Genomic DNA, 144,179 nt, shown 5'->3' with positions numbered 1-144,179 from the left:
ACGGAGAGACACTAGGGGTATGCTCACACAGAGGAAAGGCCAGGTGAAGACACAGCCGGAAGGCTGCCACCTGCAAGCCCAGGAGAGAGGCCCCAGGAGAAACTATCCCCGCTGATGCCTTGATCTTGGACTTCCAGCCTCCAGAACTGGAGAAAATAAGCTTACATTGTGTATGCACCCACACTGTGGTATTTTGTTACGGAAGCCCTAGCAAATGGATACAAAGAATCATTGTATTATGCGACTTTGGGCAAATGAATAAGAAAATATGGTTCAGGTGATTATAAGTAGGGTAAGGGGGTAAGAAATGGCAGTGGGGTGGGGCTATTTTAGACAGGACGATGGGGCAAGATTTCTCTGAGAGGGTGACATCTGAGCAGATGCCTAAATGTTACAACTCAGCAAGCCACAGGAGGTTTTGGAGGAGAAATCCCAGTAAACAAAGGCTTGAGGTGTTCAGGTGACAGCATTAGACTAGGGGTAATTCTTTTCCCTTCTTCCTGGATATATGCCTATAATCCTCACCTCACCTGTGCAAACAACTGAATTCTAACTCCTTCTTCAAGGCATATCTCAAATGCTACTTACTTTATTCTAGACTGACCACTGCAGCCAAGATTAAACTCTCCAGCTTTGGAATTTCAATGACTTTTTAAAAATACAGCCATATCATATAGATATTGCAGGTCTGGTTCTAGAACACCACAATATGGTAAATATCACAATACAGTGAGTCACAGTTTTTAAAAATTTCCCAGTGCATATAGAAGTTATGTTTATATTATACTGTAGTCTATTAAATGCACAATAGCATTATGTCTAAAAAGATATACAAACCAGCCAGGCATGGTGGCTCACGCGTGTAATCCCAGCACTTTGGGAGGCTGAGGCGGGCGGATCACAAGGCCAAGAGATCGAGACAAGCCTGGCCAACATGGTGAAACGCCATCTCTACTAAAGACACAAAAATTAGCTGGGCATGGTGGTGCGTGCCTGTAGTCCCAGCTACTCAGGAGGCTGAGGCAGGAGAATTGCTTAAACCCAGGAGATGGAGGTTGCAGTGAGCCGAGATTGCACCACTGCACTCCAGCCTGCGACAGAGCAAGACTCCATGTCAAAAAAAAAAAAAAAAAAAAAAAAAAGATGTACATACCTTGATTAAAAATCCTTTATTGCTAGAAATTGCTAACAATTATCTGAGCCTTCAGAGGGTCATGATCCTTTTGCTGGTGAAGAGTCTTGCCTCCATGCCGATGGCCACTGACTGATCAGGGTGGTGGTTGCTGAAGACTGGGGCAGCTATGGCAATTTCTTAAAAGAAGACAACAATGAAATTTGTCACATCAATGGACTCTTCCTTTTAGGAAAGATTTCTTTGTAGTATGCAGTGCTACTAGTTTTACCCACAGTAGAACTTCTTTCGAAACTGGAGTCAATCCTCTCAAACCCTGCTGCTGCTTTATCGACTGAGTCTGTGTAATAATCTAAATCATCTATTGTCATTTCAATAATGTTCACCTTCTTCCTGAATCTTCACAAGGAGTAGATTCCATCTCAGAAAAGTTACTTTCTGGCCGGGTGCGGTGGCTCACGCCTATAATCTCAGCACTTTGGGAGGCCAAGGCGGGCAGATCACAAGGTCAGGAGTTCGAGACCAGCCTGGCCAATATGGTGAAACCCCATCTCTACTAAAAATACAAAAATTAGCCGGGTGTGGTGGCAAACGCCTGTAGTCCCAGCTACTTGGGAGAATGAGGCAGGAGAATCGCTTGAACCCGGGAGGCAGGGGTTGCAGTGAGCCGAGATCGGGCCACTGCACCCCAGCCTGGGAGACAGAGTGAGACTCTGTCTCAAAAAAAAAAAAAAAAAAAAAGAAGTCACTTTCTTTGCTAGTCCATAAGAAACAACTCCTCATCCTTCAAATTTTATGAGATTGCAGCAGTTTTGCCCCATCTTCATGCTCTGTTTCTAATTCTAGTGCTCTTGCTGTTCCCACCATATCTGCAGTTCTTTCCTCCAGTGGAGTCTTGGACCCCTCAAAATCATCCACGAGGGTTGAAATCGATTTTCTCTAAACTCTTGTTAATATTTATATTTTGACTTCTTCCCATGAATCAGGAATGTTCTTAATGACATCTAAAGTAATGAATGCTTTCAGAGATTTTCAGTTTACTTTGCCCAAAACCATTACAGGACTCACTATCTGTGGCAGCTATAGTGTTACAAAATATATTTCTTAAATAATAAGACTTCAAAGTTGAAATTACTCCTTGATCTATGGTCTGCAGAATGGATGTCATGTTATGAGGCATGAAAACTACCCTCACCTCCCTGTCCATCTCCATCAGAATTCTTGGGTGACCAGGTGCCTTGTCAATGAGCAGTAATATTTTGAAAGAAAAAAATTTTTTTTTTCCGAGCAGTAGGTCTAAACAGTTGGCTTAAAATATTCATGCTGTAAGCAGATATGCTGTCAGTTAGGCTTTGTTGTTCCATTTCTAGAGCATAGCAGAGTTATTTTAGTATAATTCTTAAGGACCCCAGGATTTTCAGAATGGTAAATGAGCATTTACTTTAACTTCAAGTGACCAGCTGCATCAGTCCCTAACAAAAAAGTCAGCCTGTCCTTTGAAGCTTTGAAGCCAGGCACTGACTTCTCTCTAGCTTTGAAAGTCCTAGATGGCATCTTCTTCCAATAGAAGGCTGTTTCATCTGTATCGAAAATCTGCTGCTTAGTGTAGCCACATCCATCAGTGATCTTAGCTGGGTCTTCTGAATAACTTGCTGCAGCTTTGACATCAGCACTTGCTGCATCACCTTGCACTTTTATGTTATGGAGACAGATTGTTTTCCTTAAACCTCATGAACCAACCTCTGCTAGCTTCCAACTTTCCTTCTGCAGCTTCCTCACCTCTCTCAGCCTTCATAGAATTGAAGATACTTAGGGCCTTGATCTAGATTAGGCTTTGTCTAAAGAGAATGTCGTGGCTGGTTTGATCTTCTATCCAGACCACTCAGAAGAAGACCACATCTTCTATCCAGACCACCACATCAGCAATAAGGCTCTTGCACTTTCTCATCATTTGTGTGTTCACTGGAGTCGCACTTTTAATTTCCTTCAAGAATTTTTCCTTTGCATTCACAACTTGGCTATTTGGCACAAGAGATCTAGTTTTTGGTTTAACTCAGCTTTTGACTGACCTTGGCTCTCGCCATGCCTTTTTTACGAAGCTCAATCATCTCTAGCTTTTGATTTAAAGTGAGAGACGTGTGACTCTTCCTTTCTCTTGAACATTTAGAGGCCGTTGCGGGGTTATTAATTGTCCTAATTTCAACATTGTCATGTCTCAGGGAATAAGGAGGCCCAAGGAGAGGGAGGGAGACAGGGAAATGGCTGGTCAGTGGAGCAGTTAAACACATACAGCATTTATTAGGCTCACCATCCTATATAAGTATGGTTCATGGTGTCCCCAAAATAATCACAATAATAAGTAATATCAAAGATCACTGATCACAGATGACCATAACATGACCATAAAATAAGAACATGATGTTCTTATTTTAACAGATAAAATAAGAACGGGAAAATTAAAAATACTGCAAGTATTACTAAAATGTGACACAGAGAAGACATGAAGAGAGCAAATGCTATTGGAAAAATGGTGGTGCCAAGAGACTTGATGCAGGGTTTCTACAAACCTTCAATTTGTTTAAAAAAAAAAAAAAAAAAAAAAAACACTAGCTGAGAAGTGTAATAAAGCAAAGCATAATAAAATGAGGTATCCTTGTACCTCTTCTTATGCTCTTTTTGTTTGCAAGTAAATGCAGCACAGTAATTGTATTGTTGGCCACCTATAGTACCAGGTGTGTTGCTAAATATTTCTGGGTTCAAAGAAAATTAAAATGGTTCTGTGGTAAATAGTTTCTAAAAATCTTCAACAGCAGGTGAGAGAGAACACTGGAGGCAGACTCACTGTTTTGAGTTTTGGGGAGAGAGTCTCTATAATAAAGGAAATATTATGAGCAGAACAATTTTTAACTCTACATATTCCTTCCTGCCTGAGGTCTCTTATGGGAGGACTTGATACCTAATGCTCTGTAAACCATTGTGCAGCTAAGGAGGAAAACCCAAAAGAATGGCAGACGCCATGCCAAAACTTTGATATTACAGAGCCTCTGAACAAAACTTGGACCCCAAGCATCTACATGTTGCTATCCTTAAAGGAATGTATACACTCTTGAAGAAAGGGCATAAGGTACAGATAATCAACTACAATGAATGCAAAGTAAGAGTCTTAAGAGAGACACAAAGTGATTTGGAAGTGCAGTGATGGAAAAGAATATCTGGTTGCAGTGGGGCTATCAGCGAGGTCTTTATGAAGGCGGCAGCATATAGGTGAGTTTGAAGGGCTGCACAAGGTTTCATCAAGCTGAAATGGGGTGTGTGCATAAGAGAATTGGAAACACTGGGAGTGCATTTCAGGTGGGTAGGGCTGGAGAGACAGGTGAAAGGCATGCTGCGGAAAGTATTGCATGTGTGATAAGGAGATCACATTCCAGTTATTTCCCTACATACTTCATTTCACAGTATTCCACAGTTTCCGCAAGGCTTAGGACAATGTCTTTGAGACCGAGATGACAAACACAGCCTGTACATTGTTGGGTGGCAGCGCCCTGTGGTGTTTCTACATGTTTCATGATAGCTTTTATCTTGAATAGTCCTTTCTGGTGTATTGGTATAGTGAACAGCCTTGGAAAATAAAGATATTGCTTCCTATTGTGTCAGAGAGCAGATTTCTTCCTGACCAGGATTATAAAGATAACATCTCCCTCTGGAGCAAAGGTTGGGCAGGTTTGTTAGCAGTCCTCTCACAAAAATCAAGGTTTTTCAAGCTCAAAGTCCTTCAGCTATGACATAGATCTACTGTGTATATGACATCCACCTGACCCTGCCATCATCAACCCTATGACACTAGGAGGGACAAGAACCAGTGTGAACATAAAGCTCATAGTTCCTGCAGTGCTGTGAGTAATAAAGTCCTTTGTCTCTGACCCAGGAGTATTGTGTCTTCTGCCAGCATCTATGAAACTATGGCAGGCTAACTTGTTAGCTTGCAAGTAGCATAAAATCTCAGACCCTTCATAGTTCTTGACATGCACATTTGGTTATATGTATAATAATATTAATAAATAATAATCAATAATTAATTGGGATTGTTAACAGATAATTAATAATACTTTATAATCAGTGGTTGGATCATTAATAATTAAAGATCTTTTTTTTTTTTTGAGATGGAGTCTCACTCTGTTGCCAGGCTGGAGTGCAGTGGCCCAATCTTGGCTCACTGCAACCTCCACCTCCCAGGTTCAAGCAATTCTCCTGCCTCAGCTTCCCGAGTAGCTGGGACTACAGGTGCACGCTACCATGCCCAGCTATTTTTAGTAGAGACAGGTTTTCACCATGCTGGTCTCAATCTCTTGACCTCGTGAAGATCATATTTTTAATAGGAATTAGTAGTTCATTATTTTTATAACTGACATATGCTAGGCACTTACAGGGTGCTGGGCACTGCTGACCACTTTACTCACACCATTTCATTTAGTTTTCACAAGAATACAGTGAAGTAGTAACTGTTAATACTCTCACTGTCCTGGTGAAGAAGTTGGGATTTAGAGTGTCTGCCTGCTTTTCTACATATTAGCCTAGAATATTTATACTCACATATCTGTATTTGAAAATTCATTTAGACAATGTGAATATTAAGGAGGAAAAAAACAAGAACAAACAGCAGGTTCAGTTTTTAAAAATTCCTTTGTCCTAATTCACTGTGATCTTAAATTTGGGCAGTACAGCTATCCATACTCCCTTGTCTGTTAAAGGGGAAGGGAACTTGGTCTCTTTGGCCCCCATAATCACAATTAATAAAAATTAAATTTATTTTTTTGAACTCTCACTTTTTGAAAAGTAACATCCAGCACAATGTTGGATACGTGATTTTGTTCTTTATTGTGAGGATTTTGCTTTTTTAAAAACAGTTGTGTTCTCATCATCTTGACAGGTGATATGGTCTGGCTGTGTTCCACCCAAATTTCATCTTGAATTGTATCTGTCATAATTCCTACATGTTTTGGGAGGGACCCTGTGGGAGATAATTAAACCATGGGGATGGCTTCCCCCATACTGTTCTTGTGGTAGTGAATAAGTCTCATGAGATCTGATGGTTTTATAAGGGGAAACCCCTTTCACCTGGTTCTCATTCTCTCTTTGCCAGCTGCGTATAAAATGTGCCTTTCACCTTCTGCCATGATTGTGAGGCGTCCCTAGTCACATGGAACTGTGAGTCCATTAAATGTCTTTTCCTTTATAAATTACCCAGTCTTGGGTATGTCTTTATCAGCCGTGTGAAAACAGACTAATAAGGCTGGTATGACAAACTCCACAGGCATCTGTGTAAGCAATCTTACCTTTTTAAGAGGAATATCAGCCCCTAAATAATTGATTTTAAATCTCCTGCACATAAATACTCTTATTTATGAGAATGAAGTTATACCCAAATGCCGTATCCCAACTTAATAAAATAATCTTTTTGAGGATACTGTACTATCTTATGTGTTGCATGTTATGTCTGTTGCTTCTGGTCAATGAAAAAGAATGTGTATTTATGAAGGTTTTTCATTGAATTTCATTGTTGTGTTGATGAGTAAATTATGATCCTCAGGGCGATGGCAGATCTATGGTAGTTGTGAGGGAAATAGCCTATGTGATGTGGTAAATTTCAGTTTTCTGGTTTGTTCATCCTCCTTACACAGGCCGGCTTGTGTGTACATCTCTATTAATATTGATATGATCATCTCAGAAGTGTTGGCTGTCTCAAAAGGATTAGTCACCTGATTGACATTTACCCCACCCCACCCCAGCCACTAATCTGAAGCTGCCCGAAAAATAAGCCTAAAGAATATGAATTACAACTAAGCTTTCGTTCACACTTTATTTAATTGTTATTTTTATTTTTATTTGAGATGGGGTCTCACTCCGTCGCCCAAGCTGGAGTGTAGTGGCATGATCTCGGCTCACTGCAAGCTCTACCTCCCGGGTTCACGCCATTCTCCTGCCTCAGCCTCCCAAATAGCTGGGACTACAGGCGCCTGCCACCACACCCAACTAATTTTTTGTATTTTTAGTAGAGACAGGGTTTCACTGTGTTGGTGAGGATGGTCTTGATCACCTGACCTTGTGATCCACCCATCTTGGCCTCCCAAAGTGCTGGGATTACAGGTGTGAGCCACTGCTCCCGGTCTGGTTCACACTTTCTAAACAGAGAATCTGCCTATCAGACAGAATAACCTAGAAACTTAAAACCACAGAAACCCTGGTACCACTCCAATCTCTACCTTAGAATCTCTGGGGCTGGAATCTGGTTTTGGTTTTCCAAAGGTTGTCCAACCCCCAGATGATTCCAATTTGGGAAGCACTTAGACTGAAGACTTTGTAAAATAGAGGGCCAGTCCTTGTGGGGTGCCTCCAAAGTCTGCAGCATTAAAGTTGGTTTAATGCTGTCCAGCTGGGGTTTCCTTGATACTGAAAGGCGGTACTGAGGATGTACCCAGAAACCCAAAGGGCACAGGAACGGGTCCATCATGGGTGTCATAAACCAAAAAGTATCTGAGACAGGTCTCAATCAATGTGGAAGTTTATTTTGCCAAGGTTAAGGACATGTCTATGACACAGTCTCAGGAGGTCCTGAGAAAGTGTTCCCAAGGTAGTTGGGCTACAACTTGGTTTTATACAGTTTAGGGAGACATAAGACATCAATCAATACATAGAAGATGAACACTGGCTTGGTCCAGAAAGGTAGGATAACTCAAAGTGGGAGAAGCGGGGCATGGGGAGAGGGCAGGGGAGGGGCTTCCATGTCATAGGTGGATTCAAAGATCTCCTGATTGGCAATTGGTTCAAAGATTTTATCTATAGACCTGGAGTCAATAAAAGGGAGTGTCTGGGTTAAGATAAAAAGATGTGGACACCAAGGTTTTATTATGCACATGAAAGTAGAGGCTTCCAAGAGAATAGATTGTAAAATGTTTCTTATCAGACTTAAAAAGGTGCCACACTCTTAGTTAATTGTCACCTGAATCAGAAAAAGCACCTGGAAAGGGAAGGGGATTCTCTACAGAATGTGGATTTTTTCCCCACAAGAGAAAGCTCTGCAGAGCCATTTCAAACTATGTCAAATAAATATATTTTGGGGGCCGGGTGCGGTTGCTCACACCTGTAATTCCAGCACTTTGGGAGGGTGAGGCAGGTCAATCACTTAAAGTCAGGAGTTCAAGACCAGCCTGGTCAACATGGTGAAACCCCCATCTCTACTAAAAATACAAAAATTAGCCGGGTGTGGTGGCGGGCACTTGTAATCCCAGCTCCTTGGGAGGCTGGGACAGGAGAATCTCTTGACCCCGGGAGGCGGAGGCCGCAGTGAGCCAAGATCGCACTATTGCACTCCAGCCTGGGCGATGGAGTGAGACTCTGTCTCAAAAACAAATAAATAGGCCTGGCGCGGTGGCTCACGCCTGTAATCCCAGCACTTTGGGAGGCCGAGGCGGGCGGATCACGAGGTCAGGAGATGAGACCATCCCGGCTAACACGGTGAAACCCCGTCTCTACTAAAAATGCAAAAAATTAGCGGGGCATGGCTGCGGGCGCCTGTAGTTCCAGCTACTCGGGAGGCTGAGGCAGGAGAATGGCGTGAACCCGGGAGGCGGAGCTTGCAGTGAGCCGAGATCGCGCCACTGCACTCAAGCCTGGGCGACTATGCGAGACACTGTCTCAAAAAGTAAATAAATAAATAAATAAATAAATAAATAAATAATCATAATGTTATGGTAGGTGGTTAGTCAGACATGAGCAAGGCAGAAGGGGCCCCCGCTCCCACCAGGAACGTCAGGCCACCATCAGGTGATGGTAAAGCAGTTGTTAAACTGTCTCTCTAAAATAATATTTGGTCACAGCCAGTGCCAGAGAAAGGCAATATCCCAATAAATAGAAAACATCTGAAGCTGGTGATCTGCAGCTTCCAGATAAGATTGCAGGAGCTGGGCAAGTGGGCTCAAGCATGTGCACTAAGGGCGCAAGGGTGGAGTTCAACTGGTATATGACTTTCCAACCCCTGCTCCTTGAAAGTACCTGTCTCTGGTCTTGGCCCAATGTTGTGCTTCCTAGCCTGTGGGATGGCCACCTTGCAGGCTGTAACCCCTTATAAGAAATACAGAAATACAGTCTCTGGCCAGTTGCGGGGGGCTCACGTCTGTTATCCCAGCACTTTGGGAGGCCAACGCAGATGAATCATTTGAGGTCAGGAGTTCGAGACCAGCTTGGCCAACATGGTGAAACCCCCTGTCTGTACCCAAAAAATACAAAAATTAGCCAGGTGTGGTGGTGCACACCTGTAGTCCCAGCTACTTGGGAGGCGAAGGCGTGAGAATTGCTTGAACTCAGGAGGCGGAGGTTGCAGTGAGCCGAGATTGCGCCACTGCACTCTAGCCTGGGCAACAGAATGAGATTCCGTCTCAAGAAAAAAAAAAAAAGATATATATATATATATATAGAGAGAGAGAGAGAGAGAGATAAATACAGTCTCCTCTTCTTTCTAAATTTATAGATGTCGTTTTTTAAGTTAACATGGCAGACTCCTTTTAGGACCTCTCCCTCCCTCACATCTGTTCCTTTCCACCTTGGGTGATTTAAGGGAGCAGCTGGAGCAGCAGAAGGCCAGGCAGATATCACAAATGCCATCACTGGTTATGGACACAGTGGGCTCACAAAACCCCCATCGTTTCCAAGATGGGGCTGATCTCCTCACTCCTTTTCCCATATACAGTCTCAGTTTACACTTAAAGATCCCCTTTCCCCTTCAACTGCTGAATATATTCTGACCAACTGCACTTGTGTAACGCTGGCTTGGGGGAAGAAGAGGGGACATTCACATGTTGGGACCCCGCCGCTTTCCTTGCCTGGGATTGAAGACCTAGAGCCTCTCCTCTTTCTTTCTCTTCCCCAGCAGAGATCAAAGATGGCAGCCCTAGATGCTGGGCGCAGTGACTCACGTCTGTAATCCCAGCACTTTGGGACGCCGAGGTGGGCAGATCACTTGAGGTCAGGAGTTCGAGACCAGACTAGCCAACATGGCAGAAACCCCATCTCTACTAAAAATACAAAAAATTAGCCGGGTGTGGTAGCGTGCGCCTGTAATCCCAGCTACTCAGGAGGTTGAGGCAGGAGAATCGCTTGAGTCTGGGAGGTGGAGGTTGCAGTGAGCTGAGATCACGTCACTGCACTCCAGCCTGGGCAACAGAGTGAGACTCCATCTCAAAAAAAAACAACTGGCAACCCTAGCTGAAGTGGAAGTCTGTGCTTCTCTCTGAGGAAATTCTAACCACTTGAGGAATTACGTGGTTCGCGGACTCTCCCTGTTACATTGAAAGTCTGTAAGTTACAGAAGTTGCCCATTTACCTCTGACCTTTCAAGTTGCATGAGTGGATTCCCACCAAAAAAAACCACTTCAGATTGTAGTTTTCAAACTTAGTACAATCACGATAATTCCCATTATTTTCACCAGTTGAGGTTTGGAGTAAAGATCTTCAAAAAGAAAAGAGACCTTTAGAATATATTTCCTCCTGTGCAAGTGGATGCTGTGAGTTTCGTCTTTGAACTTAGAGGGCTCCAACTGACTGGAGGAGGCGGCCATAGGAGGGACTCTGGGATTGTGCCCAGTTTGCCAAAACAAGCCTGAAATCCACCCCCAAAACAAAGTTGAACTTCTATGGTCACTGACAGTTGTCCTTTTTTTTTTTTTTTTTTTTTTTTTTTTTTTTTTTTTTTGAAGCAAAGAAAGAAAGAAAGAAAAAAAACCTTCATGCATAACTAGGATATTCGGCAACAGGACATAGTAATACTTACTCCAAAACTCACTCTGTTTTTCTTCTCTTTTTGTCATTGCTGAAATGTTTTATAAGACTTTGCTTCAGAGCAAACCAGTTAGAGCCAACCGTGGCCAGTGTGGTAAATTCAGTTCCTCTCTGGTTTCCTGTAGGCCCTTCAGGGAGATCCCTGTCGCCTCTGCTCCCTCCCATCGGAGACACTCTTATCCTATTATAAACCCAGCCTGAAGTCCTTCATCTTTGCCCTGTGTTTTCTAGTGGTGGGGGGGGGGCGGTAATTAGGACTCTTTCCTGCCCCACCTGCCATCTCTTTTGTTTGCCCAAGCTGTTCTCCTGGAAAACAGCAGATGGTCGGGGCAAGAACAATAGCTTCGTGCTGCAGAGGTGGCAATGAGGAGTGGAACGAACTATAAATCCAGAATGGGCGTGGAAAGACTTACTTACCAGAAGGTAGAAGTTCACACTGCCACCTTAGAGTAGAAACCGCATGAAGCCTAGGTTCTACACCCTCTTCTTTCACAATCCGCTCAGGAGTGCCCATGTTGGGGGCAAGGTTGCTGTCACCCACTCTCAGTCTCCCCGGTAGCTGGGACTGACATCTCTTGCATCCTAAAATTTCTGTGAAATGTGAGCTGGTGAGAAATACATGGATTAAGGAAGGAATGATCTAATTTAAATGTAGGAAGGTTGAAAAGAAGCAGGGTGGCCGGGCCTGGTGGCTCACGCCTGTAATCCTAGCAGTTTGGGAGGCTGAAGTGGGCAGCTCACCTGAGGTCGGGAGTTCGAGACCAGCCTGACCAACATGGAGAAACCCTGTCACTATTAAAAATACAAAATTAGGCGGGTGTGGCGGCGCATGCCTGTAATCCCAGCTACTAGGGAGGCTGAGACAGGAGAATTTCTTGAACCCAGGCACCAGAGGTTGCGGTGAGCCGAGATCGCACCATTACACTCCAGCCTGGGCAACAAGAGCAAAACTCCGTCTCAAAAAAGAAAAGAAGCAGAGCCAGGGTACTGATTTTGTGAGCTAAGAGAGGAGATGGGCACAGGGGTGTGGTCATGGGGAATGGGAGGGTGTTAATTGTGCAACCTCACCTCCCTAAAGGGTCAAGAGTCTGGACTTCTTTGAGCCTTGCTTTATGTTATGTGGCACCAATTTAAATATTGAGATTGTTTGCCTGTAACTGTTTTTTGAGATTATTGAATGGAAACGTGCGTGATTTGAGTCCATCCAATGCTGTAAAAGGATCCAGGCATTGATACTACAGACTGCAGACTTTAGTGGCAGCATCTCGAGGAGATAAAGTATCCCTGACGCCTCATGACCTCACACCTATAGGATGGAAACCAGGGCCACACCCTCACTACTCTAACGTTTAGCCTTAACTTTAAACCAATTCATTTAGATTTAGCAGCAATATCTGAGTTATCAAGAGTCAGGAAAGGCTTCAAAATGTAAAACATAGGATTCGTTTACAGTAAAAACAGCTAACAATTACACAGTTGAGTGATGATCATGTGCCGGTCATAAGTTTACATAAGTTAACTCTCAACAATCCTATAAGTATGTACTGCTATTATCCCCATTTTGTGGAGTTAGAAACCGAGGCAATAAGAAGGTAGAAGGGGCGCCGGGCGCGGTGGCTCAAACCTGTAATCCCAGCACTTTGGGAGGCTGAAGCGGGCAGATCACGAGGTCAGGAGATCAAGACCATTCTGGCTAACATGGTGAAACCCCGTCTCTACTAAAAATACAAAAAATTAGCCAGGCCTGGGGACGGGCGCCTGTAGTCCCAGCTACTCGGGAGGCTGAGGCAGGAGAATGGCGTGAACCCGGGAGGCAGAGCTTGCAGTGAGCCGAGATTGCCCCACTGCACTCCAGCCTGGGCGACAGAGCGAGACTCCGTCTCAAAAAAAAAAAAAAAAGAAGGTAGAAGGGCAACGAAGCTCCCTCTGGCTTCCTTTATAGGAGCACAATCCCATTCATGAGGGCTCCCCGCTCCATGACCTAGTGACCTCCCAAAGGGCCAATCCCTTAAAACCATCACTTTGAGGGTTAGGTTTCAACATGGACTGGGGGCAGACACAAATATTCAGACTACAGCAAGGTGTCTGGCACATGGCATGGTCGGGGGTCGGGGGCAGTTTCCAAAGACGAAGGCCTGCTGATTGGAGTGCTTATGTGAGCCTCTCCAAGTAACCCAGCCTACTCCCAGCATGCTCGCTGCAGGTTCATCCGGCTTCTTACAATATGGCTCAGCAACCCAAGTGCCAGTATTCCAGAAAACAAGGTGAAACTGTATCACCTTTTATGACAGCCTCAGAAGTCACATGGCATCACTTCCTCAATACTGTGTGTATTGTCAACATAGTCACCAGCCCACCCAGATGCAAGAAGTGGGATTAGACTACACTTCTTGATGGGGGGTGGAGGGGAGGTGACCAGGTGGCATTGTAGAATGGCATTGGGATGGGAGATAGTGTTGCACCATTGGAAATGTGTCATGGGTCCAAGAAAATAAATGGGAAATACAGGATCTACTTGCCTGCTAAGAAAACCAATGGCCTTAATACCAAAAACAAACAAAATCATTCATTAAAATATTTGGGGAAAAGGCCAACTTTCCTATATTCTGACCTCTGTAAGGTTTTTTGTGAAAGCTCATAGAATAGGTAGAACAAGAGTTACAGAAATACAGCTAATGAGGCCCTAAAATATGTATTTTAAGCAATCACAGACAGAGAAACTGAGAAATCTCAGGCCACCGTATTGATAGGAGAGAGCTCTGTAGATGGTGTGGAACATGGTTGTGTGAGAATGAATAGGAAATCAGAAAATGCCTCCGGTCAGAATGACAAAAGATGACAGTCTGAAGAGGCCCAGGATCAAGGTGTATTCCTGGCCCTGGATTTCACTGATTCTCTGGTAAGGAGTTATTATTACTTAATACAAGAATAACACTATTAAATATGTAATTATGCTGATGTCATAGTATGCTTAAGTTATATTTTTTAGGACTACATGGATTTCTGTAGTTTCTGCTTGCCCATGATACCTCCCTCTTTCTTCTAGTAACAAACTGGGCTGTCCACTTGGGAATTGTTGATTGGTGAGCTGTCAAATGCAGGGCCCACCACTCTCCTCCTCTAAGTTCATGATCCAGGCTAGCTTCATACAATGGTATATGCAATAATTAGTTCAGAATTATATGCCTGTGTGTGTGTGTGTGTGTGTGTGATGTTTAATGGGGGACCAGAATCCTTTCTTGGGGATTACCATGGTTGCTTGGAGAGAGAATCTTCTTTTTTTGAGAGTGTGTGTGCTAAGGGTCAGAGGAACCTGGATGTGTTGAGAGACAGAGACTGCAAGAGTAATGACAAGACATTGTCTGAACTTTGGGAAACAATTATGTCTGGAGCCAGAGCTACCCCTTGGACTTTCCAGCTAATCGAATCAATGCATTGTCTTTTTGACCTAGGCTAGTTCCAACTGGGATTCTCTCACTAGTATCCATATGGTCCTAATTTCCACATTACTATATAAGCAACACTCCACAGTGTGAATTCTGCCATTCTCATTCAAATCATTTGCCCTCATTGGTTTCTCCTCCTGGTGTAGTGAGACATGGTGCCCTACACCAGTGAGTTCCTATGTCCTAATGCCCGCATGATTCTGGAGTTCAGCCTGAGTAGAAAGGCAAGTGGCAGTCCTCTCTGAGGGTTCAAGCAACTCGAGAGTATGTTCTTGGCCTTCAGGGCTGAGCTGATAGTGTTACAAACATCCCTTGTATTACTAGCAGGACTCTAGAGGACTGGGATGATAAAGGGTTATGGGAAATGGTGGTAAGGAAAAAAGACTTGAGAATATCAAGTTCCTTAAAAATGGAAACTGTTTTTCTCTGGTGTAGATTTATGCACTCACATTCATAGTCATTATTTTAAAGATGTTTAAATTTTTGTGTAATGAGGTATCAGCCCTGCTCTGAACATGATATACAGGGTATGAGGCTGACACCTGCCTCGGCTGCCTCCCAGGCTGCCTCCCCGTCAGCTGGCAGTTCCAGGGCCACCGTCGCGATAAAGACCTCTCCATGCATTTCTATGAAGCTCCAAATAAGTGGCTTTTAATAAAAGCTCTTTATTTCTTGCCTTTTCTTTCCTCTGTATCATTAAGTTTCACTGTATGTGCAAAGCCTGGTGCTCAAGGGAGGCATATTTTGGTTCTTATGCTTATCTGCTGACACATTTTAACGGAGGAATAAGATAATTGATTTATTCTTAAGGTCATGGAGGCCACTCCTAATTATCTGTTATGTTTTTTTCAAAATGCATACTTTTTGAAATTTATATTTATGTCGTGTATTTATATATACATAAATTTATACATATAAAATAATAGTACACATGATTTTTTAAAACCACATTTTTTAAAATTATACTTTAAGTTCTAGGGTACATGTTCACAATGTGCAGGTTTGTTACATATGTATACATGTGCCCTGTTGGTGTGCAGCACCCATTAACTCGTCAGCACCCATCAACTCGTCATTTATATCAGTTATAACTCCCAATGCCATCCCTCCCCCCTCCCCCCTCCCCACAATAGGCCCCGGTGTGTGATGTTCCCCTTCCCGTGTCCAAGTGATCTCATTGTTCAATTCCCATCTATGAGTGAGAACATGCAAAAACCACATCATTTTTAAAAAACTTATAACAAGAAAACCCCTGAGCTTCCTGCTCTAAAATTTCACCTGTTTTACCTAGCTGTTATGGTATTTCTTTTCATATTTCTACATAATATGCCCTTTCTATTTCTTATCATCTAAAAATAATTATTTATTTATTTGTTTGTTTTGAGATGGTGTCTCACTGTGTTGCCCAGGCTGGAGTGCAATGGCATGATCTCAGTTCACTGCAACCTTTGCCTCCCAGATTCAAGCGATTCTCCTGCCTCAGGCTCCCGAGTAGCTGGGATTACAGGCACGCACCACCACACTGGCTATTTTTTGTATTTTTAGTAGAGACGGGGTTTCACCATGTTGGTCAGGCTGGTCTTGAACTCCTTACCTCAGTGATCGCCTGTTCTTGCCTCCCAAAGTGCTGGGATTACAGGCATGAGGCACTACGCCCAGCCCTATTCTTTATCATTTTAAACAGTATCTTTTGACTTCCTGTTACAATAGATAAAAATTTGTCTCTGTTACTCTTCCTTTGCCACGTTTGTCTCCTTTCATCTGACCAATGTAGTATGTCACAAGTTTTTTAACCTTATTATGTCTAGTCGATATTGTCCATTGGTGAGCCAAGAAGCGTAATGTAATGTTTTCCTTTTTGTACAACTGTTTGTTCTTCCTGGAGTTTACTGTCTCATTTTGTTCCCACGCTGGGTTTTCTATGTACCCTTATTTAACTTTTTTCCCAAGTGTGTCATCAGCTCTACCAGGTACCCAGGATATTATTTTCTAAATGCTCAAATGCATTAATAAATAATCAACTTCATTTTTCTCCCTGAAGCCCTCCCTTCCAGACCCTTCTGGTTTCCTGTACCAATTGTGCCACTGTCTTCTGTGCACTCTCCTTGTCCATCCTCCGTGCATTATCAAGGTTCTCTGTCTCTCTCTCTGCATTACCTGGGTCTGTGTGGTGTCACACTAAACACAATAGGATGGCTGTGACCATTTTGGCCAAACATTCTCCCTAACTAGCAACCCCAGTGAAAAGTGACTTCTCTCTTCTTTTTTTTTTTTTTAGACCGAGACTTGCTCTGTCACCAAGGCTGGAGTGCAGTGTCACGATCTTGGCTCGCTGCAACCTCTGCCTTCCGGATTCAACCATGTCCCGCTATGTATTAGTCCGTTTTCACACTGCTGATAAAGACATACCCAAGACTGGGAAGAAAAAAAGGTTTAATTGAACTTACAGTTCCACATGGCTGGGGAGGCCTCAGAATCATGGAGGGAGGTGAAAGTCACTTCTTACATGGTGGCGGCATGAGGAAAATGAGGAAGATGCAAAAGCAGAAACCCCCGATAAAACCATCAGATCTCATGAGACTTATTCATTACGATAAGAACAGTAAGGGGGAAACTGCCCCCATGATTCAATTATCTCCCACTGGGCCTCTCCCACAACACAAAGGAATTTTGGGAGTACAGTTCAAGATGAGATTTGGGTGGGGACACAGAGCCAAACCATATCATTTCCACCTTGGCCCCTTCAAATCTCGTGTCGTCACATTTCAAAACCAATCGTGCCTTCCCAGCAGTTCCCCAAAGTCTTATTTCAGCATTAACTCAAAAGTCTACAGTCCAAAGTCTCATCTGAGACAAGGCCAGTCCCTTTCACCTATGAGCCTGTAAAATCAAAAGCAAGTTAGTTACTTCCTAGAGTAACTAACTTCCTACAATGGGGGGTACAGGTATTGGGTAAATACAGCCATTCCAAATGGGAGAAATTGGCCAAAACAAAGAGGTTACAGTGCTTACGCAAGTCCGAAATCCAGCAGGGCTGGCAATTTTAAAGCTCCAATATGATCTCCTTTGACTCCATGTCTCACATCCAGGTCACGCTGATGCAAAAGATTGGTTCCCATAGTCTTGGGCAGCTCTGCCCCTGTGGCTTCCCAGGGTATAGCTCCCCTCCTGGCTGTTTTCATGGGCTGGCATTGAATGTCTGTTGCATTTCCAGGTGCACTGTGCAAGGTGTTGGTGGATCTACCATTCTGGAGTCTGGAGGACGGTGGCCCTCTTCTCACATCTCCATTAGGTGGTGCCCCAGTAGGGACTCTGTGTGGGGGCTCTGACCCCACATTTCCCTTCTGCACTGCCCTAGCTGAGGTTCTCCATGAAGGCTCTGCCCCTGCAGCAAACTTTTGCCTGGGCATCCAGGCTTTTGCATACATCTTCTGAAATCTAGGTGGAGCTTTCCAAACCTCAATTCTCGACTTCTGTGCACCTGCAGGCTCAACACCACGTAGAGGCTGCCAAGGTTGGGGGCTTGCACCCTCTGGAATCATGGGCCGAGCTGTACCTTGGTCCCTTTTAACAATGGCTGGAGTGACTGGGACATAGGGCACCAAGTCTCTAGGCTGCACATAGCATGGGGACCCTGGGCCCAGCCCACAAAACCATTTTTACCTCCTAGGCTTCTGGGTCTGTGATGGGAGGGGCTGCCGTGAAGACCTATGAGATGCTCTGGAGACATTTTCCCCATTGTCTTAGGGATTAACCTTCAGCTTCTTGTTACTTATGAAAATTCTGCAGCCAGCTTGAATTTCTCCTCAAAAAATGAGTTTTTCTTTTCTACTGCATCATCAGGCTGCAAATTTTCCGAGCTTTTATGGTCTGTTTCCCTTCTAAAATGGAATGCTTTTAACAGCACCCAAGTCGCCTCTTGAACGCTTTTCTGCTTAGAAACTTCTTCCACCAGATACCCTAAATCATCTCTCTTAAGTTCAAAGTTCCACAAATCTCTAGGGCAGGGGCAAAATGCCACCAGTCTCTTTGCTAAAACATAACAAGAGTCACCTTTGCTCCAGTTCCCAACAAGTTCCTCATCTCCATCTGAGATCACCTCAGCCTTGACCTTATTGTTCATATCACTGTCAGCATTTTTGTTAAAGCCATTCAACAAATCTCTAGGAGGTTCCAAACTTTCGCACATTTTCCTGTCTTCTGAGGCCTCCAAACTGTTCCAACCTCTGTCTGTTACCCTGTTCCAAAGTCACTTCCACATTTTCAGGTATCTTTTCAGCAACGCCCCACTCTACTGGTACCAGTTCACTGTCTTAGTCCATTTTCATGCTGCTGATGAAGACTTACCTGAGACTGGGAAGAAAAAGAGGTTCAATTGGACTTACAGTTCCACATGGCTGGGGAGGCCTCAGAATCATGGTGGGAGCTGAAGGGCACCTCTTACATGGTGGTGGCAAGAGAAAAATCAGGAAGATGCAAAAGTGAAAACCCCCGATAAAACCATCAGATCTCGTGAGACTTATTCACTACCACAAGAACAATATGGGGAAACTGTCCCCATGATTCAAATTATCTCCCACTATTCCCTCCCACAACTCGTGGGAATTATGGGAGTACAATTCAAGATGAGATTTGGGTGGGGACACAGAGGCAAACCATATCACACTAATTTTTGTATTTTTAGTAGAGACAAGATTTCACCATGTTGGCCAGGCTGGTCTTGAACTCCTGACTTCAAGTGATCCACCCACCTTGGGCTCCCAAGGTGTTGGGATTACAAGCGTCAACCACCATGCCCGGCCGTAACTTCTGTCTTCCAACATCCATATTCCAACCCCAGGGAAGGATCGATCCAGTTGGCTCTGTGTGGATCAGTGGCTCCTTCTTGAGCAGAAGAAATAGGGGTACTCTGGTGAACCCATGACTGGCATCCCCTGTAAGAAGACATGGAACTAGGAAGAGGTGGGAAGTCCCTGAAAGAAAGGGGCTGAACTGACTCCCCTGGCATGGCCATTTCAGGGCTGAACCAAGAAAAGACAGATAGACGGGCATTCTCTTGGGAACCAGAGGGCCAGGGTTCTACTCTTGGTTGTACCCACTGAGTCGTTGCATGTCCTTAGGAAAATTAATTGGCCTCTTTGCCTCAGTGTTAATTTCTTTCAAAGGAGGGATCTATATTCAAGTTTTTAATAGAATTAAAGATTCTAAGGTCCTACCCTCTGTCCAGTGAGAGACTATAATATGAAGGCTGCTCTGATTTAGACATAGGCATAGGTCACAAGAAAATGATGGCAGTTGTTTTATTGGAAGCTTGTCCAACTCACACTAGGGATAGGTCACAAAACAATGATGGAAAATAAAAGTGAATCCAGAAAGTAAATGGTCCAATACAATAGTTAATATTGATTAAATTTTTACTATGGATGGGCCAGGCATTGTTCAAGGCTTCACTTGAATTAACACATTTTTAATTTTCAAGAACCCATTCTTGTTTTCTTTTCTTTCTTTCTCTTTTTCTCTTTCTTTCTTTTTATTTTATTTTATTTTATTTGACAGAGTCTGGCTCTGTTGCCCAGACTGGAATGCAGTGGCGACATCTTAGCTCACTGCAACCCCCACCTCCCAAGTTCAAGCCTCAGTCTTCCGAGTGGCTGGGACTACAGGCGCATGCCACCATGCCCTGGTAATTTTTGTATTTTTAGTGTCATCCCCTGGGATCCTCAAAAATAAATGAGCCTAACTGGTGCAGAGGGTCACATCTCTAATCTCAGTGACTCCGGAGGTTGAGGCAGGAGGATCTCTTGAGACCGGAAGTTCAAGACCAGTCTGGGTAACACAGTGAGACTCGGTCACTACAAAAAATAAACAAACAAATAGACAACTCAGAGAAAAAACAGCAGTCTGGTTTTCTTTCTTTCCCACTCTTGGCTTTATTTTTAAAAATGGGTGGGGTGGGAGTGGCTAAGCCAGAAAGACTGCTGCGTGTTCTGCTTTGACAAAAACATAAAAAATTTGTTTTGTTGATTAATTGGAGCTGCAAGCCCGGTAAAGTAACCAAAAGGTTTTAGAGATTGTACCTCTCCATATATTTTTACTTAATTGTCAGATTATTTGGCAAAATTGTCTTTTCATTTGTACATTTCATTTGGCAAGGGTCCTGCTGTTCCTGAAATCTTACCAAGCTTACCAAGCATGAAAGAGGAAGTGTCATCCTTCAGAAGGTGAATTTGTTGACAAGGATGTCTGTGTACCGAGTCCACTTGTAGAGGAAGCCAAGGAATGTATGTGCAGACTCAAGAGCACGGTGAGGAGGAGGAAAGTGGGCAGTGGAATCTTGAAGAGACCTCATTCCCATACTCAGCAAGCACTCTTTAAATGGCAACCAAGCATTGTGCAGGACACCCAGGGGAGGCTGGGATCTTTGTCCTTGCCCTCTAGGAGCTCACAGTCAAACATGGAGTATTTTTTGTTTTTAATTTCATTTTAATTTTTTTTGAGACAGAGTCTCAGCCTGTCACCCAGGCTGGAGTGCAGTGGTACACTCTCGGCTCACTGCAACATCCACCTCCCAGGTTAAAGCGATTCTCCCACCTCAGCCTCCCAAGTAGCTGGTTTACAGGCGCCTGCAACCATGCCCAGCTAATTTTTGTATTTTTAGTAGAGATGGGTTTTCACTGTGTTGGCCAGGCTGGTCTGAAACTCCTGACCTCAAGTGATTGGCCCGCCTCGGCCTCCCAAAGTGCTGGGATTACGGGCATGAGCCACTGTGCCCGGCCAAGAATTTGAACAAGTTACGTCTCAGAGTACTAGGTGCAGGGTACTAGGTGCAGTGAGAATAGCGGGCAGAGCTGGGATGGTGGAGGAGCCATCTTGTGAACTCCAGCTTGTCTTGGGTGGTCCAGAATTGCCTCCCCAAGGAGAGTAGGTTGAGGAAGGACCAATGGGAGCCAGCCAGGCAAGACGGGAGAAAAGCACAGCCCAGGCAGTGCAAATATAAGGTCAAAGGACAGAGGTGGTGAGTGAGCACAGCTCTATGCAAACTGCAGGCAGGACAGGTGTCAAGAATAGAATGTGAGGAGCGAAGCCTCTAATTTGCTAAAATTATTTTTGAAAAATTAAGGAAATGCTAAGTTCTGGTCTAGACCTACTCAAATCATGAAGTTCTTTTCCACACACACCACCCCCACATCTTTCAGTTCCCTTTATGGCTCTAAGCTGACCTCCTCAATCCCTCTGGCAGCTCCTAAGCCCTCTTGGCACTCCTCCAGTCACCATCTGCTCTTAGAAAGTGCCAAGGTTGGGTGGCACTGAGGTATGAATGACTGAGAGGATAGTGTAATTTGGTTGACTGAGTATGGCACACATTCAAAACACGTTTTACCGTTATTTTATTATTAATAAAATTCAAAACACATTTTATTTATTATTTATTTGTTTGTTTGTTTGAGACAGAGTCTCCCTCTGTCGCTCAGGCTGGAGTACTAGATCATATGGTTATGCTACATGTAACTTTTCGAGGAGCCACTACACTGTTTTTCACAGTGGAAAACATTCTCAATGTATGAGTGAGGTTTCCAATTTGGCCACATCCTCTCTAACACTTGTCATTTTCTTTTTTGTTGTTTTTTTGTTTTTATAATAGCCATTCTAATGGGTGTGAAGTGGTATCTCATCATGGTTTCAACTTGCATTTCTCTAATGATTAGAGGTGTGTTGAACATCTTTTTATGTGCTCATTATCCATTTACATAATTTCTTTAGAAAAATGTCTATTAATTTTTTAAAATTTATTTTTAGAGACAAGGTCTCACTCTATTGCCCAGACCAGAGTGCAGTGGCATGATCATAGCTCACTGCAGCCTCAAACTCCTGGGCTCAAGTAATCCTCCTGCCTCAGCCTTCTGAGTAGCTAGTACTACAGGTGCCTGCCACCATGCCCAGTTAAGGCTTTTTAGTTTCCACAGAGACAGGGTCTTGCTATGTTGACCAGGCTCCTGGCTAGTTTTTAAATTTTTGTTTAGGGATAGGGTCTGGCTGTATTGCCCAAGCTGGTCTCAAACTATTGGCTTCAAGTGATCCTCCTATCTGAGCTTTCCAGGTACCTAGGATTACAGATGCATGCCACCATGTCTGGCTAATTTTTTTTTTTTTTTTTTAGTGATAGGGTCTGACTGTATCACCCTAGCTGGCCTCAAACTCCTGGACTCAGGTGATCCTCCTGCGTCAGACTCCTGAGTAGCTGGAATTACAGGTTTGAGCCACCTTGCCCAGCCATGCAGGTTATTTGACCATCCATTGTCCTTAAAACATTATGCCACCATTGTTGATGTCCATAAAAGTTAGAATTTGAGAAATCCTTATCTTTCCACTTCCTTCCTGCATTGTATCTGAGCATATGTTGCTTCTTATTCACACGAAGCCCCTGAATAACTACAAAAACTTTAATACCAAAATCAGTCAGCGTCAACTTTTCTAATAGAGGACAGTATGTAGAGGTAATAGGTGCCAATGGCAGCACTTAACTGAGCACTTACAAAGGGCCAGCCTCTACATGCAGTCACTGAATCAACTCTACAAGCCCCATTTTAGGTAAGTACTATTATTATTCCTAATATATAAGTAAGGAAATGGGGCAAAAAGGGTTTAAAGTATCTTGCTCCAGGTCATCCAGCTAATAAATTACATTCTAGGATTTGAACCCAGCTTTTAGGGCCATTTGGAAACCATCCCCTAAAAAAATCACCTCCCAGGAACTCAGTGATTTTTTTGTTTTTCTTTTTGTGAGACAGGGTCTCACTCTGTTGCCCAGGCTGTAGTGCACTGGCACAATCTTGGCTCACTGCAACCTCTGCCTTCCAGGTTCAAGCAATTGTTGTGCTTCAGCCTCCAGAGTAGCTGGGATTCACCATGCTGGCCAGGCTGGTCTCAAACTCCTGACTTCAGGTGATTCGCCCACCTTGGTCTCCCAAAGTGCTGGGATTACAGGCGTGAGCCACCGTGCCCAGCTAGAACCCAGCGATTTTTGAAAGCCAACATATGATCTTTTTCTTGGATGAGCAGAGGCTAGAAGTGTGGGCCACCCTGCCACATGCCAGTCCAGGGCATGGGTGAGATGCCACACTTCCAGCATCCCAGTGTGAAGGTGAACAAATGCTGCAAGTGGTGTGAGGCCAAGATCCAAGCTGACATTTCACAGGCAACACTAAGAAATCAAGTGGGACAAGGCTGGAATGGTGAGGGGCAAGGTGTGAAGCCTAAACAGGGAGGAACAGGAGAACCCTCAAGAAGGGTCTGGCACAGCAGGCACACAAGTAGCACAAAGAGCCCTGAAGCTCCCAGCAGGCCCTGGCAGGGGCTTCTGTCTATCCCCACACTGGGACCTTCAGGCTGCCACTAAACTGTACTTTTAAAAGTGGTTAAAATGGGCCGGGTGTGGTGGCACATGCCTGTAGTCCCAGCACTTTGGGAGGCTGAGGTGGGCAGATCACTTGAGGTCAGGAACTCGAGACCAACCTGGCCAACATGGTGAAACCCTGCCTCTACCAAAAATACAAAAATTAGCCGGGCATGGTGGCAGACGCCTATAATCCCGGCTGCTTGGGAGGCTGAGACAGGAGAACCGCTTGAACCTGGGTGGAGGTTGCAATGAGCCAAGATAGCACCACTGTACTCTAGCCTGGGTGACAGAGTGAGACTCTGTCTCAAAAAAAGAAAAAGAAAATACATTTTGCAACATGAACTTTGAAAGGCTCTGAATGTTCACATTCCATTTTCAGAGTTCAAATGGTCAAGAAAACCTCATAAAAACAACAACAAAACTCCAATTAAATATTTGCTGGGAACTACTGGCCAGTTTTTCTTTCTTTCTTCTGATTTGAGTCATATCACAACCCTCATGCGACTAGCTGGAGTAACCACTGTCCCTGGCCTAACTCACTCGGAGCTTTCCAGAGTCATAATCAGGTGGCTTTTGGGCACAACGCTAGGCACTGTCTGTTTTTGGTAGTTCTAAGGTGGATGTTTTGGCGAGCGTGATGATTTGCGTCCACATTTCAGCTGAGACCGTTGCTGCAGAGGTCTTTGTTCAGCATGATTTCCAGCTGGCCTCACACCACACTCTCAATTTAGCCATTCATAAATATTTAAGCTCTGAGCCAGGTTCTAGGGATTCTAGATCAGAGTTCCTGCTCTCAAAGAGCTCATGATCTAGGTATTTTTAAAAAATCAATTAACTTCATAATTGTGCAGACATGTAATAAATCACTCATGGTTAGACCAGAAAGCCAATTAGAACTCTCCACGTATATACATCTTTATATTTATGTGATGCTTATGTGCCAAGCATTATTGTGAGAGTTTTGCACATATTTAGTAACGTAACTCCCATAAGAATCCCACGGGGTAGATACTCTTAAGCGCTCCATTTTACAGATAAGGAAACAGGCACAAAAAGGTTAACTAACTTATGTAAGACCATGTGGCTTGTATGAAGGGACACCAGGCAGTCTGGCTCCAAGGTTTGGTCATTAAGTACCACACTAAGAGGCCTCTCATTCAGCTTTTGGAGTAACAACGAACATTACAGGCAACCAAAATCCTAAATGTGAATTAACTGACAGGATTTTAGGCCAAGTACAAACAGCTGTGTTCATAAATATTATCTTGTGGGAGGAGGGAGGGGAACTGGCTAATTTGTTTTGTGGTTAAAGGACTAAATAAATTTTGTTTTATTATACCACAAGAAATTAGCCCTGGTATTTTTAGTTTCTAGACTAGACAATTTGTACTTGTCACTGCTCATACGCTTGTTTAGGTAACTTAGGCGCAACAATTTTAAGTCATTTATTTTGTATGAGTAACGTGGCTCTATACACGCAATTGGTGGTTTATGGTTGTAGAAAACTACCCCTCAATGTTAAAAATCTGATTTGGATAAAAGGGATTATTTTCTAAACATGCAGCAGAGTTTGGGAACATTTTTATTATCTTCTGTGAATCATGCATTGGAGAATGGTTGGGCGGTTGAGGGTTCAGACTTAGGTTCAAACTATGCACTAGTACTTCCTGAACCTCAGTTTCCTGGTCTGTAAATTGGAGATAATAACAGTGCCTACCTCATGGGCAAGTGAGGATTAAATGAAGCAATGCATGTAAAACCCATATATTAAAGCATGTGGCCGGATGCCAGCTGTCAGTAAATGCTTGGCATTAAGTTAACTGTTGTTGCCGGGATAAAGAATCTCACTGGAGTGGCCAAAGACCTGTGTTCTGAGACTAGGGAAAGGGAGGAAAGCGATCCAATTACTTGTCGACATTGCCCTCAGGCTACCGAAGCCACACAAAATTCCAGGCTGTTTCTCACATCTTTCTTTAGTTACGGAACTTCTTTCAAAAGATGGCAAAACATTTCCCATGCAGTCGGTTGTCTCTGCAACTGTGTATCTTGGAGAAAGAGGAAGTGTTCACCCGGATTTTCATTTTCTTCCTTTTTCTTCTGGAAAAAAAAAGGGGCCATCTGACCGGGGGAGTCGGGGGAGAACTTGGTGAGCGCCTTTTCATTGTTGGGCTGTTTATTCTACTGTTAACTACTCCCGTATTTTTTCCTTTGGATAAATCATTCTATAAGAGGACAGTTTTGTCAATAATGCACATATTCGCGCCTCCAAAGTAAACTGTGAGTTCTAAGTAAGCGTAACCCTGTTCTGCTGACCCAGGGAGAAGAAAGATTAGAAAATCTCCCCAGTCCGGTAAACAGGCCCTAGGCCAACAGCTCCATCTGGACTCCAGGCTCGCCCACCCCGGCCGTGACTGAGCAGGATAGCGCAGCAACCTTCTCGCGGGGGAAACCGCACCGACTCCTCGCCCTCATCAGCCGGCCCTCCGGGATTGTGCTTCCCACTCAACAGGCCTTCGATGTAAAATGCCATGGAGGCCGCCGGAACCGCCCAAGTGGAATTCCCAGCCTCGGGAACGCGCCTGGACCCCAGGACTAGCTTCCCTCCCCACTGCCTAGCCCCAGACGCCTCCGCACATCTCTGGCCGGCGACCCCGACGGCGTGCGGAGGACCCGCTCCTCTAGGCTCAGCTCCTCCCCTCCCCGGCCTCTGATTGGCTGTTCGACGCGTCAGTCGGTGCCAGTCCCCGCCCTGCGACTCCACCGCCCTCCCCAGCCCGTCGCGGTGAAGCAAGCCTGGGCGCCGGCAGGCGGCCGTCGCGTCTGACTGACCACTGCAGACCCCGGGCAGAGGCCCAACGCCTGTCCGCGTGCGGCCAGCATGGCGGCGCCAAGGAGCCCCACGCGGGCAAGGGAGCGGGAGCGGTCTCACGCCCCCGCCGCAGGTGAGCTTGGGGCCGGGCCGGGCGGGGCTGGGCGGGGGGCGCGGGCAGGGACCGTCAGGGCGGGCGGGGTTGCGGGCAGCCTGGGACGCGCCCTCCTCTGTGGCCGCCGGTGCCGCTCAGCGGGGGCTAAGAGTCCTGGAGCCGGAGCTCGCCCCTGAGCCGGGCGGGAGTGGGGCGGGGCTGCACCACCACTCGGGGGTCGAGCCGGTGTCGGGGACTGGGTTGCATTTGAATAAGGGAGGTCAAGCAGCTTAGGTCGCTTGTCCGGGCGGGAAACGCAGGTTCCTGGAGGAAAGCCGGTCTTTGGGGTCGGGGTTCCCTCAGAGCTGCGAGGGAAGCCTAGGCAGCGGCGGAGGTCGCGCCCTGCGCCTGGGAGCGGGCCCGGGGTGCGTGGACCAGCGGGGCCCCGTATCCTCTCGGGGAGCTCGACTCGCTGACGGAGGGAGTTAGTTTCGCGCCCTGCTGGCAGAGGATGTGGCGCACACCTTCGCGGCACTCGAGACTTGCTAACAACACAGAATACTCTGGCTGAAAAAAACCTCACCCAGACGGGACCGGGCGCGGTGGCACACGCCTGTAATCCCAGCACTTTGGGAGGCCGAGGCGGGCGGATCACGAGGTCAGGAGTTCGAGACCAGCCTGGCTAGCATAGTGAAACCCTGTCTCTACTAAAAATACAAAAAATTAGCCGGGCGTGGTGGCGGGCGCCTGTAGTCCCAGCTACTCGGGAGGCTGCGGAGGCCGAGGCCGGAGAATTGCTTGAACCCGGCGGGCGGAGGTTGCAGTGAGCCGAGATTGCACCACTGCACTCCCAGCTTGGGCAGCAGAGTGAGACTCCGTCTAAAAAAAAAAAATCACCCAACAAGGGCAGCAGCACAGCCTGGGAGTTCAGGCACTGGGTCTTGAAGTCTCCTCCTGCTTCCTCGGTAGCAGGGTCCTCTCCCCCTCTGAAGTCCACATAGGATGTCTTCCTAACCAGCCCCGAGAAAGAAGCATAGCTGCTTCTTGGTTTTGAAGGAACACATGCCCATGTCTATATTTGTCTGGAGCCCACTAGTGAATTTTGGGAGGATGCCGGTTCCCAAACACAGAGTTTGGGCTGCAGGAACTGCAGTGATTATGGCAAATTGGCAGTTGCGGGGATTGCTTATGAATTGCTGTTCTTGGTCCCAGCATGAGCTTTTAATTCACACAGCAAACTGTTGGGTGCAGTGGAAACAGCACCTTTCTGGGAGTCAGAGGACATCATTCTGATGTGTCCTCATCCATAAAATGAACGCCTCCGGTTAGCTGATCCAGGCAGCCTTTCCTAGTGGAGAACTCTGTCCTACCTCCCACTCTCAAAAGTTTGGAGAGTGAACTCATTTTTAAAAACCTTTCTGCACCTTGGGTTATTATAAAATTAGCCACATATTTCCTATGGGTGTATTCGTTTGAACTTTTTATTATGTTATTTTCTTTTCTCCTCCCTGCCTTAGTTTGGCAGAGAAACAAAAATTGGAAATGGAGGCAGGAACACAGCTGGAAAGGCTGGTTTGGGAGGCAGAAAGGTGCCTACTCCGGGCTTAACATCATCACCCGGAATTTTTCCTTTCTCTGCACCAAGCTCAATGCATGCCAGCGCTGCGAGCCCGGGTAGACATTCTTTCCTGTGCTCCAGTTGTGGGATCTGCAGTTGGTGTGCAGCAGAGGAAGAATGTGATTCAAGGATCAGATTATGGAAAACTTTTTTCTCCAAAACATAACTTCTGACGACTTACAAGCATAGTTTCCCTTCTTTGCCAGTGGTATTTGGCAAAACAAAAATACAACCAGTTTTAAAATCAGTTGTCAAAGCTAGTATAGGGACAACTTTTTTAGCTTTCGAACAGCAAGTAACACTTGACAATAAAACCAGACAACAGAAGAAAACCCACAGAAGAGGTTTTTTTGTTTGTTTGATTTTTACTATTTCTTCTTTAAAGTGTTAGGGTATGTTAGGATATTGAGAATCATGGACTAAGCATCTCTGCATAATATTATCCAGAAGACTGTGTGAATCAGAATGTTAGATGCATGGAAGAAGCATTGGAAGTTCACTCAGTGCAGTGCCCGGAGAAGATGCTGTCATCTATTAGGAAGGTGGGGCGAGATGGTCATAGAGTGGAATAAGCTCACGGTCGCCAGCACACCTTAGGCAGACCACTGTGTTTGCAGGGAGAATGTGTGCAGCCCACACTCTTCCTTGCTCTTCTGACATGTGGCCAGACTCGGACCATTAACTGCCTTGACTGGCTCAGCTCTGCTGTGGTTCTCTCCACCACTGTCCATCTGTTCAGTGGTAACATTCACATTTCAGCCATGATTTCAGGAACCACAGAACTCATTGGAGGTTCTTAGGGGCTGGTGTTGGGGGAATAGGAATGCCCAGTGTGGAACAGCAGACTCACTCCAGCTATATTTGGAGTTGCTCTGCTTTTTTGTTTCTGTATACTTTTATGTTTGTTTTGCTGTTTTTTGCTGTTCTAGGTAAGGTTTTGTTTGGAGGAAAGAGTTTAATGCTAAATCAGACATTTAAAAATAATGGTAGTGGCTAATGTTTTTTGGTGCTTCTTGTGTCTTAGTTCATTTATTACATGGAAAATGCTTAGAACTGGTTGGTTGTAGTTCCGAGTAAGCACTCAAATGTTAGCTGCTGCTACTGTTATTAATATTACCTTCTACTATGAAGTAGCTGTTATTTTTTAATCTTATTTTAAGAAACCAAGTCACACACAAACTTGTACAAGGTTACTCACCTCCCACGTAGAAGTGTCTGCTAAATGAAAGGTGTATTCCTCGATATCCTGGATTTTGTTAATCCAAAGCCATTCAAGTAGATGCAACTATATGTATGAAGCAGATGTTTTTGAGCCACCATAAGCAGCCTTTGGCCTGTTCCCATGGGCAGTGGCAGGTAATCACTAGGCAGGCAGGTGAATTTACCTGGTGGAACTTCTGTGTTCAAAAGGAGAGTAGGCAGGTGGACCTGTTAATGACCCAGTGATTGGTCAGGTGGCAAGAGGAACGATGAGAAGTGTGGGCGCAAGCATTCCCTCCACATGGATTGCCGAAAGTGTGCTGAGAATTGTGACCTTATTCTAGAACAAGTGCCTTCAAGGTCTTTACTCTCGAGGAGGAGAAGAAGAAGGAGTAGAGGGGGTGCTGGTGGTAGACAGTGTGTGCCAAGGAAAAGAGGCCTGAGAGCTGCTGGTTACAACTAGCAGCTGCTAGTTGTAACTGTCAAGAGAAATATTTCCCGTCTTTAAAAAATAGTTTGAGGGCTATGGGGGAAAAAAGCACTGCAGTTAAAGGCACCCACAACAGAATGCTTAAAACCAAATGGTCCATAGTTGATTTTGTTGTTGTTGTTTTGCCACCCATTTGTCCTATTATACTTCTACTCTTACATTTCTATGAGATGAATAAACATCAAATAGAATGTAACTTTTTTGGTACCAAGTATTTTATCTCAGTAGAAAGTCTTGATTGGGTATTATTAACTTGAAAATGACCTTTTCTCTGGCTCGGGTCTCAAGGTAGACGTAGCTTCATCTGGGAGGCCTTGGCTGGCTCCCTGGCCTGGAGTGGGTGCTCTCCTATGTGCCTGTAGCACCCAGTGCTTGTCCCTGTCACAAAAATAGTTGGCATTTGAATTTTCTTTAGGGTGCTAGATGTGGAGACACTGACCACAGATAGTGTTATATAATCTTTACATTCACGACTCTGTGACACTCACAATGGCTACAGAATTTGCTCAAGGCTTCCGCTAGTAAGTGGTGGCCAGGGTAAGCCTTGGCATGGCCACTCATAACAGATTCTTAACAATCTGTCTGCTTCTGTCACCTGAAACAGAGTTCTGGCTTCTACCTGAGAGCTCTCCATAGTTTCCAAGGTTACCTTATCACATTTAAGCTGTTCTGAATTAAGGTTGGGTTAACATTTGCATACTGTTTTTATTGTTTGAGACAACTCTCGCAGGTCTGGGTATAGGAGAAGAGAGATTATGAAAAAGTTTTTATTACTGGGTTAAATTTCCTGGTTTAGTGGTTCCCCGTACGTGGCTATTAAAGTCTCTACTTAATTTTTGGAGGAATTATTGGATTAGTATATTTGGTTAGTAAATCCTTTCATTCTCTCCTGTCCATGTGAGTCCTCTGGTACACGTTCAGCTACTTGGTAAGACAATCTGTTTTCAAAGTGAGGTTGCATACACATTTATCTGATTTGTAATTAATTTAATGGAAGAACATTTAAATGGTACTTCTAAATCAACAGAAAGTTTTTGTATATGTTCTCATTTTTCCAGTAACCTTTTATGCTAGTAATAGTCCATTTTTCTACTTTCTCATTTAATTGGAGCCAGAATAGACAGGTGACATCATGTTTAAGAGGATGTTAAAATGTTTATGTTCCTTTCTAGGAGACAAAAGCCTATTGCCTGTTAGTACTATTGCTGAGATTCCTAGATAATAAACAAAAATCCCAGAAACTGTAGCACATAAAATGCTATGCTTGATGAATCTCTAAATTAAGAATTTAATAGTAAATCTTTTGTTGTTGATTTAGCCATATTACTATGACATCGAGTCTGTGGAATTATTGGATAAATAGACACAAAGTTATCTAAAATACCTCAGCTCTCTCTCCTCTTGCCGTATTATTGGTTATTAATGAATATTTGGGTGCGTCTTCTAGCAGAGAGAGTGATAAATACCTCAGCTCTTTCTCCTCTTGCCATATTATTGGTTATTAATGAATATTAGGATTAGTCTTCTAGGAGAGCGAGTAATAATGTAGTTGGAAGTCATTCTCAAGAGAGTCTTCCCTCAAATCACAAGTGAAAATATCATTAAACATCAAGTATTTACTGTTTAAAAAAAAAAAAAAAAAGAATCATACCTCCCTCTCCTGTACCCACCACGGTGGAGATGAGCTCTCATCTCTTTCTAGGCTTGGGACAGCCTCGGTGGGTACAAACCAGTTCCCAAATGGCTCAGGAATGGAGGTGGGCAGTGGAGCTGATGATGATGGAAGCTCATCAGAGCGTGTACTTTGAACAATCTGTGTCTGTCCTCTAAGCCAGGGCATAGACCTCTGTAGCATTTAGTCTCCAAGTTTAAGAGAAATGAACTAAATTCCTTCTTGCCTGGTAGTGAATCTGTCCCTAGGTCTTAGAATAACACCTGATACTTTGGGGCTGTATTTTTTGACCTGTGATGAAAAGGCCTCAACTTGCTTGTGAACTCTCCAGAGTTAAAGAAAGACTGGGTGCTCTGTGTCTTCCAAATCCACCACTTGGACAGGCTGAAATGCTGCAGAGCAAGCAGAATGGCTGATAGGAAGGGGAAGTGGAAGAGATGGCAAGCCAGTGCCAGCATGGGCTGAATGTAACCAGTCACTGTCTAGAATAGGAAGGGCTGGTGGCACTCATGTCAGTGGATGAAATCAGCAATTTGTCATTTTACTTGGCATTTACAAAATGAACTTAGAGTTTGGCTTGTAGCTAAAGTTGGCTACAAGTTGGCTGCTCAGCTTGAAGTGGAAACATAGCCAGTGAAAGTATTAACATACATGTTGGGTCCCACAGTTTTGTGCCTAAAGCAGTGCAAGTCTTGGGCATATTAATTCCTAGGAGATCTAAAGAAAAATCCCTTGAAACAAGAGAGAGCTTATTAGATCAGTTTTATCCATGGTATATCCCTCTATTTTTGTTTTTTAAGTATTAAATATTTGTTAGACTCAATTTTGGTTAGTTAGCTGACTGTCATGGTAGAGGACTTGTAGAGTCTATGCTTGGTGATCTACCTCATACTGTCTTGTTCTTCACACTTTACTGTATCTTCTCCCATATGTAATTGATTCATTTGTTCGAATTTTGGAGCCTATTACATCTCCCTTTCCCTCCCAGTCTCCTTGATGTTCCTTTTTCCTCCCCTTCTAGCAGTCTTTTTGAAGCTGATTATCACCATAGAGACCCTTGTGGAAAAGACTCTTTATTAGAACTAACCTTGGGTCGACTGGTTTAATAGATCTGTAGAACTCAGCTTGAACTTCTAAGGGTCGGGGTATTTGCTGGCATTTATCAAGATCTTACGTATCTTCCATACACACTTAGGGCATCTTTTCTGTGGTGCAAGCTTTGAGTAGTGTTTTGAGTTAGTTGAATGTCAGTTATTTCACAACTATTTCTACTACTGTGCCTTGTGCCCCAACGTGGCTATTCCTCTAACATAACTCTGAAACATATTAAAATAAGGAGGCCTTTGGAGAATGAAGGGAAATGGCAGTTAATGGCCTGGCTTCCTTATGTTTGCTCACAGGGGTGGAAGCTGAGGTCCACATGGCTCAGCTGTCTAGGACCAGACCCTGAGTTCCTGACTCCCTCAGTTCCCTCCTCATTTCACTACCTTGAAACCATCCTACTAGATGACCACTTCACATTCTCACTTCCTGCTTTATATTTACGTGGTGTAATTAAGGGAAGAGAAAACGCACTGGTGGTTCATTGTTTCTGACATACATATTAAAAGTCAGAAGGGACCACCAGGATAGAGGCTCTTAGTTAGCATAAATGTGGTAGGGTAACAGAACAGCCCCAAGTAGATGAATATATTTATTTCTCTCACGTCAAAGAGAGGTAGCTCCCCAGGGCTGGGATGATCTCCACGGTGTCAGGGCCCCAGGTTCCTTCCACTTTGTTTCTCCACTATGCCTGGCTTCAATGCCCATTGCCACTTTTGGGTACAAGATGGCTGCTGGAGCATCAGCCATCACATTTACATTCCAGCTAATAGGGAGGAAAAAGGACAAGGAACACACCCCTCTTAACAAGCCCTTTTGAAAGTTGCACCTTCCACTTCTCCTTGGCCAGAAGTCACTCACACAGCTGTACCCAGCACCCAGGGATGATGGAATGAGCCTTTATCTGAGTAGCCATGTGCCCAGGCCAAAGTCAGGGCTTGATCTTGATGGGAGGAGGAGAGAACAGACCCTGGGAGAAGCTGGCTGTCTCTCTCGTGGAGACACATGGACGGGATCCTGATTACATGGATTCATTTCATTCATTCAACAAATATCTATTAACTGTCTCCTGTGTACTTAGGCACTCAGAAAGCGGAGTGAAAACAGATTCAGTCCCAGTCCTTAAGGCATTTACTGTCTACACAGGGAGACAGACACTAATCAAACACAAACACAATTGTGTAAACTGTGGCAAGTGCTGTGAAAAGGACACTGTGTGCTGTGAGAGAGGAAAACAGGAATTTGCTCAAGCCTGGGGGTTGGAAACAGAGAAGTGATGTTTGAGCTGAGAGCTAGAGAATGAGTGGAATGAACTAGGACATGGTTAGAAGGAAGAATGTTTCAGACAGAGGGAAGAGTACAGGCAAAGCAAGGCAGGGAGGCAGGCGCGAGCTCTAGGAGGAAGTGAAGGCACTCCTTATATTGGAGCAAGAGGAAGAGGTGAGAGAAGAGGGAGGGGTCAGAGTCAGACCATGATGGGGACTGGGTGTGGGTGGCCAACCGTCCCAGCTTGCTTGGACTGAGAGATGTGCCAGTATGTGGAGCTTTCAGTGCTAAAACTGGGAGAGTCCCAGGCAAACCAGGAGGAGTTGGCCACCTTCCCTGGAGGCCAGGGCAACCGTCAGGTTCCTTTCTTCATTATTTTCAGAGAAGTTGGTCGAGCATGGTGGCTCATGCCTGTAATCCCAGCACTTTGGGAGGTTGAGGTAGGTGGATCACCTGAAGTCAGGAGTTCGAGACCAGCTTGGCCAACGTGGTGAAACCCCCATTTCTACTGAAAATACAAAAATTAGCCAGGTGTGGTGGCAGATGCCTGTAATCTCAACTATTGGGAGGCTGAGGCAGGAGAATCGCTTGAACCTTGGAGGCAGAGGTTGCGGATCGTGCCACTGTACTCCAGCCTGGGCGACAGAGTGAGACTCCATCTGAAAAAAAGTTTTTTTTCAGAAAAGTTCCTTTTTAGATAGACATAGCTTCCAGCCATAGAAAAACAGCAACTGTGACTAGTAAAAGTAACCGCTTACTTTGGCCAAAGGGAAAGGGGCACAAAACAGATGCAACACTTATTTTTAGTTGAATTACTTGACCAGTAGGATTTTTCTTTATCTGGCCTGATTTCTCCTAATGGTAACTTTGGAAATTAATTGGCACCTGATGATGTATTTGAGATAGCAGAAGCAGCTAAGGGTAGGGGGTGCCCTTACTCCATAGCAGGATTTCTCAACACTGGCAACGTTGGAATGGCTGGGGAGCTTAAAAAAGATACCTGGCCCTCAGCCTAATAAATCTGAAAATCCACAGGAGCCAGGGCCAGGGTCCTGGGGGTCTTGATGGAATGCAGATTCTGCTTCCATGGGGTTTTAGAATCTGTAGTTCTAAGAAGTCCCCAGTGGTATTGATGTTGCTGTCCTGTGGACTTTGAGTAGCAATGTTCTATAAAGTTTGATGAGGTTGTTTTGAAGCCCCTGGTCTCCCTTTAGGAGAGCAGATCTACAGGCCCACATCAACGTATATGAGTCCATGATAGGAGCAGGGGTAAAAGACTTAGGGCGGGGAGGTGGCCAAGGAGGCTTCGGCCGTGTGGTTCCATCAGCAGGATCACACTGAACCCAGGGGGGCAAATCTTGACTTCTCAGTTGGTCCCAGGGGATGGGTGAGAGGTTGTGGGTTGAGTTGTGGCTTTGTAAGCCACTGACTGTCACTAGTATTCTTGGTTACAGAAGAACCAGCTCCTGAGGTCTCTGGCTAGGATTCTACCATAGTTACTGACCATTTTTTACCTTTCTGACAATTGGTTAGGGCCCTTTCCAGCTGATATCAGTGGCTAGCAGGATGTAGGTCTTTCCTACAAATAAGAGAAGCCATGGAAAGAGTTTTACATTGTAAAAGTTTTGCATTGTAAAGAGTTTTGCATAGGAAATGATACATCCATTGAATGTTTAAAAAACAAACCCACACTGACTCTGGAGTAGAAAACAGAACTGGGGAAGGGAGACCAATTGGAAGGATTAGTAACTATTAGTGACGGTGCCCAAATGATTCTGAGTAATGGAAAAGTCACCACCAGGGCAAAAGTGAAGAGTGACTTATCTCAAAGTATATCTTTAGTCAACGTGTTCATAAATGATTTATATTAGGATGTGGAAGTCTGATATTAAAGGCCTGAAAGTTGAACCAGACCACGTGCCACTGAAGCCCTGGCAGGTCGAAGCAGTGAGCCGAATCAGTAAATGAAATCTGGCAGATATAAATGTCAGGTCCTGCCTGGGTCTAGAGATCCCAGAACTGGCCCACATGATCTGGATAACCCTTTGTTTCCCTTCCCATGTTCTGAACTGACAGGTAGATACAGATGTCAGAGATTGAGAACATATTTTTCTAAGTCAGCTCAGTGACATAAAATCCATGTGTCCTAGTTGTGTGGCCACTTGGGCTTGCTAGCAGTGCCCAAGCTGAACTCCCTCCTAAAGTTCTAGGCCTCCCTCCCAAGGAGAGTGCAGGCCCAAGGATTCCTTCTGCGCGGGCAGGTCTGTGGGTGCGAAAGGGGCTGAGCTGAGCATGCCATTTAAAAAAAATCTGCCACTCAGATCAATCACTCACCTTCAGGAAGGAGTAAAGGCAGTAGGAGGGGAGCCAGAACCCCACCTCCAGGAAGGCCTCTCCACCGGGAAACTTGAGGAGAGTGAGTGAAACCCCTGGTCCCTCTCTTCCCTTCAAAGATGGGGAGACACACCCCAGCACAGGTCCAAAGGGCTTTAAGCTGACAGCAGGTTGAATGTGAGTCAGTGGCTTTTGGGTTGTTTGTAGCTGTGCAGTACAATCATGGGCTGCATTGCTGTGAATGTATCATCTAAAACAGGGTTCAGCAAGCCACAGCCCATGAGTCATATCTGGCCTGCTGTTTATTTTTACATGGCCTATGACCTCAGAGTGTTTTCACATTTTTAAATGGTAAAAATGAAAATAATACTACTTCCTGACATGTGAAAATTAGATGGAATACAAATTTCAATGTCCATATATAAAGTTTTATTGGATCGGAGCCCTGTGTGTATTGTCTGTGGCTGCTTTCCCTGTGTAAGGGCAGAGCTGAGTAGTTGAGACAGATCAACTCATCATGGCTGATGAGACCTAAAATATGTACTCTCTGACCCTTTTCAGAAGACTTACCCTTGATGTAGAATGAAGAAGGTGGTCACCTTGTTGAATTCTGTCCTGGGGATCACACCCAGGACATTGTGTTTGACAGGGGGTCTCACATTAAGTGTGGAATGAGTTTAGAAGAGACTGACCAGGACATCGAAGAGACTCCCCAAAGATATCATGTAGGGATTGGTTGAGAAAACAGGAGCTGTCTCAACTAGAAGAGAGAAAGATACAGAGTGGAAATGATGGAAATGATAGAACTTCGAAGAGAATTACTCAGGGGAAGGCAGTAATGTACAGTGGTTAGTTCAGAGGGCACAACTCTACATCAGAACGTGGGGGTTCAAGGTCAGACTTCTACTTGTTTTCTCTGGGCTTCAGTTTCTTCACCTCAAAAAATGAAGCATTCCTGTGACGGCTCATCAGATTACCAGATCCACAGTGAATTAAGATTCAGCATTTGCCTTAGAGGTGTTTGCAGGCTAGTGGGAAACAGTCGTGAATACACTGAGTTGGCCTGCAGTGTGGACATATTGCTGAGGGAGCACTCTGGGAAGCCTAAAAGAACAAGTAGAATTCTGCCTTCAGCCCAAAGCATTCTGCAGTCCCATGAAAGGTGTAAAAGGTCGTCATATGCAAGAGGAATCAGACTTGTTCTTCATAACCCCAAGCGATAGATCCAGGGTGGTTACAGATCTGAACACCTCAGTCTCTTGCTTAAAACTCTCACGGCCTTCCCTTGCTCTTCAGTTAAACATCAGCCTCTTGAACGGGACCTTGAGGCTTCTCCAGCATCCCCTCACTTTCCTTGCCTTGAAAGCTCCTGTCCAACCTTGGATCTCAGCTCAGCCTCGTGTCCTAGGGAAGCATTCTCCAACCTGGTTTAGGTCAGATTCCCTTGTTACAGTGCTTGTGGAGCTGCGTTCCTTTCCTCTGGAGCGTCGCCTCAGTGGTGCTCTGTTCCCACTAGGAGTCCGTCTGTCAGTCCCTGCCAGGAGGATCCAGTCTGTTGCATTTATAATTGTAGCATCAGCTCTTGGCACTGTGCCTGGCCTGCGGGAGGAGCTTAATCTATGTTCGTAGAATAATGATCACAGTTGATCAATAAAGAGAGAAACATTCCAAAAAAGGAAAAAAGGAAATGGAGCCCACAGGGTGGAGTGAGTTCCCAGCTGAGAGGTATGTAAGCAGAGGATGACGGATGGTGGGAGATGGTAGCCAAATGGTTTATATTCAGATAGTGCTTTTTTGTTTAATTTTGTTCCAACCCTGTGCTATCACTTTTCAGCCATTGGGGTACCTTCTTGGGGTCATCAAGGCTAAGTGATTAGTCCTGTAGCTAGAAAATGACAGAATGAAGACAAGAGTCCTTTGCTCATTTTTGCCAAATGAGCTGTCTCTCCCAGGCTGGGGAGGCCTGTGTGGTTGGATAAAGCAGTGGCAGTGGTGGAGTTCTGTGACTCCACGGGGAAGGAGTTACAACTTCCTCCTCAGTAGTAGCCTATCCCATCTATAGCTTTTGTGATTTTATAGTTGGGTGGATTTTTAAAATGAGATGATTAGAAAATGAACCTTACCTGTAAAATGATGGGTTGCATTCAACACCTCTAGAAGATGTGCGCAGTCAAAAAGAAAAATGACTGAGAGCTGTGATATTATTTAAAAAACACACACACACGATCCTCTCAGTGTTTGGCCAGGAGCAGCTTCCTGTCGTATTTATTGATACTTTCAGTTTAGAGGGAGCCTTGGGGGCAGTGTGCCCCATCCTGGGGGGATGGTGCTGACAGCATAAGTGGGTTGCATGACAGCCTACAGTTGAATGTCTTAGTGGTCATGACTTTCAAGATAAAATCCTCCCACTTGGTGGTTCTCTTTCTCAGTGATATTGATCTTGTAGTTGTTGGCTATTGTATTCTACTAAGTGGAAGACTGTCATTTCTTACTGAGCAGAATTAATGCCTGAAATACAAAAGTTCAGAAGGTCCTTTGAGTTTACCGTTTCAAGAATTTATTAAGAGGGTGTTTTTTTTTCTTAATATTTCCCCCATAACTGGTATAAAAACAACCAACTAATCTATGATTTTGCAAGAACCAAGACAGTTTAAACTCACTCTTTCACACTGCTGTGCTAACTTCTAGAAATCTCTTGAATCTCCATGTGCTCCAAATTATTTAGAAAGCTTGATGGCCTAACAGGATTTGTTCTGTGTGTTTTTCCATCTGTTTGTGTAATGCTTAATTTATTTGTTTAGACTAATGTACAATATTTTGCTTTATTCTTAAGCTGAGTTTCTCAGAATTAGACAATCACTTCCCACACTGAAGGCTCCCAGCCTTTCCCTGTAGTCACGCTGAGGCCTAAGGATAAACTAAAAGCCTCTGAGAGGGGTGACCTCCTGGGGAATGGAGGTGCTCACCCGACCAGCTGACAGGAGGACACTGTGTCCCCAGGCCAGGGGCTCCCTGTGGGCAGGGAGTGTGTCTTGCTTTTCCCTGCCTCGCTGCCTGGCATCCAGCCCAGGGGGTTAAGAAGTGTGAGGAATTGGTGAGGGGTCTGGGGAAGAGAGGGGGCAGGCCTTCCCAGCCCGTCCCTGTCTGCCTGTTCCATTGGCTTTAGTTTATTCCTCTGTGCAGCACTTCCTGCCCTTGATTACAAATGACCCAAAAGCCATACTGACCTTTTCAAAGGGAGCAGGGTTCCATGGCACAGCTCAGAAATGTGTGAAGTTTCCCCGGCACCTCAGAAGTGTCTGTGTCCTCTACTTGCTCAGCCACCCCCATCTTCCTACCTCTCTTGCCACAGAGAGGGTCCTTTCTCACCCCTCCCTTGAGTTTCTTCCTATTCCATCAGCCTCTCTTTACCACTCTCTCTCCCATCTGCTAACTAACCATAATAGGACATTGAAGCAGATGGAAATACCTGTTGTGTTTATTAAATGTAGTACTTCTACCTTAAGTTATTTTAGCCAGGTGATTTCACTGTATGTATATTTCTTCACTTCCTCTGCTACCTCAGACATCTAAATTCAATTGCCTTTATGTCCTCCTAGCTCAGAGTTGATGTCCCCGCTCTCTGGCCTGCTCAGTAGCCCTTGAAAGACCACCTCTGCTTCAGGAGAAAGTTGGTGGGCTAGATGCAGGTGACAGAGTCTGTGTGTAGAGAGAAAGCGTGGAGGTACCGATACTGTATATACCATGAGTAAGATCAGGAGAGGAAGTAGACGAGGTTGAGGACTATGCAGCTGGCCCATGAGGAAGTAGAGATAGTACAGGTTCTGGAAGTTTGAGGCAAACCAGATGCTGCTGAGTTTCCATGAGATAGAGAGACTGTGATGTCCAGGACAGTAGGAGCCTCAGGCTCCTGGGGTAGAACTGCTGTTTGCACGATCACTCGGTTTCCGGCTTTTCAGTGTCTTTTAGTTTTGTTTTCAGGGTTTTGGGGTGTGTGTGTGTGTATTTGGTTTCCTGTTCTAATGTTTGAATAACTTCAGCTTTGGTATATTGCAGAGAATGGAAAAAAAAAAAAAAAAAAAACCCTAAGTAGAATTTTACCACCAAAAACGGTGCTTTTGTGTGTGTGTGTGTGTGTGTGTGTGTGTGGTTTTGACCAATAGTCTCATCTGCCACATATAGTCTGAGTAATTACAGATCAGATTTTAGTTTCTGATATTCGCGTTGTTGATTTCAGGAGGTCCTGGGGTAATTCCTCTAGGACATGTTCACTGCTGAAGCATTACTTCTGCTTGTGTGGGTCGGGGTCCCAGCATGCATTAATGCTGATGACTAGGGAGATGTATGAGACATCAATGCTGATGGCTAGGGAGATGTAACAGATATGCATTGTGCTATATATATGTGGTCTCATTTCAGCCACCACCCAAGTGGTTCAGTTCAAAAACATTGAAAAGAAATTTCATGTTTTTGTGTCTCTTCACAGGCATTAAAGAAGATCAAATCCATAATTTCTGGCAACACTGCCCTTTTCCACTTCCCCTTGCAACTTCCTTATAGACTTGTGAAACTTAACTGTGGACCTGAGGCTCCTACTGTCCTAGAAGTCCCCTTGTGGACTTTCTGGAGATTCTTTTTGCCAAAACTTGCTCCTCTCCCAACACACTCCTTTTTGTTCTTTTTTTTAAATGTAGAATGACTGAATTCGTGGAGGTGAAACTTTTTCTCCCTTCCTGTTTCTCTGAGTCCCAATCACCAAGCCTTCTACAGGCATCCCTCTCCGGGGCAGAGGCGAGAAAGCTGGGCCAGGGACTGCAGAATTCTCCTTGGCAGGCTGGTGGAAGGGGGACCCCTGTGAGCCTTCTCATATCCACAATTTTATCTCAGTTGTATTTGGGGAAATGAGATTTGATGCTGGAGGTCATCAGAACTGTCATTATGACACTATTTTGCAAGATGTCTCATTACGGTGTTTTCCTCTTACCATTTTTTAGTCGTAATTCAGTTATTAGCCCAGGAAGGAGAAACTTTTTAAAATTTTCATTTTAAAGAGTCTTAATTTACTTGCTGTAGCAATATTAATTTAAAGATTTCCTCGGATCCCTAATTCAGAGGCAGGACAGCCAAGTGGTAAAGGAGGCAACTTCTGGCATCATGTCTTTGTTCATTTTCTGTTGTTGTAACAGAATACCACAGACTGGGTGATTTATAAGGAAAACAAGTTTATTTCCTGCAGTTCTGCGGACTGGGGAGTCCAAGAGCTCGGCAGGCACCAGATCTGGTGAGGGCCTTCTTGCTGCATTGTAATACGGTGGAGGGCTGCATTGTAATATGATGAGAGGGTATTAGCACGCAGGTCAGCCACCAGTTCTGTCATGGGGGCCCCATGCTGATGGCCTTATCTAATCCTAATTACTTCTCAAAGGCCCCACCTCCAATCATCATATGAATTTTGTGATTAAGTTTCCAACACATAAAACCAACATGTGGGACTCATTGAAGACATTCATACCGTAGCATATCACATTGCTCCTGTTTTTGAATTCTGGCTCTTCTACTTACTGGCTGAGTCCCATTGGGCAATTATTTAAATCTTTTCCCCCTCAAAGTTTTCTCTGCAAAATAAGGGTTACTAGAGTAGTAACAATAAAAAAAAGAATTCGTGTTTATTGGGTACTTATGATGTGTGTCAGGTATTGTGCAAAGTGCTTTCCCAGCATTTCCTTTCAGTCTCACAGCAGCCCTGAGAGGTGGATCCTGCTGTGCCTCCTGTGTTGTGATGCGGTGATGATAGTGAGAGTGACCATGCACTGAGCACTCACTGTGCACCAGGCTCTGCTATGTGCTGTCTTCATTCCTAGATTCAGAAACTGAGGCTTAGGGAGGGGAAATCACCTGCCCTGTGCAGGGCCAGCATGGGGACCATGTTGTTAGACTCTAGAGCCTTCTTACTGCCTGCTCCATGGCATGGTCACAGGAGTAAATGAATTAATTCCTGTAAAACACTTAACATAGGGCCTGGCACATAATAAAAGCTTAAATTGTAGCTATTGTAGCTGTTGGTGAAGTCATACTCTTCCCTAGTAAAACACTGTATTTCTTATCCTTTGATGCAGAAGCCCCACTTCTAATGTTATCAGTGAACAGCTCGTATGGATCCTATACATGGCTCTATGGCCATGGCCTGCTTCCATGTGACTTACAAGTCTTGCAGAGTACCCTCCCATCTACCTCCAGATGGTTCTCTGGTACCCACACCAGCACCTCCATGAATAGGCTCTGTGGCCCTTCTTGGCTGGAGTTACTTGACAAAACAATTGGACACATTGGGTAGAGGGAGACCAGGAGTGCAGGTGTGTGTTCTAGGTTTTTTTTTCTGATGGGTTGATCATATCACAATCTCTTGGATTGTAGGTGGGACTGAGATTTGAGGATAAGGGCATGTGCTAGGAAGAGTATGTGTGAGTGGGGAGAGTCTTGGTCTGTAGCAGGTCCTCATGGAGGGCTGACAGCTGCAGGAGAGGCCCTGTGCTCAGGAGAGATGGCCCAGCTTCAGGGTCTCACCTCAAATTCCGCAGGGGCTGGTTGGTAACTGCCAAGTAGTAGGTTCCTGGGTTGTAACTGCAGCAGGTTAGATGGAGCCTGCGACAGATGAGAGCATGTGTCCCTGGAGCAGGCAGCAGCCATCCCCACTTCAGTGACTGCAAGCCCTTCACGTCCACCCACAAGTGAGCACCACCCTGTGGAAAATAGGCAGATGCTTTCAGAAGGCCTTCAGAGAAGAAGAGATATGAACAGCCATTATGTTCAGGAGAACTTTCCTCATAAGTGGAGGCTAAAGTGAGAAATCACACCAGTACTGGGGTTTAGGAAAATACGTGCTCTCATATATGTGATGAGAGTCTGTGGCAGTATCTATCAAAATTGAAAATGTGCACACCCTGTGACCTGGAATTTTATTTTCTTGAAATTATCCTTTTAAAAAAGCTACCACAAGGACTGTTAGAAAAGCATATTTGCTGCAGCATTGTTTGTAAAAGTGAGAATTGGGGAATGATCCAAGTGTTTTATCAATAAGGCAGTGTTAGGCTGAGGCGGAAGGATGGCTTGAATCTAAGAGTTTGAGGTTGCAGTGAGCTGTGATCATGCCACTGTTCTCCATGCTCCATCCTGGGCAACAGCACAAGACCCTGTCTCAAAAAAAAGCAATGCTTACATGTAGGACAGTTTATACTGAAATATTATTCATCATTAAAAAGAATAATGTGGATTTATGTGTACTGATATGAAAAGATGTCCACCTTTTATAATGAGAAAAAAACTAAAATCATGTTATAGTCCATTTTTCTGAAAAACGTTTATACCTACAATAAAAGAAAGTATGTATCACGTGGGTAAAATTCTAGTTCTTCCATGAATTTAAAGCTTCACTAAAAATATTTGCATGTGTCAGAATTTTTAAAGTTGAAAAATCAAGCTGAATTAATAAAAATCTAAATTATAGATGTAAAGGCAATATAGCATTACATTTTTAAGCTTTCATAAAAAGTTTTACTAAATGTCTAGGTGGGAATAAATATATAATGATTTGAATAGCTAATTAACTGTTCTGAAAAGATAAGCACTTGTTTTTGAAAATATCCTTTTAAGTAATTGTAAATGTGTCTTTAAAATTTGCTAGTGTTGGCCGGGTGTGGTGGCTCACGCCTGTAATACCAGTACTTTGGAAGGCTGAGGCAGGTGGATCACGAGGTCAGGAGATTGAGACCATCCTGGCTAACAGTGAAACCCTGTCTCTACTGAAAATACAAAAAAAATTAGCCGGGCATGGTGGCGGGCGCCTGTAGTCCCAGCTACTCAGGAGGCTGAGGCAGGAGAATGGCGTGAACCCGGGAGGCGGAGCTTGCAGTGAGCTGAGATCGCGCCACTGCACTCCAGCCTGGGCAACAGAGCAAGACTCCATCTCAAAAAAAAAGTTTGCTAGTGTTGGCCGGGCACGGTTGGTCACGCCTATAATCCCAACACTTTGGGAAGGCTGAGGTGGGCGGATCACCTGCAGTCAGGAGCTGGAGACCAGCGTGACCAACATGGAGAAACCCTGTCTCTACTAAAAATACAAAATTAGCTGGGCATGGTGACACATGCCTGTCATCCCAGCTACCCAGGAGGCTGACAGGAGAACCACTTGAACCCATGAGGCGGAGGTTATGGTGAGCCGAGATCGCACCACTGCACTCTAGCCTGGGCAAGAAGAGTGAAACTACATTTCAAAAAAAAAAAAAAAAAAATTTGCTATGCTAGTGTTTTTTTCTTTATTTGCTGGCAGATTATTTCTTTATAAGTGTAAATATCACATCAAATATACAGATGATAAAATATGCCAAAATTTTAGATTCTACATTGATGAGTCTCTTACTATAGTTAAGCACTGGAATTTTACTAAATTATGTACTGTGGAGGAAATTATTTTGCAGTGAACCCCAGAGGTTTGGTCATTATTCAAAGTCCTCTTTCTCATTTGTACTTCAGCATTTTATGTGCTCAAACATAGTATAATTAGGAATCTACTGAACATAGCAAAATATTACAAGTGCACTGTTTGAACTCTCTAGGCCTGTTTTCTCTCTTGTCAAATCAGGAATGACGGTGTGTATCTTATGCAGCATCACAAATAGATCTCATGACTCCTTTTAAGCGGTCTACTTTCTGGAAATGGTATCTATGTGCCTGCTGTCTGAGTTACTTGCTCTGTGCTGCTTAAGTAATGCCATATGTTATGGCCTGTAATGGTTCAAACATATAAACGGGCAGAAGTGGATATTGGAGGCTGATATGGTTTGGCTCTGTTTCTCCCCAAATCTCATCTTGAATTATAGTTCCTATAATCCCTAAGTGTCATGGGAGGGACCCAGTGGGAGGTATTTGAATCATGGAGTGGTTACCCTCATGCTGTTCTCATGATAGTGAGTTCTTATGAGATCTGATGGGTTTTGTAAGGGGCTTTCCCTGCTTTTTGCTTGGCACTTCTTCCTGCTGCCATGTGAAGAAGGATGTGTTTGCTTCCCCTTCCACCATGATTATAAGTTTCCTGAGACCTCCTCAGCCATGCTGAACTGTGAGTCAATTAAACTTCTTTCCTTTATACATTACCCAGTCTCAGGTACATCTTGATTAGCAGCATGAGAATGGACTAATACAGAGGTGTCTCTGGAGGCATCTCTAGACATCACCTGGTTTGACCGCCTGCAGTGTACTTGGGTCTGAATTGAACCCCTGTAATTGTGCATGGGATTCAGTTCAGACGTTCAGCAAGAACCAAGTGTGTGGCAGCCATTGTGCTAGTGCTTAAAAATTTTGTTTCACCTTTCCCTAGCAGAGTCAGTGTTTTCACACTCATTGTACAGCCAAGAAAATTCGAAAGACGAGTTATGTTGCCATAGTCACACATCTAAATAAAGTAGTAGAGTCAGGTTTTGAGTCTGAGAGCTTCTGAAGCCCATCATACTCTTTATGTTTATTTTTCTTAATTTTGTGGAACAAAGATGTTCTTATATATGATGCTGATTATGGGAGAACCAGGCATTTCTTTAATTTTTGGATTCAATTTTTAAATACTTTAAAAAATATTTACGTAAATCAGTGATAGATACTTTGCAGGTAAAATTATGTAATCTCTCTCTGCATTTTTTTTCTCTTAAAGCAAACTTGTGTAATTGTGATGTGCCTTTTTTCTTTTCTTTTTTTTTTTTTTTGTAATTTTCATAGGAAGTGACCAAGTTCACTCCTGGACGCTAGCTACAAGCCAAGCCTTAGACACTGTCTGGAGAATGGCAAAAGGCTTTGTGATGTTGGCGGTTTCATTTCTGGTGGCTGCTGTCTGCTACTTCAGGAGGCTACATTTATATTCAGGGCACAAGCTGAAATGGTAGGTCACTGTATCATCCTTAAATTTCAAATATATCCTTACTATTCAAAGCAGAATTCTGATATTATTGTTCTCTTTATCTTTCAGGTGGATTGGATATCTGCAGAGAAAATTCAAAAGTAATTATTTTCATTCATATATTTCTTTATATTTAAGGTGCAGAGAGGGTTCAAGAAGGGAGAAGAAAGGGAAAATTAACAGCTTTTTATTTTTTATTTGGTCCAGGGAACCTCAGTGTGGAGGCAGAGGTTGATTTACTCAGTTACTGTGCAAGAGAATGGAAAGGAGAGACACCCCGTACCAAACTGATGAGGAAGGTGTGTCTGTTTTTAGAGGGTATGGGAGAAATAGAATTTGTCTGTCAAAATCAGGAAACAAACATTCCCTTCTGCTTTACTAAATCCAGAGATCCATCAGTACGAAATGTGAATCAAGTAACAACTGTGGCTCTAACTGAAAAGCCAAATGGCTGCTAGACCTTGGCTTTGGGCTTTTACCTGGAGCTCATGCCCTCAAGGACAGGTCGATGAGGTCTGCAATTCCAGGAAACTCAGGCCTTGTGCCTTTTCAGCGCCCTCCTGGCCAGGCCTATTAAACATCCGCATGTGCAGTGGAGACTGTCTTTGAAAAGATCAGGCACCCTGATGTAAAATATTTTGAGGATTTTTAGAATTTTCATTGGACCAATCTTCATAAATATCCCCAGCAATGCTGCCCAATCTTGCCACTAGCAAAAGCAAAAAAGGGTGGAGGGAGTACGTATAAATATTTAGCGTGGTCCTAAAAGTATATAGTTTTTCACTGCGCTTAGGTCGCATCCATTATCTGCCCAAAGTGACCTTCCCCAGCTCTGCTTCCAGGATTTATCATCTAAAATACACCTGTACAAATGAGAGTCACTTTAAAAGTACATGCAGTCATATTCATAATTTATCATTGTTTCTGTTGTCCGCTTTAGTTGGGAGGAACACCTCACTGAAAATACAGTGAATTCACTTTCTTTATTTTCTTGTCTGGTGGAATTAATAAGCAACTTCTCTTTTTATGCTATTAGGCTTATGAGGAGCTATTTTGGCGGCATCATATTAAATGTGTTCGACAAGTAAAGAGAGATAACTATGATGCTCTCAGATCAGTGTTATTTCAGATATTCAGCCAGGGCATCTCTTTTCCATCATGGATGAAAGAAAAGGACATTGTTAAGGTATGTCTTCCCGCTGGAAATGTGACTCTATATGGTCAAAAAACTAAAAAGTCTATCATGACATGGTGGTACATGCCTATGGTCATATTACTTGGGAGACTGTGATGGGAGGATTGCTTGACCTTTGGGATTTGAGGTTATACTCAGCTATGATTGCACCACTGTACTCCAGCCTGGGTGATAGAGTGTGTATTAGTCTGTTTTCATGCTGCTGATAAAGACAATCAAGATGAGATTTGGGTGGGGACACAGCCAAACCATACCATTCTACCTCTGGCCCCTCCCAAATCTCACGTCTTCACGTTTCAAAACCAGTCATGCCTTCCCAGCAGTCCCCAAAGTCTTAACTCCTTTCAGCATTAACTCAAAAGTTCACAGTCCAAAGTCTCATCCAAAACAAGGCAAGTCCCTTCCACCTATGAGCCTGTAATCAAAAGCAGTTTAGTTACTTTCTAGATACAGTGGGGATATTAGGTAGATACAGCCATTCCAAATGGGAGAAATTGGCCAAAACAAAGGGACTACAGGCCATGCAAGTCCAAAATCCAGTGGGGCAGTCAAATTTTAAAGCTCCAAAGTGGCCTCCTTTGATTCCATGTCTCATATCCAGGTCACACCAATGCAAGAGGTGGGTTCCCATGGTCTTGGGCAGCTCCGTCCCTGTGACTTTGCAGGGTACATCCTCCCTCCTGGCTGCTTTCACAGGCTGGTGTTGAGTGCCTGTGGCTTTTCCAGGTGCACGCTGCAAGGTTTTGGTGGGTCTACCATTCCAGGGTCTGGGAAGCGGTGGTCCTCTTCTCACAGTTCCACTAGGCAGCACCCCAGTGGGGACTCTGTGTGGGGGCTCCCACCCCACATTTCCCTTTCACACTGCCCTAGCAGAGGTTCTCTGTGAGTGCCCTGCCCCTGCAGCAAACTTCTGCCTGGACATCAAGGCATTTCTATACCTCCTCTGAAACCTGGGTGGAGGTTCCCAACCCTCAATTCTTGGCTTGTGTGTACCCACAGACCCCACACCATGTGGAAGTTGCCAAGGCTTGGGGCTCGCACCCTCTGAAGGCATGGCCCTACCTATACCTTGCTTGGCTCCTTTTAGTCATGGCTGGAGTGGCTGGGATGCAGGGTACCAAGGCCCCAGACTGTACATGGCAGAGGGACCCTGGGCCTGGCCCATGGAACTGTTTTTTCCTCCTAGGTCTCTGGGCCTGTAATGGCAGCGGGGCGGTGGTTGCCGTAAAGGTTTCTGACATGTTCTGGAGACATTTTACTCATTGTCTTGGTGATTAACATTTGGCTCCTCATTACTTATGCAGATATCTGCAAACAGCTTGAATTTCTCCTCAGAAAATGAGTTTTTCTTTCCTATCGCATTGTCAGGCTGCAAATTTTCTGAACTTTTATGCTCTATTTCTCTTTCAAAACTGAATGCCTTTAACAGCATCCAAGTCACTCCTGAATGCTTTGCTGCTTAGAAATTTCTTCCACCAGATACTCTAAATCATCTCTCTCGAGTTCAGAGTTCCGTAAATCTCTAGGGCAGGGGCAAAATGCCACCAGTCCCTTCACTAAAACATAACAAGAGGCATCTTTGCTCCAGTTTCCAAGTTCCTCATCTCCACCTGAGATTACCTCAGTCTGGATTTCATTATCCATATTATTATCAGCATTTTGGTCAAAGCCATTCAACAAGTCTCCAGGGAGTTCCAGACTTTTCTACATTTTCCTGTCCTCTTCTGAGCACTCCAAGTTGTTCCAACCTCTGCTTGTTATCCAATTCCAAAGTTACTTTCACATTTTCGGGTATCTTTTCGGCAGCACCCCAGTCCTGGTACCAGTTTACTGTATTAGTCTGTTTTCACGCAGCTGATAAAGACATACCTGAGACTGAACAATTTTCAAAAGAAGGAGGTTTAATTGGACTTAGGGACAGTTCCATGTGTCTGGGGAAGCCTCACAATCATGGCGGAAGTCAAAGGAGCAAGTCACATTTTATGTGGATGGTGGCAGGCAAAAAGAGAGAGCTTGTGCATGGGAACTCCTTTTTAAAACCATCAGATCTTGTGAGACTTACTATCATGAGACCAGCACAGGAGAAAGACTTGCCCCCATGATTCAGTTACCTCCCACCAGGTCCCTTCCATAACACATGGAAATTCAAGATGAGATTTGGGTGGGGACACAGTCAAACCATATTGAGACCTTGTCTTTAAAAAAGAAAACAAAAGAAAACAAACCAACAACAACGGAGATTCCCAGGCTCAACAAACTGGGTAGGATGGGAAAATGTATTGGATACCTATGATGGATTAGATTCTTACATTCACCATAATCTTATTTAATCCTAACAAGAGTCCTATAAAATGCACAGTATTATTGCTATGTTGCAATGGAGGATGAGGCTAAAAAGTTAAATAATGCATGCTGGTTAAGTAATCTCTCAGCTGGTGAGTGACAGCCAGGTTTGAACCACAGAGTGCATCATTCTAAAATCCACCTGTTCCCTGATGTAATATACTGCCCTAACATCATTTGGTTAAAAATAATTTCTAAAGGGCCACGTATAGTAAGTTTGGTAAATATTTTATCAAAAAATTGTTTCTATGGACACAATTCTATGTTTCATCACTTGTGAAATTGTGAGAATATGATGTAAAAATAACCTAAGGCACAAATCTAAAAGAAGGCAATATACTTACCGTTGCTATAGTCTTTTAAAATAAAGATTGCTAAATGAGATAAGATTAGGCCAGGTGCTGTGGCTCACACCTGTAATCTCAGCACTTTGGGAGGCCAAGGCGGGCAGATAGCTTGAGGTCAGGAGTTCGAGACCAGCCTGATCAACATGATGCAACCCCGTCTCTACTGAAAATGCAAAAAATTAGCTGGGCATGGTGGCTCATGCCTATAGTCCTAGCTACTTAGGAGGCTGAGGCAGGATAATCGCTTGAACCTGGGAGGTGGTGGTTGCAGTGAGCCAAGATCATGCCACTGCACTTCAACCTGGGCAACAGAGTGAGATTCCATCTCAAAAAAAAAAAAAAAAAAAAAAAAGATAAGGTTGTGTGCTGTGCTGTACACCAAATTGTGTGTAATAAACGTTCATATGCTAATCATAGTTGGCATCTACTTCCTTTTCAAGCTTCCTGAAAAACTGCTGTTTTCACAAGGTTGTAATTGGATTCAGCAATACAGTTTTGGTCCTGAGAAGTATACAGGTTCGAATGTGTTCGGAAAATTACGGAAATGTGTGGAATTACTGAAAACACAGGTGAGTGTTTGCAGGGGAAATAAACAAAAAGACTAGGAATAAAAGCACATATCCCAGGTAGAGCCAGTTTTTTCTGATGTCAGGGACATTGTTTTATGTTAGGAAAGTAAGAAGTGCAAGCAGAAATGCTTCTAGTAACTGATGATTTCCCTCCTTATTCTTCCTTCTCTTAAGAAGTGAACAAGAGCAACACTATTCTATATGATAATTAGGCCCTATAGGGTCAGGGACTTCTATGGGCCGGCCTGCAAACCTTACCAATCATGTACCCTTGTTTCCCTAGAAAAATGTGGTGTAAGTTCCAGGCAAGGTGCTCAGAAATGCTCTTCTGGAATGCACCCCATTCATAACTTGGTAATGGTACAGATGTAATAATTTGACTAAGACTTCTTCCTGTCTTTCAATAATGACACAGATTTTGGATGATCAAAATGAATCCTGAGCCTACCACTAGCTGGGTTACCTAGGGAAATAACCTTTCTGGTCCATGGTTTTCTTATGTATTAAAGAGAAACATCAATAGTGTGTATCCTGTACCATTATTGTGAGGATTCAATGACTTAATACACAGAGTGTTTTAAACTGCACAGAATACACAGTGAATGTTAAAGCACGCTAGCACTATTCTCTGGAATATCCTTTGTATAACCCATCCGTCGTAAGCAGTTTTTGGAAAACTGACTTGCTTTGTATTTTTACTTAGTAGGTGATACTTTTTGAAAAAAATATTTTATCTAAACTAATTTCTTACTGTAAACGTTTTATGGTCAGCTTAGGCTTCTATAACAAAATACCATAAATTGGGTGGCTTAAACCATAAACATTGATTTTTCACAGTTCTGGAGATTGGAATTCAGAGATCAGGGTGCCAGCACGGTGGGGTTTTTGGTGAGGGCCCTCTTCCTGTTTTATAGACAGCTGTCTTCTTGGTGTGTCTTCACATAGTGGAAGGAGAACTAGCTAGCTCTCTGGCCTCTTCTTGTAAGAGTACCAAGTCCGTTCATGAGGGCTCCACCGTCGGACCCTAATCACCTCCCAAATACACACCCTCTAATACCATCACCTTGGGATTAGGGTTTCAACATAGGAAGTTGGGGGAGACATGTTCAGTCTATTGCAGTATACTTTTATGGTTAAAAAAGATCAAATAGTGCCAAAAGATATAAAGTGAAGAGTTAAAGTTCCACTTTTTTCTGTTAATCTTTGGTTTATTTTATAAATACGTTAAAAGTTTTGGAATGGTGTATGTCTTCACCTTTATCCTTCTGAATTTCACTTTTACATCTATGTTTTTAGTGGACTGAATTTAATGGAATTAGAGATTATCACAAAAGAGGAAGTATGTGCAACACCCTTTTTTCGGATGCCATTCTGGAATATAAACTTTATGAAGCTTTAAAGTTCATCATGTTGTATCAAGTCACTGAAGTTTATGAACAAATGAAGACTAAAAAGGTCATTCCCAGTCTTTTTAGACTCCTGTTTTCCAGGGAGACATCCTCTGATCCTTTGAGCTTCATGATGAATCACCTGAATTCTGTAGGTGACACGTGTGGACTAGAGCAGGTAACCGGGGAGGAATAACTGCTGGTATTTGATTAAGGATGCTGTGGCACTATTTGAACACAGAGGTGTCTGGGGTTGACTTTTCAGTGGTGATATAAGCAACTGCACAGAGGTGGTTGATTGATATTATCACCCCTCATATGAGGAAAAGAAGACTAATACATTCATTTCTCTGTGCTGGCTGCTTTGTGTCTCCTCAGACCTATGGCCAGAGGACACCAATTCTGGGGGCCTTTCTGACCGCTCACACTCACACTGCTTCCTAGATGCTAACAGGTTCTCACATAGACATTCACCAGGAAAAAGTCCAGTTGGAAAATGAGATAGTTTTGGGAAAGCTATTTGGTTACCTATTGCAGATAAATAGAAATTAATTGAAACTTTCTAAAGCCAGAAAATGCTTTTATCCCTCTAGAAAAGAGTTTCTTTTTTGTTTTGCTTTCCCAGAGGGTGAACAAAATTATCTGACATTTTTAAACAAATGGACATAAAATGATATATAACTGATTGGAAAATAATTTAGTTTTTATCGTGAGTGTTCTTTTATTTTTTCACTAATTTTTTTTCAAGTAGCTTTTTCCTGTGATTTTTACAGGCTAGACTACAGAGTTGTTCCTATGCTCGTTCCCCTTCCTTCCACACAATGAGCGTTTGTTCAGAACTCTGTGCCCACTCAGTGGTGTATGGGCAGGTCTGTCAACAAGCAGATGATTTCATAAACCGCAGAGGAACACTTCCCCCCACCGTGCTGGGAGGCAGGAATTTGCAAGTGTGTATCTGTGACCTGTCTTTCATCTCATCCACAGATCGATATGTTTATACTTGGATACTCCCTTGAAGTAAAGATAAAAGTGTTCAGACTGTTCAAGTTTAACTCCAGAGACTTTGAAGTCTGCTACCCAGAGGAGCCTCTCAGGGACTGGCCGGAGATCTCCCTGCTGACTGAGAACGACCGCCACTACCACATTCCAGTCTTTTAAGTCCGCTGGGGGCCGAACAGCAGTGCTCACCAGTGACAGTGGTCACAGTTGCAAGTAAAGTGTCTCTCTGAAACCAAAGCTAGCATTTCAGCATGGAAGGAATTAGGACCTTTTCTCCAGGATTACAGGTACACTGGATACAGCCATGCATGGATGGTTTTCCTTTATTTTTCAGTGATTTCCTCTGAAGCAGCTACACTGATATATTTGGGTGTTGGTGGCTTGACTTTGTCCATAAGGGGCGTGGCCACTTCACATGATGGCAAGCCTTTAAGAGCACAAAGAAGTTTAATATGGACAACAGCAGCAAAAAGCAAGAAGAAAACAAGTAGGGAAAAATGGCTAACCTGGAGAGAAAGAATTTCTTTAACCTTGATGTTCTTCATTAAAAATCTTATCTTGGACTGATTTGGGGGATTTTTAGAAACATGGCCTTATTTTATAAGCATGACTTTCCCAGGAATCTTTGTTATATTTTAATTTTTGATAACCATTTGATTAAGTGTATGTGTGTATATATACATATGTATGTTTATATACATACATGTATCTATGTATAGTTTTGTATATACATATATACACATAGACATACAGAAAAATAACCACTACTTTGTAATGCTGTACAGTTTGTTTATATTTCTTTACATTTTTTTGTTACTATTTTATCTGGCCAGCTTAATAGTTTTATTTAGATTTTAAAAATTCTGTAGATTAAAGCAAATGACAGTTATTGAACTATCACAAAAATATTAAACTGTGGTACATTTAATGTGTATTTAATGTGTGGAATCTCATTATGGTAGGCAGAATAATGCCCCATGCTCCCCAAAGATATCTGTGTCTGAATCCTCAGAGCCTGTGAAGGGCTAAATGGGTTAAATGGGAAAGGAGAATTAAGGTTGCAGGTGTAACTGAGATGCTAATCCACTGATGCATTTTGAAATAGGGAGATTTTTCTGGGTTCTCCAGGTGGGCCCAGTGTAATCAGAATGGTCCTTAAAAGTGAAAGGGAATTGGAAGAGTGTCGGAGTCAGAGGGAAATGTGAAATATGGAAGAACAGTTAGAGAGAGATGTATCATTGCTGGCTTCGAAGATGGAGGAAGGGTCCATAAGCCAGGGAGTGCAGGCAGCCTGTAGAATTGAGACTGGAAAGGAAACAGAAACTTCCCCATAGCCTCCAGAAGGAACACAGCCCTGCCAACACCTTGATTTTAGCCCAGTGAAGCCTGTGTTGGACCTCTAATCTGCAGAACTGTAAGATAATAGATTTGTGTTTAAGCCACTAAGTTTGTAACATGTTATAGCAACAGAATTCTCAGGCTAGTATTCTAGTATTCTCAGGCTAGTTTTTGGTCATTTTTATTTTGGAAATACTTTTCTAGTTTAATTTGATAATTTTTATTTTGGAGGTACTTTGCTAGTCTGTTTTGAGTTTCAGTACATAAGAATAATTTTTAAAATCTTGCTAATTATATTTTACTTCAAAGTCACAAATCCCTTTCTAAGAATGACTGACTTCACAAGATATTTAGCACTAACATTTTCCCAGATGTTCATATTATTTCTGCCATAAATTAAAAGGGAGTGTGTTCAATGCTGTCATGTCTGAAGTTAACATTCATATTCTTTTGCAATGGGGATGATCCATCGTGTGTACTACATGAATCATGTCTGATGGTAGCTTGTTCCCACTGTCATTTTGTTTTCTGGTTGAAGATTAATGTGCTTAGCCACACAAACAAGAGTTCTTCATTGACCTCTACAGTCCCTGCCTGTCTGGAAACATCTATGGTTTTGCATAACCCCTGTCATTTAACTGACAGTGTTAGAAGATTTCCCCCTGATGTGTTACTGTAACCAAGAAAGCATGAACGCTGCCCTTTCTGGTGACAGCCTGCCATGGGCTGCTGTGGCTGATACTTATAGAATTGTTGCTCCGAAGTTTTGGCTCCACTTGAGCTGTCCAGGAGCCTACCTGGCATTTGTGTATTACCACTCACCTTGGATCTCCTTACCAATGTAATTATTTCCACATCAATCCAGGACTGAAAGGAAAAATTTTTTCACCAGGATTGGCAGCCTGTAGCTCTGTGACCTCAGTCAGCCCATCATGTTGTGGTGTGGTGGAGGGGGGCAAGAATTCTTTAGAGAACCAAGTTGTGAAAAAGATTTCAATCTAGTGAAAGTAAAAAGTCAGAGGACATTTAGATAGTTGCTGTATTTTGGGAAGATATCAAAACAGGTTCTTAGGGAGGAGGTATGAGGTGTTGTTTTGTTTTGTTTGTTTTTATTCAATTGTATAATGAATATAACAAATTAAGTAGCCAGAAGGAGCTGCGTATAAATTAGCACCACTTTTAAATGTCAACAATAAATTTGAGGTGAGCTTCCTGTGTGATGCCAGCATTTAAATGTCTTTCTAACCTTATATGTTTCAAATGGTGAGAGAACTGTAGCAAAAATGCAAACATAATGCCCGTGTCGTTTTTTGATTTTAGGATACGTTTCTGTCTTAAATTTTGGCCTTATGTGTCCATACTGAAGGGTTGTATGAATATTAGTACAAGGATGACTTTTACTGTGGTAAAATATGCATCACATATAATTTATATTTTAACAATTTTTATTTTTTTGAGATGGAGTTTTGCTCTTTTTGCCCAGGCTGGAGTGCAATGGTATAATCTTGGCTCACTGCAACCTCCACCTCCTAGGTTCAAGCGATTCTCCTGCCTCAGCCTCCCAAGTAGCTGGGATTACAGGTGCCCACCACTACGCTTAACTAATTTTTTGTATTTTTAGTAGAAACGGGGTTTCACCATATTAGCCAGGCTGGTCTCGAACTCCTGACCTTGGGCGATCCGCCCACCTCAGTGTCCCAAAGTGCTGGGATTACAGGCGTGAGCCACTGCGCCTGACCTTAACAATTTTTAAGTAACAGTGACATTAAGCATATACACATTGTTGTGCGACCCTCACCACCATCCACTCCCGGAACTTTTTTAAATCTCCAAGGCTGACGTTTTTTCAAAGCAGGCAACTTTAATTCCCTACCTGGTACCTGGATTCCTTTTCCTTTTCATGCTATCTTTTCATCATACCCTTCTAATCTGAGTATTTCCTCTGGGCTTAAAGATCCTCAGTGGAGAAGTACAACCTAAGAGGGAGTTAGCTGACCAAATGGATCAGGAAAATCGTGTTTTATCTCCAAAGTAAAACTATAACTGTGGGTGGCTTCTGGATGCAACTTAGAATATTATCATTGAAAAGTCCCCAAGAAACTATTAATTCAGAACCACCCTGGTGACTTGAATTTCTTGAGTGTCTTCATGGTCTTGAACCAAAGTCATTTCCACCCAAGGGAGAGTCAGGTGAAAGTCCCCAGGGAACTTAGTCTAGGCGACAGGAGACCTCCAGACTAAGCTGGTGGAGGATGGGCTTAACCTTTAAGAGAGAAGAGCAGCCCGGATCAGGGGGCATTAACATGAGTTTTCCCAGGACTTTTCTGCAAGTGGGTATTGGATGGAAATATTTGTTGTTCTCAATCAGATGAGTTTCTCCTATTTTAGTGAGACCAAAGAAAGACAATTTTAATTCTGTCCAAGCTGGTCTTGAGGATGGGAAAAAAATATCTAACTTTTCTGAATGCTCTGGAAATGTTGGGATTCTACATCAAAGTATGTAACTGTTTTAAACTGATGACTAGCCCAATATGTGAAAATATATACAAGCATGAATAACGGGATGACTAATTCCAGAATTAGCAATAATTTTCTCCTAAATAGCAAATTCCTAAAGCTGTATGATTCTGTTCGCAATAATGTTTTTCACACTGCTTAATAAGACCAGTTACTTTGTAAAACAAAGAAAAAAAAAATATATATATATATGTATTTTCATGGATCTGAAACTTTTAACTGTCTATAGGGTGGCTTGTCATAGTTGAACATCATTTAATTAAGTTATTGACTATATGTAGGTATACTTTTCCCTATAGCCATTCACTTTTTAAAAGTTTTAATTATTTAATTGACAAATTAGCTATTCATTTTCCTTCAAATCCTATTTTTATCACAATGTCCATTTTACAGCTAGACACAAAATTTAGTGGGTCCAAATTGTTCAATCACTTCTGTGTTATTTGTTCAGAACAGTGGATCTTTGCTTAATTCATTTTTGTTTTAATCCCATCATATTCCTTTAGGCCAAGAAAATGAAAGCTCATTTGGATTATATTTATGCTTAATATCAACATGGTTTAAAAGTGGACAGAAAAACACTCACTCACGTATTCAGCCACCCATGGACTGGAGCGCTCTGTAGAACAGCCTGAAGTGTACACCATGTCTCTGCACTTGAAGCTCATGGAATGTGTTGGAGGAGACTCGAGCTCCATGTGGGAACAGTGTGACCAAAGAGCCAGCAAGGAGGAGGGCTGTGTGAGCAGACTGCTGTAGAATGCTAAAGTTACCATCCTAGCTGGTGTCTTGTTCTGTTTAAAAAAATCAAATTTCTGAATTTCATTGACATATTGGTCCTTATAGTCAGTACCATCAGGTCTTAGATTGTTAAGCATTTTGCTGCCACCAGACCAGTGAGGGTCACTCACTTATTTCTAATGATTCTTGGGAAGTTTAGTCAAGAGAATATCCTTGAATAAAGAAGTACATGTTTTAAATATTTCCATCATAGTCTAGATGGGTTGTAAAACCCATTTCCACATGAGTATAAATTTAAAACAGAAACTTGAAGGTGTCAGCAATCATGATTTTGTTTTGCTTGTTTACAAGTTTGAAAAGATGCATGAGGCACCAATCATTGACACTGGAATGCTTTAAGGATGGTTTGTGACTTTACCCCATTGTGCCTTGTCATTTGTCAACAAACTTACTGGGCCAAACACAAAGGGCTGAGACACTCCTGGCCCCATTTCTTATCATCGCTGTCATCTCCAGAGACAGACTCTGGGAAACAACCTGGGAACTGCTTCAAGTCCATGTCAGGTCATGGCTTCGTCCACTGCCCGGCATGTATCCAGACTTCCTTTGGGTGCCGGCTTTTCTGCTGGACCAAGAGATTCATGGAAAACCCCAGGGCAAGGTGAGGAGAAGCAGCTGGTACAGACTGATGACAAAGGAGAGGACCAGAAAAGCTGCTTGGGTGTGGTGGAAGTTTCAGTGTAATGTGATTCCTAGTAGGCACATCTGTGACTCCCTTAAATAAAAAGGGGCAGAGATGGGACTCCTGGTAAAAATGGTGTTTGTTGTAACATTTTGGTATCATTGTGGGTAAGTAGGACAGACAAATGTTTACATCTCTTATGAAAAGCTACCTTTAGCCATAAACATTAAAAGGAAAACTCAGTATTAAATGGAAAACCCAGAGTGTTTTTGATCTGTGGTTAACTCATCTATCAGCAAATGGTTAAGTAAGTAAAATTAATTTTTCCATTTGGTGTGTATTTCACAGGGTAACAATGAAGTGCTCCAATCTGCTTGTGAGACCAGTTAGATTAGTAGTTGCATTTAGGACCGTTCCTCCTGTATGTCTTTATAAGCAAATTGAAACAATGTGTTCTTTGTACTATACGGAAGGACACACCGCAGATCCTCTTTTTAAAGCAGGCAATAAAATAGCTTTTTCCTTTTGAAACATCGCTGTAAAACAGTGCTTTTTAAACTATCCATGGTAAAGGATGAGTTTTAAAAATTCTAATCCTTTGCAGATTGGTACTTTCATAAATACAATAAAAATATAGTACCAAGATCAGATTGCTATAAAAGTTTCTAAACACTTTCAGTTTCTGTACTTTATCTTGCAGTGTGGTAATAAAGACTTCCACACTTTAGTAGCACTAAAATAGCAGTTTCAGGCAAGATTCAACAGATTCTGTTATTTGGTGGCTGAGATTTTGCCTAGAGTAGGAGGGCAGTGCTTTGGGGTTTTTGCTCTTACTGTTCCAGCTAGGGCCACCATATGGGCTTGTGCACCCGCATCTTCAATAGTGGTCCTTGACTGAGGAGGTGACTGAAGCTGAGATCTTCTCTCCAAGCCATGGAGGGCTTGAGATATCAACTGCCCCAAAGGAAGGATTGTCTTTTTCTACCAATACGGCTCAGTCTAGGCCAAGCCCTGCACCAGTGGGGATGCCTTTTCCTGATTTGCATAAAGGGCTGTATTGGCAGGAGGTCCCTGGATCAGCCAGATAGTCCCACTACCGAGATGCACATTGCGGGAAGAAGATACTGTCTTGAGAAGACATTCATGGGTTTCTCCAGTCCCTCAGAAAAAATCGGCAAGAACCTGCTTCAGTTCACAGTTCTTTGTGCTTAAGAAAAAGCATCACATTTTATTTCTTTACTGGATTTCAAGTTCCTTATGGAAACAGATGTGGGTCTCATATCGTTAGGACTAGAACAGTGCTCATATAAATGTCAGAGGAATTCCAAATTGCAAGTTGATAATGAGAGCCAAGCTCAGCTGTTATTTCTCAAAGAGGCAAAGAATCTTAACTGTGATTATGATCTCCGGAAATTTCTTTTTATTGATCCAGGACTTGAAGAGAGCAAGTTTTTAGATGTAGTCAGAGGACAGAAGCATATGCTGACATATCATCAAGTCAGGGTGGCCTATAGAATGGACAAAAGTCAAACCAAGTTTTGCTAACAGTGTATCCCTAGTGAGGTTAAAATTAACCAGGGCCATCAAGTTCACCTAGAAACAGGTTGCTGAACTGATATGCCTGTGAAAGAATGTTATTTAGTGGGATCACAGATCCTAAGAATGGAGAACCTTGAGATGTCCTGGGGCCTGGGCATGGTGGCTCACACTTGTAATCACAGCACGTTGAGAGGCCGAGGCGGGCAGATCACTTGAGGTGAGGCATTCGAAACCAGCCTGGACAACATGGTGAAACCTCATCTCTACTAAAAATACAAAAAATTAGCCGAGCATGGTTACAGGTGCCTGTAATCCCAGCTACTCGGGAGGCTGAGGCAGGAGAATTGCTTGACCCTAGAGGCAGAGGTTGCAGTGAGCTGAGATTGTGCCACTGCACTCCAGCCTGCCAACAGAGTAAGACTCTGTCTCAACTGGAAAAAAAAAAAAAAAATGTCCTGGGAATGCACACGCCGTGTTCCACTGCCTATGGAAGATGCCTCACCCTCACCCTCACCTGCCCGCTGCCCTTCCTGGGCTCAGTGGAGCCTCCATGCAGGTTCCAGGTTGGAGATGCAATGTACAGTTGAGCTGATGTGGCAAATAGGAAGCAAGAGCAGAGGCATGGGTGGCCTGGATCAGCAGAGCCATGGCAGGAACACTCAAGTCCATTCAAATAAGTATCAAATTGGAAACACAGGCACACAGGTGACATGCACAACTGAAATCAGAAAACAATGAGGACCCTAGAGGCTTACGGAGGAAAGTCCCTTTTGATGCCAAGTGGGATTGGAGGGAGTTCTTAAACAGCAGGTGGCATTGGATGGTCTCTTTTCCACCAAACTGTGTATTAACCTGGACACATCCATCATCCTTTGGTTTCCTCACAGTTTTGACGCTCTCTAAAAGACAAACTGCTTGCTTGGCATTTGTAGGCTTCAAGTATGGTGTGGCTGAAGAGGAGGCCTAGGTTAAACGTCTGCATTAAGAAGAGCTTTGAGCAAATTCATGAATCCCAATTCTGTGTGTATTTTTATCGTGAATGACAAATGTTTATGAGCTTAAGTTTGTTTTTTTAATAGGATGGACATGGTGGCTCACGCCTGTAATCCCAACACTTTGGGAGGCCGAGGTGGCTGGATCACCTGAGGTCAGGAGATTGAGACTAGCCTGGCTAACATGGTGAAACTATGTCTCTACTAAAAATACAAAAATTAGCCAGGCGTGGTGGGTGGCGAGTGCCTGTAATCCCAGCTACTTGGAAGGCTGGGGCAGGAGAATCACTTGAACCTGGGAGGCGGAGGTTGCAGTGAACCAAGATCACGCCACTGCACTCCAGCCTGGCACACACACACATATAATTAGTAGGAAATATTGCCTAAGCCTAAGTCTGTCTTGTTAGAAATGCAAGAAATTTAGCTGGTGCATGCCTGTGGTCCCAGCTACTCGGGAGGCTGAGGCAAGAGAATTTCTTGAACTCAGAAGGCTGAGGTTGCACCACTGCACTCCAGCCTGGGCAACAGAGTGAGACTCCATCTCAAAAAAAAAAAAAAAAAAAAAAAAAAAGGCAAGAAATAACTTCTAATATTCTTTGGGTTCTGTTCAAGCACTTCAGGTTGTGAGGGTAGAAAACCTCTTTAGTAAGTTGGATAGGGAGAATCCCCTACACTGCCAGGGCAGGAAGTACAGCCAGTCCTCACTGGAAGTTGCCTGAAACCTGTAAAGTCAAGAATTAAGGTTACCGGCTGCATTTCTGCTGGTCCATGAGGTCTCACATCTCAAGATTGCTATGCCTTATGCTGTACATTTCTCTCTCCTTCCTCCTCACTTTGTCTCTGTCTTTCTCTACCTCTGTCCCCACTCCTCATCCCTGGAATGTGCAGTTGCTCCTCCTCCTGAACAGAACTGCACCTTAGTTCACTAGTTCAGATTCCTGAGAAGCAAAATCTGATTGGCTGAGATTCTATGGCACTATGGCCCTTGAACTACCTGCCCATCTCTAGACAATCATCTGTAGCCACAGTGTGGGGAAAGGGAGCCCTTAGAGCAGAACCACATCTGAAACCATATCTAATACATGTTAGGCTTTTCACCTTTCCCCTTTCATGATGGCAGATGAAGCCTGTTCACATCAGTGCATCACTGAAAGTGGCAGTTATCCAACTAGAATCCTCACTCATAAAGATGTTAGTTCATTTGCGAGGAACAAGACAACTGCTTGGTGACACAAATCTTAGGGTAGCACTCATGCCAGGTTGCTCCTATGAAGTAGTAGAACATAGAAAAAAAAGCTACAGATGCCCAGAATAATTCCCTTCATGGGCAGGTTTGTTTTTGGTTTGTTTAAATAGCTGAAATCATACTCACGTGCTGTTTTTAAAATTCAGAAAAAAGCTCTGTGTTACTCCAGTATTTGGATGGAAATGGATTACAGTTCCTTTTGTCCTCTAAACCTGAAACTAGGTACGTTTTCAGCCCCAGTTTTGGCGGCAGCTGGTTAGCTGTGTTTGCAAAGCATTCTGGCTTCAGTACCTGAACTTAATGGTGCAGACACTGGATCTGTCATTGTTAGCTTCCTTTGAGTTCCATGACAACTTCCTTAATTTGTTGTTCTCTTTGTGCCATGAGTAGTAAATTCTTACCGGCAGTGAGAAATTAGTTCCTCCGCTCGTAAGCATGAGCATGAAGGTCAGATCTCATGGTCTGAAGCTACGTGCACAGAATTCCCAGCAGCTCTTTCACGGCTAGTTTTATGTTTACTGTAATGAGATATTTCCCCCCCCGTGCCTATTATGACTTCTACAGGATATTATATTTGTTAAGGTACATTCTGGGTCCAGGGAACAGGACAGAGTGCCCAGACCCTTAAAAAGGTAAACCTGGTGGCTGTTCTTATTAGTCAGAGTTGCATTTGTGGTTTTCTAGACTTTGAAGTAAATAAATACAAGAAATCTTTGGAGGGCTTCATTGTGAATATCAGAAAAGATAGTTTGGTATTGTAAATGGATAATGCCACTAAATGTATTTCTGGATCAATGTGTGTTGGAGACATTAAATTTATCTACATTCCAAAGGTTAATAATGGAACTAAACCAAGCCAAGGGGAGAGTTCTAGTTTTTTTTTTGTTTTGCTTTGTTTTAAAAATAAATACAGAAAAGAGAAAATATTTCTTACAAGCTGATGATCAACACCTAGTGGAACGAGTAATCATGTTGAACAATGCTATAGAAAGACAGTATCAAAAGCAGATGGACTTGCAGTTTCATTTGAATAACCTCAGTCTCCACATTAAATAACTGTGGGAAGGAGCAAGTACCTTATAGGACAGATACTGTTGATGCTGTACCCATAGTTACTCCAGCTCAGGAAAAAGGAAGTAAATAAATATGGTGAAGTGATTTCAAATGTTCCAAAGCCATTTCCTTACCTTACTCCTAAACTATCTATAGATAATGGGACTTTCAAAGTCAGTTATTGTGTTAAACATAGGACAGTGATGAAAAATTGTAACCAGACATTTTCAGATGGATGAAACAAAGTAGGCATTTTCAAATATGAACTGGAAAGGGACCTCTCCACACAATGCACTTAAAGTGGTTTATAAAGTCCCAGAATGTAAGCAAAGGCACATAATGATGAGGGACAACCTCTTAAACATTCTAACAAAGTGTTCATTGTTTCCCACAGTTCCTGTGTATCGGCTGATGGTCCTACGGCTGATGGTCCTATGGCTGATGGTCCTACGGAGGTACATGGTTAGAGTAATCTGATCTTTGGTATAATTGTATCCTAACAGGGGCCAGGAAGATCATCGTCATCTATGTGGCAGACTAAAAGGCTGTTAAATATTTGTATATAGAGAGAATTAAGTATCATACGAAATTACAAACTTTGTGATTAATGATTGACCCTCTGATAGCTACTTTACAGGAGCATCCTAAACATTTCTCAGCATTCATCTTGTCACACTTTTGGTCATTCTGTGTAACTGCAGCCAATCTCATATTCCAGTCCTTTACAACAACTCTTTGGTTTTGAGCTTTATCATAGTGGAGATAGAATTTTATGAGTATATTGTTAAGATCGAGCCAGGGAACTTCCATATTATCCTTTCAAGAGAATCGGCTTCCAAAGCGACTTTTCAAGAGACCCAGAAGGGTCATGCCTTAGTAGTAGAGCTAAACTATCCCAGAATAGAGGCTACTTCAAACCTACCCTCAAAACGTTTAAAAAGAAGCCATGAAAGAATCAAACAAATCTGATTTTCCAGTAACTTGTCTTCTAACAAAGCCATTCTTTAAGGGAACATGGCAAAGTTCAGATACTTAACTCAATGTTCACCAGCCAATAAAAAATTACTAGACATGCCAAGAAGCAGGAAAATGTGACCCATAACCAAGAGTTAAAAAAGAAGCAGTCAATAGAAAAAGACCCAACAATACCAGACAATGGAATTAGTAGGCAAGGACTTTGAAATAGCTGTTACATATATGCTCAATGTGTTTAAATATTTTTAGAATCAGGAGAGATAGTGAAGATATTTAAAAACCAAATGGAAATTCTAGAGGTGAAAAATACAATATCTGAAATGAAAAATACATTGGATGGGATTAACTGCATCTTCTATATGGAAAAAGAAAAGATCAATGAACTTGAAGTTGTAGCAATAGAATTTATTTAAACTGAAATAGAAAAGCAATGGAAAAAAATGGGGCCTCAGTAACTTGGGGGTAATTATTCTTGTAATTGCAGTCCCAGTAAAGTGTTTGTTTGGCAGGGGGATCGGGGCAGGAAGGAGGCCAGGTGCCATGGCTCATGCCTGTAATCCCAACACTTTAGGAGGCTGAGGTTGGAGTATACCTTGAGCTCAGGAGTTTGAGACTAGCCTGGGTAACATACCGAGACCTCATCTCTACTGGAAAAAAAAAAAAAAATTAGCTGGGCGTGATGGCACATGCCTATAAGTCCCAGCTACTCGGGAGGTTGAGGCAGGAGAAATACTTGAACCCTGGAGTTTGAGACTGCAGTGAGCTGTGATTGCATCACTGCACTCCAGTCTACATGACAGGGTGAGACCTTGTCTCAAAAACAAAAACAAAACACAAAAACATTGAAGAAATAATGGCTGAAAAAAATTCAAATTTGATAAAAACTATGATGAACCCACAAATCCAAGAACCTTCACAAAACCCAAGTAGGATAAACATACAAAAAGATCACACTGAACCACATCATACCCAAATCGCTGAGAAACAGTGATAAAATCTTAAAATCAGCCAGAGAAAAAAAATGCATATGAGATACAGAAGAACAAAGATAAGAATGAGACAGATTTCTTTTTAGAAATGATGCAAATCAGAAGATAATAGTATGACACCTTTAGTGAATAAAACATTTTTGGGGGTCAATGTAGAATTCCACATCTAGCAAAACATCCTTTAAAATTTTTACCCTAGGCTGGGCATGCTGGTGGCTGAGTTAGAAGGATCACTTAAGCCTAGAAGTTCAAGGTTATAGTGTGCTGTGACTGTGCCTGTGAATAGCCATTGCATTTCAGGCTGGGCAACATAGTGAGATCCCATCTATTAAAACAAAATTTCACCTTAAAATAAAGACTTTAGGCTGGGTGTGGTGGCTCACGCTTGTAGTCCTAGCACTTTGGGAGTCTGAGGCGGGCAGATCACCTGAGGTCATGAGTTCGAGACCAACCTGGCCAACATGGCCAAACCCTGTCTCCACTAAAAATACAAAGATTAGCCAGGCATGGTGGTGCATGGCTGTACTCCCAACTACTCAGGAGGCTGAGGCAGGAGAATTGCTTGAACCCAGGAGGTGGAGGTTGCAGTGAGCCGAGATCGCACCTCTGCACTCCAGTTTGGGCCACGGAGTAGAACTCCATCTCAAAATAATAACAAATAAAAATAAATAAAAAATAAAGACTTTTAAAGACAAAAGCTCAGAGACGTTGTTACCACGAGATCTGTACTATATGTAATATTAAGGAAAGTTCTTCAGGCAGAAGAAAGATAAAACCAGATGGAAACTTAGACTATGCAAAGGGATGGAGAGCATAGGGATGCTAAGTATAAATGTATTTCATTCTTATTTAAAAATTTATTTTAAAAGTAATTGACTGGCTGGGTGTGGTGGCTCACGCCTGTAATCCCAGCACTTTGGGAGGCCGAGGTGGGCAGGAGTTCAGACCAGCCTGGCCAACATGGTGAAACCCCATCTGTACTAAAAATACAAAAATTAGCTAGGCATGGTGGTATGTGGCTGAAATCCCAGCTACTTGGGAGGCTGAAGCAGGAGAATCTCTTGAACTTGGGAAGTGGAGGTTGCAGTGAGCCGAGGTCATGCCTCTGTACTCCAGCCTGGCAACGGAGTGAGACTCCGTCTCTTAAAAAAAAAAAAAAGAAAAGAAAAGAGAAAATGGAAGTATACTGTTATAAAGTTATAAAATTCAAATATTATTTAAAGTAGGCTTGGTAAGTTAGGGATATGTATTATAAACATTGGCACTACCACTGAAAACTAAAATGTAGACGTGTAGTTAACCAATAGCAGGAAATAAGGGAAAAAATGAACAAAGAACAGATGAGGTGAATAGAGAACAAATAGCAAGATGGTAGATCTAATCTCAGCCATATCATTAGTGTAAATTGTATAAATTCTCCAATTAAAATGAATGAATTTGATCCATCTGACCAGAGATAATTTTATAATGTATTGTGAAGTGAAAAAAGCAACTTGCAGAGTTATGTATATAGTTCCATTTTGATTCAATGTTTAGAAAGCAACAACTAAAACTTCACCATACCCATATATCTCTGTATATATGTATGTGTGTACATATATATACATATACGTACATATCTACATACACAATAGCTTGAGAATGGAGAAAGTGTAGAAGGAGAAACCTTGGACTGCTAGCATTATCTGTGGGTGGTGGGACAGGGAGGGGAAGGAAAAAATAAAGGAGATTGGCAAAGTGGAAACATGCATGACAAAATGTTACCCAAAAGTGTTAACTATAATATCTCTGTGACAATATGGTTAATACTAAAAATGAGTTCAGAACATAGAGCAGGAGTAGAACTTGACATGAACATGTGAAAACATTGAATTGACAGGATGGGGTCTTAGATTCTAGAACTTCAATATAGTTTCAATAACATTATATTTTATTAAAATTAAAAATATGAGGTTTGAAGGTACAGAAAATTATGACCCAAGTTCTTTTTATGTATTTTATAGTGTTCTTTGAATCTCTAGTTTTCTGGAGAGAAGGCAGAGACTCTTTGTGTAATAATTCTCCTAAGACAATGTTTCTGGCCTGTTAAAAATGCTTTAGCATTTTAGCTGGTATTGGCACACAACACTGGCTCCTAAAAATGGTCATTAAACATGGCAAGATACTCCACTGGAAGTGAGAAATGAATTGGTCAGAGCTCTTTGGTTGCAAGCAGCAGGAACTGACTTTGACTGAAAAAAAAAAAAAAAAAAAAAAAAAGACAATTATTGGAAAGATCAGACTTTGAATTCAGGCAACTCCAGCAGGGAAGCAGCAACTCCAGGAATGGCCTATTGCTGGAGAATTCTGTGCAGGTTGCTGCCACTGGCATGAATGAATTCCAGTCTTCCAAATTTACACTGGCACAGATGTCAAAGCTCTGGAAGACAGCACTGGACTCATCACATGCTCGTTCTGTAGATAGACCAGGACCTACCAGGAGGTGCTCAGGACCCCTTAGGGTTTCAGTAGCAGGAGGGCTGCTACCTGTAAGTACAGTCCCACCAAGATTGCAGAGGGGGAAAGTTGTTTCCCGAAAAGAAAAATCTGAGTGTGCCCAAGACACACCTTTCTTTGTACTGGAAAGCAGAAGAGGAACCACAGAGAAAAATGTGCACAGAGATGAGTGTCTACCTGCAGTACATGATCCAATTGCATTCCTGAGTCTGGAGCCCAAACTGAAGAAGGCATGACTTGCAAATGCTTTCGTGCTATGAATCTGTGGGAATTGAATTTATGGTCCTAAGTTTAATGTAATAGACATATTATGGTTTGCCATTATCTTGAAGGAAGTTGATGCAGTAATTTGTGTTGATGGCTTATATACAGGTAGTTTTAGGTACTGGGTACATTTTTTAATAAATTCAAATTTCATTTTCCATCTCTCATTTCAAGTGTTACTATAGTATAAAATAATTGTTTTCTGATGTGGGCCTAAAACTAACCAGAAAAAAAAATATTAATACATTAGTAAAACTGGGAAATGTTACTAACATATAATAAATGTTGCTGAGTGATGTGAGATAAAATGGCATGTCTGAGCCTCAAAGGAGGATATAGCAAATAGGCAAGTTGGGGCAAATCATTAAAGGAAAGATGTGCAGACTGCTGAGATTCTGTGCACTGCAAAAGGAGAATAGTGATCTTTCAGATAGGCTTAGAGTTTAAGAAAATAATAAATTCATCACTGAAATAAAAGGTAAGGATTAAAGAATTAGTATGGAGTGAAAATGGGAAGCCTTTGCTTTTTGAAACATTTTGGACTCAAGATCCATCTTCCAGACTTCCAAAATGTTAAGGGCTCCTGTTTGCACCTTCTCAGAATGATGTGCTTTCTTTCTTCAGGAAGATAAGTGTTATTACTATTGTTTACAGCTTTTGTAATACTGAACCCCAGGACTCCCACGGAAGTGTGCTCTGACCTCTTACACAGAGTTCTTTCTTAAGCCACAGCAAAGGAAATAATGGACATTGAGAGGTCAAGTGTGTGCGTGTGCCTTCCATCCTGTGCCCTTTAAATATCATAATTATTGTTTTTCTTCCTGAAGAAGCAGCATCTGGTTGTGTGGAATTTAGCAGAAGTAGGCATCCTGTGCTAGTTCTTTTGATATTTAAATATGAGCAAGATAGCTAAATGGCAACTAAATCTGAGCCATTTGAGGAGGAATGAGAGTAATAAAAACAACCAAACTGAACCACACACATTGAGTTAGATCTTTGTAGACTGTCTTGTCGACCTGCCTACCCCAGTCATATGGAAAAGAATGTGGGGATCAAAGAGATTACATGATTTGACACAATTTCACTGTTCAAACACTTCTGGGACTTTTCTATACAATTTCTTCTTTTGAAGAAATACAGAATTATTTTACAACAGTGTTTTGTGGGGTTAGGATTAACATCCTCCTTACAGACAAATCCTTTTATGACAAGACTGATCATATAGAAATACATGTAGGAACATGTATCCATGTGTCTGCAATTTTGTGTTGAACTTCAGCATTGGACTGCATTTAGGAAGGTGATGGATTAGATACATAGCTTGTAATTCTTTCATCATCCTTAAAAATGGGCCCATTTCCAGGCCAGATCCACAGCTATGTCTTGGGAATTTGCACCCATCTGAAGCATGCTTGAGAAGAGCAGGTATATGCAAAGATGCTCAGCGTCGCTACTCATCAGGGAAATGCAAATCAAATCACTGTGAAATATCACCTCATACTTATTAGGATGGCTATTACCAAAAAGGCAAGAGATAAATGTTGGAGAAAATGCAGGGAGAAGGGAACTATGGTACAATGGTGGTGGGAATATAGATTGATGAAGCCACTGTGGAAAAGAGCATGGAGGTTCCTAAATCAAAAATAGAACTATCATATAATCCAACAATTTCTCTTCTGGATATGTACCCAAAGGAGTTGAAATCACCACCTCATAAATATATCTGCACTGTTGTGTTCATTGCAGCATTGTTAAATTTTCATGGTAAGAATGGTCTTTAAAAAATAAATTTTATTGCATGTATTTAAGGTGTACAACATGTTCCGAGATAAATATAGTAAAACAGTTACTACAGTCAAGCAAATTAACATATGAATCATCTCATATAGTTACCCCAACCCCATCCCCCATTTTTTCTGGCAAGAGTTCAGTTAAGTTTATATACCTGCACTGTTGTGTTCGTTGCGGCATTAGTCACAATAGCCAAGACCTGGAAACAACCAAGGTGTCCATTGATAGGTGAGCAAATAAATGGCACACACACACACACACACACACACACACCCCATACACAGAGAGAGAGAGAGAGATATTATTCAACCTTAAAAAGGAAATCCTGGCATTTGCCACAAGATGGATGAATCTGAAGGACATTATGCTAAGTGAAATAAGCCAGACACAGAAAAATACTCTATGATCTCATATATGAAATCTAAAAAAAAAAAAAAAAGTCAAATACACAGTAAATAAAATGGCAGGGGTGTGGTGGAGTACAAATGGGGAGATGTAGATCACAGGCGAAAAAGTAGCAGATATGTAGGATGTAAAACAGGACTGTAGGTAATAATACTGTAATTAGGAGTTTTACTTAAAGAGTAGATTTCCGGAACTCTTGCCAGAAAAAATTGGGGGGGTGGGGCGAGGAACTATATGAGATGATTCATATGTTAATTTTGCTTTACTATAGTAACTATTTTACTATATGTATCCCAGAACATGTTGTACATCTTAAATAAATGCAATAAAATTTATTTTTAAGAGGCCATTCTTACCATGAAAACTTAACTGAATGAATTCTAAACCTGAGTATATCCAGGACACTCATCTGGGCTTCTAATGTAACAAGATATTCTGTGCTCCTAGAATAAAATAAATTTCATAATAATGCAATGGGATAACGTGTTCAAATGAATACAAGCAATAGGGATTATTTCACAAATACTGTCCTAGTTTATCAAACATGTATAATTATCCACAAGTTTTGGATAAGGAAAAGAAGCTAATAGGGTAAGTGACTTGTCTAAGAGTATCTGGCGTATAACAACGTATTTTGTTAAATGAATGGATTAATGGGGTAGTGTAGCAGATTGATGCTATATCACAGAATGTACATATTGAAAGCAATAATGGATGCCATTACATATGGTAGTGCTGAAAAGAAGAAATGTGTAATAGAAATGTCACTTTTAGAAAACCCTGCAGAGTCTCAGTAGCTGCCTTATGTATGCTACCTTTTTGAAAGAACGGCATTTGCGAGGGAGCTGTCTGTGGTGCTGAACAGGATGCAACTACTAGGTCCGATGATGGCCTTCACCAATTTTTGTTCATGTTTTCTCCTCGGCTTCTGTTACCAACGAAAACAATATTAATAAAAATTAAAGTAATGTTATCAATTTTTTCCTTTTTAAGCTTTCGAAGAGAGATTTTAAAAATAGCTTTATTGAGTTTACATATCATTAAATTCACATTTTAAAACGTATAATTCAGTGGATTGTAATATATTCACAAAGTTGTGGAACCTTCACCACGATCTAAATTTGGAACATTTTTAGTACCATCAAATAAAGCTCTGTATCCACTAGCAGTCATTCCCCATTCCCCAACCCCTCAGCCTCCAGCAACCACAAATTTACTTTGTCTTTATAGATTTGCCTATGCTGAACATTTCATATAGATGGGAATCATACACTATAGGGTCCTTCGTGACTGGCTTCTTTCAGGTAGCATAATATTTACAAGGATTATCCATGTAGTAATATGCATCACTACTTCATTTCTTTTTACTGACAAATAATAGTCCATTGTTTGAACTTTGTTTGTTTTGAGACAGGGTCTCACTCCACCACCCAGGCTGGAGTACAGTGGTGCAATCATGGCTCACTGCAGCCTCAACCTTCAGGGCTCAAACGATCCTCTCACCTCAGCCTCCCAGGTAGCTGGGACTACAGACATGCGCCACAACACCCGGCTAATTTTTTGTAGCAACGAGGTTTTGCCATGTGGATCAGTCTGTAATTGAACTCCTGGGCTCAAGTGATCCACCTGCCTCAGCCTCCCAAAGTGATGGGATTACAGGCATGAGCCACCATGCCCAACCGATATACTCCATTTTATTGATCTGTTCATCAGTTGATGGATATTTGAGTTGTTTCTATTTTTTGTCTATTACAAATAATGTTGCTGTGAGTGTCCATGTATAAGTTTTTTTATGGGGATGTTTTCAGGTCTCTTGGGTGTATACCTAGGAGTGGAATTGCTGGGCTATACTATTTCTTTGTTTAACATTTTGAGGAACTGACAGATACTTTTCCAAAGCAGTGGCACTATTTTACATTCTCACATGTACAAAGGTTCTAATTTCTCTACATCCTCTCCAACATTTGTTATTGTCTGTGTTCTTGACGGTAGTCATTCTAGGGGGTGTGAAGTTGTATCTCATCATGGTTTTGATTTGCACTTAGATATTCCTGATAACTAATAATGTTGAGCATTTTTTTCATATATTTATTGGCCACGTGTTATCTTCTTTGGATTGTTTGCCCCCCCTTTTTTGAGACAGTTTATTTGTCCATTTTCATGCTGCTGATAAAGACATCCCTGAGACTGGGTAATTTATAAAGAAAAAGAGGTTTAATGGACTCAGTTCCACGTAACTGGGGGTGCCTCACAATTATGGCAGAAGGCAAAAGGCACATCTTACATGGCGACAGGCAAAAGGAAAAATGAGAGCCAAGTGAAAGGGGCAACCCCTTATAAAACCATCAGATCTTGTTAGATTTATTCACTGCCACAAGAACAGTGTGGGGGAAACCACCCCCATGATTCAATTATCTCCCACCAGGTCCCTCCCACAACATACAGGAATTATGAGAACTACAATTTGAGATGACACTTGGGTGGGGACACAACCAAACCATATCAGATGGAGTCTCACCTTGTTACCCAGGTTGCAGTGCAGTGGCATGATCTCAGCTCACTGCAACGTCTGCCTCCTGGGTTCAAGTGATTTTCCTGCCTCAGCCTCCTGAGTAGCTGGGATTACAGACATGTGCCACTACCCAGCTTATTTTTGTATTTTAAGTAGAGATGGGGTTTTACCATGTTAGCCAGGCTGGTCTTGAAATCCTGACCTCAGATGATCGGCTTGCCTCAGCCTCCCAAAGTGCTGGGATTACAGGCGTGAGTCACCATGCCCGGCCTCTTTGCCCATGTTTTAAAAGTTGGGTTATTTTTCTTTTTACTGTTGAGGTAAAAGAGTTATTTACATATTCTGATACAAGTCCCTTATTAGTATATGATTTGCAAATGTTTTCTCCCATTCTGTGGGTTGTATTTGCACTTTCTTCATTGTGTAAAGGACTGTTTTCAAAGGCAATCTTTCTCTGATTCTTCCCAATCCTTTCCTCAGCAACTCTCCAAGGGTTTGTTAATATTAACATAGTGAGAATTTCAATATCTATGCTCTGAGTAGCTCATTATAAAACAGGGAAGTCATTTCACTACATAAACATTGGGAAATACCATATGAAACAAAACTCTTAGTTTCTCTCTGGTAAAATACTTGTTTATGAAACTGGATGACACAGCATAAGTGACATCTGTACCTGCAGAAGAGGCATGCCCCCAGCGCTGCACCTTTCTCATTATCTTGAGCCTTCTTTCTTCTCAATAAAACAAAGTCTGCTTGGAAATGATAGTCAGAAAAAAAGTAAATGGAAGCACAGAACTGTTTTCTACCCTAACAGGTATTAAGCTCCTGTTTTCAAAATCTGTTATTTTGTAAGAAAATTTATTCCTTTCACACAGAGAGAAATTAAATTATTTTTAAAACAGAAACTATTACCTTTTGCAAGAGCTTTTCCCCCTTAGTGAAAAGCAGAATTTAAAAAATCACTAGTGAGTTAACCAAGATCAGATTTATTGTCTTAAAACGTTCCCAGACAGTATTTACCCAGCACCTACATTAAGTTGAAAAATATCTTCTAATTCTCGTAGTGCTAAGCTGAAAATATATCTGGCTGTTCTCTACTATGGGCTTAAGGGAATGTTCTTCCTGCTAAAAACAAAAATTGGTATCAATGTAGTTGAAGAATTGTTTAAACTTCTTTTGTTTTGTTTTGTTTTGTTTTGTTTTTTGATGGAGTCTCCCTCTGTTGCCCAGGTTATACAGTGCAGCAGCATGATCACAGCTCACTGCAATCTCGACCTTCCAGGCTTAGGTGATCCTCCTACCTCAGCCTCCCAAGTAGCTGTGGGACTAGAGGTATACAGCACCACACCCGGCTCATTTTTGTATGTTTAGTAGAAATGGGGTTTCATCTTGTTGGCCAGGCTGGTCTTGAACTCCTGACCTCAAGTGATCCACCCTCCTCAGCCTCCCAAAGTGCTGGGATTACAGGCATAAGCCACCGTGCCCAGCCTTCAACATTTAATATAAGATTTTAATTTGTTCAAAAGGGCAGATAATATTTTCCAAATGGTTATTGGACAGAAATGATTTTCAAATGGTTACTTTATTAGACAGAAATGATGGTGATATAATAGTTCATGGATCATTTCATTTACAAAGATCTGAAATTCCCATTCAATATTTAAAACTTTAAATAATTTTGCCCTAGCTTATTACAGTCAAAACAGCATCATCTGAAGTACTTTTTATATTTTATCCAAATAATTCCTGGTTAGGTTTATTTTTTTAAATAAATACATAGTGGAAGTCAGAAGACCTGAGTTCTACTTTTGATATCACTAGAAGATAATGGAACTGCTGCTCTAATTTTCTCTTTCTTTCTTTCTTTCTTTTTTTTTTTTTTTTGAGACGGAGCCTTGCTCTGTCGCCTAGACTGGAGTGCAGTAGCGCAATCTCGGCTCACTGCAATCTCCACCTCCCAGGTTCAAGTGATTCTCCTGCCTTAGCCTCCTGGGTAGCTGGGTCTACAGGTGCCCGCCACCATGCCTGGCTAATTTTTGTGTTTTTAGTAGAGGCGGGGTTTCACCACATTGGCCAGGCTGGTCTCGAACTCCTGACCTCAGGTGATCCACCCACCTCAGCCTTCCAAAGTGCTGGGATTACAGGCATGAGCCATTGCACCTGATCTAATTTTCTGTCTCTTGAGGATGCTACATGAAGGATTAAATAAAGTTGGCCTTGAGCTTTTCTCTGGTGGTATCACCAGAATCACAGTTTTTGCTTTTGTTTTGCTGTATGTGTTTTGTTAGTGTAACCATGATTCATTACTGGGTTATGAGAATTGACAGTCTTCAACAAAAACCTTTATATAACAGGGTAAGAGAAAGACAGGTTTAAGAGGTTTCTTTAGTTGCTACTTTTGTCATTACCCCACCATACATTATTTCAGATATGAGAGCATTTCAGAAGCATGGGCTCTGCCAGCCTTCATCTCTTATTTGTCAAAAATCTTAGAGCAGGCACCACAGCTGACCATGTTTACCTGGCCTTCACAAAGCTTTTGGGAAACTCACTAGCAATTATTATGACACCTGGGGAAAAAAATGCCTATCAGCTGAGTGGTCTCTATAACTTCACACTGCTGGGATGTCTCCAAGGATAATAGTCGTAAAGACACTCTGAAATTTTTACAGAGCTAACTTTCATTAAAAGAAAAAGGAGGAAATAGGCCAGACATGGTAGCTCACGCCTGTAATCAGCACTTTGGGACATGGAGGCGGGCAGATCACGAGGTCAAGAGATAGAGACCATCCTGGCCAACATGGTGAAACCCCATCTCTACTAAAGATACAAAAATTAGCTGGGCGTGGTGGCGCATGCCTGTCGTCCCAGCTACTCAGGAGGCTGAGGCAGGAGAACCGCTTCAACCTGGGAGGCGGAGGTTGCAGTGAGCCGAGATTACGCCACTGCACTCCAGCCTGGCAACAGAGCGAGACTCTGTCTCAAAAAATAAATAAATAAATAAACCAAAACAAAACAAAAACCCAAAGAACAAGGAGGAAATTAAACTTCAATAAATTTTTATTAATTTCAAATGAAGCAAGCAAACATTTACTAGTTACTTACTGCATGCCAGGAACTGGGCTAGATGTGGGGATGTAAAGATGAATGATACAGTCTGCACTCAAGAGGAGATCACACTGTAATAGGAGGCCTAATGAAAAACAAATACTAATAAAGCAATGTTATACCAATCTACATTGGGAACCAATGGAGATGGGAAAAAAGTTAATCCTCATAGGCAACTGGGGAGTGGTAGAAGTTAGAGTTTAAAAGGTAGCCTGGCACTTTGGGAGGCCGAGGCGGGCAGATTACCTGAGGTCAGGAGTTCGAGACCAGCCTGGCCAACATGGTGACACCTTGTCTCTATTAAAACTACAAAAATTAGCCGGGCATGGTGGCACATACCTGTAATCCCAGCTACTTGGGAGGCTGAGGCAGGAGAAGTGCTTGAGCCTGGAGGTGGAGGTTGCAGTGAACTGAGATTGTGTGACTGTACTCCAACCTGGCCTGACTGACAGAGCAAAACTCTGTCTCAAAAAAAAAAAAAAAAAAAAAAAGATAGCCTGTACCAAATTGTGAAGAGCATTACTAATAGTGAATGGGGGGAACAGTCATTTGAATTTGAAAGAATTACTTCAGTGGGAATTATGGGAGATAGAATGAGATAAAATGAGAGGGGGGTGTGTGCTGTGGTGGTTGGTCACATGGTGTGTGTGAGCTGTGGCGGTTTGTCACATGGTGTGTGTGTGTGCTGTGGCAGTTTGTCACATAGGGGTGTGTGAGCTGTGGTGGTTTGTCACATGCCATGTGTGACACAGCACACACACACCCCTATGTAACAAACCTGTGCGTTCTGCACATGTATCCTGGAACTCAAAGTAAAAACAACAACAACAACAACAAACAAAATATCTGTCAGTCACTATCCCTTTATTCTCCTTCATTTTTTTTCCACTGAACTTGACACACACACACATACACACACACAATTTCTTGTCTATTTCACTAGAATATAAGATCCATGAGGAAAGGGATTTTGCTTTGTTTACTGTTGTATCCCCAGGACCTACTATATGAAAAAATGTTTTTGAAGGGATGCATGAAATAACTAGCTTAAGAGAGTAAGTGGATTGCAATATGATCAACTAAAATAGAAAATATAGAAAGGAAGGTAGACTTGCAAGAATAGGTGATAGATTCTTTTTGAGACATGATGATTTTGAGGTCCCACTGTGAATATATGGTTTGGAACTTGTAGAGATGCTGGGGTTGGAGATTAATATTTGAAAGTCATGGGTGCTTAGGTATCAGCAAAAGAATGAATTTTGAATCAAGGGGACATGATAAACTGCGTGGATCTTAGAGAGCTGCATGAGAAATAGTTTGATATGACTCCTGGCTGTTAGAACTGCATTCTTCATTATCTGCCTCCACTCCATGGGATTTGTAGGTAATGCTTTACCGCTGGTAAGGCCCTGGGGAATGCTGTTCCTGCAGCCATGCCTAATGTACTTTGTCTTGTTCTGCTGAAAAACTCCAGTTTGCTGTAAAGGTGACAACTTATATATACATTCTCAATTGTTTACACAGTTTTCATATTGTTTGCTGAGGATTTCTGCTCTTCAACAAGCCACTTGAAATAACTACTCTTTAAACACACACATACACACACCCATGGCAAGTTATGTGATAAACCTTGAAAGTCACAATGAATACAACAGGAATAAGTAATTTGAAATCTCAAGAGAGATTCAATGGAAACAAACATGTTCCATAGTTCAATATTTAAGACTGTTAGCAGGAAGCAATGATTTGCCTTGTTTTTGAGTATTAACTAGTAGAGCTCATACTTTTTGTTCTTCAAAATAACAAGTGCAAAATGGTTTTGTAATAAGCAAAACCCATGCCAGCTTCCATCTCAAGCCATTTTCCAGTGTTATTTTAATGAAACATTACCTGGAAGAGCTATCTCTCAATTTGACTGCCTTTATGAATGTATCTCGAGTTCTCATTCTTTTCACAGTGATTTCAAAGGTTTTACATATTTCATTAGCAAAACAAACTGTAGTATAATTCACTCCAACTGATTTTTAAGCAAATTGGAGTCTGAATAATACAGTGTATTAAATAGCATTGAGAGTCGGATACAGTGAATATCAAGCATACTATCCGTTGCATCATATTTGTTATAGGCTAAGACTAGTTGCTATAGGCTAAGACTCATCTGTCAAGGTTCCAGTTGGATGTTATGTTATTCAGTTACTACATATGTTTATTATATTTCATTTAAATGTGATGATTTATATGACTATTAAAATGTACTCTCCCAATAATCTTCATAGATTATATTCCTTTCAAGAAATGTTACTACTTGGCTCGGCACGGTGGCTGATGCCTGTAATCCCAGCACTTTGGGAGGCCAAGGCCGGTGGATCAGGAGGTCAGGAGATCGGGACCATCCTGGCTAACACAGTGAAACCCTGTCTCCATTGAAAACACAAAAAATTAGCTGGGCATGATGGCAGGCGCCTGTAGTCCCAGCTACTTGGGAGGCTGAGGCAGGAGAATGACGTGAACCTGGGAGGCAGAGCTTGCAGTGAGCCGAGATCACGCCACTGCACTCCAGCCTGGGGCATGGTGAGAGACTCCGTCTCAAAAAAAAATAATAAAAATAAAAAAAGAAATGTTACCACTTCAGGAGAGCCACCTCTGTACTTAGAGCAGTAGTTCTGAGCATTATACAAATGTCAGTTACAGTGTTAGACACTTTCAGACTGCTTCCCTCGACTGCCCTGCAGCCTTTTAAAGTTTTTAAATTTTTAGTAGAGTCAGGGTCTTGCCACGTTGCCCAGGCTGATCTGAAACTCCTGGGTTCAAGCAATCCTCCTGCCTTGACTTCCCAAAGTGCTGGGATTATAGGCATGAACCCCTGCGCCCAGCCTCTTTCCTTCTGAAGGTTTCACCCACTTCCCAGACCGAGCCGCCTTTACCATCTTTGTCAGGCTGGCTGAAATCTGAGTAGAATGCCCAGGCTTGAAAAGGGATAATCTGACTTCTTTTCCAATTCACATGCCCTCTGTACTGCATCACGCCCCAACTCTGGGCTTGGATGAAACACTGCATACACCATGCAGAATTGAATTTGGCCTCCTGAGTGGCTGCTGAAGGACTTGATGACACTACTAAAAAATGTGGATGAGTTAGCTCTCTGTGGGGAGACCCTTGATTAATAGGAACTAGGAAATAGAGGGAGGCAGGCAGCAAGATTCTCTCTCCCATGGAAACTCTGAAATGCAGTTCTTCCTTGCAGCCCTTCTGGAGAACTCTCATGTGCTAGGCAGCACATGTGGCTGAATGACCTTCCGTATTTGTGGGTGTGTTTTCTGAAGTTTTGGATGAAGTGGTAGCCAACACAGTAGCACATTGTGTCACTTTGCTTCAGCTCTTTTCCTTGCCTCAAATCTCTTTTTTCTCTCTCTTTGTTCTGGGTTTTCACCTCTCAAAGTATAATACTCTGTTTTCTAGAGGACCTGCATTAAGATTATGACCATTCAAAAAATGAAGAAGACAATCTTTTTTTTTTTTTTTGAGACAGAGTTTCCTCTTGTTGCCCAGGCTGGAGTGCAGTGGCGCGATCTCGGCTCACTGCAACCTCTGCCTCCCAGGTTCAAGCAATTCTTCTGTCTCAGCCTCCCAAGTAGCTGGGATTACAGGCATGTGCCACCACGCCCGGCTAACTTTGTATTTTTATTAGAGACGATGTTTTTCCATGTTGGTCAAGTTGGTCTCGAACTCCCGACCTCAGGTGATCCACCTGTCTTGGCCTCCCAAAGTGCTGGGATTACAGACATGAGCCACCATGCCCAGCCAAATAAGACAATCTTTAAAAAAATTTTTTTAAAATATATTTAGGGGACAAAAGTGCAGATTTTGCATAGTAGTGAAGTCTGGGTTTTTAGTGTACCCATTACCTGAATAGTGAACATTGTGCTCAATAGGTGATTTATCAACCCTCATTGCCCTCCCACACTCCCACCTTGTGCAGTCTTCAGTGTCTATTATTCTACTCTGTGTGTCCATATGTTCCTACTGTTTAGCTCCCACTTATAAGTGAGAACATGCAATATTTGACATTCTGCGTTATTTCAGTTAGGATAATGACCTCCAGTTCTATCCATGTTGCTGCAAAAGATATGACTTCATTCTTTTTTATGGCTGAGTGGTATTCCATGATGAGTGTGTGTGTGTGTGTGTGTGTGTGTGTGTATCACACATCACATATTTATCCAATCTTCAGCTGATGGACACTTACTTTAATTATATATCTTTGCTATTGTGAATAGTGCTGTGATAAACATATGAGTGCAAGTATCTTTTTGATATGTTGATTTCTGTCCCTTCAGATATATACCTACTGGTGAGATTGCTGGGTCAAATGGTGGTTCTATTTTAGTTATTTGAGAAATCCCCATATTGTTTTACATAAAGGTTGTGCTAATTTACATTCCCACCAACAGTGCATAAAGCATTCCTTTCTCTCCACATCTTTGCCAACATCTGTTGTTTTCTGACATTTTAATAATAGCCATTCTGGTGGCATAAGATGGTATCTCATTATGATTTTAATTTGCATTTCTCTGATGATTAGTGATGTTGAGCATTTTTTCATATGTTTGTTGGTCACTTGCATGTCTTCTTTTGAGAAATGTCTGTTCCTGTCCTTTGCCCATTTTTTTCAAGGAATATTTAATAACAATGTAGGTAACATATGTTTATCTAACAGGAATTTTATGTCACTGCCACTAAATCCAGATATCTTGTTCACTGGATGAAATACCTGCTTTATGTGTGTATACTTCAGAGCAATTTTTTAAAAATACTGTAATTATAATTCCAGAACTTCTGAATTTCAGATGCCAGTGTTCTCTCCCTTTTTCATATGGGAAAATTCCTCTGAAAATCATTTGAAGCTTGGACAAAAATTCCACAGCTGTATTCTTCAGGATCACTTTGCAGAGTCTTCAAGATTCAGATACAGGGGAAGCTTCAATTCAACCTTTCAGAGAAGACATTCCAGCTTGCATGATCTCATCAACCAAGAGAATATTGGTGGCAATCACGGTGCAGGAGTGAAGAAGCTGTTTCTTTACACAATAGTTATCCCATATGCCTACTTCTGCTGCTACCATTGGCTCACCTGTGTCCAGGTCCACACCCACAAGCTGACCTGATTCTGAACATTCTGCTTGAATTTTAACTAATATTTCCTGAAGGTCAAAACCAGAGTTCTGAGCAAGAACCTTTGGAATAATGAGCAACACATCAGCAAATGCTTGGACTCCAAGCTGTGCCCTGCCTTTTACACTGGGCTTATATTTAATCAGGGCTTCTGCCATTGCCACTTCCACAGCACCAGCACCTGGAAACACACAGCCCTCATCAACAGCATTTTTGACAGCCCTCAAGCTATCCCTTACTGCATCTTTTGAGCTGAATGAGTGTGTGCTTATTTGGTCCTCTGATCAATAATGTGACAGCGAGTTTTGTTACAATTCTCAACAAAGGTGCACTTCTCTTCTCCCAATGTATATTTGTATACAAGTCCTGCATGTCCCAAGCAGTCAGGATTTAGGTTGTCAAAAGAATTCAGGGCTACCTCACCACAAGCAAGAGTTGGCCTCTCCATATTTCTCTCCTTTTATCTCTGTGCAGAGTGACTATGCCTTCTTTTGCAAGAGCATCTAAGGAAAGGGGGTCAATTCCCTCTTGATTAATAACAACAAATCCTTTATCTGAATCACCACAGACTTTTCTTTTCAGTTCTTTTTTTTTTTTTAACTCTTATCTTCAATGAATTTTCTTTCAGCTTTTATGAGTTTTTCTCTCTCTTCTGCACTCTTGTTAAAAAAAAAAAGCCAGAATTCACTTCTGTTTTATCATATTCTAATGACACATTACACTTGAGAATGTATACATCCTCCACCCTTTTTTTCTTATCAGGATCCTGTGCTCCGTGGTCCAAAACAAGCCCTCTGATTAAGCTTGTATCAGTTTCAGATTTATGTTTCATCTCCATGATCACAACCATAAAGAGATCAATAGGTTCATCTTGTCTTTTAATGGCCAAAATGGAGTTCACCACAGTCTCTGTTAAGGCATCTGAAAGTTCAGCATAAACTTTAGTGCCAAGAGAAGTTCTGGCCACATTTATAAGTGTTTCACTGTCCATCTCTTTCCTTACTTTGACTTCTTCCAAAACTGAAGGGCCTTTTCCTTTGCAGCTTCAAATCTTCCAGTGTTTATTCTGGGATAAAGGCCTTCAGAAATGTAGAGATCTGCCTGTTTCAGTAGCTCTTCAATGATTAGGACATTGGAAGTTGTACTATCACCAGTTATATCATCCTGGGCTGTTGCTACCTTGCTATTAAGGAAGCTGTTGTGTGTTGAATTTGCATTTCATGAAGCAGCACATTGCCATCTTTAGTAAGCCTGATGTCTCCAGCGCCAGAAACAAGCATCTTCATGGTGCCCTTGGGCCCCAGGTTGGTCTTCAGCACGTCCTGCAGACCCTGCATAACGCTGATGTTGACCATTAGCACCGCCTTCGTTTGGGCCACCTCGGCCTTGGGATTTAGGGTCTTCACCACCGCCATAGCTGCTGCAGTGGAGGAAAAGGAAGCCATGGGGCACAGAGAGCCCAGAGCCGGTGCGGCCCTTTTTCTTAATGGGGTTACTTTTCTTCTAGTATTTTTAGTTTCTGCTCTTGTGTTTGGGTCTTTAATCCAACTTCGGTTACTAATTTTTGCATATGGTGAGATATATGGCTCCAGTTTCATTCTTCTATATGTGGCTATTCAGTTTCCTCAGCACCAGTTATTGAACAGGGTGTCCTTTCCCCAGTGTATTTTTTTGTTGACTTCGTCAAAGATCAGTTGGTTGTAAGTATGTGGCTTTATTTCTGGGTTATCTATTCTGCTCCATTGATCTATGTGTTTATTTTTTATACCATACCATGCTGTTTTTGTTACTACAGCCTTGTTATATAATTTGAAGTAAGGTAATGTCATGCCTCCAGCTTTGTTTATTTATTTATTTTTTTTTTATTTTTTTATTTTTTTGAAACAAAACTCATTGCCAGGGCTAGAGTGCAATGGCGCAATCTCAGCTCACTGCAACCTTTGCCTCCTGGGTTCAAGTGATTCTTGTGCCTCAGCCTTCTGAGTAGCTGGGATTACAGGCACCTGCCATCACAGCCGGCTAATTTTTTTTTTTTTTGTATTTTTAGTAGAGACGAGGTTTCACCATGTTGGCCAGGTTGATCTCAACCTCCTGACCTCAGGTGATCCACTCGCCTTGGCCTCCCAAAAAGTCCTGCGATTACAGCTGTGAGCTACCACGCCTGGCCACACCCGGCTAATTTTTGTATTTTTAGTAGAGATGGGGTTTCACCATGTTGGTAGGCCAGGCTTGTCTTGAACCCCTGATGTCAGGTGATCCGCCTGCCTGGGCTTCCCAAAGTGCTGGGATTACAGGAGTTGAGCCACCATGCCTGGATCAGCTTTGTTCTTTTTTCTTAGGATTGCCTTGGCTGTTCAGGCTCTTTTTTGATTCCATATGAATTTTTAGGGTAGTTTTCTCTTTCTTTCTTTCTTTTGTTTTTTTTTTTTTTTTTTTCTAATTCTGTGAAAAATGTATGTTGGTAATTTGATAGGGATTGCAGTGAATCTGTAGATTGCATTGGGTAGTACAGTCCTTTTTTTTTTTTTTTTTTTTTTTTTTTTTTTTTTTTTTTTTGAGACAGAGTCTGTCGCCCAGGCTGGAGTGCAGTGGCGTGATCTGGGATCACAACAAGCCCCATCCGCCTCTTGGGTTCATGCCATTCTCCTGCCTCAGCCTCCCAAGTAGCTGGGACTACAGGCACCTGCCACCAAGCCTGGCTAATTTTTTGTATTTTTTGTAGAGATGAGGTTTCACTGTGTTAGCCAGGTAGTGCAGTCATTTTAATGATATTGATTCTTCTAATCTATGAGCATGGGATATTTTTCCATTTGTTTGTGTCACCTACAATTTCATTTATCAGTATTTTGTAGTTCTCCTTATAGAAATTATTCACCTCACTTATTAAATATATTCCTAGGTATTTTATTTTGTTGTAGCTATTGTAAATAGAAATTGCTTCCTTAATTTGGTCCTCAGCTAAATCATTGATGTAGACAAACACTACTGATTTATGTACATTAATTTTGTATCCTGAAGCTTTACTGAATTCATTTATCAAATTTAAGAGTTTTTTGGTAAAGTCTTTAGGATTTTCTAGATATAAAATCATATCATCAGGCCAGGTGTGGTGGCTTACACCTGTAATCCCAGCACTTTGGGAGGCCAAGGCCGGTGGATCACCTGAGGTCAGGAGTTTGAGATCAGCCTGGCCAACATGGTGAAATCCTGTCTCTCCTAAAAATACAAAAATTAGCCAAGCGTTGTGGCTGGTGCCTGTAATCCCAGTTACTTGAGAGGCTGAGGCAGGAGAATCACTTGAGCCTGGGAGGCGGAGGTTGCAGTGAGTCGAGATCACACCACTGCGCTCCAGCCTGGGTGACAGGTGAGACTCCATCTCAAAAAGAGACAAAACAAAACAAAACAAAAACCATATCATCAGTAAATAGGAATAATTTGACTTCCTCTTTTCCAAATTGGATGCCTTTTTAAAATTCTCTTGCCTGATGCTCTGGCAAGGACTTACAGTACTCTATTGAATAAGATTTGGCGAAAGAGGATATCCCTGTCTTGTTCCAGTTCTTAGAGGGAATGCTTTCAAGTTTTCCCTGTTAAGTATGATGCCGGCTATAGGTTTGTTATATACTGCCTTTATTAAGGTGAGGTATGCTCCTTCTACGCCTAGTTTGTTGAGGATTTTTATCATGAAGTGATGTTGAATTTTATCAAATGCTTTTTCTGTATCTATTGAGATGATCATTTGGTATTTGTTCGTTCTGTTTATGTGATGTATCACATTTATTGATTTGCATGTTTGAACCATTCCTGCATCCCTGGGATAAATTCTGCCTAATCCTGGTGTATTATCTTTTTGATGTGGTGTTGGATTCGATTTGCTGGTATTTTGTTGAGAGTTTTTTTTTTTCATCTAATTTCATCAGGGATATTGGTCTGTAGCTCTTTTTTTTATTGTGTCCTTGTCCGTTTCTTCATATTAGAGTGATACTGGCCTCATAGAATGAGCTAGGGAGAATTCTTTCCTCCTTTTTTGGAATAGTTTCATGAGGATTGGTATTAACTCCCCTTGGTATCTATCTTTGTGTGTTTGGTAGAATTTGGCTCAGTAATAAAAATCTTACCCCCCTCCCCCAGAAAAGCCCAAAACCAGATGGTGAATCCATCTGGGGTGGGGGGAGATTTTTTATTACTGATTCAATCTCGTTACTCATTATTGGTATGTTTGGGTTTTTTTTTTTTTTTTTTTTGCTTTTTTATTTTAAAATTTATGTGGGTACATAGTAGGTATCTATATTTATGGGATACATGAGATGTTTTGATACAGGCATGCAATGTGAAATAAGTACCTCATGGGGAATGGGGTATCCATCCCCTCAAGCATTTATCCTTTGAGTTACAAATAATCCAATTACACTCTTTTAAGTTGTTTTAATATTCAGGGATTTTATTTCTTCCTGGTTCAATCTCAGGAGGTTGCTTGTTTCCAGGAATTTATCCACTGGAAAAGATTTTTTTTTTTTTTTTTTTTAGACGGAGTTTTGCTCTTGATGTCCAAGGTGGAGTGCAATGGCACAATCTTGACTCACTGCAACCTCTGCCTCCGGGGTTCAAGCGATTCTCCTGCCTCAGCCTCCTGAGTAGCTGGGATTACAGGTGCGTGCCACCACGCCCAGCTAATTTTTTGTATTTTTAGTAGAAACGGGGTTTCACCACGTTAGCCAGGCTGGTCTCAAACTCCTGGCCTCAGGTGATCTGCCTGCCTCAGCCTCCCAAAGTGCTAGGATTACAGACATGAGCCACTGTGCCTGGCCAAGAAAATCTTAAATGTGGTCTGGTGATCCTTCAGTGGATCTGTGAGGTCAAAACCAGTTTCTTAATAATACTAAATTTATTTGTCTTATTCACTCTCAATCTCTCAGGAATATATTGTGGAGTTTTCCAGAATGTGATATTGCAGCTGTTTGAATACAGAAGCAGATCTGAAAAATCTAGCTTCATTCTATTAAGGCAGACATTAAAGAGACTTGCAGAAGTTGAAACAATGTTACTTTTCTCACCACTTTTCAGTTTTGGAAAGGATAGTTTGTCCCAGAAGGAAGGAGCACACACTACAGCATTCAGGGCCACAGGAGGAAGAACCAAGGTCAGCTGGGAGGCAGGAGTGAGGGGAAAGCATGGGCAAGAGCCTTGATTGTGATGTGTGCATTCTGGAATGGGTGAGAAAGGGCAAGCAGGCTAAGAATCAGCTAATTTGCATAATTTCAGCTGGCTCCAGGGTTGTCTCAGAGTGGTCTGGTACCTGGCCCTCAGGTGATTAGGACAGGGGAGTAGTGCTCTGAAGTTTAGTAGCCCTGGTGAGAGTCTGACAAAGGGAGCACCTGGGGGTATGGGTTTTCAATTGGATGGTTTGCATATACAAAGTATGGTCACAGGATAGTTGTTTTCCATCGCTAGGAATAATTAGCTACCTCTGGGAGGGGTAGCCTCTGACTGGTCAGCAAGGCCCCAGACACCAAGCATACAAAGAATGCAGAAATTGGCCGGGCCTGGTGGCTCATGCCTCTAATCCCAGCACTATGGGAGGCCGAGGCGGGTGGATCACGAGGTTAAGAGATAGAGACCATCCTGGCCAACATGGTGAAACCTGGTCTCTACTAAAAATACAAAATTTAGCTGGGCATGGTGGCGGGCGCCTGTAGTTCCAGCTACTCAAGAGGTTGAGGCAGGAGAATCACTTGAACCCAGGAGGCAGCGGTTGCAGTGAGCTGAGATTGCGCCACTGCACTCCAGCCTGGCAACAGAGTGAGACTCTGTCTAAAAAAAAAAAAAAAAAAGTAAGAATATGGAAATTAAGAAAATATAATTAATACAAGTCCTTAATATTTTTTAAGAGTATAAAGAATGTAGGGATGTTCTGAGACTAAAATGCTTGTGAGCTTCTGGGCTAGGTTATGCACTAACAGAGACGCCCCAAATCCCAATGGCCTAATGTGGCAAAGAGGTTTTTTTATTTTCTCATGCGAAGTCTTCACACTTCTGAAAGGCAGTATAAAAAATATTTTAACATTTAAAAAAAAAAAAGGCCATAATGTCAGAACAAAGGAAAATCATTTTAATTACTTTAGCTTAATGACAAATTCCGTTATGATTTTTCTTTTTTCTTCATAAATTAGTGAAATTTCAGCACTACTTAAGAAGAATTCAGGGACTGGTGCTTGGCAGTTTCTGACGTCTAGGACAATTATGGATAGAAACGATGCGAAAGGAAGAAAAGACTTTGTTAATTCTGAGAGAACTTAAGAGAGTGGGAGGCTGAAGATACTGGAAAAAAAGGCACTCAGTGGAAACCCTGGGGGATGTGAAGGGAAAGAGGGGGGATGGTCTAAAATAGGAAAGACAGCTCTTCCTCAGAAACTGGCTGCAAAGGAGGATGAGACAGTGCCCTTGAAGATAATTTAGTTAGGGGAAAGAGAAAAGCTAAGAGTTCGCCCTCAATGGCACTGGTTTTCTCTATGACTCGCAGGCAAATTCATTGCATAAAGTTAAGAGGGCATTGAACGATGAGGGCTTAAGAGACCCATTGCAGGACTTGCGGCAGGGAGCAGGGCAAGAACATAAGATGATGGAGCAGAATTGAAGGCCCAGCTGAGTTTAGACTTTAAATAGTAATAGCATGAAGCACACAGTAGCCTAATTTTTCTAACTGTGCTCCTTCATCCTGGCTTTTAATAGAGGAGGAATTGGAGGTGGGGATTAGAGAATTGATGCTTATCAAGAGGCAGGTATGGTGCTTAAGAACATGGCTGTTGAAGCCAGCTGCCTGGGTTAAAATCCTCTCTGCCACTTACTTTCCTATTCAGAAAATGGGGCTAATAATATTCTTATGGTGTTTTAATGAGGACAGCAGTTGGTTTGAGGATGACACAAATATATGCTGTGGATTGTCCTTCCACATCCCCACTGCTGGGGAGTCAAGGGATCTACCTTGGTTTCTTGGGCTTCTGTGCATGATGGACTCTTGAAAAGGAACAAGCCCAGTTCCTCTCCTCTCCCTGCCCATTTTCTTCGGTGGTGTGCCCTGCTCAGTCTCTTCATCCTTGGTCCTCATTATCCTCTCTGATTGTGGTAGGTTTTCCCCTATTCTCTTTCCAAACTATTTTCTGGCATAATCTATAAGCCTTACAGATCAGAACTTTAGTTTTGAGTCTCAGTTACCTATATTAGGAGTAAACTATACTAACTCTGTTTGTATTTTTACTTTAATAATCCTAGCCTACCCATTCACCTGCTGGCTCTCCAGAGACCTCTGGATCACTGAGAAAAGGTCACGTATGGATGATGTAAAAGATAAAAGCATAAACATACACTTCAAAAAATCTCTTTTTACTTGTTACCTCTCTTAATTCTCCTATAGGTAGATGTTCTCTTCCTTTCTACATACCCAAGACTGATGCTCAGAGGATTAAAAACCTGCTCAGAGTTGCACAGCCAGTTGCTGGCAGAGTAGCAATTCAATTCTGTGCTGCGCACTTACAGCTTAATAATCCACATTCCCTCAAACAGCTGAACTGGTCCAGGGTTGAGGGGTAGACGGATGGTGGCACTTAGGACAAAGGGGTGAGAGAGTTGTAGGTGTTCATGAGAGTAGCTGCTTACTGTAAGTAGCAAAGGCAAGAGGGTACAGGGTTATATGCAGAGAGGGACTGACAAACAGGGAGAAAGGGAAGGGGCAAAAGAGCTGCAAGTCACAATGCAATTGATGAACAAATGGGAGAGACGAAAGGAGAGGTGACCTGACAGACAGTGGAATCCAAAGTTGACTATTTTAAGGGTATTGGTCCACTTCTGGATGATGACAAGTATAGAGTGTAGCCACTGGACTAAGTCAATGAACAGAAGTTAAAGCCAGTGGTGTGGACATTAAGGATTGTTTCAGTTGTTTGTTTGAGTGAATGTTGAAATTAATAGATCTGTTGCTGAAGTCCTTTATGAATGTTTGAGAGTGATCTTGAAAAGTAGGCAGGGACCAAGGCAGCAGACAGGCCCACAGCTGGTCCAAGGTTGGGGCCTCCCACAAAGTGAAGGGTTTTGGAGGCAGGAAGAATCAGGGTTTTTTTTTTGTTTGTTTTTTATTTTGTTTTTTTTTTTGTTGTTGTTGTTGCTGTTTGCTTTTTGAGACAGAGTCTCCCTCTATTGCCCAGGCTGGAGTGCAGTACAGTGGTCCAGTCTTGGCTCACTACAACCTCTACCTCTCGGGTTCAAGCGATTCTCCTGCCTCACCCTCCCGAATAGCTGGGACTACAGGCCCGCGCCACCATGCCCAGCTAGTTTTTTTGTATATATATATATTTTTAGTAGAGACAGGGTTTCACCATATTGGCCAGGCTGGTCTGGAACTCCTGACCTCGTGATCCGCCCACCTCGGCCTCCCAAAGTGGTGGGATTACAAGTGTGAGCCACTGCGCCAGGCCAAATCAGTGCTTTTTTTTTTTTTTTTCTTTTTTGAGATGGAGTCTGACTCTGTTGCCCAGGCTGGAGTGCAGTGATGAAATCTCGACTTACTGCAAGTTCCCCCTCCTGGGTTCACACCATTCTCCTGCCTCAACCTCCCGAGTAGCTGGGGACTACAGGCGCCTGCCACCGCACCCGGCTAATTTTTTGTATTTTTAGTAGAGATGGGGTTTCACCGTGTTAGCCAGGATGGTCTCGATCTCCTGACCTCGTGATCCGCCTGCCTCAGCCTCCCAAAGTGCTGGAATTACAGGCGTGAGCCACCGTGCCCTGCCCAATTCAGTGTTTTCAATTGCAGTACTTGGCAGTTCTCATATGCAACTTCATTTGGTTCTCCCAGTAATCCAGCAAGATGCACACAGAGCAGGAAATAGACTTTCTCCAAGAAAACCAGCTGTTAAGTAGCAGCATTTGGACTCAGTTCGTCTCCTGGCTGGAGTTTGCTGTGAGAGTCTTATTCCTCTACATATTATTCACAGTAGGAAATGAATCCCTCAGAAAGAAAACTTCTTTATAGATTCTTTCTACACAGAAAAGGAAGATTTTTCTACATTTTCTTCGTTCAGACTGCTAAAAATCTCTAGGCTGTCATGGTGGGGAAGAGCTATTGGGCTGACAGGAACTGGCTCAGGGGACGGTCTTTTGGTGCCACCTAGTGTCCATGATTGGGTTTATCCACAAAGCTTTGACTAAATTACATGAAAAATAATGTAAGGAAATTGCAAGTAGCGGATTAATTTTGCAAGAGAATACCTATTAAAACACCTAACAGTTTTGTCTCTCTACCAGGAAGATTTCTTATTCTGGCCTCTTGTCTACCCCAAGGACCAGACCAATTCAGTAAGTTACTTTGTTGGATAAAACAAAATATGACCTAGTGAAGTCCAAGGTTACTTAAAATTAACATATTCCATAAGGTCTTAGATCATTCTGTATAGTGGAAAGAGCACTAGGCTTGGTGCTCTGACCAGTTCAGGTCTTAACTCAGTGGGATGGTGTATGAAAGGTGCTTCAAAACTATAAAGTGCTAAGCAAGTGTTAGATATAGTGATAATTTCCCAAGCACTGTTCTGGACCTTTGACACACCTCCCTTCTAGTCCTCATATTTATAAGACAGCAGGCACTATCCAGATTTTGCATCAAAGAAACTGAGGCTCAGAAATGTTAAATAACTTGCCCAAGGTTACATAGCTATTTTTTTCTCTGCCATGCTATATGACCATTATAATACTGACATAAGGAATTAATATTAAATCATGTAACAAAAATTTATTAAGGAGCACTGTATACTATACACTGGGTTAAGAATAAGGTATATAAAGATCAACAAATATTATGGACTGAATGTTTGTGCCCCTCCCCCACCATTCATATGTTTAAGGTCTAACCCCCAATGTGACTGTATTTGGAGATCAGACCTCCAAGGAAAAGCAATTAAGGTTAAATGAGATTGTAAGGGTAGGACTCTAATCCAATGGGATTACAGTCAGCTGTCTGTATCTGCCGGTTCTACATCTGTGGATTCAACCAACTGAAGATTTTTTTTTTAATTCAGAAAAAAAACAATTAAAAATAATACAATAAAAAGAAATACAAATAAAAAGTTTAACAACTATTTACATAACATTTACACTACATTAGGTATTTTAAGTAATCTAGAGATGATTTAAACTATATGGGAGGATATGCATAGGTTATATGCAAATGCTACATCACTTTATATGAGGAACTGAACATCCTCAGATTTTGGTATTCATGAGGGGTCCTGGAATCAATCCCCCACGGATACTGAGGAACAACTGTATGTTCTTATAAGAAGAAAAGTTGGCCAAGCATAGTGGTTCATGCCTGTAATCCTAGTGAGTAGGATTTGCTTGAGGCTAGGAGTCTGAGACCAGCCTGGGCAACACAGTGAGACTCTGTCACTACAAGAAATTAAAAAGAAAATCATGTGGGCATGGTGGCATGTGCCTGTAGTCTTAACTACTCAGGAGGTTGAGTCAAGAGGATCGTTTGAGCCCTGGACTTTAAGGCTGTAGTAAACTATGCCACTGCACTCCAGCCTGGGTAGCAGAGCAAGACATTGTCTAAGGAAAAAAAGAAAAGCAGCACATAGCTGAACAAAGCTGGAGGCATCATATTGCTTGATTTCCAAATATGCTACAGAATGATAGTAATCAAAATCAGCATGCTACTGGCATGAAAACAGACACATAGACCATGAAACCGAATAGAGAACCCAGATATAAATGCATACATTTACAGTCAACTCATTTTTGGTACAGGTGCTAAGAACGTACAATTGGGAAAGGAGAGTCTCTTCAATAAATGGTAATGGGAAAATGGAATAACCATATGCAGAAGAATAAAACTATATCCCTTTACCATATACAGAAATAAAATCAAAATAGAGTAAAGACTTACATCTAAGACCTGAAACTATGAAACTACTAGAAGAAAACAATGGGGAAATGCTCCAGGACATTGGTCTAGACAAAGATTTTTTTGTGTAAGACCTCAAAACCACAGGCAACCAAAGCAAAAACAGAATGGGATTACATCAAACTAAAAAGCTTTTGCACGGCAAAGGAAACAATCAACAAAGTGAAGAGTTCGAGACCAGCCTGGGCAACACAAGGAGACCTCGTCTCTACAAAACATAAAAGATTAGCTGGACGTGGTGGTGCGTGCCTGTGTTCCCAGCTACTCTGGAGGCTGAGCGAGGAGAATCACTTGAGGCCAGGAGTTCAAGACCAGCAGCCTGGGCAACATAAATGAGACCCTGTCAAAAGAAAGAAAGAAAGGAAGAAACAGAGAGAGAGAAAGACAGAGAGAGAATGTGATATATATACACAATGGAATGTTATTCAGCCACAAAAAAGAATGAAATACTGTCATTTGCAGCATCATGAAAAAAAAAAAACTGGAGGTCATTGTGTAACTGAAATAAGCCAAGCACAGAAAGCCACACATTTCATGTTCTCAATCATATGTGGGAGATTAAAAAAAGTGGATCTCATGAGGGTAGACTGGTGATTACTAGAGGTTGAGAAGAGTAGGGAGGAGGAGGGATGACAAAATGTTAATTAATGGGTAAAATATATAGTTTGATGGAAGAAAGAAGACATAATGTCTGATAGATCAGTAGTTACAATAATCTATATTGTATAGTCCAAAATAGCTAAGAGAATTTGAATGTTTCCAGGATAAAAAAAGACAAATATTTAAGGTGATGGACATCCCAATTACACTGAGTTGATCTTTACTATATGAATGTATTATCACATGTTCCCCAAAATATGTACATTATATATAAAATAAAAATAAAATTTTCTATTAGAAACTTAGTTTTAAAGGATATAATTTCCATTGTATTGTAAATAGGTATTTTAAAATAATCATGACTTATTTTCAATAGAATCTAACACATTAGAAATTCATTATCATTCATAAAAAACTGTAATTTTACATCATTCCTTTTTCTTATTGAATTATTTCCTTTCTGTTTCCCATTCACAGAATTCTATTTAATGCAATATATTTTTATGTTTGAAAGTCTTATTACTTAAATTTACTTGAAAGTTTCATTATAACATTAGTCATAAAAATCTGATCAAAATAGCATATTTAAATGTTGATAATTGTTAAATATTAGTAAAATTTGGTTATATACATCTCTTTCAAAATTTATTGATGAAGGCAGGGCATGGTTGCTCATGCCTGTCATCCAAAGCACTTTGGGAGGTCAAGGCAGGGGAATCACTTGAAACCAGGAATTCAAGACCAGCTTGGATAACATGGTGAGACTCTGTGTTTATAAAAAAAAATTAGCTGGGTACGGTGGCATGTGCCTGTAATCTCAGCTACTCAGGAGGCTGAGGCAGGATGATTGCTTGAGCCCAGGAGTTTGAGGCTGCAGTGAGCTATGACTGCACCACTGCACTCCAGATCTATCGATGAATACAATTTACTGTTAGAAAGAGATAGGATTTAATTTCAATTCTATGCCTATTTTTGAATTTTATAAAAACTATAAAACACTGTCCTCCTAAATAGGTGGAAATAGTTTTGTTATCACAAAATCAAATCCTTGAGCTTCCGAATTGCATGGCAAAAATATCATAGTAATCTCTCATGAAATATTATTTTTAATCATCAGCTAATAACTTTAGGCTCTCCCTCAAATTTGTTCGAAGCAAGGAATCAGAAATCACCTGAATTTCAAAGGAATGATTATCTAATTATTAAGAGTAGATCACCTTTTCCATTTCTGGGACGTACAGTAAGGCAGCCGTCTCACTTTAAATCTTCATTCTAAGGTGAACATTAGGTAAGGCAGAGAGCTTTGCCATGAGTCTGTCACCTTGATGACATAAGATGCTACCAATACTCTCTTCTTTGTTCTTCCAAGACTCCCTCAGGAGCAAGTCATCTTTTAGGGAAACTAAAAGCTTAAAATTTGAGCCTCAGAGAAGTTAAATGACTTGCCCAAGGTCATATAGCTAGTTTTCTCTTTGCTACACTACATCACCCTTACCAACCCACTCTATGCTATATCTGAATTAACATACCGGCAAAAATACTCCACTTAAATATCAAAATACCCACTGTTAAGGGAAGAAAAGGAAAGACATGAAGGAAAGAAACCAAAAGGAAAAAACCAAATGTAAGTTTCCAGTGCCTTATTATAGGCTTCTCTGAAAGAAGTATTTAAGTTGTTTATCTGATTTGAAGCTCTAGAATACCACCATCCAATAGAAATATAATGTGAGCTGCATCATACATAACTTAAGATTTTCTAGTAGCCATATTAAAAAAGCAAAAAGCAACAGTTGAAATTAGTATCTTATATAATGCAGTATTTCCAAAATTTTGCCAACATATAATCAGTATTTTAAAATTATAGGCCAGGTGTGGGGCTTCATCCCTGTAATCCCAGTACTTTGTGAGGCTGAGGCAGGAGGATCGCTTGAGACCAGGAGTTTGAGACCAGCCTGGACAACATGGTGAAACAGAAAATATAAAAAATTAGCTGGGTGTGGTGCTGTGTACCTGTAGTCCCAGCTACTTGGGAGACTGAGATGGGAGGATCACTTAAACCTGGGAGGTCGAGACTGCAGTGAGCTATGATCGTTCCATTGCACTCCAGCCTGGGCAACAGAGTGAGACTCTATCTCAAAAAAAAAAAAAAAAAAAAAAAAAAAAAAAATCTGTGATTATTTTACATTCTTTTTAGGGGGTATACTAAGTCCTTAAAATCCTGTGTTTTTCACAAACAGCACATCTTAATTCTGACCAGCTACATTTCAAGTGCTCAGGAGGCACACTTGCCTACTGGCTACTGTATTGGACAATGTAGTTCTTGAGGCACACACTAGAAAGATTTGGCATGGCTGAGAACCTTTTATTTTTGTTAAGCAGGGATATGGTAAACATGAAGGAAGTGGTTAGAAAGGAGCACAGGCCAATTTACGTCCTCATGCATCTGTAAAAAGATCTCGTACTCCAGGGCCTTTGCTGCGCAACTGTATAAAAGTGGTGTTGCTGTGCCTCAGGAGACACAGGTGCCTCAGTTTGAAGACTACTATTTTAAGATGGATTCTGGCTGCCAAGGTCTATAGGAATGATGCAATAGTGATGAAATTTTATACATTCTTATCCCTAAGTTCTGGACCAAGACAAAAGAAAAATGTGTGAGACAAAATATTAGCAGAAGATCCAGAAAGCCCTTGTGACTTTGCCAGTGATATCCTGGTATGACTTTCAAAGATAAGGTTGACCACCTACCTTCTCACAAGTAGAGTTTTTGTTAATAGTAGGTATATTAGTCATGGTTCTCTAAAGAGACAAAACGAATAGGATAGATGTATATATAAAGGGGAGTTTATTAAGGAGTATTGACTCGCATGATCACAAGGTGATGTCCCACAATAGGCTGTCTGCAAGCTGAGGAGCAAGGAAGCCAGTCTGAGTCCCAAAGCTAAAGAACTTGGAGTCCAATGTTTCAGGGCAGGAAGCATCCAGCACAGGAGAAAGATGTAGGTCGGAAGACTAAACCAGTCTAGTCTTTTCACGTTCTTCTGCCTTTTTTTTGGTGGGGGGTAGGGGAGGACGGAGTCTCGCTCTGTAACCCAGGCTGGAGTGCAGTGGCGAGATCACAGCTCACTGCAAGCTCTGCCTCCCATGTTCATGCCATTCTCCTGCCTCAGCCTCCCGAGGAGCTGGGACTACAGGTGCCACGCCTGGCTAATTTTTATGTATTTTTAGTAGAGACAGGGTTTCACTGTGTTAGCCAGGATGGTCTCGATCTCCTGACCTCGTGATCCGCCCTCCTCGGCCTCCCAAAGTGCTGGGATTACAGGCGTGAGCCACCGTGCCTGGCCTTCTGCCTGCTTTTATTCTAGCCACCCAGATTAAGGCTGGGTCTGCCCTTCCCAGTCCACTGACAAATGTTAATCTCCTTTGGCAACAAACATCCTCACAGACACACCCAGGAACAATACTTTGTATCCTTCAATCCAATCAGGTTGACACTGAATATTAACCATCACAGTAGGGTAGTGCTTTTCCTTGTGACTACCAAGGAGATGAGATCAGGCTGTGAGAGAATCATTAACCTAACATAAGACTACTTGAGGAGGTGAAGGTTTCCTGTGAGTGACAAAGGGTCTCTTCCTTACCTTTATTTTCTTAGGAAACATCTATGATTTGCCCCTCTAGCTCTTTTTAAGTTCCACTATGTGCTATCAATGATGGATTTCCTTTCCAAAGAAACCCATATGCTTGTCCTAAAAGGTAAGTGTAGGGAATTACTCTGTAGGGAATTACCTAGCCCTAGCAGACCAAGATACCAAGACTAGATGGATTAAATAACAGGTTTTTCTCACAGTACTGGAGACTGGAAAGTAAGATTGAGGTGCCAGCTGATTCAGTTTCTGCTAATGGCTTTCTTCCTGGTTTTCAGATGGCTGTCTTCTTGCTGTGTCCTCACATAGTGAGCTCTGGTGTCTCTTCTTCTTATAAGGACGCCAGCCCCTTCATATTAGGGCCCAACCCTTTTGACCTCATTTAACCTTTATCACCTTCTTGTAGGCCCTATCTCCAAATATAGTCACATTGGGGGTTAGGACTTCAACGCAGGAATTTTGGGGAGACACAATTCAGTAATTCAATCCATAGCAGATACTAAGCTACCAGGAGTATGGAATTCCATCCATAGCAGATACTAGGGTACCAAGAGTATGGAATTCCATTTCAGAAGCTCTCCAAACAAATTAAGATTATCATCTGTCTGGAGGATTCTTAGAGGTGAAATTTTGTTTAGCTAGAGGCAAATGACTGATTTAATATTTTCCAGAACTCCAAGTCTGTGAATTACAACAGCATCATTCTCTCTCCTCCTTATATACAAAACGGTTTCATTTTCATGATAACATAAATTTCATTATGACCCATACTTCTCCCAATAAAAACTCTTGGGGAAAGTTTTGGGGGTTTCCAGGTAAACTAATTTTACAGCAAGATATTTTTTTCTATTGAGCTATTTCCTCTATTTTTTCTCTATAAAGTTATTTCATTTAACTTCAGAACTACAAAAAGCACAGTAGGTTTTTTTCCCCCTCTAATTCTGTTTTTTAAAAATGGGCATTCAATTAAAACCTAGATGACGGGTTGACAGGTGCAGGAAACCACCATGACACATGTATACCTATGTAACAAACCTGCACGTTCTGCACGTTTCCCAGAACTTAAAGAAAAAAAAATACAAAATACCAAAATGAGCATTCAGTAATCAGGAGGCATTTTGAATAAGTCTTTAAAATTAATACTTGAGTATTCCTAGGGTAGTTAATTTCTAAGTGAAACTAATAATAGTTTCTTCCAAAGCTTGGTTACAGTCCATGAACCTATAAAACTAGAATAAACTAAAAAGTACCTTTCCTGTGAGTACTTTAGAGATTGATGTACAGAATACACTTTAAATCTAATTGTTATTACTGTGGCACTGGGAAATTCCAGAGAGTATAAAAATATAGGGTATTTTAACCTGACTGTAAATCATGAGTTTATGGTATTGAAAAGGGGGACTATGCATCCAACTTGTGTTAAGCTCCTTAAAGAAAATTTTAAAAAATAAGAACACTGTAATGGCTTAGCATTGTTCTTTGGGAACAGATATATTACAAGTAAGGACTACAGCATTCAATGAAAAGGAATGTGGAATCTTTCACATATTAACTATTCTGGGCAAGGCCACTGAAGCAGATATATAAATTTAAGGTGATTGATTGAAAATGTAAGTTACCAAGTATTTGCAAATTACAGTACCATCATATGTATTTATCTGGTTTGATTCTAAGAAGAAACTGAAAACTGACGCATTGTCTGTAAGTTATTACATAGGCTTTTACTTAAGCTTATGGGTTTTTATGTTATTTATCTTGACATAAGAATAGGCTAATTGTTGTAATTATATCACAGTTCATGGGCTTTATTCTCATGACTGCTTCTAAGAAACCCTAGTGTTTGACCGGGCGTGGTGGCTCATGCTTGTAATCCCAACACTTTGGGAGGCCGTGGCGGGCAGATCACTTGAGGTCAGGAGTTGGAGACAAGCCTGGCCAACATGGTGAAACCCTGTCTCTACTAAAAATACAAAACAAAACAAAATAAAAATTAGCCAGGCGTGGTGGTGGGCGCCTATAGTCCCAGCTACTTGGGAGGCTGAGGCAGGAGAATTGCTTGAACCCGGGAGGCAGAGGTTGCAGTGAGCTGAGATCATGCCACACACTCCAGCCTGGGCAACAGAGCGAGACTCTGTCTCAAAAAAAATAAAATAAAATAAAATAAAAACCCTAGTTTTTGATTTATTTAATACACATATACATTCCTCTAATCATTTCATTCTGTAATAACAGTAAAAAATTAGCATATCCCAAATATGAATATATTAAAAACTCATGTTGCATCTCTGTATTATGTATACCAGAAACATACACATCATAGAAGTTTTAAAAGATAAAGACAAAATGATTTAACAGTTAATTTTTAATTTTTTTTTTTTTTTTGAGACAGAGTGTCACTCTGTCACCCAGGTTGGAGTACAGTGGAGTAATCTTGGCTCACTGCAACCTCCACCTCCCAGGTTCAAGAGATTCTTCTGCTTCAGCCTCTCGAGTAGCTGAGATTATAGGTGATCACCACTATGCCCAGCTAATTTTTGTATTTTCAGTAGAGACAAGGTTTCACCATGTTGCCCAGGCTGGTCTTGAACTCCTAACCTCAAGTGATCTATGGGCCTTGGCCTCCCAAAGTGCTGGGATTACAGGCATGAGCCACCACGCCTGGACAACACTGAATTTTTTAAATTAAAGGACAAAGTTAGAACAATGAATGCATATTCTTATTTTGGAAAGTCTTGGTTTAACACTTTATGATATGGTGGTTTATTTATTTATTTGGAGACAGGGTGTCACTCTGTCACTCAGGATGGAGTACAGTGGCATGATCTCAGCTCAATAAAGCCTCCACCTCCCAGGTTCAAGTGATTCTCCTGCCTCAGTCTCCTGAGTAGCTGGGACTACAGGTGCATGCCACCACACCCAGCTAATTTTTGTAGTTTTTGGTAGAGATGGATTTTTACCATGTTGGCTAGGCTTGTCTCGCACTCCTCATCTCACGTGATCCACCCACCTAGGCCTCCCAAAGTGCTGGGATTATAAGTGTGAGCCATCGCAGCCCACCTTGGTTTTATTTCTGATTAAAAAAAGAGACATTATTTTTTAGAACAGTTTTAGATTTACAGAAAACTTGAGAAGATAGTACAGAGTTCCCATATACTCTGCATCCAACTTCCTCTGTTACTAACATCTAACATCTTAGATTATTATGGTATGTTACTTTTGTGTTGTTGTTGTTGTTGTTGTGAGACAGGGTCTCATTCCATCACCCAGGCTGGAGTGCTGTGGCGCGATCATCACTCACTGCTGCCTCAAACTCCCAGGTTCAAGAAGTCTTCCTACCTCAGCCTCCCAAGTAGCTGGGACCACAGGTGCACACCACCACGCCTGGCTAATTTTTGTCTGTAGAGGTAGGGTTTCACCGTGTTGCCTAGGCTGATCTTGAACTCCTGGGCTCAAGCAGTCCTCCCGCCTCAGCCACCCAAAGTGCTGGGATTACAGGCATGAACCACTCCATTTGTTACAATTAATGAATTAGTACTGATATATTAAAGTCCATGGTTAATTCAGATTTCCTTGTTTAACCTAATGTCTTTTTTTTTTTTTTTTTTTTTTTTTTTTGTTACAGGATCCCACCCAGGACACCAGAATTACATTTAGTTGCCATCTCTCCTCTTCGCTGTGCGTTTCTCATACATTCCTTGTTTTTGATGACCTTGACAGTTTTAAGAGTACTGGTATTTTGTAGGATGCCCCTCTAATGGTATTGTCTATTTTTTTTTTTTTAATTACACTGGGGTTATGGGTTTGGGGGAGGAAAATCATAGAAGTACAATGCCATTTTTATCAGATCATATGAAGGTTACATGCCATCAACATGATTTATCACTGAGTTCAAGTCACATATTAACTTGGTGGCCTATTGTTAACTTTTCAGTTTCTACTAAGGTCCAGTAGCAAACCAAAAGTTGTTTCTTAAAAGCAGAGTAGTTACTCACAGACAATGACAGAGATTTGCTCCAAAATTCTAAGGGTTTGTACTGTGATTCACCAAAGATTATAAACAGCACTTACTTATTTTTTGGGAGAAAGGGGCTTGCCCTGTTGACTAAGCTGGAGTGCAGTTGCATGATCATAGCTCACTGTAACTTGAATTCCTGGGCTCAAGGGATCCTGCCTCAGCCTTGCAAGCAAGCAGTTAGGATGGACTACAGGTGTGTACTACCACACCTGGCTAATTGCCTTTTTTTTTTTTTTTTTTTTTTTTTTGTGGAGGTGGGGCTGGTCTCAAACTCCTGGGCTGAAGTGATCCTCCCGCCTTGGCCTCCTAAAGTGCTGGGATTACAGGCGTGAGCCACTATGCCTGGCCTCCCAACAGCATTTAAATCTGCCATTGACACTAAGCACCATCAGATCTGCTGGATCATATGGCCCAAATGGCTGAACTTGCCCAATAGCCTGGACCTGTTGTAGAGCCATCTCTTCTCCTACAAGGTATTGTGTGTGTGTTTTGTTTTTTTTGGTTGTAGAAGGGGCCAAATGCAACAACTTATTCTTCAGCTTGCAAGTGATATCTTGACATGTCCCATACTGGTCCCCTAGAAATTTCATGAGGTGGAGGGTCCCAGATGTTTTGTGAGACTTATTTCCTGTCTTCAGACATGCAAATATTTTACCAATATGTCTAGAGTAATTGCTACTTCCTGCTTACCATGAGTAATCAGCATAATATCATCAATGTAATGGACCAGTATGAAGTTCTTTGGAAGTGGAAGACTAAATTATGACATAGGGCTAAAGGGTTGCTATATCCCTGTAGAGGGACAGGAAGTTGTATAGTGGTCTTGCCAGTTGAAGGTAAATTCCTTCTGATGGTATTTTCTAATAAGTATAGAGGGAAAAAGCACGTGTCTGATTAATAGCTGCGTATCTAGTACTAGGAGATGTGATTTGCTCAAGTAATGAAACATCTAAATGGCAGTGCAATTGGAGTCACCATGTAATTAGGTTTATAAGAATCTATTGTTATTTTTCAAGATCCATTTGTGTTTTGCACATGCCAAATAGGTGAGGGGAAAAGAAATGTAGTGGTTGTCACCACCTCTGCAACTGCAACTTTCAAGTCTTTGACAGTGGCACTAATCTTTACAATCTCTCCAAGAATGTGACATTGTTTTTAGTTTGCTATTCTCATAGGTATAAGCAGTTCTAGTGGCTTCCATTTGGCCTTTCCTATTACAATAGTTTTTACAGGTCAGGGAAGCAATGTGGGGATTCTTCCAGCTGCTGAGTATATCTCTTTGTGTTTTTTTTTGGTTTTTTTTGAGACAGAGTCTTGCCCTGTCGCCCAAGCTGGAGTGTAATGGCGCAATCTTGGCTCACTGCAACCTCTGCCTCCCAAGTTTAAACGATTCTTCTGCCTCAGCCTCCCAAGTAGCTGGGATTACAGGTGCCCGCCACCACGCCCAGCTATATTGTTTTTGTATTTTTAGTAGAAACAGGGATTCACCATGTTGGCCAGGCTGGTCTCTAACTACTGACCTTGTGATCTGCCCACCTTGGCCTCCCATAGTGCTGGGAATAAAGGTGTGAGCCACCGTGTCCGGCCAAGTATATCTCTTTTAATTATGCATTCTGGAACTGGGGAAATATAAGCACAGGATAGGTCCAGGGACTCAATGGGTCTAATGAGAGATGAACCTGAGCTGAAACTCCATTGATCACTCCACCTCCATTAGGCCTCTAGTCTGACTGGCAGGCAGAGTAAAGTTTCTGGTTTCCCCAGATTAGTATCAGATCAGAGCCACTGTGTAGTAATCCCTGACAAATCTGATTATTTCTCTTCCCGCAATGCACAGTTACCCTGGTAGATGGCTATTGGTCTCTTTGGGGGAAATAACAGTACATATTTTTGGCAATGTAGCAGAGTCCTTCCTCAAGAGGATCCAGCCTCTCCTTCATTCAGAGTTGTGAGAGTGTAAACTGGCTCAAGTCTGGGAATTGATTGAGAGATTATGACTCTTGTTTTGGTGATGCAAGTTAGGATGTCTGTTTCCTAGATCTAGAACTCTTGCACTTACACAGGACAATAAGAACTTAGTAGATTGCCTGTTTATTTTTCTAGGGACACAACGATTAAGTGGCCAACAGCACAGGTCTCTGTAAGTAAGACAATATTGTTTTAGCTCTGCTGGTAATTATAGTAATCATGCCCACCTACTTTTTGGCAATTAAGTGCCACCCTGGGGTGGCACTTAGGAATCCCAGTTTGATGGTAGCAGTTTCCACTGTAACATGTATGTGACTAAAGAGAAGGGCAGCCACAGATCTCTTCAAGGATGCTAGGGTTCTCCTCACAAATTTATTTCTTACAGTCATGGTAAAAGGTATGTCCTCTGGACCCTCCTGGGGTGGGTAAGCAGGTCTTAAATGATAAATCCACTCTAACATTCCAATCTCCCCAAGCCTGTGGATACCTTTCTCTACAAATAACTAGGCAGTTCTGGCACTTCAACTTCATTTAGCATAGGTCCTTCTGGGTGGATGGAGGTTAAACGATCAATGGAGTTTTCACTCAGATCCTTCTCACGGTGGGCTCAGTGGGTCCCCAAACCCATCCTGTGGTTGTTTTCCTAGTTTGACATGCATAATTGGAAAAGACATACTCAGCAATTAAACACAGCATTAGGGCTTTTTCTAAGCCTCTGAGATAAAACATTGAATCCAGAATCTCTGGTGGGTCCAAATCAATAAATTTGGCCTGAATTTATAATCTTTCCACCTTGATCCCTATATGAGTTTCCTGGAGTGGTCAAGACAAAGTACCACAAACTGTGCATCTTAAAACAACAAAATTTATTCTCTTGCAGTTTTGGGGGCTAGAAGTCTGAAATCAGGTTTTCGGCAGGGCCAAGCTTCTTCGGAAGGTGCTTTGGAATAATCCTTCTTTGCCTTTTCTTAGTTTCTGCTGGCTCCTGGCATTCTGTGGCGTTTCTTGGCTTCCAGTTGCATCACTCCAACCTCTGCTTCTATCTCCAAATGGCCTTCCTCCCTCTGTGCTCATTTATCTATCTGTCCTCTTCTAAGGGCACCAACCATTGGATTTAGGGCTCACTCTATACCAGTATGACCTTATCTTAACTAATTATATCTGCAAAGGGCCTATTTCCAAATAAGTTAATATTGTGAGGGTCTAGGTGGACATTTATTTTGGCAGACCCTACTCAACCCTCTACAATCCCACACCTTAATAGTCTTTTTATATTCTGTTGTATGCTCTGAATTTCTTGGCATGTACATTTATTACTTTTTCAAGTAAAATTAAAGGAGAAAACAATATCCCCGGAGTTCTGTGGCACAAAATATAAATATTCTTTCCGTTTCTGTTTGTCCCTTGGAGGTCACTACTATTTAGTCTCCCTAAGCTGGTCTTCCAAAGTCTTGCCCTTCTCCAAACTTTTACCAAACTGAAGACAAAGTGATTGTTCAAAATGATCTCAAGATCTGTCAATGAGGATTAAGCATAAGCTCCACAGTTAGCCTAATATGGCTTTTCATGATCTGGGCTCCAGTACCCCTCCTCTTTTCAGTTTCATCTTTTAGTACAATCCCCTGCTCCCTACCTGTTCCGTCCTGGACTCCTCGCGGGTTTCTGAACTGCCCACGCCATTCCATTCCGCCCTGTTCCGGCGCTGCACTCTGCTTCACCCATACTTTTTGCACCCACGATTGCAACTCAACCTTAGAGGCTACTCCTCTACTCCATCCCAGAGATGAAGCATTTCGCCCTTGGATGCTTGAAAACGGTATTTTCCCTTTTGTTCCTCTTAAATCAAAATGTTTACATGAAATACTATGATCCAAGAACACACACTGCTGCGCTTGCTTAACCGGTTTGAATTGAACCAGTTCGCCTTCTCCGCCCCAACTCCGGTGCGGTAACTCCCAGCCCCGGAGCGACCGGCCTGGCCCGACAGCGGAGGCCTAGGCCCGCTGGGCTCGGGCGTCTGAGCCGTCCCGGCGGGCGACAGCCCGGGCAGGCCGCAGCCACGCTTCACAGCTGAGGAAAACCCGTTCCGGCGGAGGGCAACGCTCGGAAGCCAAGTGTGACACCGCAAGGCGCCAGAACGCGTCAGCACCCTTCACACCTAAGACCGGCCTTCCTCCTCCTCACCCAGGACGCTCCCCGCCGCTCGTCCGGTAGTTTCCAGCTCTCACACCCTCTGCCAGTCCCCACACACAGCTGACAAGGGAAGCAAGCCAGCGGGGCCCGGGGACAGAGCATGCGCAGCAGCCGCATCGCGCGGTTCCCCCTCCAGGCCCCTGCGGCTCAGCCCGCGCACGTGTATGCGCATGCGCCGCGTCCGCGCCTCTCCGCCTCAGGCCGCACCTCCTCGCGCAGGGTCAGAGGCCGTGGGGCGGGCCGCGCTGACGCGCGCGGAAGCACCCTGCGGACCCTCGAAAACCGCCCGCGCAGCTGAGCTGCTGCGACCACTGCCTGGCACCCCGACGGGAGGGGCTCCGGGTCGTTCGGAGCCGGCTGAACCCCTTCGGCCCCGAGCGGCCGCATGAGTCGGGGGACTATGCCCCAACCCGGAGCGTGGCCAGGCGCGAGCTGCGCGGAGACGCCGGCGCGGGAGGCTGGGGCCGCGGCGCGGGAGGGCGGGAAGGCGGCGGCCAGCGGGCAGCCGCTGCCCGAGATGCAGTGCCCGGCCGAGCAGTGAGTGCGCGGGGCGCGGGCCGTGGGCGGCGGGCTCGGTCCTCTCCGGAAGCCGGGCTGGGGTGGGGAGTCGTCAGCAGAGGGTCCCTGGGCGTTCTCAATTCTGAGTGAGGCCGTTGGCGACAAGGAGGAATTGGCAGACAGTTTTGCCCAGTGTCCGAGTGCAGATTTCTTCCCCAGGGCCTCTCACAGTTTTTGTCACACAGTGTCTCCCCTCCCGTCTCATTTTTGACATCTGCACATCTGAAGTTAAAGAAAGTTCCAGAAACTTGGGAAGCAAACCCGAGAAGTGGTGTGTTTTATTACGAGCTCCCGCTAGATCTTTCCTCCAGCCTGGCACAGGGAGGAAGTGAGGTCGCCCTTGCCGCAGCCGCGGGAGAGCGGAGCCGCGCGACATGTTCTTGGAGGCGACGTCCCACCTGTTGGACAGACTTTGGACCGAGTCTGATCCATTCTTTTTGACCCTTTAACGGCCTAAGTAGTATCCCTTCCCGCATTTCCTTTTAAAAAGGAAAGTCTGCTGGTTACATCAGTTCCTTACTGTATTATGAAGAAGACGATTTGGGAAGAGTTCCTGATTTCTGCAAGGGTCTGGGGGTACGCGTGGAAGCAGAATAGAAACTCGAGTGAAAGTTTTCTACACTTTCAAGTTCCAGGCACCTATAAATGCTCTTGGAATTTAAGAAATTATGAAACCACTCAGCCAGCCAGTTTGACAGATATTTTAATTGGCTGGAAAGTTAAATTTAAGATGTGTTTAAATGCAAAAAGCACTGCTAGAACTTTCGAAAAAAATTCCTGAAAAGGGGTCCTTTGGGGCCCTGTTAGGTAGATACTGTGTTATAATAACGTATTTGCGTAGTACTTAGACATTCTTATTTGTCTAGAACAGCCTTGGGATGGTGTTACTCACACTTATTGGGTTAATGGCCACGGGAAAATAAGATTGAGAGTCAGTGGTCTCAATCGCCTGCCTCCAGAGCTAGGCAGTAAGTGAAGTAGTGAAGTTGGCTAGGACCTGGAGAGCTTGTCTCTGTTGAGAGGCAGGGTCCCCTAAGCTCAGGCCTGTAGTTGCTGCATCTTCTGTATTTAAAGAATCCAGCTATTTGGGCCTTGCATGAAATACGCTGCTTTTTAAATAGTGGCACCTATTTTTTTTTTTAAATTGAAACCACTGTACAGGCCCATGTGTGAGCTGCTGTGTCCTGTGGTGGCCAGTTTGCTCTCTGGGTTAGAGTCTGTATTAGGCCATTTTTGTGTTGCTATAAGGAAGTTCCTGAGGCTGGGTAATTTATAAAAAGAAAAGAGGTTTAATTGGCTCATGGTTCTGCAGGCTTTACATGAAGCTTGGTGCCTGTATCTGTTTGGCTTCTGGTGAGGCCTCAGAGGACTTTAACTTACTTCGGAAAGCCAAGTGGGACCAGGCAATCACGTGGTGAGAGAGGGAGGAAGAGAGAGACTAGGGGTGCCACAAACTTTGAAACAACTAGATCTGGTGTGAACTTGGAGTCAGCAGTTGTCTGTCACCAAGGGCATGGCACTAAGCCATTCATGAGGGATCCAAATACCTCCCACCAGTCCCCACCTCCAATACTGGGGTTTATATTTTAACATGAAATTTGGAGGGGATAAATATCCAGACTATATCATTCTGCTCCTGGCCCCCCAGATCTCATGTCTTTCTCACATTGGTGAGTATAATAATCTCTTTCCAGCCATTCCCCAAAGTCTTAACTCATTCTAGCATCAAGTCCAAAGCCCATCCATGGATGACAGTCTCATCCATGACTCATCTCTTTCCACCTATGAGCTTGTGAAATCAGACAAGTTATTTAATTCCACAAATTCCTGGGACATGGACACAGTGCAGCCAAATTCTTTGCTAGGACGTAGCAGGGGTGATCCTTACTCCAGTTCCCAAGAACTTCTTCATTTCCATCTGAGCCTCATCAGCGTGGCCTTTACTGTCCGTATTTATTTTATTTTATTTTAATATTATTATTTTTTATTGAGATGGAGTCCTGCTCTGTCACCCAGGCTGGAGTGCAGTGGTGCAGTCTTGGCTAACTGCAACCTCTGCCTCCCAGGTTCCAATGATTTTCCTGCCACAGCCTTTGGAGTAGCTGGGATTACAGGCGTCCACCACCATGCCTGGCTAATTTTTGTTTTTTATTTTAGTGGAGATGGGGTTTCACCATGTTGGCCAAGCTGTTTTCGAACTCCTGACCTCAAGTGATCTGCCCGCCTCAGCCTCCCAAAGTGCTAGGATTACAGGCATGAGCCATCGCGCCCAGCCCACTGTCCATATTTCTATCAGCATATTGGTCACAACCATTTAGCCCATTTCTAAGAAGTTCCAAACTTTCCCTCGTTTTTCTGTCTTCTTCTGAACCCTCCAGACTCTTTCACCTTCTGCCCATTACCCAGTTCCAAAGCTGCTTCCACATTTTCAGGTATCTTTATAGCAATACTCAAGCCCTCAGTACCAATTTTTTGTATTAGACTGCTTTGGCATTGCCATAAAGAAATACCCGAGGCTGGGTACTTTGTAAAGAAAAGAGATTTAATTGGCTCATGGTTCTGCAGGCTGTACAGGAAGCTTAGTGCCTGTATCTACTTGGCTTCTGGTGAGGCCTCAGGGAGCTTTTACTCATGGCAGAAAGCCAAGCGAGACTAGGTGATCACGTGGTGAGAGAGAGTGAGGTGGGGGTGAGGTGCCGCAGACTTTTTAGCAACCAGATCTTGCATGAACTCAGTAAGAACACACTCATCACCAAGGGCATGGTGCTAAACCATTCATGAGGGATCTACCCCCATGATCCAATCACCTCCCACAAGGCTCATCTCGAACCCTGGGGATTACATTTTAGCATGAGACTGGGTGGGGAGAAATATCAGAGACTTAACCTCAGACTCTGCAGAGGGTTAAATAGGGGGTCTCTTGCCCCTAACCCCTGCTCCACGGGCCCATGCTGGTTCCTAATTGCAGCTTTGCCTGCCTTCTACCCTGGTGGTGAGAACTATGCGCTTAATTTAATGCGCTGTCTCACGTGCTGCACCTCAGCCCCAGCCATGTCATGCTTCCTGAGCAATGCAGAAACTTTGAAGCCAGACCATGTTCTCAAAAGTATACGTAGTTATTTGGCAAGTTTTCTGGTGGATGTGATTCTCATTCAGAACACCTATGAAAATAGACAATGGTAGGAAGAAGTGCTCTTTCTTGAAAAGTTTTTGTGGCACAGGTGCCTCTTCTGTCTGCTGCTAGTATAACTATAGACTTAGAGCTGAAAGGAATGTAAAAAAAAACTAGCCTAGGTTTGTCGTTTTACACATTCACAGATTTTTTAAGTGTAGCTTGACTGGAGAGACCCTGATGCATCCATGGGAACCTCCCCCTACCTCTTCTGGGCTTCCTCAGCAAAACCAGGCCGAGGAACATGATTTATAGTGACAGCCAACTTCACCTTTTTTTTTTTCCCTTGGTTTGCTTCCCATGTTTGCTTCCCAGTAGATGTTCTGGTTTGTGTGTGTGGGTTTTGTTTTGTTTTGTTTTTGCAGTTTAATTTTGTTTTCTCTTTATTTTTGTTGTGTTTGATTATCTCATTCTCTTTCACATCTCAAGATGTGGCAGAACAAGAGAGGTGAGTTTAAGATGTCACCTTTTAAACATCATGTCTCAAGTTTTGGACTTTCTAGCCTTTTTCCATCTTTCTGACTCGGCAGTATCTGGGTAGTGGACTGTTTCTCTATGGTATTTTCTCATGGGCTAGAGAAACTGTACCATGGGTGTCATATAAACAAAGTTTGCAATATAAGGTATTCATGTCAATTTCTGCATGATATGTATAGCTTAATAGTTGAGTATCAATTTAAATAGTGTAATGTCCATTTTTAGTCTACGTTTTTTGTCGTTGGAGCCAAGGCCTTTCTTTCCACCCAGATAGTTGGGTTTGCTATGAGGAGGAATCATTTAAAATGTTTACACTTAGAAGTATGAACACTGTAAGACTGTAGAAGTTTTGCGATATCCTATAGAGTCATTTGTAATACATTCAGTGGACAGTAATTACAAGTACAGAGCATAGCCCAACTTCTGCAGCTGAATTAGACATTCGGAATATGTCTCTGAAGGCTGTGGTGATGGGTAGAGAAAGAGATGGCTTATTTCCTAGGCAGCACAGTAGATTATTCTGATTCCTTTCCACTAAGCTCATCACATTTCACAAGTGAGAGAAGGAGAAAAGAAACATGTAAACCACATGGATAAGCTGCTTTGTTTTCTTGTTTGTTGAGACGGGATCTCTCTCTGTTGCCCATTCTAGAGTGCAGTGACAATCATGGCTCACTGTAGCCTCAACCTTCCAGGCTCAAGCGATCCTCCCACCTCAGCCTCCTAAGTAGCTGGGGCAACAGGTGCATGCCATCATACCCAGCTAATTTTTTTTTTACTTTTTGTAGAGACAGAGTCTCACTATGTTGCCCAGGCTGGTCTCTAACTCTTGGGCTCAAGCAATCCTCTTGCCACAACTTCCTGAAATCTTGGGATTACAGGCGTGAGCCACAGTGCCCAGTGATGAGCTACTTTGTATACATCTCATTGCAGGTTTTCTTTCCCTCCCTCCCTCCCTTCCCTCCTTTTTTCCATCCACCCATCAGCCCATTTAAGAGCTGAGGTTGGCTCACATCTCCTAGACAAGCCCTAAGGATGGCTTGAAACATAACTTAGGGTCACATTTGAAGAAATCTTTTGTCAGACCAGATTACTTGGCCTTCTTCAAGCTCCCTCTGCTGCTCTCCTATGCTCTATCCCCTGCTCACTCCACCCCCAACATCTGACTCCTGCTGTATCTGGTCCTGGGACATGGTTGGTGACTAGGCCAGAAATGCTTAGGGAATTGAGAAGAGACTACTCCTTGGCCCTTCTCTGCCTGTCTGAGGGTGAGACAGGGTTTGAATCTGTGGAGGCATTCTGTCGGTGAACCCCTCTGAAATTGAAAGCAATTTTATGTATGTTTCTGGGCTTAGGTTCTGATGAAATCTGAATTCTCAAAGGGGCTGTGAACAAAAAAAGTGGCACACGGTTGTTCTTGTGGATGTATTTTCTGCCCCACCCCACCCCCAGATGCTGCTACAGTTTGGAGTAGGGATGAAGTCCACTTTCTCCCAACCTGATGAAGAGCCTGCTTTGGGGTCCAGAACTAGGATGTCTCTAAGAATCAAACGTTATTGAGTGTGTATGCATTGACCCCAGATACCTCTGTAAGTCACATGGAGTAGCCTGAGCCAGTCGTGGAAAGTCCACTTGCAGAAGGGTGGAATTTTGGCCTGGGTGCCGGTACTTTCCTGTATTTGATGTGTTGTTCACCCATGTCTGAACCACAAAGTGGTGGAGAACGGCGGGGTTGGTGGTCTTTGCTTTTCCTGTGCCTGTGTGGGAAGGTGTGTTAGTGTCATATTGGTTGACACTGTCTCACCAACATTGCCTTAGTGTTGCCATTAGTCTCATAGGACAGGCTGAGTTAAGTGTGAACTGCAGGGTTCAAGTCCAGAGAGTTGAATTAAAAAAAGCCATACTTAGTTCTTTTAGACAACTAAGGAGAACAATTTTTAAAAGTTTCATAATGGTGAGTGATTAAAATATTCTGTCTTGTTAGCTTTGCATATGCATTAGAATTGATTTTTTTCCTATTACGTATTTACTTGAATCAAAAATTGAAAAATTGGCTTCACAGAAATGCCTTCCGCTTCACTAAGCTCTGCTTTTAACTCACGGCTTTTACTCTTGGGAGTAGTATAATTTTGTGTCTGTATAGTGAGCATGTTTAAAGTAAGTTTTCAAAAATTGGTTGGTATGCAGGTCTTTTTGAACAGAGCAAGTGGTACCAGTTATAATTTAGTATGTAATGTTATATAGCTTACTCAGTTGGGTGTGTTGTCTTAATATCAAAAATAAAATATTTTATCTCTAGGTTAAGAGAAAATAGGTAAATAGGCTGGGTGTGGTGGCTCACGCCTGTAATCCCAGCACTTTGGGAGGCCGAGGCAGGCGGATCACCTGAGGTCAGGAGTTCGAGACCAGCCTGACCAATGTGGTGAAACCCCGTCTCTACTAAAAATACAAAAATTAGCTGGGCGTGGTGGCACATGCCTATAATCCCAGTTACTCAGGAGGCTGAGGCAGGAGAATCCCTTGAACCCAGGAGGCGGAGGTTGCAGTGAGCCGAGACTGCACCATTGCACTCCAGCCTATCCAGTAAGAGTGAAACTCCGTCTCAAAAAACGAAAATAGGTAAATATTGTTTAATAGGAACTTGAAAATATACACTTTAAAATAATGCCATGGTGCAAAACTAAGAATTTTCTAACTAGGAATTGTTAGCATTTGGTTTTAAAATTTAGGGTGAGCATGGTGGCTTACGCCTGTCATCCCAGCTATTTGGGAGATCAAGGTGGAAGGATCTCTTGAGCCCAGGACTTTGAGACCATCCTGGACAACATAGTGAGACCCTGACTGTATAAAAAATTTTAAAAAATTAGCTAGATGCGCTGGTGCATGCCTGTGGTCTCAGCTACTTGAGCCTGAGGTGGGAGGACTGCTTGAGTCCCGGAGGTTGAGGCTGCAGGGAGCTGTGGTTGCACGGCTGTAGTCTAGTCTGGGCAACAGAATGAGACCCTGTCTCAAAAAACATATATATATATATGTGTATATATATATAATTTTTTAAATCGGCTTAATTATTTTTAAGTTGTATGTATTTATGGGACATTTAGTGATGTTTTGATACACATAACTGTAGTGATCAGGGTAATTAGCGTGTCCATCATCTCAAACATGTATCATTTCTTTGTCTTAGGAACACTTAATATCCTTCTCCTAGCTGTTTGGATCTATGTAATAGATTATTAACTGTAGTTATCCTACAATGGTATAGAACACTAGAACTTACTCCTTCTATCCAGCTGTAATTTTATCCTTTATTTGTATCCTTTAACAAATTTTAACTGTGGAATTGAGGGTGACTACCAGAAAATCAAGTCATTTATACTTTGGCTTAACTTTCCTTTATCACAAAACTGTTTTCTGTGGTGATCACCTGAGTCTCTGAGCTTCAGTGGTTTCTTTTGTGTCAGAGTGGGTACCTCCCCGCTGCCACACCAACTTGACACACAAAAGGTTGCCAAATCCCTTTTCCTCTCATTGTTTTATTATCTTCCCATCCCATAACAAAAACTTAAACTTAACCTCTACTTGTTTCAGATTCCCGGCCTTTAATATAATTTCATTTTGTCATTGTTTTCAGCTTTATTATTTTAATACATAAAAAATTAAAGCAAAAGTTTATTGAGTGAAGTATTTTTAAAATAAAATTATTATTTTTTGCTCTGTTTCTTCCTCTCTTTCTGTTTGCTTATCTTTATATTAGACGGGTAACTATTTCATTCTGCCTGTGAAATGTCCTCCTTCCTAAATACATTGATTGAGCTTTATTGCTCAAACTTAAAACTTATTCTTCGGGATTATTTTTTAAAATTTAATTAATTAACTAATTAATTAATTTTTTTAGTGACAGGATCTCACTCTGTTGCCTGGTCTGGAGTGCAATGGTGTGATCATAGCTCACTGCAGCCTCCAGCTCCTAGGCTTAAGTGATCCTTTCTCCTCAGCCTCCTCTGTAGAGGGGGTTGCAGGTGAGTGCCAGCATGTCCAATTAAATTTTTCTTTTTTTTTGTAGAGGCGGAGTCTTGCTTTATGCCCAGGCTGGTATTGAACTCCTGGCTTTAAGCAGGATTATTTTTATTTTAATAGTGGCCTTTAGTAAAGGCTATATTACATTTTCTGTATGTTCGTGGTGGCCATGAAGTTAGCAGGTATTTGTGCACAGAATCTGAGTGAAATCCAGTTGTGGTTAAAGCAGTTTGGTTATACTCTGATTCTCTTATTCTTCCATTTCTGCTTTGCTTTTTTCATATATCTCGAGTTTCTTCTCTTTATCTCCGGTAATTTCCTGTTCAGCTTCCCTTTGCATTTAGTTCTCCTGTTTGTTCTGCTGTTTGTTTCTTTCCTTTCCTTTCCTGTTGGCCTTTGTAGGAATTTGTACTTGTGGGACGGAGAGTTGCTTGTTTAGAGAACCTCCTCTGGGCATTGATGTTGGATTTTGGTTATTTTGTAGATTAAAAAGAGAACAAAGTGGAGCCAAATGTGCACACAGTATAGCCACAGATTTTGCTCGAAGTACAATTTTCATGACAAATTTATTCACAAACTTAGACTAAAGAACTGGAAGAGGAACCATTTATACGGCCTCTTCCAGTCTTCTCATTTTGAAGATAAGAAAACTGAGGCCTTGGGGAAGTGGTTTGCCCAGAGATACATGCCTCCGATAATGACACTGTGAAAGTGCTCTGCTTAAATGACTGTTTTACAGGATTAAATTTGTCTCTTATTTTATAAAGCCAGGAAAGAGGCTGAAAGATGTTGTTAAATGGTTGAGAGAAGAACGAACACATTTGGTCACTTTTTATTTTAGGCCTTTGATGTATGGTCCCCATGAATCAGGTTTCTGTTTGTTTTTAACTCTGGCATGGGCTCTAAGGATGACATCACACTTTTTACTTGAAATCTCACTGGAAGCAAGAGCACATGGAAAGTACCTTTTCCTGATACTTGTTCCCTCACCCCCACAACATTAAAATACACACAGTTACACATTTATAGAGAAAAAAAGAAATAAAAATTGATAATTGGTCAGAGTGTTCATTAATACTTTGCACCAGTGGATATAAAATGAGAATAAGAATAGCTTACTTAATTTTGAGTGCTAATTTTTTTCCATGTATCTGTTTGTTAAAATAGCCCTTTGAGGTGAATACTCTTACTGCCCTTTTGACAGGTAGTTAAATCTAGATGCCGAGAGGTGTAGTTACTCTAGTCATAGTTATACATACAGCTAATAAGGACCAGAATGAGGGCTAGGTAAATAAACTCTGGCAGTCTAATTCCTGGGTCCCCACTCCAACCACTGCACTCTGCAGTGGGCTTACCCACGTGGCGTGTATTGTGATATATTAGGCAGGGGGCAGGTCAGGAGTTGTGGGCCATTCAGGAAGAGGGAACATCTGAGCAAATCACAGATGTACGGGCACACGATAGTGTTGGTCAGGCGTTTGGACTGAAGTGTGAATACTGCATAGGGAAATAATGGGATATAGGCTAAAGTGGTGGGTGAGGTCCTAATTTTGGCATTAGTTCCCTGAGTATTTGGGAACCACTGAAAGGTTTTAGTGGGACATGTGAGACTTCCTCAGTCTACCCCTCCCAGTACCCCTTCTTCATCTGTCTCTTGCCCTCTGACTCCTTCTTGCCCCCAGCTGTACTAGGCCATGTACCAGGAGCGGGGGTGATGAGGGAATTGGAGGTAGGGGTATCTCAGTCATTCACTGAAATTTTTTTTTTAAGCCTGGCACCTCCTCCTTCTTGTGTTCCATTGGGTCTGCAGTCTTGTGTGAGGATGGGGTATGCTCTCATGAGGCAGGAGTTTGGGGGAATCAGGGGTCTAATCATTGCTTATGTGAAGGTCAGCTAGTCTCCTTGTTTTCCGCTCAGTGTGTTACTCATGCCCCTGAAAGACTTGATGCCTTCAGTTCCTGAGCCTTTCTGGGGTTCTGCCAGGTTTTCTGGCTTGCCTGCCATGGATGCCCATCAGCCAGCCTTGGCTTTCCTGTCCCGTGTCATTTACCACTCCATCTGCTTTCCAGCTGTTTGAACTTTCACCTGTCTTCTGGTTTCATGAAAGATAGAATTGGGGTTTCTGTTTCCCTTTATTGTCATTTTGGGGTGAATCTTGAAGGAAAAAGGGGGCATCTTCAAACCAGAAGTCCCATTCTTCATCTTTGTCTAGCATCTAGTGGATTTTTTCCCTTTATAGTACTTAGTGGGCTCTTTAAACTAAAGTACTGGAGACTAGGAAGCTCTGAGTAAGAAGTCGGTAGTAGTGGACAGTGGGAATATATGTAACAGCTGCATGTGTGGCTGGTTGAATGTGGTGTCAGGAAGCAGGAGGATTTTAGCTTTGGCGATTTGTAATAGTAACTGATAGTCTCTTCTTGTTTTTAAGGTAGCTATTGTCAAGTTTGCTTGTGACATGTTACAAAGGTCGGCAATGGGCCTGCATTCCTATATAAATACTTTTATCAGCACTATCTCCATTCTTGGAACTTGACAGAATCCGTTCAGGAACTTCACTAATAAGATGCATGCTGTGACATCTAGGTATATAGTTGAGGCATTAATAGGCATTGCAATTAAAATGGCCTCAGAGCCACCTAGCAAATGAAGTGATGTAACTTGTCTTATTGAAAGTAAGAAATTCTGAAGTAGAAGAAAGTGGTGAGATAGAAACATAAGCATCTTTATTCTTAAGATATGAGACCCATATTTTATCAGGTTATCATCATGTAAAGTGAAAAAAGTTAAACCCTTAGTGTGTTGTGCATTTTATAAGCAGCTGTATAATAGGATGGAAAATGTCAGTGCAACAAGTGTTTGAAAATGTCTGCTTTGGTGTGATTTCAGTGAGGAGGACATGTACCGTGCTGCAGATGAAATAGAAAAGGAGAAAGAATTGCTTATACATGAAAGAGGGGCATCAGGTATGTTTGGAATTGTTTTATTTATAGAGTTCTTATTGTTTATAGCAGAAAATGCAGTTAAATCAGTATACCCATTTTCATAAAATATCAATAAAATATTCTTATGTATATGGTCTTATCTACATTGATTGTTTTGCTGAAGTATGTTTAGAGACTGTTTCCTGAGGTTTTTAAATGTTCATGCAAGCATCCCCTCTGCATTCTTTACATTCATATCATTTTTCACACCTATGAGGATTGTTTTGTTTAATCTCTTGACACCGTCCTCTCTCGGTTCTTGATTTCCTTATATTCTTAGAGGGAGAGTTCAGATTTGAAGTGCATTTTTCATTTCAAATGGAAAGACTTAACTGAGAAACTGGCTGTGTACATCTTTGCATGCAGATGGCTATATAAATGTGATTATTAAGAAAGACAGTGATGGGATCAGTAGCACAGCCTCATCGTTTTGTGATTTCATGTCTGTGTATTTCTTGTCTTGCCTGATCTTACTCTGACCAGGACCCATTGCTGCTGGAGTGAGGTGTTACTCCTGGACCCCTCCACTGCTCTGTGGAGACTTGGCTGGCAAGGTTGCTTGTGGTGCACATCCTTAGTTCCATGACTGGTCTCATGCAGGAGCTGCATAGGGATACTCTGATTTTGGGATACCTCATGAATAATCACAAGTGGCATGTTCTCTCTCATTACCTGTGTAATGTATAAGGGCACTTCAAAAAGGTTGTGGAAAAATGGAATTAAAAGATAGAAGGCTGGGTGTGGTGGATCATGTCTGTAATCCCAGCACTTGGGGAGGCTGAGGTGGGCGGATTGCTTGAGTCCAGGAGTTCGAGACCAGCCTGGACAAACAAGGAGACCTTGTGTCTACAAAAAATACAAAAATTAGGCGTGGTGGTGCACATTTGTGGTGCCAGCTACTCAGGAGGCGGAGGTGGGAGGATTGCTTGAGCCTGCGAGTTTGAGGCTGTAGTGAGCCGTGATCTCATTACTGCACTCCATCCTGGGTAACAGCGATACCCTGTCTCAAAAAAAAAAAAAAAAAAAAAAAGATAAAAATAAAAATATAAACCTTATTTCTCAACATAAGCTCCATCAGTTTCAAGCCAGCCTTTTTTTTTTTTTTTTGAGCCAGAGTCTTGCTCTGTCACCCAGGCTGGAGTGCAGTGGCGCGATCTCGGCTCACTGCAAGCTCTGCCTCCCGGGTTCACACCATTCTCCTGCCTCAGCCTCCCGAGTAGCTGGGACTACAGGCGCCAGCCACTGCACCCGGCTAATTTTTTGTATTTTTAGTAGAGACGGGGTTTCACCGTGGTCTCGATCTCCTGACCTTGTGATCCGCCCGCCTCGGCCTCCCAAAGTGCTGGGATTACAGGTGTGAGCCACCGCGCCTGGCGTCAAGCCACTTTTAAATGATGATACCAGCCATTTGTTCATCCCTAAAGGACTGACAGGCCTGGGAATTTAACAGTGTGAATGCAGCAGTCTGTTTTGCATTATAAGCTGAAGAAAAATGTGTGTCCTTTTTTTTTTTTTTTTTTTTTTTTTTTGAGACGGAGTCTTGCTCTGTCGCCCGGGCTGGAGTGCAGTGGCCGGATCTCAGCTCACTGCAAGCTCCGCCTCCCGGGTTTACGCCATTCTCCTGCCTCAGCCTCCCGAGTAGCTGGGACTACAGGCGCCCGCCACTTCGCCCGGCTAGTTTTTTGTGTGTTTTTAGTAGAGACGGGGTTTCACTGTGTTAGCCAGGATGGTCTCGATCTCCTGACCTCGTGATCCGCCCATCTCGGCCTCCCAAAGTGCTGGGATTACAGGCTTGAGCCACCGCGCCCGGCCCAAATGTGTGTCCTTTAAGGGCTTCTTAAGATTAGGAAACAAAAGGAAGTCAGAAGGAACCAGATCAGTACTGTAAGGTGGATGCCTAATGATTTCTCATCAAAATTCTTGCTGTTGTTTGAGAGGAAGGAGCAGGAGCATTGTTGGGATGCAGAAGGACTCTCAGTGAAGCTTTCTCTGGCATTTTTCTGCTAAAGCTTTTGCTTTCTCAAAACACTCTCAGATATTAATTGTTGTTTGGCCCTTCAGAAAGTCAACAAGCAAAATGCTTTCAACAGCCCAAAAAACTGTTGCCCAGACCTTTGCTCTTGACCAGTCTGCTTTTGTTTTGACTGTACCCCTTCCACCTCTTGGTGGCCATGGCTTGGAATGTGCTTTGTCTTCAGGATCGTACTGGTGAAGCCATGTTTCATCTCCCATTAGAATTCTTCGAAGAAATGCTTCGGGCTCTTGATCCCGATTGTTTAAAATTTCCCTTGAAAGCTTTGCTTCTGTCAGCAGCTGATCTAGATACACCCACGGAGTAGAAAGTTTGCTCAACTGTAATTTTTTTTGTCAGAATTGTGTAGCTGAACCAGGTGAGTTGTCTGTGGTGTTGGCTATTGTTTCTGCTGTTCATTGTTGGTCCCCTTCAGTTAGGGCACAAACAAGATTCGTATTTTCCTCCTGAGCTGATGTGGATGGTCTGACGCTGCAAGTTTCATCCTCAACATCATAATGTTCCTTCTGAAAGTGAGTTATCCATTTGTAAGCTGCTGATTTCACTGGGCCACTGTCCCTATAAACTGTTTATAAATCATAAGTGATTTCACCATTCTTTCACCTATGCTTCACCATAAATTCAACATCAAATTTTAGCAGAACTCAACGTTGCTCTATTAAGGGTCTTTTCAAACTGATGTCTTATCCTTCTTAGTGCCTTAGATGAGATCCTGTTCATACATGTTATAACAAGTTAGTATGAGTTTATCATGGTGCAAAAAAAAAAAAATTGAAATCCATCCATAGCTTTTTCGTAAAAGTCATTTTCCATGAACCTTAGAAGACCCTTGTCTGTGCTCTTCTGGTTTTGAGAACTGCCTTCTGTTTATGGTGAACAAAAGCATTGTCATGTGTGATTAGGAACAAATGATACACAGTGTGGTTTTTATACTACTTTTTGAGCCCTTCTCAAGGAATTGGTGAACTCTTCACTGTGGTGGCCACAGGAGATATTCTTTGTAGTAGTGTGTTCCGGGGCTGCACCGTTCCAGTCTTCCGTGAAACTTCAGAGAATACTCTGTCTCTACTGCTGTGGTTGTTCAAAATTTCCTGTAGAGTGCAGTGTCCTCATTAGTCAGATTCCTAAGAAGAAAGTGCATATTCAGCTGGTGTTTGTTACCGCTGACAGTCCTCCACCCTATAGGCTCTCTGTTGTGATTCTCTTCTGTCTGGCATTGTACCCCACACAGGCTATGAAGCTTTTCAGTGGGTCTTGTAACTCCTAGCTTTACTCTGAGAATGAAATGGATCCCGTTACACTTCTCACATCATCTCAGACCTGGGTTCATTGTCCTTCCTGAAATAACATTTGCTACCCTCTCCCCTGAAGCAGAGCCCAGACTGAGGCAGAAAGTTTTCTTATCCTCTCTGTTAGTGAAAAGATTTTTTTCCACCTCGCCTGAGAGTCAGCAAACTATGGTTTCCAGGCCAAATTTGACTTGCCACCTGGGTTTGTAAATAAAGTTTTTTTTTGAAACATATTAGTTTACATATTGTCTGTGGTGGCTTTCGTTCATGGTAAAGTTGAGTAGCTGTGACAGAAACCTTATGGCCCTCAAAGCCTTAACTTATTTCCTATCTGGCCCATTACAAAGATTGAGATTCCTGTCCTATTTGAGAGTCCCTGCTTTCCGGAGGGGTTTCAGTTTTAACTTCGCACCTTCTGAGGGTCTGATTCTTGTGTTTGTCACCCATGTGGTGGCTAAAGATCAAGCCTCTTGGTTATTTCAACTCCTGGCTTACCGCTCTGGTTTTCAACTTCCCTATTTTTGTATTTTTTATTTTTTCGCCATTAGAAATGCCCTTTTTTGAAAACAGCAGAGTCTATGTAGTTTGCAACTAAAGAAAGTTGCTTTTGAACTCTGTAGTCTGCTCGAGGTCAGGCACTGCCTTGTCCTGCATCTCCAGCTCCTAGCCTGGTACCTGGCATGTAGTAGCCATTGGAGTCCTCCTCAGAGGACCACAGCAGAATGGGAATTCAGGTATTTGATGCTGCCAGCTGTGCCGGTACCCGTTTTCCCAACCCTCACTGCCTACGTAGGCCTCTGATTCAGCACTCGACTGTGGCCTATGGCTTGATCTCTTGGCCTGTGTGAGGCTTGCGCCTTCCCCCCTCAGTCATGGGGTGCTGGGCTTGCCCCACCTTGCCCAGGAGGCCAGGTCTTGTCTTGGTGTGCACGAGAATGAGGACTGCAGGGAGGAGAGCAGGAAGGTAGATTTCCTTCCCAGGAGGCCCATTCTGAGCTGGACATGCTTTCTGTTCAGGCTCATAACCCTACCTGGAGGAAAATGTGAACCAATAAGTGTCCTGACTCTGGACATTTGCATTTCTTCCCTTTTGGGCAGGTGAATGGAAAGACAGATACATGAGAATGCTTCCATCCACTAAGTAGACACGCAAAAATACATTTCTCGAATTAAAAAAATGAAGGTTTTTTAAGGATTGGCTGTGCAGCATTGGTCTTTGTGATCCCTGTATATTATACCTCAGGAGTCTGCTTCGTTTTTAAGTGAATCCTGAGGTGTGCCACAGATAAATAGGTCTGTGTTATCTGTATATGTATTATTTTCCCTTTTATGTAAAAGGTTACTTTTCTTTGTAAAAGGATTCACAATGAGATTTTTAAAAATCGACAGTTAAGAGTTTACTTCATTTTTTTTTTTTTTTAAATTTACCTAAACTGCAAGAAGGATTTAGGGCCTCTTATGTGCTCCTAATCATCCCGGCACCCATCACACCCTGGTTTATAAGTGCTTGTTGTCTTTTCTTCTCCAGCAGTCCATAAGCCCCTTGAGGATAGAATCCTGTCTTTATCACTTTTGTATCCCCAGTTCCTAGCTCAACGTTTGGTACATTTTAGACACTCAGTAAATATTTGTTGAATTTAGTTGAATAAAACATTTTTATTTTATGTATAACTTGCTCAGGAGTAAATATGTTGTTAGGTACTTCTGTATTTATATTCTAAAATCATCACTAGCATCTACGTCTTCAATAATTTAAAAAGGAAGTCAAGATGTGCCTGAGAATTTACCTCCTTTTCTTCCTGAAACATACACGCTAATATGTGCATGTGCGTGTATATGCACCTACCACAGAAGCAAACCCCAAACCATATATATTAAACTAGGGAAAATATAAAGGCCATTTTGTTTTTCGCTCTAATATTTGTCTGATGGTGAGTTGTATTTTTAATTTTCGGGGATGTGTTGTTGTTAGAGTCAGGTGAGGTCTGTGGATTAACAAACATGGAGAGTTCTGTTAGTTTCTGGTTTATTATCGACTACTTTTAGCTTTTTGGGATCAGGGAAGGACATAAATACATTAAGATAACTAAAAGTAATTTTTGTTATAGTAGATGTTATTTCTTTGTATAATGGTTATAAAAAAACTGATTACTCATTGTTAGAAGTGTTTTCTCATAGTTCAGACTGTCGCATCTTTAATTGATTAGAAAAGTATTCATGAGCACCTGTGTGTCAGTGCAGCTCCAGATCCTGAGGACACACACAACTGAGAAACAAAACAAAGTCCCTGCCCTCAAAGAGCTCGTGTTTTACTGTATTTTTGTATGGGTGTGTGTGTGGGGGGGGTGGGGGAGTGGTACAGAAAAATATTTCAGGTGTCGAGTGCTAAGAAGAAAAACCAAATGGTATAAGAGGAATAGAGAGCAAAAGTGTATGTGATATTATGATACAAGGTGCTGGCTGACCTTGGAGCAGAGGCCTGCATGGAGCCGGGGAGCAGCCCTGCAGGTGCGGGGAAAAGCAAGCCAGGTGTGTTGGAGAGTATTGGGAGGCTGTAGCTGGGGCAGGAGTCCAGTCAGTGTGAGGAATGGTGGGAGGAGAGACCAGAGAGGCAGAGAGGGGGACTGTATGAGGAATAAGGCCATGAGGCAGGAGTCCCTGGAGCTCTCTGAGCCCAAGAGTGATCAGTACCATCTGATTCATGTTTAGATGGATCATCCTGGCTAGCTACCATGTGGAGAATGGTCTGGAGAGTGTGGTGATAAGGGACACCCATTGGGAGACCCCCGTGGTTATCTAGGGGTGAGGTGATGGTGGTCTGGACCAGTGGGTAGGCAGTGGTTGAATTCTGGATTTTTTTGAAATGAAGAGTGAAGGGTAACCCCCAACTGAAGCAATATTCTGATTATGCTTTGATTTATTATTTGCTTTTTTTTTTTTTAATTCTTTAACAGAACCGAGATTAAGCGTAGCTCCTGAAATGGATATCATGGACTACTGCAAAAAAGAATGGAGGGGAAATACACAGAAAGCAACATGTATGAAAAAGGTACGACACAGAGGTGCACATATTTCAGGTCTTTCAAATAGTCTGTCGTAAGTTGTTTCATATGTCATTTGATATTTTTAGACATTAGTTAAAATGACTGCTATAGATTTTATTATTGGTGTTCTTATCTTAGAGATAAGGAAATAGACTCCAAAGATAAGGATTTTGTTTTAAGTCACAGTGTTAATATAGAATCAGCATCAGTTATTCAGTGACACAATTTATTTGAAAAACACGTAGATGACTCTGCTGTTCAGAGTTGGGCCAGCCATTGGTTGTCCTCTTGGAGCCATTTGGGAATATCCTTTTTGGTCTGGTGTTGTAAAATAAAAGCCTCAGGGATGCCTCAGGCCGATTCCACACTCCTGCTTTCCACAGCACATTGGGTTTGCTTACACACCCTCTGGTCCTGGGGCCTAGAACCTTCTTGGACTCCCTACACAGGGGAGTCAGGAACTGCTCCCTTCACTTAAGGTGTCCCAATCTCATTGCATAGACTGGTGATGTGAAGATAGTCTCCAAGGCTGTGGGATGACATTGGGGGTTCATATGATGTGGTCCTGCTGTGGTTGTTTGGGCTGGTTCATTACTCAGCTCAGACACCATGGCCTACATATACTACACAGGTGATCAAGTAGCAGGGCCTGTGGGCTCTACCCTCAGATGTATACCAGATCCAGTATTATCAGTAGGATGAACCATGTGAATTGCTCAAAAACAGTCAAATAGCAGAATGAACCTAAGACTTCCATGACCTCTTGAAACCTTTGCGTTTATTTTTTCTCATTTTTCTCTTGGGATTATTTACGTTATGAATTTGAATGCACTTCTTATATATTAGAGATACTGACTATCATATTTAATAGAAATATCTTTAAAAATTTTTTGGTTAGGATTTTAAGTTTTTAAGTATTTGAATATTTAGTCTTTTCCTCAGAGTTCGTTTTTATAGAAAATAATTACTTATCTTTCAGCATGTACCTCAACTGCCCATGGGCTGACCTTAGTAAAAATCTAGCTGCCACTTGTAAAGCTCTGAGAGCAGATGATAGCTCTCTGCAAATCTGAAATGTAGATGCTTTGTGTTTTAGGCGTTTATTAGAGAACTCAATTATGAAACACCTGGAATTCTTAGTTCCTGCCAGAGGTTAAGAACATTTATATTTTTGCTGAACGTGCTGTTGGTCACTTGCAGATTTTCCAACCTCCAGCCCATCGCGACCCATGGCAGTAATTTAGAGCATCTCAGATGCCTGAAAACAGCTTTCACCTCCATTCTATTTTAGTCGTTATTTGCGTAATTGTCTATTTTTGTTTCTAATATTCTTTTGGAAGTAAGTTTCTATAAATTCAGATTTAATTTTATTCTGAAATAGCGTGAGTAATTTATGCATTTGGAAAGGTACAATTGCAATTGAATTTGCCATCGTAAGTATTCTGGGGTAATTAAGGTTTACCATAGGCAAGAAGTACATAATTATTAGTAGGTGTGATTCTGCCTGATGGAACCTTATGTGTTACAGTGGTTGGACCACTGAATACAAAATGTTGTTATTGGGGGAAAAAAGTACTTTTGTATTCACTTAAAATATCATCCTATGACTTGAACCTTGAAAACAGCTAAGAACGAGGTTTTAGTACCTGGACACACAGGACAGAGGTGGTCTGCATTGCGCCCACTCCACAATGAGGGTAACACTTCTTTCTTTGTGTGAGTGCAGGGTAGGAAGTGGGTCTTCAGTGACTATCAGGGAAGAGTGGGATGAGTTAAGGGGCTGGCTGGACCCAGGGCCAGGGTGATGGTGGGCAGCTCAGTCAGTCTCAAGGACTGCATGTGTCTAGCTGGAGAAGCCAGGCATCATGCATGCTGGGGAATCAGAGTCACTAGGATTTTATGGTGTCTTTTCAGGGTACGTTTCAGAATGGTCCATTGGATGGCTGTTTTTGGGTGCCCAAGCATGTCACTGAGCATTTTCATTTCCTTGTTTCACTTCCAGACTGAGCAAGAGTGACACTTCACTTAAAAAAAGAAAAGAAGGCGGGGCGTGGTGGCTCACACCTGTAATCCCTGCACTTTGGGAGGCAGAGGCACCTGAGGTCAGGAGTTCAAGACCAGCCTGGCCAACATGATGAAATCCCGTCTCTACTAAAAATACAAAAAAATTAGCTGGGCGTGGTGGTTCATGCCTGTAATCCCAGTTACTCAGGAGGCTGAGGCAGGCGAATTGCTTGAACCCGGGATGCCGAGGTTGCAGTGAGCCGAGATTGCGCCATTGCACTCCAGCCTGGGCAACAAGAGCGAAACTCCATCTCATGAAAAGAAAAGAAAAGAAGCCTAACAGAATTATTCAGCCATCTCTTGGCATATAAACTTTTATATATACATGCACATACACAAAGCAGCCCCGCCCTGCTTTGTGTTTTGGAAACTTGGGGTTTTTCTGTATTTTTTTAACATGAAAATATAAACTTAGTTTAGCTGTCTTTTTTCTTGCCTTTTTGTTAAAGAGTTTAGGGTTAACTGAAACACAGATTAAACCCTTCAAAATGTTGGTTGCCAGGGAGTAAGTGTTAAAACATTTGCCTAGGAAGGGACATAAAACTCCAACTTTGGGCTTCCCAGTCGTCCCAGGCCAAGTTTTTTCCACAGGAATAAAACTTTCTTTGCTATCTCAAGTCAGTAACAACCATTTTGAATTCTTTCATACCTTTTCCCAGGGCTATGAGGAAGTTTCTCAGAAGTTCACCTCCATACGGCGAGTCCGTGGTGATAATTACTGTGCACTGAGGGCCACGCTGTTCCAGGCCATGAGCCAGGCTGCGGGACTGCCGCCCTGGCTGCAGGATCCAGAGCTCATGCTGGTACGCTGCTGCTGCAGGTTTGAGTCCAAAATGTTTCAAACAATTTTTGTGAGAAAACTTTCCCTTTCTGTCCATGCTACCTGCTATTATCTTCTGCAGTATGATGTCAGCATGTGCGTTTATTCAGTTTTGTGTGGCTGGGATGATTTCACATAGTTAAATGGCCAAAAATAATTCGTATTTCGTAGAAGAGAAAAATGATAAAATTTATGTGAACAATTTAGTTGAATTAGAGAGCAGATGTTTGTGTAAAGCACTTAGGAACAGTTTGATTTTAATTTTGGTGTTTGTTTTAAGTAGGCTGTATATGTTACCGTTTGAGAACCTGCTGGGGTTTTAGAATACACATTTCTTTCGTTTCTAGCTATAATTCAAGAAATTAGTACTTTTGGCAAAGTGTGAAGATTGGCTTAGTAGGTGGCAGAACAGCAACACTAGAAGAGAGATGATTACTGTCACATGGAGAGGGACTTCTTGAGGAGCTGAGACTCAACCTGTCCCAGGCCTGGCCCTCTTTAGCGTTTTAAATGTACCACATGGCAGACCTGCACTGGAAAGTCATTTGTCTGCACGTCCTGACACAGATAAAGTCATATAGTCGTGTGGGTGATAGACGACTATCCTGAAAGATTTTTTGGTCAGGAATGGTTGGTCAGAAACAGCAATATACCCATGTAACAAATCTGCACATGTACCTTCTGTATCTAAAATAAAAGTTGAATTAAACAAAAGAAATGGCCACAGCCACCCAACGTTCAACAGTCACCACCCTGCTCAGTCAGCAACCGTCAACGTCGAAGCGAGACCCTCCACCAGCAAAAAGATTACAGCTTGCTGAAGGCCCAGATGATCATTAGCATTTTTTTTTTAACCAACAAAATATTTTTAAATTAAAAAAAAAAAAAAAGTAAAGAAATGGCAATATGACATTAACTGGAAGAAAATTGAAAGTCTTGTGCTTAAATTTAAAAAATCCAAAACCCAGAAATGCCAGCTGTGGGAGATTGGCCTTATAGCAGTTTATGAAAAGAAAGAAAAAGATGTTAGGATTCTAATTGATTGCAAGCCCGCTGTGAGCCTGCATGAAATGCGATGTCCAGCAATGATCACAAAGCCCTAGCTGCATTTTATTTTTATTATTTTTATTTTTATTTTTTTAAAAAGACCAACCTGGCTGCATTTTAAAAGGAATGATTCTAAGAATTAGACTGTGACAGCCCCACCTTGAACTGGGCTGGTCAGAGGCCGTCTCGAGCTCGGTACCTGTATCCTCAGCAGACGGAAATGTGGCCAGGATGCTTCATCGCATTCTGGGAGCAGTTGAAGGAGCTGGGGTATTTTCCTAGAATAAAGAAGACTTTTAGAGGAACTTGTTGTTGGCTAAGGTAGAGGTCTTTTAGGTGGATGAGAGATCACACGCTCGAAAGGGCAAAACCAGGACTGGTGGGTAGAGGATACTCCCCGTCTGTTCCACGATTATTTAATAAACCAGCACAAAATCACCACACCTCTATCAACTGTCAAAATGACATCTGGAGCCAAGTGTGGTGGCGCCTATAATGTTAGCTACTTAGGAGGCTGGGGTGGGAGGATCACTTGAGCCAGGAGTTCAAGTCCAGCCTGGGCAACATAAGGAGGCCCCTTATGTTGGGGAGTCTATTAAAAAAAAAAACAAAACCAACATCTGGGAAAGAAGATGTATGCCATCTTAAGCAGATTTTTCAGCATTAGCTTATTTCTTTCATATAGAGGCAAGAGAAATGGGTATACTAGGCTGTTTTTTCTTTTGTAAATGATGCCATTTATTAGTAAAGTATTTCAGAATTGTTTGTCAGTTGGCAAAAGCATTCCTATGGTTGGATATAAGACCCAGCTAGAGAAGCAAACAGTAATTTCACTGTTTTTGCTTTGCCTTGTTTTAACTTCTGTACTTGACAACTGTAGCTATATGTGACACAATTTCTAGATTGTGGTGGCGTGTGCCTTTGTTCTTAGCTACTCAGGAGGCTGTGCTGACAGTTGTAGCTATATTAATCTACAAATCTGTGTTTCTAGGTTGGATGTAATATCTCCCTCAATTTAAGCAAAATTTTCCTTTTGAGGCTTTAAGGAGCTATTCAGATTTATGGACTCGCTTGACACTAAATTTGTATTTTTATACTTTCTGAGAATCTGGGGTAAATAGTGTCCTAAGTAATTAATTAAAGTATAAAATTGCTTTAAACAAAGTAAAGTACAGAGGCCGGGCGCAGTGGCTCACGCCTGTAATCCCAGCACTTTGGGAAGCTGAGGTGAGCGGATCACGAGGTCAGGAGATCGAGACCATCCTGGCGAACATGGTGAAACCCCGTCTCTACTAAAAATACAAAAAAATTAGCCGGGCAAGGTGGTGGGCGCCTGTAGTTCCAGCTCCTTGGGAGGCTGAGGCAGGAGAATGATGTGAACCCGGGAGGCGGAGCTTGCAGTGAGCAGAAATCACGCCACTGCACGCCAGCCTGGGCGACAGAGCGAGACTCCATCTCAAAAAAAAAAAAAAAAAAAAAAAAAAAAAAAAAAAAGTAAAGTACAGTGGCCCCGCCCCCCTCCCTTTTTTTTTTTGGTAGCAGGATATATTTGGGTAACATTGTCTGCCATATTAAAAATAGTCTGGGTAGATTACGTTCAAACTGTTCAAACTCTAATCGCTGTTAGAATGTGTTGCATGTGTGAGTGATGGGGTTTTTAAGGTGGTTTTTCACATTAATTTGAGTAATGTGAAAATAGTTTTGAAATTCTTAAGGATTCTTTCCAGTTTCTTTCCTTTTCTATGTGTATCAGCTATTATATTTTTCTGGGAGTATAATTTAATTAGTTGGTCACTGTGGTTTGGTTTTTGTCATCTAACTTTTATTGAATGCCAAGAGGCCTCTGTCAAAGAGAGAAAACACAGTGTACCTGCCTGTGGGTTTGGTATATATGTTTATTAAACGTTGGGTCTAAATGTTAGCTGAAGAATATCTTTGTTCTTTCCTTGCTGTCATCCAGCCAGAGGACTTGTCCTTGTGTTACTGTTCCAGCCCTCAGCAATTTAACATAGTTTGAAAATTTCCTTTACCCAGTTCGTTTTGTGGTGTCACATCTGAGACATGATTGGATGACAAATTCAAATTCAGCACATGCTTCGCGTTTGAGGGGCTGGTGAAGGAAGGAAGGGACCCATAAGCTTAGTCTGGTTGTGCAGATCTCCCAGGTGGCCTGCAGACCCTCCTGTGGGTGCCTTTCCCCTCCTGTTCTCACTCTGGCACCCCTCGCCCCACAGCCCTTCCCTTGGAAGGTCCACTGTGACAAGGGCTTTGTTGAGTGAGCGTTTCTTGCAGTGTGACCGAAAGAAATCAGGGGTGGAACCTTTAGCTAGCTTTATCTGCTTCTGTTTGCAGATTAAGAGATGTTCTCTGTGGCATGTTGCTGTCTTCTCTGTCTTTTAGAACATCATTTGGATTTAGGGTATTAAAGGGAACTGGGAAAGCTAGACTGAGTGACCCTCCCCGTAATCTGTGGTCAGTGAAGGAGACCCGGGCTTCCTTTCTGCTGCTGCTCAGCTTTGCTGGCCTTGCTCTGTTCCCTGCCTATGAGGCAGAGCTTTGTCCTTAGTGCCCCTCTGACAGTTTGGCTGCCCCTCACCTGTCATCCTGCCCGGGCATCCTGTTTGTTATTCACATTTCTGCGCAGATCCCAGTCTCTGTGTCTGGCTGCAGCCAGATCATCTGACCCTCACCCCAGCTATGGAGATGGCCTAGTCTGGCTCTTAAATGTGGGACAACACTTTGGTCCCTGAGAGGGGTGTCCTTTAGAGCAGGGGTCCTTTGGTTTCCAAGTTCGCTACATTTTATAATGTCTCTGAACTGGTTAGACTGTGACAGTGTTTGCTTAGAGTGAGATAGACTGTGTGTCAAAATTTTTTTGTGAGTTTTGGGGATGACACATTTTTATTATTTGCTGTATGTTGTATCAAGAATTACCAGCATATGCTAGAGAAAACAGGCTGTTTTATAGTTTAGTCACAAGTGAAATGAGAGCTAAGCTAATTACCTATTTTATTCTTGAATATTTCCAATCACTGTTTCTTATTTAAATCTGGTTTCTTGCTTAAATTTTTTTTATTCTAATAGAAGTCCAGTTTGTGCTTAGTGGAAAACAAAGGCTATTTACATGTGTTCCATGTGCTATGACCTCTGAAAGCATTTAAAGTTGTATTCACTTTTTCTCTTCTGAATAAATTTGACTTCATTCTTTTCTGATGGCTTTTTTCATGCCTCATTTTTTAAAATTGTCTTAAGGATTTCTGCATTTCCTGGAAGTCTACAACCCTGAACTGTTTGACCAGTGTGTGAAAGGAATCAGAAACAGTTGTTTCTCTCTGTGTAGTTAGGTCTTCAGGGTCTCCTGAGTAATTCAGTTGAGTACTGCACCTACTTTTTAGATAACTGTATCGTGTCCCCAGATGCTCAGCCGGTCTTCTGGGCTTCCCTTCACCTCGTTTCCCAGCTCACGTCTGTGTGGCCAGTATTCTCTGCGCATTTGTAGTTCTTTGTGCCCAGTTGTAATTTTAGCTTGTTGCCACTTGAGGGCATATGAGATTCTTGTGATAAATCTGAGAGACCGAATTGAGGGTTTTGCCGCAGAATTGCCACATGTTGCCTAAACGCAGGGCAGTGTGGGCACGGAGTGGGCTGGTGTAGCCCTTAGGTGAGTGGTCATTTGTTACTCTAATAAGATGAGGAGGAGAAGGCCCTCTCCACCCTTAGTGAGTGATGTAGTTCGCCATCACTGTGGTCACAGTGAAAAGTAATTTGCATCCCAATCGTGGTTCTGTGTTTTGTAGAAACCACCTTAGTTTCACATTGCTGTAGGTTGAGAAGGTACAACCAGAATTACTATTTATGAAAGGGTCTTTTAGTCTTAACATTCCAGTTGAATGGAAGATTTGGCCTCATTTAAAACTGTATTTATTTTATTTTATGTATTTATTTTTATTCATTTCTTTCTTTTATAAAGTTTTTAATTTTTTGGAGATGAGGTCTTGCTCTGTTGCTCAGGCTGAAGTGCAGTGGTACAGTCATAGCTAACTATAACCTCAAACTCCTGGGCTCAAGTGATCCTCCTGCCTCAGTCTCCTGAGTAACTGGGAATATAGGCACATGCCACCGTGCCCAATGAATTTTTAAATTTTTTAAAAAATAGAAATGGGGTCTTGCTATGTTACCTGTATTGGCAAAACTGTATCAATAACTGCTAAAGAAGGTTCCTCATAGGGTATTGTAGGATTTAATTATTCTTTAATGATCTGTTGACTTGGAGGTGAACTTGTTTTCCTTTCTAAATTTTATAGCAGTGAAGTGACACACCTGTGCCCAGCCTAATTCTAGGATTTTTCTCCTGACACACCCAAGACTATTGGAAGAGTCTTACTTCCCATGCTGTCATCAGTCAGGCTGTGCCTCAGCTTGCCTTTCAAACTGCAGATTCTGTTGATAACTAGAGGGAAACAAAGTAACAAATACTCCAGAAATTAAAAAAAAAAAGGAAACTAGCAATGTAGTTCAGCTGTCACTTCTTTCATGGACTAAGTGAGCACAGCTCCCACAACCCCTGCCTCTGATTTTCAATGTATGTTTTATCTTAATGTATCGATTAGTTAAACTAGACATAGTCATTTCTCTGAATGTTAAAACTTTGAGTATATGTGTTAACATTATTTAACAAACTTTTTCTACCTTTTTTTGGTGGATTTTGTAAATACCAGAAACTAGGTTTTATTTTTCTTATTGGGAAAGGAGCAGGTTTGGCTTCACCCTGGACCTTCTCACATGCTCAGAAGCACTGTCCTGAGCCATGTGTTAGGTGGTGGTTGAGAGGCTGCAGTGAGTCCTGTAGCCTGAAGGTGGTTGGTGTGAGGACATGCTGTGGGCATGGCCTTAGCTCATCTGTACAACTGCTGTGGAATGTCCTGGCCGTGGTTGGAGTCCTGCAAGGCAGATTGTGCTTTGGCATCTCAACCAAAAGCACCATTTCACTCCAGCAGCCCTCCTCAGGATGGTACTTTCTAAGTTCCTGACTTCTAGATTTAGGTCCTCCATCCTAAACCCACATGACAGATTTGCAGGATTAATTCTGGAAACAAAGGTAGGTTTTATAGACTTTGTGGTATCTTACAGCTTGGATCGTGTGGTGGATTTCTTGGAATGTTAACACCTCTTTATCTCTTTGTTTCTCGATGTTGTAGTTACCAGAAAAACTCATAAGCAAATACAGCTGGATCAAGCAATGGAAACTTGGACTGAAATTTGATGGGAAGAACGAGGACCTGGTTGATAAAATTAAAGAGTCCCTTACTCTGCTGAGGAAGAAGGTTTGGAACCTGTAGTGTCCTGTCTGATAAGGGTGAAGCTCTCGTTCCTGCTTGCCCCAGAAGACCAGTTTTTAGTCTTCACTCAGTGGATTTTCAGATGCTCTTGGCTGATTTTTAGGCAAAATGGTTTTAAATGAACTCAAACTTTTCCCACGAGGGCTTTGGTAAAATGGGAAGTACCGACTTTATATATTCTTAGAGCAGATGCCATGTACTAGGGTATCAAATAATGAAGTGTTTAACTTTCTTAAAAGGAAACCTTAACAAATATAGTCTTTGTTCCAAGTCATATTTATGTTTCAAGAATATCATTTGGTTCCTATTTCTTATACTACTATCATTAGTAATTCACATTTATTCTTTCCAATTATGTTCATGTTTTAAGATTCTGCCCATATTTATCAGACTTATTTTCTTTCTCAGTGATTTTCCAGTTAGTAGATTTAGTAACTTGTCTTTAGAAAACTGTCCTGAGAGTTTTTCTGAAACAGAATTGTAGGGAGAACTTGGTCTTCTGATTCCTATTGATTTGGTCTTTAAAATTGTACCTTTCTGTGGCTTTCCACTGTCTCCTCTGGGTTGGATGTCCTGCCTGCACAGTGGCTTACATGACCCCTAGCTTGCCTGCATTGAGCAGCTTGGAGCTCTTCTGACCAAGAACCCTGATTGAGGGCCTGTCACTTGTGCCAGGGTGTCAGTGGAGGGTGGTCAGGTAGAGAGGGGGTCAAACATGGACTTTTCAAGGTCCTTCCTAGCATGTTTCAAGCAGTGATTTCTTTACTCACATATGGTCTGCTGCTCCCATTAGACTTTCAGCTCCACGAGAGACTGTCCTGTGCATTCCTTGACACCCTGTGCCTGGCACATAATAGGTGTTCATTTAGTGCTTTATTGAGTTAGTGAACTGAGGGCCCTGACTTCTTGGAACCTAGTTTTTGCTTAGAAAGATAAGAAATGTTTACTGGAAAATATACTGTCAAAGAAAGTCCAGTAGTTTTATCTTTCTTCTACTATAAAGAAATGGGAGCCAGAGAAGGGAAGAGGGAAATACCATTCTTGTTACCTGTTGGACTAGAACGCAGGATTTTGTGTTCCTCAGTCCTTGGGTTAGTGGAAGGTTGAGGGCAGGGCTCTAGCCCTGTGGGAGTGAACGAGAGGGCCCTTCAGTGCAACCACAGGTCATAATTTCGTTTTCATTTTTTTAAGGTCTTGTGAAATTGCTATTTCTGCTTTATTAGGTGTTTCTACTATAATTAGACCCTCATTTTTGGGAATGCTTGAGTGGCGCCAATTTTCAATAAGATTAAAATTACTCACTAATAATCTGAGCCAGCATTCCTAACACTTCTATGCCAGGCTCCAGACTAAAATTTCATGTGTTACTTAATTCTCACGACTATGAAGGTGGTGTTGCTGTGGTCATTCCTGTTTTTTAGATGAGGAAACTGAGGCCAGGAGCTCAGTTAAATGCCCTGCAAAAGCCACCAGCTGCTCTGTGGTGAAGCCTTGATTCCATCCCAACTGACTCTAGAGCCATGTCCATGATTGGCAACTTGGTCTAGTTTGGAAAATATGAGATATAGACAAACATGTACCAGCCTTCAGCCCAAATATTAGAGGGAATTCTATGCAGTCATTACCATTAAAATTCACTCTTGGATTTAAAATCCATAATGGTGTTTGAGAGGGGCACTAGTTATTGTTTATTCATAAGGAATGGTATTTATGTTGGCATCTCTTATTCTCACTCACTGTAACTTAAAAACACATAAATTTATAGGTTTTCTTTTTTAAAGAGTTTGCCTATATTCACTGAATACCTAACACATGACTTTATTCTTAATCCGGAGTCAGTAAGAGTTTCCTGAATGGATTTATTCATTTGAAGTTCATATATATTTTTGAGGTTAGAGGGATAAGTTTAGTAAATTGTTATTCAGGAGCCCCTAGGCTCTTCCTTGCCTCTCTTCCATTTTGGAGGGTTGGCTTTGTGTTTCTGGGTGCTAACCCTCCTGTGAGCTCCTTGTAATTGTAGCTGGCCTTCACAGCTTCACACACAGGCTTCACACACGTGTGTTAGCTCTTCTGTAAGTGTCTCTGATTGGCTGGTTCAATCTCATTGCCTGGGAGGTTAAGGGAGTAAAAATTTCCACAGCCTCAGTGCTTCTTACTGCATTGTATTTTTCTTTCAAATTAATGGGAGAAAAAGCTGAATAAGGAGTTTGTGTGCTTTAAAGTGTACCATTTTTTAATCTGGAAACCTGAATATTGTGAGCATTGGTAAGTAACCCATGGTCACTTTTTAAAAATAATTTTGTGCTCGTAGTATGGTACTATACCAGGGATTTTTAGAACAAAAATTCTAATTATTACTTAACTTTCTTATTGTAGTGGGCAGGCTTGGCTGAAATGAGAACTGCTGAAGCAAGACAGATAGCTTGTGATGAACTATTCACAAACGAGGAGGAGGAATATAGCCTCTATGAAGCTGTAAAATTTCTAATGCTAAACAGAGCCATTGAACTATATAATGATAAAGAGAAAGGAAAGGAAGTACCGTTTTTCTCTGTGCTTCTGTTTGCTCGGGACACATCGAATGACCCGGGACAGCTTCTGAGGAACCACCTCAACCAGGTGGGACACACTGGTGGTCTTGAACAGGTAAGTTATGCTTTTGAGCATGTATTACCCCAAAATAAAGCAGCTTTAGCGATCAAACTTGATGTCATAGTTTTTGTAGGTTAGAAATTCAGGGGCAGCTTAGTTGGATGGTTCTGGCTCAGTATTTCATGCAGTTGTATGTTCAGGGCTGCAGTCATCTGAAGGCTTGGCTGGAGCTGGAAGATCTGCTTCCAATGTTGTTCACTCACATGGCTGTGGGCAGGAGGCTTCAGTTCCATACTGGTAGGTAGTAGGAGGGTTCAGTTCCTCACACATAGGCCTTCACAGGGCTGCTTGAGTGTCCTTACAACATGGCAGCTGGCTTCTCAGAGTGACCTAAGCAGAGAGCAAGAAAGAAGCCAAAATGCCTTTTGTGACCTAATCTGGAATGTCACACACTGTTACTGTTTTCTACTTTTTAGAAACAAGTTACTTAATGCATTCCACTCTCAGGAGGGGAATTTGGTTCCACCTTTTGGAGTGAGGAGTAGCAAAGAATTGTGGACGTACTTTACAGTCACCACCATTATCTCCACCTGGGCTTTATTCTTCAGAGGGGTGGATGGGATTAGTACTCTTGGCTCTGGGAGGCTACAAATAAATGAAGTACTTGGAATAGCCGTTCGAAGGATCTTGTTTAATCTTGACAACTGTAGCTGCATTAAAAAGAGAAATGGAGTCACCTTAGCCAGTAGAGTTCAGCCTGCTCTTGGATCTTTTACAGGTAAGTGTGGAGTTTTACACAGAAACCCAGTGCAGTACTATCTCTAAGCCAGTATAGTTGAGTCACCACACCTTGTGCTATCTTTGATGTGTTCATTTTCCTAAAAAGTCTTAATGAGGTTTTTTTTAGTGGAATAGTCAACCACTAAAGTAGCATTAAGGCTGTTCATCAAAGTGCCACCCTCCTACTTACATAATTGACTCTTGTACCAGCTTTTTTCTAAAAAGGACCAAGTGCCAGGACAGATACTGCAAGGATTAGAGAGCTGAGTTAGGTTCCATTCTGAGCTGTCCTGGAGTGTGAAGCACTTCTTCTTATTGCCAAGTATGTAGGAAGGAGTGTAGACTGATGGTCACTGCTCGGTCAGGCAGGGCTGATGATAGTTACTTTAAAAAGTTATCTGTACTCATAATGTGGGTTACTTATGTCTCCTGAACCATACATAGCAAGTACCTTGCAGTCAAAAGGCTTATAGAGGATGGTTTGCATATTAGACTAAAGTTAGTCTTTTCCGAGACCCTATAAGGTCTGCTGTGATGGTAAGTTCATTCTTTTTTTTTTTAATAAGATATTTTCAATTTCTTTTTTGAAGTATATATACCATAAAGTTCATTCTTTTAAAGTTTTGCAGCCATCGCTACAGTCTAATTTTAGAGCATTTTGTCAAAAGAAACCCCATGCCCATTAGTAACCACTTTGTCTTCTAACTTTAGGCAGCCACTAATCTACTTTCTGTCTCAATGGGTTTACCTATTCTGGACATTTCATATGAATGGAATCATATAATATGTGGTCTTTTGTGTATGGCTCTTTGATTTAGCATAATGGTTTTTAAGATTTCATCCATATTGTACCATGTATTAGTACTTCATTACTTTTTATTGATAAGTAATATCCCATTGTATGGATGGATCACATTTCATTCATCTGTTCAATAGTTTGATGGGTATTTGGATTGTTTCTACTTTTTAGTTCTGTAAATAACCCTGCTATGAATATTCATGTATAATTTTTTTATGTGAACATATGTTTTTAGTTCTCTTGGGTATACACCGAGAAGTGGAATTGCTGGGTCATATGGTAATTCTTTAACATTTTGAGGAACTGCCAGACTGTTTGCAAAGCAGCTGCACCATTTTGCATTCCCACCAGCAGTATATCAGTGTCCTGTTTCACCATATCTTCACCAACACTTCTGACTTTTTTTTATTGGGGTGAAGTTCATGTAATATAAAATTGACCATTTTAAAGTGTACATCTCATTGACATTTAGTACACTGCCAGTGACCACCACCTGTATGAAGTTCTAAAACATGTCACCCCCAAAGAAAACCCTGTGCTCATGAAGCAGCCACTCCCCATTATCATCTTATTGGTTATAGTCATTCTAGTGGGTGTGAGGCACTATCTCATTGTAGTTGGATTTGGATTTCTCTGATGACTCACAGTGTTGAGCATCTTTCCATGGTCAGTTCTTGGTCAGTTGTATATCTTCTTTGGAGAAAGGTGTCTGTTCAGATCCTTTGCCTAATTTTTAAGATGGTTATTTGGTTTTTTGTTGTGTTAATTGTTGTAAGAGTTCTTTATTCTGGATACAGGACCCTTATCAGACATATGATCCGTTCTTCATTCTGCCTTTTTTTTTTTAGTAGAAAAGGATGGGGGCTGGGCCCAAAGCAGGAGGAAAAAAGGTTGTGGCTTCACCATTGCTTTGCACTGTGGGATAATGGGTGGAACATGGTGTTAAGCCACATCTTTCAGTGTGATCTTCCTCAGAATACCCATTTGTTCTTCTTCCCAGGTTGAAATGTTCCTTCTTGCCTATGCTGTGCGCCACACCATCCAGGTGTACCGGCTCTCCAAGTACAACACGGAAGAATTCATCACAATCTACCCCACCGACCCACCCAAGGACTGGCCAGTGGTAACGCTCATTGCCGAGGACGATCGGCACTATAACATCCCCGTCAGAGTGTGTGAGGAGACCAGTCTATGAGAGATGCATGCTCCTGACAGCCTGGCGACGTGGCAAAGATGCACAGGTGGCTCCTGGGCTTGGGCTGCAGGCTTGGGGGTCTCTAAGAACAATCACTGAGAAGAACCCTTGGGCCCCTGGGATCCAAGTTGGACAGGATGTCCTGAAGACTAGCTTTTGATAAGAGAAATTAACCAAGTCTTTCCCCTCATCTATGATGCCATATATTTCAGTGGGGGCCTTCTGAGCACACCTGTTTGATGGTGCAAACCATATCTTCTCCAGAAGGCAAATACTTTTGTGTCAGAGGAAACTCAGTTTTGGAGAGGAATATGTTCTTTATATCTCAAATCAAAACTCTGTCTAATGGTAAACTGATTTTTCTCATTTTTTAAAGACAATATTTTTTTTTCTTCTCTAGTAGTAATGGGTTTCTATAGATCTCCCTATACAGTCTGCTTTAACTCAGGACCTTGAGGTTATGAGACTGACGTGCTGCCCACTGCACTAAGGGGGCCTCTAACAGTCTGCTTTAAGAGGTATAATTCTGGGATGGATCTGTTACTGGCATAGTCATGACAACCTCTGGTAATCTTATCTTCTCCTTCTTATGAAGGGAAGAGCAATGGTTTGGACTTGGATCTTAATTAAGCCTATTTTAGGCAGATTGTTTTGCAGTAGATTAAGAATCAGGTCCCAAAGTGGGTTATTTCAAGGCATTTTTGAAGACTGGAGGAGCCATAGGAGGGAGTAGTGAGGGAACCTAGAACTTCTTGCTCCTTGTGACTATGACAGGTGTCTGATACCCCCAGCACACTGAAGTCTGGGGCTTGGTGCAGGTGGTGCCCCATCAGTGTGGACAGACACTACTTGCCTTTCTGGTTTAGTGTTGGAAACTTTAATTACTCTACAGTTCCATAGATTCACGATTTTATAGCCAGACAGTTTGTATCCACCTATTTTCAGAGTAGGGACCCAAGGCCAAATTACTTTGAGGTAGGGCTTAGCTGGAGCTGAGTTTTCCTGTGCTCTTTTCATGCTGTGTTGAAGGGTGTGTCCATTGCCAGATCTGTGTAACCCATCTGGGGCAGGGGTTGAGTGACAGCAAACCATCTTAAAATTTTTCATGAGTATTTAAGCAGAAGCATGTAGAAATATGAGTACAAAAGTGTGGCTGAGCCACGTATGCCCTTGATTGGTTTTGGGAAGCCTGAGGGAGGCAGCCTTCCTGGCTACGAGCCATCACCTGCCCAGTCAGTCTAAGGGTGGTGGATGGGGTGGTGAAGGGGCAGCTCTGCTGAGCATGGTCTGCCTTATGGCCTGAATTGTCCTCAAGGGGTGTGGACTGCAGATGGTGTTCACAGGAACCGGAGACATCACTGTTTAGGATTCTACCGGCAGCCTGTGAATTGGCTCGACGTGCGTGGAGGTGGTGTTTCCCTGAAGTACTGAGCTTTGTTTTATAATAATTAAAATCTTTATTTGGTTCAATTTAATATAGTTTAGAAGCTATCTTTTTTTTTTTTTTTTGAGGCAAACCTTTTTTGAAAATGTAAATTTTGTTTTTAATTAAAAATAAAGTCTTAGTTAAGAAAACTCAGGATGCACAAAACTATTCAGACTGTTACTTTAGCTTTCTCCCATTACCTCATCAGTAATATTCACCACATTTTGCTAAATGTTTATTGATCAGAGTGTCGGAATCAAATTCTGCTCTAAATGTGTGTGAATACATTGGAGAGGCTTCGTGTTTTTCACTGTGAAATGCAATTGTGCCTTGAATAAGAAGGTACCTAGAAGCCAAATTAAAGTAATAATGACTTCTTACTGGCTTTGATTTTTCATTGTAGTATATGGGATTTTACAGCAGGAAATGCTTACCATTCATTTCTGATATTTTTTAAAGCACAACTCGAAACATTCAGATTGTACATACATAGCAGTAGGGATCTGTGCCCTTCAGGTACATTGAATCTGACCATTAGTTCATATATGTCATTGAATTTTAAGAATACTCATGTTAATGATAGTCATCTATCCTTGCATTTTAAAAATGTTCTTATCTTCGTGAACTTGAATTGGATTTCTGGGCAAAATAATGTGTTTCTTTTATGTGGCTTTCTGTCTGAGGGCCTTGTCAGAATCTGTCAGGCTCTTGTTTAGGTTTAGTGGGATCATGGCGTTAGAGAAGCAAAGTTTTCAAAGATACAGTACTTCAGGAAATAGAAATGATTGACCAACTTTAAAAATAAATATGCAGCTTCAGTTGCCCAGAATCTGAGTTCCATTTCTCATTCTTGGTCTTGAGCTGGTCAGGTGACATCAGCAGATTAGAAATTGAATGGAGATTAAATGGATTCAGGAGGATGTTCCACTTAGAGCAGTCTTCAAAATGATAAGGTGTTCTAGAAGAAAGGAATATAGTAGGAACTAGACTATGCCTAAGTTTCTATCCCAGAGTTTCTTGCAAGAGTTTAGGAGTTTTGGACCTTGTGTATTGGCAGAAAAGTTATCTCCCATCTTTTGCAAGCATGACTTTTATACCTGTGAGCTCATTTAAGGTGCATTTAAACCTGAAATAATTTCCCTGTGTTATGCTTCATGGAATTAACATTGCTTTTCCAGAACATTTTCAGATTCCCCTCCTTACATCCTGAGCTGCTTCTGCGTATACATCTGTTGATTTTACCCATCCAGGAGGAACAATGATAGTCACATTAGAGAACAAGAAACCAGTAATACATGGTCTCTAACTGATGATTTGGGCCTGGATTTGATTGAAAGTGTTTGCAGTTCCTCTTCCTTAGAATACAGAGTGGATGAAAATGTTTTCAATGCACAGAACAGGATGAATCCTTTTTTCTTTATATAGCGACTTACACTTTTGTTACTCTATTATATATTCAGTTAGTGTCTGATAAGATTTTCTTTGCTTAAGGAGAACAGACATTGCTTTGGTATGTTTTATTTTTTTCCCCTCCACTTTTGGAGCTTATCAGGTAAAAATCTCAAGCCACATGAATTGTTAACACCTCTGTTGGGAAAAGCCTTTGTGAGTTTTTATGTACTAGGTCTTTGTTTTTGTTATTCATCCTGTGTTGTTATTCATCGTGTCCTCCTTCTTTTCCCAATGTGCTGTTTTACCTAAGAGTTAGCTACTTTCTGAAGATCTTTGAGAGAGAGGCTCTGGAGTGCTGAATCACCTTTAATGATACAGCACTCCTGCCATCTCGGCATCTACGTAGGACTTCCATAGACTTCCTGAATGTGTCTTCTTCAGACACTAAAGTACAGTTGGATCATTTTCTTATCTCTTTTTCTTAAGCAGTACTTTGCAGGTACTCCCCTTTGAAAGCCAGAAGCATAAACCCTTGGGGAATCTAACTTGTAGACATGCAGAAAAAGAAATGCCTTTATGTGAGATCTGTGAGTACTTAAAAAGAAAGCCCTCAGTGTGTGTGAAGTGTATGAGAAATACATAGAATTCCCAAATAGTTTAGCAAAGGCAGGGCACAATATCAAATAATTTAAAAGTGATCCAAGGAACTGTAAGAAGAAGAAACTCATTCTAGAATAAATGTTAAAATGCCATTCAAGAACAAAACCACAGATGCCAGACAAACCTCCTGTGCTTAAATTATAGAAGAATAAAAATCTGAATGAATGGAAAGCCTTACGTGTATACAGTTTACAAATTCCTATTTCTAAAATTTAAGTCCCTTATTTAACAGAAGTATATATTTTAATGCTTAACTGTCTTGGGAAACCTCATTTGTGACATCATCTAAGAGGATGGAAAGACCAGAGAGCCAGTGCCACGTTGAACAGAACAGTGGCTTAGTGAATGTGTGAGGAAAGACACAGGCAACTGATTACTAATGTTTTTGTAATTCAGTTTATAACTTGGAGCCATGAACAAAACTAAACTGTTTTGACAGCCTGTCCCCTCTGGCTTTTCCTGTAAGTCACTGGCAGTAGGTGTGAGGAGGGCTTGCCCATGACCAGAAGGGGTGTGTCTGTGTGTGTGCACGTGCATGTGTGTGCATACATGTTGGTCTGCAGTCACAGCATACCTTTATGTGCATGTGTCCTCGCAGCTTGGAACTCAGCAGTATTCTGGGATGGTGGAGGTGAACTGTCCCATGTATTGTATGATATATTTTTTGAGATGGAGACTTGCTCTGTTGCCCAGGCTGGAGTGCAGTGGTGCGAGCTCAGCTCACTGCAACTTTTGCCTCCTGGTTCAAGCAATTCTCCGGCCTCAGCCTCCCGAATAGCTGGGATTACAGGCATGCACCACCACTCCCAGCTAATTTTTGTATTTTTAGTAGAGATGGGGTTTCACCATGTTAGCCAGGCTGGTCTCGAGCTCCTGGCCTCAGGTGATCCACCTCCTTTGGCCTCCCAAAGTGCTGAGATGACAGGCCTGAGCTACCGTGTCTGGCCCCATGTATTGTATTTTTTTCAGGGTATATTGAAATCTACTACCCGGAATGGTGGAATGGGTTTTGGTATGTATAATGGAAATACATAGAGTGGTTATTAAGTCTAGAAACACATACATTAATTGTATTGAAATGTTATATCAATACATCATTTATGATGTGTATCTGGTCCCAGATCTCATGGCCACCAGTTTGTTTAAGCATTTTGAATGCTTTTTAATAGTATTCAGTAGCATTAATGGAGGAGGACACTGTGTTTTCTCAATTAATCTCATTGATTTGTTTGGTATAAGTTTGGGTCAGAAATGAAACTGCCATAACATGGATCAGTACAAGGAAGGGACACAGGGCTTAAAATGTCCACAGTCTTGGCAGTGGACTTGGCAGTTCTCCCAGTAAGCAGAAGTACTTGAGCTTAATTCTGAACTTCAAAACAATATTTTATACTTAATTTTAGGAGCTTTCATTTACAGATTGAAAAATGCCTTGACTGTATTCACATAAATGGTGCTCAAACATTGTACCCCTTATAAGAACCGCAGCAGTCCGCAGTAATGTTGGTTACTTCTGAGTATTTTGATAAAGGAACAAAGTCAAAATGAATGTATTTAATAAGCTTCTTTCTCATTTCCATTGTTTTTATAAAAATATTTTGGTATTGTTGCCTGCATTTTAGCCACTTCTAACTTTTTGTATTATGAATTCGGAGAGGATAACAAGCCAACTTTAGACCTTCTGCCAGGGGCGATGGTGTTTTTCTTCCGTGGGTAAGCCATTGTGAATGGAGGCCGGCGGAGCAGCACAGTGTGTGAACCTGGCAGCGCTCATCTAGGCTTGTTTAGCAGTCCCTCTGTTTACACCGTAAGATGTTCAGCATGGGTCCAAAATTCCGCCTGCTCTGAAAAACATGCCCCCGCGGCTCTGTGCAGTTTGGGGCCTTGGTTTCCACCTGCAGATGTGGTCAGATGCCTGGCTTCTGGGGCCAGAGTTTCCTCTGTTACTTGTTGAGTCTCTTGTCTTCGCTGTCAGAAGCTGAACCGACTTGGGGGCTTTGCTGTTGATCCACTTTAGCAAACCCTGCTGCAGAGGACTGTAAAAGCAAATAACTAAAAATAAACTTAGAAAATACAACTTAGAAGCCTGGCTGTGTTGCTGTGGTCAAATGCTTGCCTTTGAGGACTTTGGCAGATTGTGCTATTGCATTGGGCTTTAACTTTCTGGCACCCGGGTGCAAGGCAGACCTGTGATGTCCACATGGCTGACTCTTGACCCCTGGCCATTGTGAGCAGAGGAATCAAGGGTTTAGTGAGGCAGTATTGGGCAGTGCGGAAGAGTTAGATGAGATGAAGCAGTTAGCACAGTGCTTAACCCATACTAAGTGCCCCCAACCCTGCTAGCCAAATTAGGTGCATAGTTACCAGCTTGGGTCTGGATTCAACAGCATTCCCACTGCCCACTGAAAGGGCGGGCTTGGACAGTTCCTGAACCTCCCTAAATCTGTTTCTTCATCTTTACCACACACAGTCTGTCTCAGTGGTGGTGTGGATTAAGTGAGGTGCTAGCACTTATTAGGGGAAGATCCCCCAGACCTGCAAAGCAGGGCCGCTGCCGCAATTCTGACCCAGTCTTGCTGTGTGTTTGCCACAAAGAGGTGTGGTGTGTGCGAGACATTTCTTTATGAACCATTTACACTGCTGGAAATGTACCCAGCAATGTGATGGCAAGAACTTCAACAAACTGCTAATGAATCAGACTCTCATTGGAAGAAGTTAATCATCTGAAGATGGGGGAAGACTGGATTTTCAGAGGTATCTTGGGACTAGAGAATGAAGTTTGAGTCAGCCGAGCTCTGCCTTCCTGTCTGTCGAAGAACTGGAGTCCGGGAGTCTTGCAAAATGGAGCTGGGCTTCTGAAGAACCCATTGGGTAGGTACTGGGCATCCATTAGACAGCAGTGCTGCGTTGGTCATGTGTAGCAGAAAGACCTCCCCACTGTGAACAGTAAACCACTTTCCTCCTCCACTGGCCCGTTCATTTGGATTGATACACTTTTTCAGTGTCAGAAATGCACTTTCTCCCTCTACCTCTCTGAATTACGGTGCTCTGCTCAACTCGGTGCCAGTGGTTCTTGAATTTCCTTTTCCACCGCCTTCTCCCACTCAAGAAAGTAGAGAGAAAAACAGGGATGCAGGCTGTGGGTCTTATGGAAGCCCTTTACAACCATTAAATAAAGAACACCAGCTGCATTATGTGTGTTTAAAACGAGAGGTTGTTTATACAGTACTTTTCTATTGACCACTTCCATCTTGCCTGAAACCTGGGCATTCTTTCTGTAGTTTCTCTGAATTTTCTGTCCCACGTCCTCACCCCTACCCTTGCCTTTTGTTTGGGCTCGGTTCCCTGTTCATAGTCTTTTCTGACATGAAAGTCTTGCTAGTTGAGTGTGTGCTTGAAACGTCTTACCAAGTCGTTCTCTAAGTGGTACCGTTGATGTACAGTCCCATTGGAGAGCACGTGTGCGTTTCCTTAGGCCCTTCCAACACTGGCTTTATCAGACATTTTGATCTTTGCTGAGCTGATGGTTGGAAGTCTGATTTGCATTTCTTTACTTGAGAAAGGCTGAGCGTGTTTTCATTTGTATAAATCATTTTCAGATCCTTTCCTGGGAGCCATCTGTTCATGTCTTTTATAACCACTTTTGAGTGTTCTCTCTGAATTTCACAGAAATGAGATAGATGTAGGGTGGGAGCAGCAGGAGGGAAAGGCGGACCAAGGAGTGTTAGGGATTCCATGTCAGGCCCTTTGGTTGCAAGTAACAAGAACTCAGAGTATTTTAGTTCAAAAAGGGTTTGGCCGCCTTTAGGGACAAGAAGAGAGCACTGAAGACCAGACGGTCACAGGAGGGAGGGCTGTCGTGCTGGGGTCCTAGAGTCGCCATGTTCAGGGTAGGCATATGAGAATGCCTGCATCCATTCATCAAAGAGTGCCGACTCTGGGGCCAGTCATGGTTCCAAGCTTGGGGATGTAGGGGTGAGCTGGCTGAGGCACAGTCCTCCCAGCCCTCTCCATCCTTACCCCAGCCGTCCCCATCTGCACTTCCCGCTGTGCCCACCCTCCCCAGCCCTCCCTTCTGCAGCCCTCCCCACCTTTCACAGACTCTTGTGTATTTGTCACTGGTGAGC

The 144,179-nt window shown here is 42.3% G+C and overlaps 2 protein-coding genes, 1 long non-coding RNA gene and 1 pseudogene across 3 annotated transcripts; 3 read left to right on the top strand and 1 right to left on the bottom strand.

Annotated features, from left to right (window-relative positions):
- The first annotated feature begins 26,580 nt into the window (after positions 1 to 26,580).
- OTULINL (OTU deubiquitinase with linear linkage specificity like) lies at positions 26,581 to 54,108 on the top strand. Its single transcript, XM_007961242.3, has 8 exons — positions 26,581 to 26,748; positions 46,156 to 46,315; positions 46,403 to 46,434; positions 46,541 to 46,632; positions 47,370 to 47,519; positions 50,659 to 50,787; positions 52,084 to 52,353; positions 53,160 to 54,108. Exons 1-8 carry the CDS (start codon positions 26,685 to 26,687, stop codon positions 53,331 to 53,333), a joined length of 1,071 nt encoding a protein of 356 aa, XP_007959433.1. The 5' UTR covers positions 26,581 to 26,684; the 3' UTR covers positions 53,334 to 54,108.
- A 4,235-nt stretch (positions 54,109 to 58,343) lies between these two features.
- On the top strand, positions 58,344 to 99,897 carry LOC140711528 (uncharacterized). Its single transcript, XR_012092812.1, has 3 exons — positions 58,344 to 58,431; positions 63,677 to 63,737; positions 99,815 to 99,897. It is a non-coding gene; the product is annotated as an uncharacterized lncRNA (long non-coding RNA).
- On the bottom strand, positions 80,676 to 83,011 carry LOC103215022 (T-complex protein 1 subunit zeta pseudogene; annotated as a pseudogene).
- Positions 99,898 to 104,621: 4,724 nt separating the features above from the next.
- Positions 104,622 to 142,130, top strand: OTULIN (OTU deubiquitinase with linear linkage specificity). Its single transcript, XM_007961243.3, has 7 exons — positions 104,622 to 104,905; positions 115,479 to 115,555; positions 121,849 to 121,943; positions 124,662 to 124,805; positions 131,068 to 131,193; positions 133,585 to 133,854; positions 136,380 to 142,130. Exons 1-7 carry the CDS (start codon positions 104,754 to 104,756, stop codon positions 136,572 to 136,574), a joined length of 1,059 nt encoding a protein of 352 aa, XP_007959434.2. The 5' UTR covers positions 104,622 to 104,753; the 3' UTR covers positions 136,575 to 142,130.
- The last annotated feature ends 2,049 nt before the right edge of the window (positions 142,131 to 144,179 follow it).

This window comes from Chlorocebus sabaeus, chromosome 4 (genome assembly GCF_047675955.1).
Source record: "Chlorocebus sabaeus isolate Y175 chromosome 4, mChlSab1.0.hap1, whole genome shotgun sequence".
Taxonomy (NCBI): domain Eukaryota; kingdom Metazoa; phylum Chordata; class Mammalia; order Primates; family Cercopithecidae; genus Chlorocebus; species Chlorocebus sabaeus.
Note: the sequence above shows the minus strand (reverse complement) of the source record. Positions and strands in the feature narration are given on the sequence as shown.

Excerpts from the sequence above, each read along its gene's own strand:
- OTULINL (XM_007961242.3), top strand. The coding sequence starts at position 26,685 with ATGGCGGCGCCAAGGAGCCCCACGCGGGCAAGGGAGCGGGAGCGGTCT. Across the intron at positions 46,316-46,402 it reads TCAGGGCACAAGCTGAAATG|GTGGATTGGATATCTGCAGA; the intron begins GTAGGTCACTGT and ends TTTATCTTTCAG. Across the intron at positions 52,354-53,159 it reads ACACGTGTGGACTAGAGCAG|ATCGATATGTTTATACTTGG; the intron begins GTAACCGGGGAG and ends TCTCATCCACAG.
- OTULIN (XM_007961243.3), top strand. The coding sequence starts at position 104,754 with ATGAGTCGGGGGACTATGCCCCAACCCGGAGCGTGGCCAGGCGCGAGC. Across the intron at positions 115,556-121,848 it reads ACATGAAAGAGGGGCATCAG|AACCGAGATTAAGCGTAGCT; the intron begins GTATGTTTGGAA and ends ATTCTTTAACAG. Across the intron at positions 124,806-131,067 it reads AGGATCCAGAGCTCATGCTG|TTACCAGAAAAACTCATAAG; the intron begins GTACGCTGCTGC and ends TCGATGTTGTAG.